General features: G+C 41.8%; 4 protein-coding genes and 3 long non-coding RNA genes across 8 annotated transcripts; 2 read left to right on the top strand and 5 right to left on the bottom strand.

Moving 5' to 3' along the window:
* Positions 1-12760: 12760 nt before the first annotated feature.
* On the top strand, positions 12761-14190 carry LOC120059581 (SAP domain-containing ribonucleoprotein-like). The gene is made up of 6 exons (XM_039008712.1): positions 12761-12809; positions 13015-13076; positions 13173-13224; positions 13326-13399; positions 13923-13963; positions 14147-14190. The coding sequence occupies exons 1-6, from the start codon at positions 12768-12770 to the stop codon at positions 14188-14190; spliced, it is 315 nt and encodes a 104-aa protein (XP_038864640.1). The 5' UTR covers positions 12761-12767.
* Positions 14191-27554: 13364 nt separating this feature from the next.
* Positions 27555-28603, bottom strand: LOC120058801. The gene is made up of 3 exons (XR_005478062.1): positions 28474-28603; positions 28013-28093; positions 27555-27644 (listed from the first exon to the last, which is right to left on the bottom strand). It is a non-coding gene; the product is annotated as an uncharacterized LOC120058801 (long non-coding RNA).
* A 1463-nt stretch (positions 28604-30066) lies between these two features.
* Positions 30067-31460, bottom strand: LOC120058800. Its single transcript, XR_005478061.1, has 3 exons — positions 31388-31460; positions 30260-30334; positions 30067-30164 (listed from the first exon to the last, which is right to left on the bottom strand). It is a non-coding gene; the product is annotated as an uncharacterized LOC120058800 (long non-coding RNA).
* Positions 31461-32133: 673 nt separating this feature from the next.
* On the bottom strand, positions 32134-33151 carry LOC120059580 (SAP domain-containing ribonucleoprotein-like). The gene is made up of 5 exons (XM_039008710.1): positions 33145-33151; positions 32774-32823; positions 32506-32567; positions 32337-32388; positions 32134-32241 (listed from the first exon to the last, which is right to left on the bottom strand). The coding sequence occupies exons 1-5, from the start codon at positions 33149-33151 to the stop codon at positions 32134-32136; spliced, it is 279 nt and encodes a 92-aa protein (XP_038864638.1).
* Positions 33152-53192: 20041 nt separating this feature from the next.
* LOC120059073 (tumor necrosis factor receptor superfamily member 14-like) lies at positions 53193-103747 on the bottom strand. The gene is made up of 7 exons (XM_039007864.1): positions 103502-103747; positions 99919-100059; positions 99346-99476; positions 54228-54333; positions 53854-54135; positions 53668-53755; positions 53193-53538 (listed from the first exon to the last, which is right to left on the bottom strand). Exons 3-7 carry the CDS (start codon positions 99373-99375, stop codon positions 53295-53297), a joined length of 750 nt encoding a protein of 249 aa, XP_038863792.1. The 5' UTR covers positions 99376-99476; positions 99919-100059; positions 103502-103747; the 3' UTR covers positions 53193-53294.
* On the bottom strand, positions 95399-132724 carry LOC120059072 (tumor necrosis factor receptor superfamily member 14-like). Of its 2 annotated transcripts, XM_039007862.1 has the most exons (11): positions 132637-132724; positions 130562-130692; positions 128233-128341; positions 127998-128140; positions 123694-123784; positions 97340-97390; positions 97091-97178; positions 96775-96977; positions 96581-96600; positions 96294-96342; positions 95399-96076 (listed from the first exon to the last, which is right to left on the bottom strand). In XM_039007862.1, exons 2-11 carry the CDS (start codon positions 130589-130591, stop codon positions 96036-96038), a joined length of 825 nt encoding a protein of 274 aa, XP_038863790.1. In that variant the 5' UTR covers positions 130592-130692; positions 132637-132724; the 3' UTR covers positions 95399-96035. The 2 variants fall into 2 exon arrangements, with proteins under 2 accessions (XP_038863790.1, XP_038863791.1); XM_039007863.1 differs by lacking the exons at positions 95399-96076; positions 96294-96342; positions 96581-96600; ... (2 more) ...; positions 97340-97390; positions 123694-123784 and adding exons at positions 126501-127527; positions 127657-127744 and having other exon boundaries at positions 127856-128140.
* On the top strand, positions 103355-109816 carry LOC120059080. The gene is made up of 6 exons (XR_005478101.1): positions 103355-103943; positions 105225-105340; positions 105465-106443; positions 106714-106858; positions 106977-107089; positions 107938-109816. It is a non-coding gene; the product is annotated as an uncharacterized LOC120059080 (long non-coding RNA).
* Positions 132725-144179: the final 11455 nt, after the last annotated feature.

The raw sequence follows: 144179 nt of genomic DNA, 5'->3' as shown, positions 1-144179 counted from the left end.
CCTTAATTAGGTCAGTTAGGATCACCACTTTATTTTAAGAATGTGATGTCAGAATGATAGTAGAGAGAATGATTTATTTCAGCTCTTATTTCTTTCATCACATTCCCAGCGGGTCAGAAGTTTACATGCTACCAAATACTAATTGAGTGTATTGCCTTTTAAATTGTTTAATTTGGGTCAAACGTTTCGGGTAGCCTTCCACAAGCTTCCCACAATAAGTTGGGTGAATTTTGGGCCCATTTATCCTGACAGAGCTGGTATAACTGAGTCAGGTTTGTATGCCTCCTTGCTCGCACACTCCTTTTCAGTTCTGCCCACAAAGTTTTTTTTATAGGATTGAGGTCAGTATGATTTTACTTTTTTTAAATTATTACTTTCTTAGCTACAGTACACTTTCTTAGCTACAGACCTCAACCATTTTATAACAAGCATGTCCAGAGATACAACCTCTCTTATCATCACTCAGTGCCTGGGCTTACCTCCACTGTACCCGCACCCCAACATACCCCTGTCTGCACGTTTTGCCCTGAATCTATTCTACCACGCCCAGAAATTTGTCCCCAACGCTCTAGGCGACCAGTTTTGATAGCCTTTAACCGTACCCTCATCCTACTCCTCCTCTGTTCCTCGGGTGATGTGGAGGTAAACCCAGGCCCTGCGGGTCCCCAGGCACCCTCATTTGTTGACTTCTGTGAACGAAAAAGCCTTGGTTTCATGCATGTTAACATCAGAAGCCTCCTCCCTAAGTTTCTTTTACTCTCTGCCAACCCTGATGTCCTTGCCGTGTCTGAACCCTGGCTTAGGAAGGCCACCAAATATTCGGAGATTTCCATACCCAACTACAACATTTTCTGTCAAGATAGAACTGCCAAAGGGGGAGGAGTTGCAATCTACTGCAGAGATAGCCTGCAAAGTTCTGTCATACTTTCCAGGTCTATATCCAAACAGTTTGAACTTCTAATTTTAAAAATGTATCTCTCCAGAAATAAGTCTCTCCCTGTTGCCGCCTGCTATTGAACTCCCTCTGCGCCCAGCTGTGCCCTGGACACCATTTGTGAATTGATCGCCCCCCATCTAGCTTCAGAGTTCGTTCTGCTAGGTGACCTAAACTGGGATATGCTTAACACCTCGGCAGTCCTACAATCTAAGATAGATGCCCTCAATCTCACACAAATCATCAAGGAACCCACCAGGTACAACCCTAATTCCGTAAACATGGGCACCCTCATAGACATTATCCTGACCAACTTGCCCTCCAAATACACCTCCGCTGTTTTCAATCAGGATCTCAACGATCACTGCCTCATTGCCTGTATCCGCTATGGGTACGCGGTCAAACGACCACCCCTCATCACTGTCAAACGCTCCCTAAAACACTTCTGCGAGCAGGCCTTTCTAATCGACCTGGCCCGGGTATCCTGGAAGGATATTGACCTCATCCCGTCAGTCGAGGATGCCTGGTCATTCTTTAAAAGTAATTTCCTCACCATCTTAGATAAGCATGCCCCGTTCAAAAAATGCAGAACTAAGAACAGATATAGCCCTTGGTTCACTCCAGACCTGACTGCCCTTGACCAGCACAAAAACATCCTGTGGCGGATTGCAATAGCATCGAATAGTCCCCGCGATATGCAACTGTTCAGGGAAGTCAGGAACCAATACACGCAGTCAGTCAGGAAAGCAAAGGCTAGCTTTTTCAAGCAGAAATGTGCATCCTGTAGCTCTAACTCCAAAAAGTTTTGGGACACTGTAAAGTCCATGGAGAACAAGAGCACCTCCTCCCAGCTGCCCACTGCATGGAGGCTAGGTAACACGGTCACCACCGATAAATCCATAATAATCGAAATTTCAATTAGCATTCTCAACGGCTGACATCATATTTAACTGGTTCTATTGCCGAAATATGGTTCCTTCCCCCCACTTGTTTGATGTTCCCAGACTCTCTATGTTTAACAAAGGCTATTCAAGAGTCCTTCAGTAGAGTCAGAGAGAGAGAGAAGAGAGGGAAGGGAGAAAGGTATTTATTTGGGGGGTCATAAACCTTACCCACAGGCCAACGTCATGACAGGAGTTTGCCTCACCAAGATTTACATGCTAAAGTCGCCACTAAATATCTACTATGGTGTGTACAGTAGATGTACTTCTTATAGGATACTGTAAGAAGTCTAGTGAAACTGCTGGAGTGTTGAGAATGTTACTAGCTTTTATTAAAATTGGGTAATTACCAGTGATGTATATAAACCCTGGATTGGTATTTGCTATGTATTGGCTATTGAGAGGCGTTGAAAACACCAGTCGGCCATATTGGTACTCCCCGGGTAAAAGCATTCCTCCATAGGAATGAATGGAATTCTACAGTATTTCAATTAAATGACATGTATTTAAGTATTCTGTAGTGGGGACATAGATTTCAGTAATCTCTAAAAAAATTATACTTCAGGGAAAAAATGGTTTTGTATGTTTAGCTCACATAATATAATTTAAAAGTATGCATTAAGGTGTCTGTAATATGATAAACGTGTCATAAACAAATGTAGTCATTAATAAATGAATTTCTATTGCTTCCAAAATATTTTTTACAATACAATAAAACGCCTTAGTCATCTAGTATAGCCTATATATAAATCATTGGTGATTACAGAGTCACGTGTGAAAACTAGTGCTAATAAGTGAATAGCCATCTTAAAATACAACCCGACCCATTGCATTTAGGCCAATCTGGACACAATATGTCCCAAAGTAGTCCTAATGATTCTGGGATTTACCCTCAAATAGTTGCAGCTCTATTCTATTGAGGCTATTCAATATTAAAATATTCTGACAATCCGAGCAATAATGATCAAATCTTGCCAGAATAAACAGTGAATAAAATACCACAACACTCTTGATGCATAAATTCAACAATCTGAGGTATAATAACTGGAATACAGAGGAAGTTGTACTGATTAGTGAAGCGTTTCTGTGTCAACAGAACAACAGGTCATACAATGCTGTTAAGAGAGACTACTTACAAGCAGGAAAAATGGCAGGAATGTAAAGTTAATAAAGATTACTGGGGCGCTTGTGACTCCTAAATTCACGCAGCTTTGTCCTCTCCTCCCTTTAGAACCATAAAAGTCAGTGTAAAAAAAAATGTGTACTAATATTTTATGGTCAAATTGTGAGACTGTTTAAACAATGTCACCATTCAGAGCAAAGATATATAATTACTCTCTCCTAATTTTCTATTTAATATTCCTAACTTAACACATCGAAGAAAAACTACACATTGTAAATAAATGCTTTTGTCTTTTTTAGAAAATAAATGCATTCTTTAATAGGTCAATGTGATTCAAAATAATGTAAGCAAATGCTTCTACCATGTATGTCCAAGTCAGTTATCACTCTCGCTGTGAGGAGAGGTGTTGGAGGCAGTTCATGAATCGGCACGGGGTGTCCCACTCTGAGCCAAAGTGAAGAGCATCTCATTGTCAGACGACAGCGCAGCCAGATGTGCAGCCAACTCGCTCTGCTTTGCCTCAACAACGTCCTCCCGAACAGACAGCATTATCTCTGCGACGAGTCTTTTGGATGAGTCTATATTAAAGATAGACTCCTTGTCTGAGCTGTCCACCGCTCTTAATGAATAAAAAATACATTTAATTTGTGCAACGCTTTTCATAACAGAGTTCTCAAAGCTCTACGAAAGCTCTACAAAAATAAAAACATTTAGAATCAAGGCTGTTCAAATATCAACAGTGGGCTAGGTGTTAAAAAGCTTTTCAGATTAGGACTATGAGAAAGACAGTATTACCTTGGTCTCTGGGACTCTGGAGTTGAGAATTCTCCCTCGAATGATGATGGACTGGTCGATCGCATTGTCTCAGTTGGGAAATGAAAAGCATCCCTGCAAACTGTGTAAATGTGCATCTTTTTGGGGGGCTCCTCTGGAACCTTCCTAAGGCGAAGCACTGGGCGCCGTGGCAGCCTCACCTTTGGCCTTCCCTCTGGAGGAGTAGGGACGAGGCCAGAGACATTGAAGACTGATTTGGAAGAGGTCAGGAGGGATTTGGACAGACTGTCTTCTTCGTCTGTGGAGGAAATCCTTTGTGCCTCTTTGTCAATAGGGATATCGGATCGACTGGAGGGAAACTCCAATGAGCTCCGACAGTTGCTCATGGCATAAAGTGAGGATGATGCAGAGACATCCTTTTGCAACTGTGTCAGTTTCAATTCTGTGCCGTATGAAACTTCCTTTGAGGTTGAAGTAGGCACACCAATTACGGAGAGAGAGTCAATGCTTCTACTGAGGTGAGTAGCATTTTCAATGTCTTCAGGATTCTTCAAAGCATCAAGGTAGGACATTGACAGGCATCCTTTGACGGGCATGCAATTGACTGGGGATGCTGGTTTTGAAGTAACTACCTTCTGAAGATCAAGGTCTTCCTGTGAGGATATTGCACCAGCGCTCCGTCTGAGGAAACCATCCTCATCCAGTAGGTCATCACAGACAGTGTCCATGAGGCCTGAGGCAATATATTTTATCTTCAGGGATGACATCCAGATCCCTGGATATCCCTCAAAAGCTTCAGTTGAGTAAGACGCTACATCATCTAGGTCAGGCTGGAGTCCAGCCACATTAGGAACAAATGGTGTGTTGCTTGCCTTGAGAGAGGTTCCCATAGCACCCAAAATGTTGCTGACAGCATTGATGGCAGTCTGGCTTGCCTTGGGGGAAATCGTCCTGTTGGGAGAATCTTGTCTAATCATATTGATTATTTTAGTGTTGACCTGCTCCAGAACTTTGATGATTTGGTCTTTGGCAGTAGACTGTAGTTTGGGGGTAAGTGAAATGGCATCTACGTTGGCATTCATGGTCTCACTGGCTTTCCCGGTCAGCTGACAGGCCTGGTCTTTACTGCGTTTTGTGGATACACTTTTCAACATATCCTCAATCATTTCTTTCTCTGAGCAGTCCTCGCTTTTGAGGTTCACCGATCCAAATTGAGGCAAAGAGACAGAATGTCTTACCTCATTCCTCACAGATTGGGCCAGGGTTTCTTTGAAAGGTTCTGTGCTAATTTGGTCCAGAACTCCATCCACAAGGGTGACATAGAGGTTAGGGAAAGAGGTGCTTCTGGTGGCCTGGTGAGATTTCCTTCTAGGGGATGAGTTAAAGACATAACTTACTCTAATGACTCTTTTTTCATCCGTATTCTTCTCACCTGGAGATATGAGCGCTGTGTCTTGGATCAAAATTGGCTTTACCTCATGGTCTTCAATCTTTACTGCAAGGACCTGTGATTTTGTGTGGCGTTCATCAAATCCAGACAGGCTGCTCTGAATTGGTCCAGGAACAACAACATTTGATGTACCTTCTTCAGGATCGTCATGTAGTAGGGCTAGTGGCTGGTCGTCTAAAATCATTTCACTGCACATATCGATGGCATCTTCCACTAAATCATCAGCGATCAACTCAACTTTTGCAGAGGCCATTGATTTCGCTGGGTGCTCGCCTGTTGCCTCAGAGAGCATTCCTTCCATATCTGCTCTGGAAGTAGTACAAGAACATGGAACACTGGCCATCACAGTCGTCTCCTGGGACGAGGTTGATGCAGCTGCGGAGGTCTCTGAGCTGCTTGTCTTACTGTTGTTTTCTGCAACCTCTGAAGTGTCAGATGAAAACACCATTCCATAACTGGGAGAGTTGGATAAAGATGAGATCACTGGCTTCGAGGGAAGTATTTCCAGAGTCAGGGAAGGAGCTTTTTTATCTCTTTCACCCTGAAGCTCAGGAAAAGCCAGCTCGAATAGGATGCTGTCATATGCAGTGCTAATAAGGTCACAGGCGACACCTTCTAGTTTTGAACAGGAATCTCGGCAGTTCTCGGTGTCTGCCTTTTTTAATGCAGTCAATGCAGGTGGCTGAATGTTTGTTATACCTGAGGTGCCTTCAGCATCACAGTCTAGTGCAAGCTCTTCAATGTTTTCCTCATTTAATAAGTGTCTAATGTCTTCCAAAACATTGCTTACCACATCAATGGCTGTTTGGCTGGCCTTTGCAGAGACAACTCTGAATTGGGTAGGGGAGTCTTCTCGGATCATTACGATAACCTGCTCCTGGACTTCCTCCAGAACGTCAGTGATCAACGTTGTCACATAGGTGTTTATGTCTTCTCCGTTGGCCATCCGCTCCTCTGGTTCTGGATCATCTGCTTGAGCATTGGGTTTGATTGTGTTTCCCCCACGGAGTCTGCAGGCAGGTTCATTGCTAGGATTGGCCGCTCGAGAGACGCACTTCAACACATCGTAAGCGATTCTGGCACTCAGAGCCCTTTGTGCCGCTGGTGTAGACCCTGGAATCGTCAGTTTGACCTCATCCCTGATTGACTCCGCCAGCTGCTCCCTGACAAGCTTGGAGCCTAAGTGGTCGAGGATGACAGATTTCAGCTGAGCTCTGTCTGGGATGCTTTGTCCCTTGATGGCTTTGAAGATCCTAAAAACAGGTTCTTGGAAACCCTTCAGCGGTGCCAGACCATCCAGGCATGGTCTCCTCTGGAGTGGTGCAAGGCTTGGTCTCCTCTGTAGCATGGCTGGCTTTTCCTTAGATTTCCCTATTAATAACACACACACACATTTTAAAAATTTGATTTAATATAGCATTCACTGGCTTTGAACATACTCTGAAAGATATTTCGTAATGAAATTATGGTTCTTTAGTAAGGAAATGTTCTTACCTGACAGAGAAACTGTTTTCTTTACAGTTTTGGAGTGAGCAGGTTTGAGAGCAGGCTGAGCAGATGCTATAATAGATTTTTTTTTAAAGAATACAAAATACGATATGATATAAAGCACAACACATTCAACTGCTCCTTGTAGGTTGCATTTGGCATAGTCATTTAAACATTGCTTAACTGTGTGATGAATTCAAAATTAAATCTTACCTGGTTTTTCAAATATTTCTTCCAGCAGCTTATTTGGTTTGATAGAGGCCTCTCTCAACCTCTCAAACTCCTGGAGGTTTTTCAATTCCTCTTCCATTATCCTCAACTGAATAGCCTGTTTTTGTTCCATAATGCACATTTTCTGTGAAGAACATAGAGTCCAAAAATAGCAACTTAGTATCCACAAAAGTTGAGGTAAAATGATTTCTTAATTTTCATGATTTATTCAAACTTGAAAATAATTGTGGGTAGTTTTGTGAAGTATGATGAAAGTGTGACATTTGTACCTTTCTGATGCGCTTTTCTTTGGCCTCTTTCATATACTTGGCCTTGTTCAAATCGTGCCTCACATCCTTTTCAATGAGTTTCAGCCTGGATCGCTCCTTAGAAACCCAATCCTCTTTAAACTCTCTCTCTTGGTCATACAACGCAGTTTGCAGGCCATATTTCTGTCCCCTGTCCCTATCAATACATTAAACAGGTGAGTCATGACATTGCCAACACAGAGTAGGCCTATATAACTCTACTTTTTTAACTCATGCACTTCTTGCCTACCTGGAACCAATGGTTGACTGCAGATGCTTCAGGTTCTGTGCTCCTTTATTCAGTAAGTACTCTATCATATCTTCCAGGGTAACGTCCTTAGGTATATGGCCTTCCTCTTGCAACTGAACCATTCTCAGTATCTGTTCCTTCTTAAATAGGATAAATAAAAATGTTGTACATTTTAAACACTTATCTACCTAATAAAATACATGTTACATTGTTTTTAGAGTGATGAATGATCATTTCACATTTTCTTGTGAAAATAACATGTGTGATCTTCACAGAAGTTCACATTTAAGAACGCAGTCATACTGCCCACATACCAACTTTTTGCTGTACGTTTTATGATGGTCAGTCTTGACCGTATCCAGGTAATGTTTGTATGTGTTATACTCCTTTAATGAGCATACAACCTTGAGAAGAGAGAGAATCAAAATGTTTCCTGCTATAATAGTCCTGGAGTTAACTATCGGTAAAGCTTACAGTCTTCTACTACACTGTTCAGAAACAATAATATTAACTTCAAACTTACGTTGTCCTCTTTAGTGATGAAGTTTCGCTTCTTTAACTTCTCATGCATTTCCTTCTGATGGTAGTATTCATTGAGGTTTGGGTCATGCAAACTGTTGTACGTCGGCTTCATAATGTGACAATTTGGGTCACTGAGGTTGAAATCAGATGTAGGCTGATACAACTGAAGGAACAAGGATATAAACAAAAAAAATAAACATTCTACTGGATCCTTCTTCCATTCTAAAGCACCACTCTACTGGACCCTTCTTCTATTCTACTGCACCATTCTACTGGACCCTTCTTCTATTCTACTGCACCCTTCTATTGTATGCATGTTCTTTCAAAAAATGTTATACTGTATCCTGTTAAATATATGTTCTGCTTACCTTTTTACCCAAGCTGGCTCTATGAAATTTAAAGGGGACCCCAGGTAGGACCGGAAGCTTTGTCATGGCAGCCAATCTGCTGCTCACTGACGGCTTTGTTTCTATCATGATCTGAGGAGGCTTCCCTTTCAGTGGACGAGTTTGCTTCTCTGTTCGCGAGGGTATCTGACACCGGGGCTTTGAGGTCTTCTCCTGAAAACCAACATAGCAATAATGTATTTCTTACAAACTCACCTGTGATAGTTCATCCGACAATTATGACATGGCGGCGAGCCTGATATGTCATCATAGGTTGACGCACAATGAACTACTGTTGCCGTAGCCTGAGTGCCAGTCTATTTGTTTTTTATATCAACTCACTGTCATGCCAAATATGATTTTTGGCTTAGCTATAAGAGCACAAACAGATCTGGGCCCAGGCTACTGTTGCTACAGAGATTCTAATTATGTGACCTGTGTCTGACCAGTAGCGGTGCATGTGTAAAATCACTGGGGAAGCTGTGGGAGTAAATGGTACATATAGGGACAGATATAAATTTGTACATCAGACCACAGGAGGAGGACAGCTGGACACACTAATGTTAGAGGGACACATAGTCTGCTGATCCTAATAAGGGCAAACATACCAAAGAGCACACCAAGCTAAACATAAGTACGAAGGCCAAAGACATAGGCCCATAGGATAGATGGACATATATTATTTTTAGGACAAGAAGGGGTCCTGCCACCATTATAACCTAACTGAAAGCAGATATGGGCGTTATTGGGCGTGAACAAGCAGGAAGCTTAAACTGAAAGATAATGGTGGCAGATGGACTAAGGGAAGGAACTTCATTTGCATGTGGGATGGACTCATTTGATGTATGTGTATAAGAACAGAGCCAGTGCTTATGGAAGTTGGTCTTTTCCGCGGACCGAGACGGCTTCTGATATTTTGTATTAAAAAGCCTTTATTGAATTCACAAGTTCTTGTAAGTGTTATATTTGTAATACGATTTTCCACGACAAAGCCAAGACCGTAAAAAAGCGATATTACAACCTATGTTGTGATATTTGCTCTTTATACAACGGCTGGATCTAATCCTGAATGCTGATTGGTTTAAAGCTAATTCCAGCCGGTGTCTATTCCACAAGTTACCACCGGCTAAATCTATGATGTTAAAATGCCTATTTACTCTGTTCCATCTGACTGCGTAATCCACTGTCTCGTCAGTCCAGGCAGGGAAGTTAAAACTTGATCTCCACTGTAAAAAGCATCTAGACATTATTTAACAATTATTTTATACTAACAGTGAGTTTTCAACAGCAGAGATTTGTATAAACCTTGCTGTCTGTCTCTCCGACATTTGCAACATTGTTTCAATATTCAAATTTGATCTCCAACTGTCCCATAGTAATGAACGTGTAGGGGTCGGGTTTTGGGACGAGAGAGAGAGGCAGACAGCATTTCTCAGCCAGTCAAAATCACGAATCAGCTGGCATGATGTTTATGGATATATGCTGCTGAGCGAATGCCTAGGCTCTAGCTCAAGTATTAGGCAAGGTTATTCTGTTCACGGAACCACCGCTACACTTCACCCCTCCCCTGACCTCCTCTCACAACACCCCAGTAGCTGATCGACATCAACTGTGCGATCAAGGTCCAATGGCACCAATGAGACTGACTGTGATTGAACCCAGATCATATTCACACCACAAGACTGAGGGGATTAGTTTATGTGGGCCGGGTTACCTCGGTGGGAGGAGTTTGAACTGGGTGAAAAGTGATTGCATTCGTTTTGGAACCGCACCGCCTCCCGGGGGTGAGCCAGGTGCCCCGCTCTGGCCGAAGGCGAAGTCGGCTCAAAACAAAAGTGACGTAATTATTAAGCTCATGGAGTGATGAGTAGGATTATGTGTTTTCACATGCAAAAGTGATTGCTTTGATAAAAACTCTTTATCTGCCTTCCCAATGAAAACTAGTTTGAAAATTCAAACATCTATTTTATGCAAAAGAGATGTGTTTCTGGAAGGTGCACCATGCTGCCTTGTTGACAACATGACCGACTGGCGCAGATTACTGTTTTATTGAGAAGGGTGCTCCTTCCTCCCTGCTTTCACCCAATGATGTGACTGACCATTGCCTGGTTCAACCCGGGCCAGCGTAATATCAAATCAAATGTATTTATATATAGCCCTTCGTACATCAGCTAATATCTCGGGGTGCTGTACAGAAAAAAAATTGTAATAGAACTCCCTCACTGTGTGTGTTGGCCAGAGGGTTGTTGCCAGGGGTCGGATCCATAGGATGTCCCAAGGATACCGCCTAGCATCAACCATGAGACTGACTGGGTTTGAACCGAGGTCAATCTGCATGTCACAAGACTGTTAGCCCACTGAGCTTAAAGCTAGGCATTAGCTCAGACAGATAACACACATTTCAGGCAAGGTTTCTCATCACACAAGAATAGTTCACTTTGTAGTCCTTTGTAGCTCAGTTCAGAGCATGGGACTTGTAAACTTTGATGACAATTAGGCTTGATTCACATAGTCCTACTGTTTATGTTCAGACTTCATATTATTGGAGTACACAATCGTCTATTTTACCTTTTCAATTACACAATACTTAGGCTAGACAATTGTTTACAAGTTTAGCAAAATGCAAAGGTGAAAGCAAAAGTGTTTACCTGACAGCTTTTAAAAACGTCGTTCTCCATTGCACAGCGTGACAGGAAAGAGCAAAATGCCTCTGAACATGATTATTTGTCAATACATATACATCATAATGTAGTGAGAATACTGTACCATCTGTGACGCAACGCATTGGCATATCCGAAATTCCATTGATTATACCGCATGTATTGGAGTCACATTGTTAAATTTTTCCCTTCTAAATCTGTTGGATAAAAAAAGTAAGGATCAATGTATATAATGAACGATTTAGGCCTATCAATAAATATATTTTACATGAAAAACTGGGCTATACATTTCATTGTGTCAAAGCAAATTACTAAAGTTACAACGAATTTAACACACAAAAACAAAAAAAGATTTATGATAGCAATGTACCAACTCAAAGCGGTTGGGATTTTACTGAAGAAGCAGACGGGTCGATTTCTGATGGATGAAACAGATTCCGCATTTAATTATCCAAGTCGTAACGGGCATTCCGAGTCTTTTCGGTGACTTGTTTCATTTAATTTTGCTCCCAACGGGCTTTTCGTTCAGTAGTTCTTAGGAATTGACCTAAAACCATGATAAAATTGTCAATATATAATTTAAATCGTAAAAAGTTGCCTACCACATCGTGAAATTTGAGTTCAAATACATTTTTACCTGACCAGATTATTAGATGGCCTGCAAAAACAAATTGAGAAAGAAATGTAATGCACTGAAAAAATGAGCGCGAACTAGACTGAGGCTCCTCACTAGATTGTTCCTGCACTAGATTGTTCCTGCACTGAGCAATTACCATCTTCAGTGAATATTTTTATAATTTGTCAGCAGATAATCGATGTCTGGATTCTGGGGCTCAAAAAGCAATAACAGTAGGCTATGCAAATCAGGAAGCCAAATTATCGGCTCTTTCATGTAGTAACATCTGTTTATATTAGTTACTATGCTGTTACTAAGCGGTGATGTATTACGACAGTGTTACTACTACACCTAATAGGAAATGCACATGCGCACTAGTGTGCCCGGGAACTGTAGAGCTTGAGAGGTTTTGACTAACGAAAACTAACTGTACTCCCGTCTCCTGCCTGGTCATTTCTCCACAACACAAATATTACAGTGGCGACGAGGTGATTAAACTTCTTTAACGGACATTGCTTGAAGGGAAGAATGTTGCGTGAGTAATGAAACTCAAAATAATTATTTAATTCGTCAGTTATTTTTTTATTTTCTTTCGCCAGTAAAAAAAGGCTAAGCACTGCTAGCAGGTACAGTGTTCAGGACCTGCCAAGTAGCAAGACTATTGGAGTCCAGAATAGCGACACTGCCCTCTGGTGGTTAAATAAATAAAAACTCATTGAACCCATTGAAATTAGGCGATCTCAGTGGAGAAATCTTGTGAAGAAAAAGATGGAACGTAACACGGTGTGTACATTATTACAAATGAGTGCAGTGAATGAAGTAATTTCAGAAACTTCTGAAGTGAAGAATTAGATGAAAATTAAGGAATACAAGGAATAAGGAAACGGAACAATTAACTGTGAAAATGGCAACCATTGGTCGAGTACCCGAGTTTGAGAATACAAAAGAGGATTTTGATTCCTATTTGGAGCGTTTTGAGCGTTGGCTGGCTGCAAATGAAATCAAAGATGAAAAGAAAGCAGACGTATTTCTCAGTGTTTTGGGTCCCACTGAGTATGGATTGCTGAAAGGTCTGTTTTGATTTTCATCCTAAACAGAGGATGACATGGGCCTAAATGAAGATGATGTTCTGGGAGAAGAGCCAGAGGTAAGCCTGGTTTTAAACCACTATAGCAGCAATGGCACTTCATGTATGGATTAGATGGGTTCCACCATGTCAGTAGAATTTTGATCATACAGTATAAAGTCACTTTGTACATGCTGCAATTGCTTTGGTGAAATATCTGCTAGGAAAATAAATGTAAAATCGTAGGTGCATTTCTTGATGATGCTTTATGCATTTAAACATGTAGGACCTCACGAAAGAGGATGCCATCACTGAGGATAATGACAAGAAACCCATAGTGTCTGAGGAGTACACACATTGAAGAGTGACATTTTCTCTCCATTTTCCTGATGATCTGATGTCCCTATTGAAATATGTTATTCATGTGATTTTAATGTGTTTCAGGACGGCTGAAAAGAAAGTGGTAAAAATCACACCCCCAGCGTCTGTGGATGAGGTAATATGATGCTTGCTGAACTCTCACCAGTCATGACAAGTCTTCAATGCAATGGTGGTGTGCTAACCTTATAATTAAAATGTTTTATCCTGTTTTCCCAGAGGGTACAGAAAAGAGCAGAACGCTTCAATGTCCCTGCGTCAGCTGATGGCAAGAAGGCCATACGTGCTGCCCGGTCAGTATCCCACAAATATTCCCCACACTATTGATTGGGCATATCTATTAACCTATATTGACAATTTGCATTGTGTTCCCCCCCCCTTTACGCTGCTGCTACTCTCATATATGCATAGTCACTTTAACTATACATTCATGTACATACTAGCTCAATTGGGCCGACCAACCAGTGCTCCTGCACATTGGCAAACCGGGCTATCTGCATTGTGTCCCACTACCCGCCAACCCCTCTTTTACACTACTGCTACTCTGTTCATCATATATATATGCATTGTTACTTTAACCATATCTACATACTACCTCAATCAGCCTGACTAACCTGTCTGTATGTAGCCTCGCTACTGTATATAGCCTGTCTTTTTACTGTTTTATTTATTTACTTACCTATTGTTAACCTTATACCTTTTTTGCACTATTGGTTAGAGCCTGTAAGTAAGCATTTCACTGTAAGGTCTACACCTGTTGTATTTGGCGCACGTGACAAATAAACTTTGATTTGATTAAATATGTATTGTGTTCAGGTTTGGTTTGCCCGCTGCTGCACCCCCAACTTCCACCCCAGGTCAGTGTGAATCTTCCAGTCATTTTCACAGTTCTCATGTGTGGTTTTAATTTTTTTTAAATCCAAGAACCATAACCTGCAGTCAGTTTATAAACAAGGGTTGAACAACCTCATTATCACAAGTCATTATGTTTTCTCCTGCATTTGCACTCTGGTTTTAATGAGTGTTTCTCTCTATCAAAGGTGTTACTGTGAATAAGTCCACTGTGAGTAATCCAAATATGTGATAAACAGTGACCTCCCCTCATTTAAATAATGTAACCATAAGTGACCCAGAAGATTTAATCAAACATCTATCTCTGTGTTCTGTGTAGGCGGTCAGCGTTGAACAGCTAAAAAAGCGAGCAGAGCGATTTGGCGGGAACGTTTTTTCAGTTTCCAAGAAGGTGAGCGCCTAGGGATAGGGCAGCTTCTATCCTCCCTGGACAGCTTATTAGGTACACTTATCTAGTACTGCCTTAGACCCCCCCTTTGCCTCCAGAACAGCCTGAATTCATCAGGGCTTTCTAAAAGGTGTCGGAAACATTTCACAGGGATGTTAGTCCATGTTAGTGCGATAGCATCACGCAGTTGTTGCAGATTGTACGGAGGTACATTCATGCTGCGGACAGCCTTTTCCATCTCATCCCAAAGATGCTCTACTGGGTTGAGGTCTGGGGACTGCGCAGGCCACTCAAGTAAACTGAATTCGCTGTCATGTCCCATGCAATGTTTTTCCACTCCTCAAATTGTCCAGTGTTTGATTGCGTGCCCACTGGAGCCACTTGTTGTTTTTAGCCGATGGGAATGGATCCCGGTCTGATCGTCTGCTGCAATAGCCCATCTGTGACAAGGATTGATGAGTTGTGTGTTCCGAGATGCCGTTCTGCGCCGTTATTTGCCTGTTTGTGGCCCGCCTGTTAGCTTGCACCATTCTTGCCATTCTCCTTTAACCTCAACATGTTTTCACCCACAGGAGTGCTGCTGACCAGATGTTTTTTTGTTTTCTGCACCATTCTTGGTAAACCTTAGACACCGTCATGCTTGAAAAGCCCAGGAGTGCGGAAGTTTGAGATACTGGATCCGGTGCACCTGGCACCGTAGATTATACCACACTCAGTTGCTTAGATCACTCCTTTTGACAAGTCTAACGTTCTATCGAACAGTAACTGAATGCCTCTGCCTGCTTTATATAACAAGCCACAGCCAAGTAACACACTGTCTGTAGGGGCGATCCATTTTCGTGAATGGGGTGGTGTACCTAATGAACTGTATAGTGTGTATTTTTGACTACAGGGCATCCTGAAAGAAATACTCAATTGAAACCTTGTGATTATTACACTTCAGCATTTCTGATTAAGCCACCTCCAAGTTAAATATTTAAGACCATATGTCAAATCACATTTTATTGGTCACATACACATTTAGCAGATGTTGTTGTGGGTGTAGAAAAATGCTTGTGTGTTACAGGTTGAGGAAGATGAAAAGCTGAAGAAGCGGAAAGAAAGATTTGGGATCCTCGCTGCGGTTACACCTGACGTTGAGGTATGTTTTCACATTCTGTATTGAATCAATACAGGTATTATACAATTTCTTTGATACTTAACACCGTAGAGATTTTTTTTTGTGGTTGAATTTTTTTCCCACGGGCAAAGAAACGGAAGCGTTCTGAACGATTTGGAAATGTGACTGTAAATTGTGGTATTTACAGATGTTTTATGTTTTTATTTTATTTTGTTGCAAACAGAACTGAAATGTACTGTATATAGCTTGTGTAACGGATATGAAATGGCTAGCTAGTTAGCGGTGGTGCGCGCTAATAGCGTTTCAATCGGTTACGTCACTCGCTTTGAGACCTTGAAGTAGTGGTTCCCCTTGCTCTGCAAGGGCCGCGGCCTTTGTGGAGCGATGGGTAACGATGCTTTGTGGGCGACCTTTGTTGATGTGTGCAGAGGGTCCCTGGTTCGCGCCCGAGTCGGGCGAGGGGATGCCATAAAGTTAAACTGTTACATTTGTCAATTATCAGTTGCATTACATTTTGTCATTAAAGTCGTTTTCAATTATTTTCTGTGATTCTTTCTATGGGTTTGCTACTTGATTATCATCTAGTTGTACCAAGTGGAGTACACGGCCTGGTAGCAGGGCACCCGCCTCATTGGGTCCCCCAAGATAGCGGCCTGAAACAGCATGCTGGACCATGCGCTTACATTGCCAGACCTGTGAGCTGACAAGTCAGGACCTTTCTCACTAATCAATATAGGAAGCCAGACAAGTAAAGGGAAGAGTTTATGCAGCCTTGTCTCGTTGACTAGACGCAACATAGTGAATGTAAATCCGGGACCCCCCCCAACAAAAATAAAGTAGGTGGGGTGGGAGTATAACGCAAATGTCTAGCATCCTAAAGGTTGAGAGTTCAAATCTCAGACATTAGCATTTTAGCAACTTTAACTACTTTTTAGCTACTTTGCAACTACTTAGCATGCTCGCTAACCCTTCCCCTAACCTTAACCATTTTTAGCTAATCTTAACTCTAATTTAACCCTTAACCTAGCTAACAGTCATCTAACGCTAGCCACCTAGTTATAATTCGTACCATAAAATTTATATGATGGACATCCACAAATGAATACACACCAAGTGAATTATGTAATTATGAAATATCCTGAGACCGGGTTGGTTTGTGAGTATTGGGTCATTCTGCTGAGTAGTAATAAGAATAGTAATGGATTTATTTTAAATAGCAATTTCTAAGAAGAATCCCGGTCGCTTTTAAAATGGAAACAAATATTTGTGATTTATTGGGCGACGTCTTCCACACCTTCAGATGGGCCGTTCAGAAAGGCTTTATCTTGAGCGGAGGGAGCATTGATACAGCCAGGCAGGGAGGTAGAAACACTCCACAGCAGGCCCCGGAGTTCTTCATAGGGGACGTGGTCGTCTGTCGTTCACAGCTCCTCAATTGGTAGGCTGAATTATCCACTACTGAAGGGTGGTTATTCCGCGACTGTAAAAGCGACCAGACCACCACACCTGCAATAATACAAAACAGTCCCCAGACGAGGCGATATTCTGCATCCCACGTCCAAACCGGGAATATGTTATAGATTAACTCACCCGTGTCTGCTGATTGTAGGCCCTTTGCATTTACTTTTCTGTCAGGCCATGGACAGCATAAATGCATAATGCGTAGCACTAACAAGACACCAGTTTTGATCAAAATGTACAACTTTTTTTTTTTTTTTTACCCCTAGGTCATAGCTCCAGCAACACTGTTCCTGGCTGCAAAGGTTGAGGAACAGCCCCGCAAGTTGGAGCATGTTATCAAGGTGACCCATGCATGCCTCAACCCTCAGGACCCTTCACCAGATGTCCGCGGTGATGTAAGTCTCCATGGTCTGACCACTCCACTTCAAACTCACTATGACACTTGCAGTGTGATCCTCTGACCACAAACTGATTGTGTAGATCCAGTGTTCTACCTTTTTTGGTATTTTTAAACACCCAAAGTACGTACTTGTGTCAATATGCATGATGGTAGTTGCATCATAACTGTTTGACATTGATTTCTCCGCTTGGTGTTATACGATTATTATTTTTTTGATTAGATATTGCTTTATTTGAAACAAGTTCTGGCAAGAAATGGAGCAGTAACATTTAATGCAACTTGACTTTAAAGTTCTTGACAACATTTGAAGTGGTCTTGATATCTTTTGTGAAAAAGACATAGCTCCAATACATTCTCTTTCACAGGTTGTGCCTCACCAGCTCGTTTTCTCCCATTGTGCTGTTTACAAACACACATGACTGGCTCAACTGTTCTGGGGAACTACGGTAAGCTTCGTCATGTGACAGGTGCAATGAACGCAATCTGCTTTATCTCTTAACGTGTTGACTGAAGTTATTAACTTAAAGTAGCTACAAATTTTCACATTTTTCTTTCTACACATATGCATTGGCAACATATTTTAACCTCCTATTTTATTTATCAGAGACCATGCACAACAAAATGTGTTGCACCATATTTAACAGCTCATTTTTTACTCTCCGGTGTCCTGATAGCTGTTCTTTTTTATAATAGTTGCTATTCCAGGTAAATTGGAGCATTTACTATTAAGTGCATGGTCCCATTCCTGTACATTCCTGCACTACATTGAGCCAAGTCACAGTCCAGGGGAGCTGATGAGGATTGTCTGTCCAGCTGTCCTCATCTACAGAGTGAGGGTGAGCAGGGACCACTCGCTCTTGACCAGACCTGTAGTGGAGACCCAGACAGTAAAGCTGACAGCATTGACAATAACCACAAGGACCCTCTTAAGTAAGACTGCAATATTCGGATACTGTGTTCTCTACCACATTACATACAGTTGAAGTCGGAAGTTTACATACACCTTAGCCAAATACATTAAACTCAGTTTTTCACAATTCCTGACATTTAATTGTAGTAAAAATTCCCTTAATTAGGTCAGTTAGGATCACCAATTTATTTTAAGAATGTGATGTCAGAGTGATAGTAGAGAGAATGATTTATTTCAGCTCTTATTTCTTTCATCACATTCCCAGCGGGTCAGAATTTTACATACACTCAATTAGTATTTGGTAGCATTGCCTTTAAATTGTTTAACTTGTGTCAAACATTTCGGGTAGCCTTCCACAAGCTTCCCACAATAAGTTGGGTGAATTTGGCCCCACATTTTTACCGATGCACCATTGAGAGCATCTTGTCAGGCTGTATCATTGCCTACATCTTGTCGAGCTGTAGCATTGCCTGGTACGGCAACTGCACCGTACACAACCGCAGGGCTATCCAGAGGGTGGTGCGGTCAGCCCAACATATCACACTGCCTGCCCTTCAGGATATCTATAGCACCCAGTGTCACAGGAAGGCCAATTACATAATCCAGGACATCAGCCAAATGAGCCATGGATTGTTCACCCTACTATCATCCAGAGGCAAAGTTAGTACAGGTGCATCCAAACTGGGACCAAGAGACTGAAAAACAGCTTCTATCTCAAGACAATCAGAGTTGTATAGGCCTACTCTGTGTTGGCAATGTCATGACTCATCTGTTTAATGTATTGATAGGGACAGGGGACAGAAATATGGCCTGCAAACTGCGTTGTATGACCAAGAGAGAGAGTTTAAAGAGGATTGGGTTTCTAAGGAGCGATCCAGGCTGAAACTCATTGAAAAGGATGTGAGGCACGATTTGAACAAGGCCAAGTATATGAAAGAGGCCAAAGAAAAGCGCATCAGAAAGGTACAAATGTCACACTTTCATCATACTTCACAAAACTACCCACAATTATTTTCAAGTTTGAATAAATCATGAAAATTAAGAAATCATTTTACCTCAACTTTTGTGGATGCTAAGTTGCTATTTTTGGACTCTATGTTCTTCACAGAAAATGTGCATTATGGAACAAAAACAGGCTATTCAGTTGAGGATAATGGAAGAGGAATTGAAAAACCTCCAGGAGTTTGAGAGGTTGAGAGAGGCCTCTATCAAACCAAATAAGCTGCTGGAAGAAATATTTGAAAAACCAGGTAAGATTTAATTTTGAATTCATCACACAGTTAAGCAATGTTGAAATGACTATGCCAAATGCAACCTACAAGGAGCAGTTGAATGTGTTGTGTTGTATATCATATCGTATTTTGTATATTAAAAAATTTAAATCTATTATAGCATCTGCTCAGCCTGCTCTCAAACCTGCTCACTCAAACTGTAAAGAAAACAGTTTCTCTGTCAGGTAAGAACATTTCCTTACTAAAGAACCATAATTTCATTACGAAATATCTTTCAGAGTATGTTCAAAGCCAGTGAATGCTATATTAAATCAAATTTTTAAAATGTGTGTGTGTTATTAATAGGGAAATCTAAGGAAAAGCCAGCCATGCTACAGAGGAGACCAAGCCTTGCACCACTCCAGAGGAGACCATGCCTGGATGGTCTGGCACCGCTGAAGGGTTTCCAAGAACCTGTTTTTAGGATCTTCAAAGCCATCAAGGGACAAAGCATCCCAGACAGAGCTCAGCTGAAATCTGTCATCCTCGACCACTTAGGCTCCAAGCTTGTCAGGGAGCAGCTGGCGGAGTCAATCAGGGATGAGGTCAAACTGACGATTCCAGGGTCTACACCAGCGGCACAAAGGGCTCTGAGTGCCAGAATCGCTTACGATGTGTTGAAGTGCGTCTCTCGAGCGGCCAATCCTAGCAATGAACCTGCCTGCAGACTCCGTGGGGGAAACACAATCAAACCCAATGCTCAAGCAGATGATCCAGAACCAGAGGAGCGGATGGCCAACGGAGAAGACATAAACACCTATGTGACAACGTTGATCACTGACGTTCTGGAGGAAGTCCAGGAGCAGGTTATCGTAATGATCCGAGAAGACTCCCCTACCCAATTCAGTTGTCTCTGCAAAGGCCAGCCAAACAGCCATTGATGTGGTAAGCAATGTTTTGGAAGACATTAGACACTTATTAAATGAGGAAAACATTGAAGAGCTTGCACTAGACTGTGATGCTGAAGAAGGCACCTCAGGTATAACAAACATTCAGCCACCTGCATTGACTGCATTAAAAAAGGCAGACACCGAGAACTGCCGAGATTCCTGTTCAAAACTAGAAGGTGTCGCCTGTGACCTTATTAGCACTGCATATGACAGCATCCTATTCGAGCTGGCTTTTCCTGAGCTTCAGGGTGAAAGAGATAAAAAAGCTCCTTCCCTGACTCTGGAAATACTTCCCTCGAAGCCAGTGATCTCATCTTTATCCAACTCTCCCAGTTATGGAATGGTGTTTTCATCTGACACTTCAGAGGTTGCAGAAAACAACAGTAAGACAAGCAGCTCAGAGACCTCCGCAGCTGCATCAACCTCGTCCCAGGAGACGACTGTGATGGCCAGTGTTCCATGTTCTTGTACTACTTCCAGAGCAGATATGGAAGGAATGCTCTCTGAGGCAACAGGCGAGCACCCAGCGAAATCAATGGCCTCTGCAAAAGTTGAGTTGATCGCTGATGATTTAGTGGAAGATGCCATCGATATGTGCAGTGAAATGATTTTAGACGACCAGCCACTAGCCCTACTACATGACGATCCTGAAGAAGGTACATCAAATGTTGTTGTTCCTGGACCAATTCAGAGCAGCCTGTCTGGATTTGATGAACGCCACACAAAATCACAGGTCCTTGCAGTAAAGATTGAAGACCATGAGGTAAAGCCAATTTTGATCCAAGACACAGCGCTCATATCTCCAGGTGAGAAGAATACGGATGAAAAAAGAGTCATTAGAGTAAGTTATGTCTTTAACTCATCCCCTAGAAGGAAAGCTCACCAGGCCACCAGAAGCACCTCTTTCCCTAACCTCTATGTCACCCTTGTGGATGGAGTTCTGGACCAAATTAGCACAGAACCTTTCAAAGAAACCCTGGCCCAATCTGTGAGGAATGAGGTAAGACATTCTGTCTCTTTGCCTCAATTTGGATCGGTGAACCTCAAAAGCGAGGACTGCTCAGAGAAAGAAATTATTGAGGATATGTTGAAAAGTGTATCCACAAAACGCAGTAAAGACCAGGCCTGTCAGCTGACCGGGAAAGCCAGTGAGACCATGAATGCCAACGTAGATGCCATTTCACTTACCCCCAAACTACAGTCTACTGCCAAAGACCAAATCATCAAAGTTCTGGAGCAGGTCAACACTAAAATAATCAATATGATTAGACAAGATTCTCCCAACAGGACGATTTCCCCCAAGGCAAGCCAGACTGCCATCAATGCTGTCAGCAACATTTTGGGTGCTATGGGAACCTCTCTCAAGGCAAGCAACACACCATTTGTTCCTAATGTGGCTGGACTCCAGCCTGACCTAGATGATGTAGCGTCTTACTCAACTGAAGCTTTTGAGGGATATCCAGGGATCTGGATGTCATCCCTGAAGATAAAATATATTGCCTCAGGCCTCATGGACACTGTCTGTGATGACCTACTGGATGAGGATGGTTTCCTCAGACGGAGCGCTGGTGCAATATCCTCACAGGAAGACCTTGATCTTCAGAAGGTAGTTACTTCAAAACCAGCATCCCCAGTCAATTGCATGCCCGTCAAAGGATGCCTGTCAATGTCCTACCTTGATGCTTTGAAGAATCCTGAAGACATTGAAAATGCTACTCACCTCAGTAGAAGCATTGACTCTCTCTCCGTAATTGGTGTGCCTACTTCAACCTCAAAGGAAGTTTCATACGGCACAGAATTGAAACTGACACAGTTGCAAAAGGATGTCTCTGCATCATCCTCACTTTATGCCATGAGCAACTGTCGGAGCTCATTGGAGTTTCCCTCCAGTCGATCCGATATCCCTATTGACAAAGAGGCACAAAGGATTTCCTCCACAGACGAAGAAGACAGTCTGTCCAAATCCCTCCTGACCTCTTCCAAATCAGTCTTCAATGTCTCTGGCCTCGTCCCTACTCCTCCAGAGGGAAGGCCAAAGGTGAGGCTGCCACGGCGCCCAGTGCTTCGCCTTAGGAAGGTTCCAGAGGAGCCCCCCAAAAAGATGCACATTTACACAGTTTGCAGGGATGCTTTTCATTTCCCAACTGAGACAATGCGATCGACCAGTCCATCATCATTCGAGGGAGAATTCTCAACTCCAGAGTCCCAGAGACCAAGGTAATACTGTCTTTCTCATAGTCCTAATCTGAAAAGCTTTTTAACACCTAGCCCACTGTTGATATTTGAACAGCCTTGATTCTAAATGTTTTTATTTTTGTAGAGCTTTCGTAGAGCTTTGAGAACTCTGTTATGAAAAGCGTTGCACAAATTAAATGTATTTTTTATTCATTAAGAGCGGTGGACAGCTCAGACAAGGAGTCTATCTTTAATATAGACTCATCCAAAAGACTCGTCGCAGAGATAATGCTGTCTGTTCGGGAGGACGTTGTTGAGGCAAAGCAGAGCGAGTTGGCTGCACATCTGGCTGCGCTGTCGTCTGACAATGAGATGCTCTTCACTTTGGCTCAGAGTGGGACACCCCGTGCCGATTCATGAACTGCCTCCAACACCTCTCCTCACAGCGAGAGTGATAACTGACTTGGACATACATGGTAGAAGCATTTGCTTACATTATTTTGAATCACATTGACCTATTAAAGAATGCATTTATTTTCTAAAAAAGACAAAAGCATTTATTTACAATGTGTAGTTTTTCTTCGATGTGTTAAGTTAGGAATATTAAATAGAAAATTAGGAGAGAGTAATTATATATCTTTGCTCTGAATGGTGACATTGTTTAAACAGTCTCACAATTTGACCATAAAATATTAGTACACATTTTTTTTTACACTGACTTTTATGGTTCTAAAGGGAGGAGAGGACAAAGCTGCGTGAATTTAGGAGTCACAAGCGCCCCAGTAATCTTTATTAACTTTACATTCCTGCCATTTTTCCTGCTTGTAAGTAGTCTCTCTTAACAGCATTGTATGACCTGTTGTTCTGTTGACACAGAAACGCTTCACTAATCAGTACAACTTCCTCTGTATTCCAGTTATTATACCTCAGATTGTTGAATTTATGCATCAAGAGTGTTGTGGTATTTTATTCACTGTTTATTCTGGCAAGATTTGATCATTATTGCTCGGATTGTCAGAATATTTTAATATTGAATAGCCTCAATAGAATAGAGCTGCAACTATTTGAGGGTAAATCCCAGAATCATTAGGACTACTTTGGGACATATTGTGTCCAGATTGGCCTAAATGCAATGGGTCGGGTTGTATTTTAAGATGGCTATTCACTTATTAGCACTAGTTTTCACACGTGACTCTGTAATCACCAATGATTTATATATAGGCTATACTAGATGACTAAGGCGTTTTATTGTATTGTAAAAAATATTTTGGAAGCAATAGAAATTCATTTATTAATGACTACATTTGTTTATGACACGTTTATCATATTACAGACACCTTAATGCATACTTTTAAATTATATTATGTGAGCTAAACATACAAAACCATTTTTTCCCTGAAGTATAATTTTTTTAGAGATTACTGAAATCTATGTCCCCACTACAGAATACTTAAATACATGTCATTTAATTGAAATACTGTAGAATTCCATTCATTCCTATGGAGGAATGCTTTTACCCGGGGAGTACCAATATGGCCGACTGGTGTTTTCAACGCCTCTCAATAGCCAATACATAGCAAATACCAATCCAGGGTTTATATACATCACTGGTAATTACCCAATTTTAATAAAAGCTAGTAACATTCTCAACACTCCAGCAGTTTCACTAGACTTCTTACAGTATCCTATAAGAAGTACATCTACTGTACACACCATAGTAGATATTTAGTGGCGACTTTAGCATGTAAATCTTGGTGAGGCAAACTCCTGTCATGACGTTGGCCTGTGGGTAAGGTTTATGACCCCCCAAATAAATACCTTTCTCCCTTCCCTCTCTTCTCTCTCTCTCTGACTCTACTGAAGGACTCTTGAATAGCCTTTGTTAAACATAGAGAGTCTGGGAACATCAAACAAGTGGGGGGAAGGAACCATATTTCGGCAATAGAACCAGTTAAATATGATGTCAGCCGTTGAGAATGCTAATTGAAATTTCGATTATTATGGATTTATCGGTGGTGACCGTGTTACCTAGCCTCCATGCAGTGGGCAGCTGGGAGGAGGTGCTCTTGTTCTCCATGGACTTTACAGTGTCCCAAAACTTTTTGGAGTTAGAGCTACAGGATGCACATTTCTGCTTGAAAAAGCTAGCCTTTGCTTTCCTGACTGACTGCGTGTATTGGTTCCTGACTTCCCTGAACAGTTGCATATCGCGGGGACTATTCGATGCTATTGCAATCCGCCACAGGATGTTTTTGTGCTGGTCAAGGGCAGTCAGGTCTGGAGTGAACCAAGGGCTATATCTGTTCTTAGTTCTGCATTTTTTGAACGGGGCATGCTTATCTAAGATGGTGAGGAAATTACTTTTAAAGAATGACCAGGCATCCTCGACTGACGGGATGAGGTCAATATCCTTCCAGGATACCCGGGCCAGGTCGATTAGAAAGGCCTGCTCGCAGAAGTGTTTTAGGGAGCGTTTGACAGTGATGAGGGGTGGTCGTTTGACCGCGTACCCATAGCGGATACAGGCAATGAGGCAGTGATCGTTGAGATCCTGATTGAAAACAGCGGAGGTGTATTTGGAGGGCAAGTTGGTCAGGATAATGTCTATGAGGGTGCCCATGTTTACGGAATTAGGGTTGTACCTGGTGGGTTCCTTGATGATTTGTGTGAGATTGAGGGCATCTATCTTAGATTGTAGGACTGCCGAGGTGTTAAGCATATCCCAGTTTAGGTCACCTAGCAGAACGAACTCTGAAGCTAGATGGGGGGCGATCAATTCACAAATGGTGTCCAGGGCACAGCTGGGCGCAGAGGGAGTTCAATAGCAGGCGGCAACAGGGAGAGACTTATTTCTGGAGAGATACATTTTTAAAATTAGAAGTTCAAACTGTTTGGATATAGACCTGGAAAGTATGACAGAACTTTGCAGGCTATCTCTGCAGTAGATTGCAACTCCTCCCCCTTTGGCAGTTCTATCTTGACAGAAAATGTTGTAGTTGGGTATGGAAATCTCCGAATATTTGGTGGCCTTCCTAAGCCAGGGTTCAGACACGGCAAGGACATCAGGGTTGGCAGAGAGTAAAAGAAACTTAGGGAGGAGGCTTCTGATGTTAACATGCATGAAACCAAGGCTTTTTCGTTCACAGAAGTCAACAAATGAGGGTGCCTGGGGACCCGCAGGGCCTGGGTTTACCTCCACATCACCCGAGGAACAGAGGAGGAGTAGGATGAGGGTACGGTTAAAGGCTATCAAAACTGGTCGCCTAGAGCGTTGGGGACAAATTTCTGGGCGTGGTAGAATAGATTCAGGGCAAAACGTGCAGACAGGGGTATGTTGGGGTGCGGGTACAGTGGAGGTAAGCCCAGGCACTGAGTGATGATAAGAGAGGTTGTATCTCTGGACATGCTTGTTATAAAATGGTTGAGGTCTGTAGCTAAGAAAGTGTACTGTAGCTAAGAAAGTAATAATTTAAAAAAAGTAAAATCATACTGACCTCAATCCTATAAAAAAAACTTTGTGGGCAGAACTGAAAAGGAGTGTGCGAGCAAGGAGGCATACAAACCTGACTCAGTTATACCAGCTCTGTCAGGATAAATGGGCCCAAAATTCACCCAACTTATTGTGGGAAGCTTGTGGAAGGCTACCCGAAACGTTTGACCCAAATTAAACAATTTAAAAGGCAATACACTCAATTAGTATTTGGTAGCATGTAAACTTCTGACCCGCTGGGAATGTGATGAAAGAAATAAGAGCTGAAATAAATCATTCTCTCTACTATCATTCTGACATCACATTCTTAAAATAAAGTGGTGATCCTAACTGACCTAATTAAGGGAATTTTTACTACGATTAAATGTCAGGAATTGTGAAAAACTGAGTTTAACGTATTTGGCTAAGGTGTATGTAAACTTCCGACTTCAACTGTATGTAATGTGGTAGAGAACACAGTATCCGAATATTGCAGTCTTACTTAAGAGGGTCCTTGTGGTTATTGTCAATGCTGTCAGCTTCACTGTCTGGTCAAGAGCGAGTGGTCCCTGCTCACCCTCACTCTGTAGATGAGGACAGCTGGACAGACAATCCTCATCAGCTCCCCTGGACTGTGACTTGGCTCAATGCAGTGGAGGAATGTACAGGAATGGGACCATGCACTTAATAGTAAATGCTCCAATTTACCTGGAATAGCAACTATTATAAAAAAGAACAGCTATCAGGACACCGGAGAGTAAAAAATGAGCTGTTAAATATGGTGCAACACATTTTGTTGTGCATGGTCTCCGATAAATAAAATAGGAGGTTAAAATATGTTGCCAATGCATATGTGTAGAAAGAAAAAAGATGGTGCAGAAACATTTCACACCTAGGATGAGGCTGGCTTCACTGCGGCCACTGTCCTGTTTGTAAGTCGCTCTGGATAAGAGCGTCTGCTAAATGACTTAAATGTAAATGTAAATGTCCTGCTCATGGGTCTCAGTGCAGTTGTATCCACTGAGCAGAGATAGGAAGGCCTCAGGAGAGGGACCAGATGAGGCCTTCCTCAACTGGGCCTGGAGAGCCATGGCATTCCACCTAAAGTGCTCCACGCAGAAGGTCACCCTGAACGTAGACATAAGAGTCACACTTCAGATAAGAACTAAGGTCACAGAGAATCACAGATGGCGCAGATATTCCCAATGTATTTATGGCAAACAAACTTGAAAAGGACTCTTCATTGATACACTTCAAGGGATTTCCCCAATTTAAGCCTACATACAACATGTAGTTGTTGTTTTGAGAGCTGGATAGAAGACATTTATATCCAAATTGCTTCACTCACCATTCTTTATTGTCAACCTTAGGGGCTGCATTCGGGAAGCGCTTGCCATTCTTGTTAGACACATAACGACACTGTCTGTAGGGGGCGTTCTTGTCCTCCAGGACGTGTTTGATGCAGAATTCCCACCAGGCGGGGCTGGGAGCAGGGCCGCTGGGTGAAGGAACAGGCCTTGGGCTCTTGGGTACGGGCAGTCTGGGACAAACGGCCCCAGCTTGACGGCAACACGTGGATCCTTATCCTGTTCATTAGTGGTTCTGGAAGGGAAATACATACTTTAGGTGAGCAACAGGTGCTGAAGCAGCAACGATACAGTTAAGCGTCAACATGGTTAGTCAGCTGAGACTAGGGCAAAATATGTGATGGCAAGCAGAGAATACAGGGGGCACTAGAGTGCATCTTGCTACTACCACAGTACAGTAAACATGGGACATGTAAAGTTGATTTGTGTGTGTTGTTCACGGACCTGACCTTAGGCTTTTTTAGGGCATTTTCACACAGTTTGACTATGAAGACTTTAAATAAATTTGAAAATTTGTAGCTACTTTAAGTTAATAACTTCAGTCAACACGTTAAGAGATAAAGCAGATTGCGTTCATTGCACCTGTCACATGACGAAGCTTACCGTAGTTCCCCAGAACAGTTGAGCCAGTCATGTGTGTTTGTAAACAGCACAACGGGAGAAAACGAGCTGGTGAGGCACAACCTGTGAAAGAGAATGTATTGGAGCTATGTCTTTTTCACAAAAGATATCAAGACCACTTCAAATGTTATCAAGAACTTTAAAGTCAAGTTGCATGAAATGTTATTGCTCCGTTTCTTGCCAGAACTTGTATCAAATAAAGCAATATCTAATCAAAAAAATAATAATCATATAACACCAACAGCCTGCAAGCGGAGAAATCAATATCAAACAGTTATGATGCAACTACCATCATGCATATTGACACAAGTACGTACTTTGGGTGTTTAAAAATACCAAAAAAGGTAGAACACTGGATCTACACAATCAGTTTGTGGTCAGAGGATCCCACTGCAAGTGTCATAGTGAGTTTGAAGTGGAGTGGTCAGACCATGGAGACTTACATCACTGCGGACGTCTGGTGAAGGGTCCTGAGGGTTGAGGCATGCATGGGTCACCTTGATAACATGCTCCAACTTGCGGGGCTGTTCCTCAACCTTTGCAGCCAGGAACAGTGTTGCTGGAGCTATGACCTAGGGGTAAAAAAAAAAAAGTTGTACATTTTGATCAAAACTGGTGTCTTGTTAGTGCTACGCATTATGCATTTATGCTGTCCATGGCCTGACAGAAAAGTAAATGCAAAGGGTCTACAATCAGCAGACAAGGGTGAGTTAATCTATAACATATTCCCGGTTTGGACGTGGGATGCAGAATATCGCCTCGTCTGGGGACTGTTTTGTATTATTGCAGGTGTGGTGGTCTGGTCGCTTTTACAGTTGCGGAATAACCACCCTTCAATCACCCTTCAGTAGTGGATAATTCAGCCTACCAATTGAGGAGCTGTGAACGTCAGTCGACCATGTCCCCTATGAAGAACTCCGGGGCCTGCTGTGGAGTGTTTCTACCTCCCTGCCTGGCTGTATCAATGCTCCCTCCGCTCAAGATAAAGCCTTTCTGAACGGCCCATCTGAAGGTGTGGAAGACATCGCCCAATAAATCCATTACTATTCTTATTACTACTCAGCAGAATGACCCAATACTCACAAACCAACCCGGTCTCAGGACATTTCATATTATCCTGTATGTAAATCCGAGTCACTTGGTGTGTATTCATTTGTGGATGTCCATCATAAATTTTATGGTACGAATTTGAAAAACATATGGTACGAATTATAACTAGGTGGCTAGCGTTAGATGACTGTTAGCTAGGTTAAGGGTTAAATTAGAGTTAAGATTAGCTAAAAATGGTTAAGGTTAGGGGAAGGGTTAGCGAGCATGCTAAGTAGTTGCAAAGTAGCTAAAAAGTAGTTAAAGTTGCTAAAATGCTAATGTCTGAGATTTGAACTCTCAACCTTTAGGATGCTAGACATTTGCGTTATACTCCCACCCCACCTACTTTATTTTTGTTGGGGGGGGTCCCGGATTTACATTCACTATGTTGCGTCTAGTCAGTGCGACAAGGCTGCATAAACTCTTCCCTTTACTTGTCTGGCTTCCTATATTGATTAGTGAGAAAGGTCCTGACTTGTCAGCTCACAGGTCTGGCAATGTAAGCACATGGTCCAGCATGCTGTTTCAGGCCGCTATCTTGGGGGACCCAATGAGGCGGGTGCCCTGCTACCAGGCCGTGTACGCCACTTGGTACAACTAGATGATAATCAAGTAGCAAACCCATAGAAAGAATCCCAGAAAATAATTGAAACGACTTTAATGACAAAATGTAATACAACTGATAAATGTAACAGTTTAACTTTATGGCATCCCCTCGCCCGACGCGAACCAGGGACCCTCTGCACACATCAACAACGGTCGCCCACAAAGCATCGTTACCCATCGCTCCACAAAGGCCGCGGCCCTTGCAGAGCAAGGGGAACCACTACTTCAAGGTCTCAAAGCGAGTGACGTAACCGATTGAAACGCTATTAGCGCGCACCACCGTTAACTAGCTAGCCATTTCACATCCGTTACACAAGCTATATACAGTATATTTCAGTTCTGTTTGCAACAAAATAAAATAAAAACATAAAACATCTGTAAATACCACAATTTACACAGTCACATTTCCAAATCGTTCAGAACGCTTCCGTTTCTTTGCCTGTGGGAAAAAAATGTAACCACAAAAAAAAAAATTAAGTATCAAAGAAATTGTATAATACCTGTATTGATTCAATACAGAATGTGAAAACATACCTCAACGTCAGGTGTAACCGCAGCGAGGATCCCAAATCTTTCTTTCCGCTTCTTCAGCTTTTCATCTTCCTCAACCTGTAACACACAAGCATTTTGCTACACCCACAATAACATCTGCTAAATGTGTATGTGACCAATAAAATGTGATTTGACATATGGTCTTAAATATTTAACTTGGAGGTGGCTTAATCAGAAATGCTGAAGTGTAATAATCACAAGGTTTCAATTGAGTATTTCTTTCAGGATGCCCTGTAGTCAAAAATACACACTATACAGTTCATTAGGTACACCACCCCATTCACGAAAATGGATCGCCCCTACAGACAGTGCGTTACTTGGCTGTGGCTTGTTATATAAAGCAGGCAGAGGCATTCAGTTACTGTTCGATAGAACGTTAGACTTGTCAAAAGGAGTGATCTAAGCAACTGAGTGTGGTATAATCTACGGTGCCAGGTGCACCGGATCCAGTATCTCAAACTTCCGCACTCCTGGGCTTTTCAAGCATGACGGTGTCTAAGGTTTACCAAGAATGGTGCAGAAAACAAAAAAACACCTGGTCAGCAGCACTCCTGTGGGTGAAAACATGTTGAGGTTAAAGGAGATTGGCAAGAATGGTGCAAGCTAACAGGCGGGCCACAAACAGGCAAATAACGGCGCAGAACGGCATCTCGGAACACACAACTCATCAATCCTTGTCACAGATGGGCTATTGCAGCAGACGATCAGACCGGGATCCATTCCCATCGGCTAAAAACAACAAGTGGCTCCAGTGGGCACGCGATCAAACACTGGACAATTTGAGGAGTGGAAAAACATTGCATGGAACATGACAGCGAATTCAGTTTACTTGAGTGGCCTGCGCAGTCCCCAGACCTCAACCCAGTAGAGCATCTTTGGGATGAGATGGAAAAGGCTGTCCGCAGCATGAATGTACCTCCGTACAATCTGCAACAACTGCGTGATGCTATCGCACTAGCATCCCTGTGAAATGTTTCCAACACCTTTTAGAAAGCCCTGATGAATTCAGGCTGTTCTGGAGGCAAAGGGGGGGTCTAAGGCAGTACTAGATAGGTGTACCTAATAAGCTGTCCAGGGAGGATAGAAGCTGCCCTATCCCTAGGCGCTCACCTTCTTGGAAACTGAAGAAACGTTCCCGCCAAATCGCTCTGCTCGCTTTTTTAGCTGTTCAACGCTGACCGCCAACACAGAACACAGAGATAGATGTTTGATTAAATCTTCTGGGTCACTTATGGTTACATTATTTAGATGAGGGGAGGTCACTGTTTATCACATATTTGGATTACTCACAGTGGATTTATTCACAGTAACACCTTTGATAGAGAGAAACACTCATTAAAACCAGAGTGCAAATGCAGGAGAAAACATAATTACTTGTGATAATGAGGTTGTTCAACAATTGTTTATAAACTGACTGCAGGTTATGGTTCAGTGAAATGCTTACTTACAGGCTCTAACCAATAGTGCAAAAAAGGTATAAGGTTAACAATAGGAAAGTAAATAAATAAAACAGTAAAAAGACAGGCTATATACAGTAGCGAGGCTACATACAGACAGGTTAGTCAGGCTGATTGAGGTAGTATGTAGATATGGTTAAAGTAACAATGCATATATATATGATGAACAGAGTAGCAGCAGTGTAAAAGAGGGGTTGGCAGGTAGTGGGACACAATGCAGAGAGCCCGGTTTGCCAATGTGCGGGAGCACTGGTTGGTCGGCCCAATTGAGCTAGTATGTACATGAATGTATAGTTAAAGTGACTATGCATATATGAGAGTAGCAGCAGTGTAAAGGGGGGGTTGGGGGGGAACACAATGCAAATTGTCAATATAGGTTAACTTAATAGATATGCCCAATCAATAGTGTGGGGAATATTTGTGGGATACTGACCGGGCAGCACGTATGGCCTTCTTGCCATCAGCTGACGCAGGGACATTGAAGCGTTCTGCTCTTTTCTGTACCCTCTGGGAAAACAGGATAAAACATTTTAATTATAAGGTTAGCACACCACCATTGCATTGAAGACTTGTCATGACTGGTGCAGCAAGCATCATATTACCTCATCCACAGACGCTGGGGGTGTGATTTTTACCACTTTCTTTTCAGCCGTCCTGAAACACATTAAAATCACATGAATAACATATTTTAATAGGGACATCAGATCATCAGGAAAATGGAGAGAAAATGTCACTCTTCAATGTGTGTTCACATAAAAGGAAAAAACGTACTCCTCAGACACTATGGGTTTCTTGTCATTATCCTCAGTGATGGCATCCTCTTTCGTGAGGTCCTACATGTTTAAATGCATAAAGCATCATCAAGAAATGCACCTACGATTTTACATTTATTTTCCTAGCAGATATTTCACCAAAGCAATTGCAGCATGTACAAAGTGACTTTATACTGTATGATCAAAATTCTACTGGACATGGTGGAACCCATCTAATCCATACATGAAGTGCCATTGCTGCTATAGTGGTTTAAAACCAGGCTTACCTCTGGCTCTTCTCCCAGAACATCATCTTCATTTAGGCCCATGTCATCCTCTGTTTAGGATGAAAATCAAAACAGACCTTTCAGCAATCCATACTCAGTGGGACCCAAAACACTGAGAAATACGTCTGCTTTCTTTTCATCTTTGATTTCATTTGCAGCCAGCCAACGCTCAAACCCTCCAAATAGGAATCAAAATCCTCTTTTGTAGCCTCAAACTCGGGGACTCGACCAATGGTTGCCATTTTCACAGTTAATTGTTCCGTTTCCTTATTCCTTGTATTCCTTAATTTTCATCTAATTCTTCACTTCAGACGTTTCTGAAATTACTTCATTCACTGCACTCATTTGTAATAATGTACACACCGTGTTACGTTCCATCTTTTTCTTCACAAGATTTCTCCACTGAGATCGCCTAATTTCAATGGGTTCAATTAGTTTTTATTTATTTAACCACCAGAGGGCAGTGTCGCTATTCTGGACTCCAATAGTCTTGAGTTTCATTACTCACGCAACATTCTTCCCTTCAAGCAATGTCCGTTAAAGAAGTTTAATCACCTCGTCGCCACTGTAATATTTGTGTTGTGGAGAAATGTAGTGCGCATGTGCATTTCCTATTAGGTGTAGTAGTAACACTGTCGTAATACATCACCGCTTACTAACAGCATAGTAACTAATATAAACAGATGTAGATCCCAGATACTACATGAAAGAGCCGATAATTTGGCTTCCTGATTTGCATAGCCTACTGTTATTGCTTTTTGAGCCCCAGAATCCAGACATCGATTATTTGCTGACAAATTATAAAAATATTCACTGAAGATGGTAATTGCTCAGTGCAGGAACAATCTAGTGAGGAGCCTCAGTCTAGTTCGCGCTCATTTTTTCAGTGCATTACATTTCTTTCTCAATTTGTTTTTGCAGGCCATCTAATAATCTGGTCAAGTAAAAATGTATTTGAACTCAAATTTCACGATGTGGTAGGAAACTTTTTACGATTTAAATTATATATTGACAATTTTATCATGGTTTTAGGTCAATTCCTAAGAACTACTGAACGAAAAGCCCGTTGGGAGCAAAATTAAATGATACTAGTCACCGAAAAGACTCGGAATGCCCGTTACGACGATAATTAAATGCGGAATCTGTTTCATCCATCAGAAATCGACCCGTCTGCTTCTTCAGTAAAATCCCAACCGCTTTGAGTTGGTACATTGCTATCATAAATCTTTTTTTGTTTTTGTGTGTTAAATTCGTTGTAACTTTAGTAATTTGCTTTGACACAATGAAATGTATAGCCCAGTTTTTCATGTAAAATATATTTATTGATAGGCCTAAATCGTTCATTATATACATTGATCCTTACTTTTTTTATCCAACAGATTTAGAAGGGAAAAATTAAACAGTGTGACTCCAATACATGCGGTAGAATCAATGGAATTTCGGATATGCCAATGCGTTGCGTCACAGATGGTACAGTATTCTCACTACATTATGATGCATATGTATTGACAAATAATCATGTTCAGAGGCATTTTGTTCTATGCTGTGCAATGGAGAACGACGTTTTTAAAAGCTGTCAGGTAAACACTTTTGCTTTCACCTTTGCATTTTGCTAAACTTGTAAACAATTGTCTAGCCTAAGTATTGTGTAATTGAAAAGGTAAAATAGACGATTGTGTACTCCAATAATATGAAGTCTGAACATAAACAGTAGGACTATGTGAATCAAGCCTAATTGTCATCAAAGTTTACAAGTCCCATGCTCTGAACTGAGCTACAAAGGACTACAAAGTGAACTATTCTTGTGTGATGAGTAACCTTGCCTGAAATGTGTGTTATCTGTCTGACCTAATGCCTAGATTTAAGCTCAGTGGGCTAACAGTCTTGTGACATGCAGATTGACCTCGGTTCAAACCCAGTCAGTCTCATGGTTGATGCTAGGCGGTATCCTTGGGACATCCTATGGATCCGACCCCTGGCAACAACCCTCTGGCCAACACACACAGTGAGGGAGTCCTATTACAATTTTTTTTCTGTACAGCACCCCGAGATATTAGCTGATGTACGAAGGGCTATATATAAATACATTTGATTTGATATTACGCTGGCCCGGGTTGAACCAGGCAATGGCCAGTCACATCATTGGGTGAAAGCAGGGAGGAAGGAGCACCCTTCTCAATACAACAGTAATCTGCGCCAGTCGGTCATGTTGTCAACAAGGCAGCATGGTGCACCTTCCAGAAACACATCTCTTTTGCATAAAATAGATGTTTGAATTTTCAAACTAGTTTTCATTGGGAAGGCAGATAAAGCGTTTTTATCAAAGCAATCACTTTTGCGTGTGAAAACACATAATCCTACTCATCACTCCATGAGCTTAATAATTACGTCACTTTTGTTGAGCCGACTTCGCCTTCGGCCAGAGCGGGGCACCTGGCTCACCCCCGGGAGGCGATGCGGTTCCAAAACGAATGCAATCACTTTTCACCCAGTTCAAACTCCTCCCACCGAGGTAACCCGGGCAACATAAACTAATCCCCTCAGTCTTGTGGTGTGGATATGATCTGGGTTCAATCACAGTCAGTCTCATTGGTGCCATTGGACCTTGATCGCACAGTTGATGTCGATCAGCTACTGGGGTGTTGTGAGAGGAGGTCAGGGGAGGGGTGAAGTGTAGCGGTGGTTCCGTGAACAGAATAACCTTGCCTAATACTTGAGCTAGAGCCTAGGCATTCGCTCAGCAGCATATATCCATAAACATCATGCCAGCTGATTCGTGATTTTGACTGGCTGAGAAATGCTGTCTGCCTCTCTCTCTCGTCCCAAAACCCGACCTCTACACGTTCATTACAGTTGGAGATCAAATTTGAATATTGAAACAATGTTGCAAATGTCGGAGAGACAGACAGCAAGGTTTATACAAATCTCTGCTGTTGAAAACTCACTGTTAGTATAAAATAATTGTTAAATAATGTCTAGATGCTTTTTACAGTGGAGATTTTTACAGTGGAGATCAAGTTTTAACTTCCCTGCCTGGACTGACGAGACAGTGGATTACGCAGTCAGATGGAACAGAGTAAATAGGCATTTTAACATCATAGATTTAGCCGGTGGTAACTTGTGGAATAGACACCGGCTGGAATTAGCTTTAAACCAATCAGCATTCAGGATTAGATCCAGCCGTTGTATAAAGAGCAAATATCACAACATAGGTTGTAATATGGCTTTTTTACTGTCTTGGCTTTGTCGTGGAAAATCGTATTACAAATATAACACTTACAAGAACTTGTGAATTCAATAAAGGCTTTTTAATACAAAATATCAGAAGCCGTCTCAGTCCGCGGAAAAGACCAACTTCCATAAGCACTGGCTCTGTTCTTATACACATACATCAAATGAGTCCATCCCACATGCAAATGAAGTTCCTTCCCTTAGTCCATCTGCCACCATTATCTTTCAGTTTAAGCTTCCTGCTTGTTCACGCCCAATAACGCCCATATCTGCTTTCAGTTAGGTTATAATGGTGGCAGGACCCCTTCTTGTCCTAAAAATAATATATGTCCATCTATCCTATGGGCCTATGTCTTTGGCCTTCGTACTTATGTTTAGCTTGGTGTGCTCTTTGGTATGTTTGCCCTTATTAGGATCAGCAGACTATGTGTCTCTCTAACATTAGTGTGTCCAGTGTCCTATGCGCCTATGTGTCGCCTTCTCCTCCTGTGGTCTGATGTACAAATTTATATCTGTCCCTATATGTACCATTTACTCCCACAGCTTTCCCAGTGATTTTACACATGCACCGCTACTGGTCAGACACAGGTCACATAATTAGAATCTCTGTGGCAACAGTAGCCTGGGCCCAGATCTGTTTGTGCTCTTATAGCTAAGCCAAAAATCATATTTGGCATGACAGTGAGTTGATATAAAAAACAAATAGACTGGCACTCAGGCTACGGCAACAGTAGTTCATTGGGCGTCAACCTATGATGACATATCAGGCTCGCCGCCATGTCATAATGGTCGGATGAACTATCACAGGTGAGTTTGTAAGAAATACATTATTGCTATGTTGGTTTTCAGGAGAAGACCTCAAAGCCCCTGTGTCAGATACCCTCGCGACCAGAGAAGCAAACTCGTCCACTGAAAGGGAAGCCTCCTCAGATCATGATAGAAACAAAGCCTTCAGTGAGCAGCAGATTGGCTGCCATGACAAAGCTACCGGTCCTACCTGGGGTCCCCTTTAAATTTCATAGAGCCAGCTTGGGTAAAAAGGTAAGCAGAACATATATTTAACAGGATACAGTATAACATTTTTTTAAAGAACATGCATACAATAGAATGGTGCAGTAGAATAGAAGAAGGGTCCAGTAGAATGGTGCAGTAGAATAGAAATCAAATCAAATCAAATTTTATTAGTCACATACACATGGTTAGCAGATGTTAATGCGAGTGTAGCGAAATGCTTGTGCTTCTAGTTCCGACAATGCAGTAATAACCAACAAGTAATCTAACCTAACAATTCCACAACTACTACCTTATACACACACAAGTGTAAAGGGATAAAGAATATGTACATAAAGATATATGAATGAGTGGTGGTACAGAACGGCATAGGCAAGATGCAGTAGATGGTATAGAGTACGGTATATACATATGAGATGAGTACTGTAGGGTATGTAAACATAAAGTGGCATAGTTTAAAGTGGCTAGTGGTACATGTATTACATAAAGATGGCAAGATGCAGTAGATGATATAGAGTACAGTATATACATATGAGATGGGTAATGTAGGGTATGTAAACATTATATTAAGTGGCATTGTTTAAAGTGGCTAGTGGTACATTTTTACATAATTTCCATCAATTCCCATTTTTGAAGTGGCTGGAGTTGAGTCAGTATGTTGGCAGCGGCCGCTAAATGTTAGTGGTGGCTGTTTAACAGTCTGATGGCCTTGAGATAGAAGCTGTTTTTCAGTCTCTCGGTCCCTGCTTTGATGCACCTGTACTGACCTCGCCTTCTGGATGATAGCGGGGTGAACAGGCAGTGGCTTGGGTGGTTGTTGTCCTTGATGATCTTTATGGCCTTCCTGTGACATCGGGTGGTGTAGGTGTCCTGGAGGGCAGGTAGTTTGCCCCCGGTGATGCGTTCTGCAGACCTCACTACCCTCTGGAGAGCCTTACGGTTGTGGGCGGAGCAGTTGCCGTACCAGGCGGTGATACAGCCCGACAGGATGCTCTCGATTGTGCATCTGTAGAAGTTTGTGAGTGCTTTTGGTGACAAGACGAATTTCTTCAGCCTCCTGAGGTTGAAGAGGCGCTGCTGCGCCTTCTTCACGACGCTGTCTGTGTGGGTGGACCAATTCAGTTTGTCCGTGATGTGTACACCGAGGAACTTAAAACTTTCCACCTTCTCCACTACTGACCCGTCGATGTGGATAGGGGGGTGCTCCCTCTGCTGTTTCCTGAAGTCCACAATCATCTCCTTTGTTTTGTTGACGTTGAGTGTGAGGTTATTTTCCTGACACCACACTCCGAGGGCCCTCACCTCCTCCCTGTAGGCCGTCTCGTCGTTGTTGGTAATCAAGCCTACCACTGTAGTGTCATCCGCAAACTTGATGATTGAGTTGGAGGCGTGCATGGCCACGCAGTCGTGGGTGAACAGGGAGTACAGGAGAGGGCTCAGAACGCACCCTTGTGGGGCCCCAGTGTTGAGGATCAGCGGCGTGGAGATGTTGTTACCTACCCTCACCACCTGGGGGCGGCCCGTCAGGAAGTCCAGGACCCAGTTGCACAGGGCGGGGTCGAGACCCAGGGTCTCGAGCTTGATGACGAGTTTGGAGGGTACTATGGTGTTAAATGCTGAGCTGTAATCGATGAACAGCATTCTCACATGGGTATTCCTCTTGTCCAGATGGGTTAGGGCAGTGTGCAGTGTGGTTGCGATTGCGTCGTCTGTGGACCTATTGGGTCGGTAAGCAAATTGGAGTGGGTCTAGGGTGTCCGGTAGCGTGGAGGTGATATGGTCCTTGACTAGTCTCTCAAAGCACTTCATGATGACGGAAGTGAGTGCTACGGGGCGGTAGTCGTTTAGCTCAGTTACCTTAGCTTTCTTGGGAACAGGAACAATGGTGGCCCTCTTGAAGCATGTGGGAACAGCAGACTGGGATAAGGATTGATTGAATATGTCCGTAAACACACCAGCCAGCTGGTCTGCGCATGCTCTGAGGACGCGGCTGGGAATGCCGTCTGGGCCTGCAGCCTTGCGAGGGTTAACACGTTTAAATGTTTTACTCACCTCGGCTGCAGTGAAGGAGAGCCCGCAGGTTTTGGTAGGGGGCCGTGTCAGTGGCACTGTATTGTCCTCAAAGCGGGCAAAAAAGTTGTTTAGCCTGTCTGGGAGCAAGACATCCTGGTCCGCGACGGGGCTGGTTTTCTTTTTGTAATCCGTGATTGACTGTAGACCCTGCCACATACCTCTTGTGTCTGAGCTGTTGAATTGCGACTCGATTTTGTCTCTGTACTGGGACTTAGCCTGTTTGATTGCCTTGCGGAGAGAATAGCTACACTGTTTGTATTCGGTCATGCTTCCGGTCACCTTGCCCTGGTTAAAAGCAGTGGTTCGCGCTTTCAGTTTCACGCGAATGCTGCCGTCAATCCACGGTTTCTGGTTTGGGAATGTTTTAATCGTTGCTGTGGGTACGACATCGTCAATGCACTTCCTAATGAACTCGCTCACCGAATCAGCATATTCGTCAATATTGTTGTTGGACGCAATGCGGAACATATTCCAATCCGCGTGATCGAAGCAGTCTTGAAGCGTGGAATCAGATTGGTCGGACCAGCGTTGAACAGACCTGAGCGCGGGAGCTTGTTGTTTTAGTTTCTGTTTGTAGGCTGGAATCAACAAAATGGAGTCGTGGTCAGCTTTTCCGAAAGGGGGGCGGGGGAGGGCCTTATATGCGTCGCGGAAATTAGTATAACAATGATCTAGGGTTTTTCCAGCCCTGGTAGCACAATCGATATGCTGATAGAATTTAGGGAGTTTTGTTTTTAGATTAGCCTTGTTAAAATCCCCAGCTACGATGAATGCAGCCTCAGGGTGTGTGGTTTCCAGTTTACAAAGAGTCAGATAAAGTTCGTTCAGGGCCATCGATGTGTCTGCTTGGGGGGGAATATATACGGCTGTGATTATGATTGAAGAGAATTCCCTTGGTAGATAATGCGGTCGACATTTTATTGTGAGGAGTTCTAGATCAGGTGAACAGAATGACTTGAGTTCCTGTGTGTTGTTATGATGATCACTATGATGATCACACCACGTCTCGTTAATCATAAGGCATACCCCCCCGCCCCTCTTCTTACCAGAAAGATGTTTGTTTCTGTCGGCGCGATGCATGAAGAAACCAGCTGGCTGCACCGACTCCGTTAGCGTCTCTTGAGTTAGCCATGTTTCCGTGAAGCAGAGCACGTTGCAATCCCTGATGTCTCTCTGGAATGCTACCCGTGCTCGGATTTCATCAACCTTATTGTCAAGAGACTGGACATTGGCGAGTAGTATGCTAGGGAGTGGAGCGCGATGTGCCCGTCTCCGAAGCCTGGCCAGGAGACCGCCTCGTTTGCCCCTTTTACGGCGTCGCACAGGGTCGCCGGCTGGGATCAGATCCATTGTATTGGGTGGAAGGCAAAACACTGGATCCGTTTCGGGAAAGTCATATTCCTGGTAGGAACGATGATGAGTTGACGTGAATCGTATATTCAGTAGTTCCTCCCGACTGTATGTAATGAAACCTAAGATTACCTGGGGTACCGATGTAAGAAATAACACATAAAAAAACAAAATACTGCATATTTTCCAAGGAACGCGAAGCGAGGCGGCCATCTCGTTTCGGCGCCGGATGTTGAGGGTCCAGTAGAGTGGTGCTTTAGAATGGAAGAAGAATCCAGTAGAATGTTTATTTTTTTGTTTATATCCTTGTTCCTTCAGTTGTATCAGCCTACATCTGATTTCAACCTCAGTGACCCAAACTGTCACATTATGAGGCCGACGTACAACAGCTTGCATGACCCAAACCTCAATGAATACTACCATCAGAAGGAAATGCATGAGAAGTTAAAGAAGCGAAACTTCATCACTAAAGAGGACAACGTAGGTTTGAAGTTAATATTATTGTTTCTGAACAGTGTAGTAGAAGACTGTAAGCTTTACCGATAGTTAACTCCAGGACTATTATAGCAGGAAACATTTTGATTCTCTCTCTTCTCAAGGTTGTATGCTCATTAAAGGAGTATAACACATACAAACATTACCTGGATACGGTCAAGACTGACCATCATAAAACGTACAGCAAAAAGTTGGTATGTGGGCAGTATGACTGCGTTCTTAAATGTGAACTTCTGTGAAGATCACACATGTTATTTTCACGAGAAAATGTGAAATGATCATTCATCACTCTAAAAACAATGTAACATGTATTTTATTAGGTAGATAAGTGTTTAAAATGTACAAAAATTGTATTTATCCTATTTAAGAAGGAACAGATACTGAGAATGGTTCAGTTGCAAGAGGAAGGACATATACCTAAGGACGTTACCCTGGAAGATATGATAGAGTACTTACTGAATAAAGGAGCACAGAACCTGAAGCATCTGCAGTCAACCATTGGTTCCAGGTAGGCAAGAAGTGCATGAGGTAATAAAGTAGAGTTATATAGGCCTACTCTGTGTTGGCAATGTCATGACTCATCTGTTTAATGTATTGATAGGGACAGGGGACAGAAATATGGCCTGCAAACTGCGTTGTATGACCAAGAGAGAGAGTTTAAAGAGGATTGGGTTTCTAAGGAGCGATCCAGGCTGAAACTCATTGAAAAGGATGTGAGGCACGATTTGAACAAGGCCAAGTATATGAAAGAGGCCAAAGAAAAGCGCATCAGAAAGGTACAAATGTCACACTTTCATCATACTTCACAAAACTACCCACAATTATTTTCAAGTTTGAATAAATCATGAAAATTAAGAAATCATTTTACCTCAACTGTTGTGGATGCTAAGTTGCTATTTTTGGACTCTGTTCTTCACAGAAAATGTGCATTATGGAACAAAAACAGGCTATTCAGTTGAGGATAATGAAAGAGGAATTGAAAAACCTCCAGGAGTTTGAGAGGTTGAGAGAGGCCTCTATCAAACCAAATAAGCTGCTGGAAGAAATATTTGAAAAACCAGGTAAGATTTCATTTGAATTCATCACACAGTTAAGCAATGTTTAAATGACAATGCCAAATGCAACCTACAAGGAGCAGTTGAATGTGTTGTGCTGTATATCATATCGTATTTGGTATTCTTTAAAATTAAAAAATCTATTATAGCATCTGCTCAGCCTGCTCTCAAACCTGCTCACTCCAAAACTGTAAAGAAAACAGTTTCTCTATCAGGTAAGAACATTTCCTTACTAAAGAACCATAATTTCATTACGAAATATCTTTCAGAGTATGTTCATAGCCAGTGAATGCTATATTAAATCAAATTTTTAAAATGTGTGTGTGTTATTAATAGGGAAATCTAAGGAAAAGCCAGCCATGCTACAGAGGAGACCAAGCCTTGCACCACTCCAGAGGAGACCATGCCTGGATGGTCTGGCACCGCTGAAGGGTTTCCAAGAACCTGTTTTTAGGATCTTCAAAGCCATCAAGGGACAAAGCATCCCAGACAGAGCTCAGCTGAAATCTGTCATCCTCGACCACTTAGGCTCCAAGCTTGTCAGGGAGCAGCTGGCGGAGTCAATCAGGGATGAGGTCAAACTGACGATTCCAGGGACTACACCAGCGGCACAAAGGGCCCTGAGTGCCAGAATCGCTTACGATGTGTTGAAGTGCGTCTCTCGAGCGGCCAATCCTAGCAATGAACCTGCCTGCAGACTCCGTGGGGGAAACACAATCAAACCCAATGCTCAAGCAGATGATCCAGAACCAGAGGAGCAGATGGCCAACGGAGAAGACATAAACACCTATGTGACAACGTTGATCACTGACGTTCTGGAGGAAGTCCAGGAGCAGGTTATCGTAATGATCCGAGAAGACTCCCCTACCCAATTCAGAGTTGTCTCTGCAAAGGCCAGCCAAACAGCCATTGATGTGGTAAGCAATGTTTTGGAAGACATTAGACACTTATTAAATGAGGAAAACATTGAAGAGCTTGCACTAGACTGTGATGCTGAAGAAGGCACCTCAGGTATAACAAACATTCAGCCACCTGCATTGACTGCATTAAAAAAGGCAGACCCCGAGAACCGCCGAGATTCCTGTTCAAAACTAGAAGGTGTCGCCTGTGATCTTATTAGCACTGCATATGACAGCATCCTATTCGAGCTGCCTTTTCCTGAGCTTCAGGGTGAAAGAGATGAAAAAGCTCCTTCCCTGACTCTGGAAATACTTCCCTCGGAGCCAGTGATCTCATCTTTATCCAACTCTCCCAGTTATGGAATGGTGTTTTCATCTGACACTTCAGAGGTTGCAGAAAACAACAGTAAGACAAGCAGCTCAGAGGCCTCCGCAGCTGCATCAACCTCGTCCCAGGAGACGACTGTGATGGCCAGTGTTCCATGTTCTTGTACTACTTCCAGAGCAGATATGGAAGGAATGCTCTCTGAGGCAACAGGCGAGCACCCAGCGAAATCAATGGCCTCTGCAAAAGTTGAGTTGATCGCTGATGATTTAGTGGAAGATGCCATCGATATGTGCAGTGAAATGATTTTAGACGACCAGCCACTAGCCCTACTACATGACGATCCTGAAGAAGGTACATCAAATGTTGTTGTTCCTGGACCAATTCAGAGCAGCCTGTCTGGATTTGATGAACGCCACACAAAATCACAGGTCCTTGCAGTAAAGATTGAAGACCATGAGGTAAAGCCAATTTTGATCCAAGACACAGCGCTCATATCTCCAGGTGAGAAGAATACGGATGAAAAAAGAGTCATTAGAGTAAGTTATGTCTTTAACTCATCCCCTAGAAGGAAAGCTCACCAGGCCACCAGAAGCACCTCTTTCCCTAACCTCTATGTCACCCTTGTGGATGGAGTTCTGGACCAAATTAGCACAGAACCTTTCAAAGAAACCCTGGCCCAATCTGTGAGGAATGAGGTAAGACATTCTGTCTCTTTGCCTCAATTTGGATCGGTGAACCTCAAAAGCGAGGACTGCTCAGAGAAAGAAATTATTGAGGATATGTTGAAAAGTGTATCCACAAAACGCAGTAAAGACCAGGCCTGTCAGCTGACCGGGAAAGCCAGTGAGACCATGAATGCCAACGTAGATGCCATTTCACTTACCCCCAAACTACAGTCTACTGCCAAAGACCAAATCATCAAAGTTCTGGAGCAGGTCAACACTAAAATAATCAATATGATTAGACAAGATTCTCCCAACAGGACGATTTCCCCCAAGGCAAGCCAGACTGCCATCAATGCTGTCAGCAACATTTTGGGTGCTATGGGAACCTCTCTCAAGGCAAGCAACACACCATTTGTTCCTAATGTGGCTGGACTCCAGCCTGACCTAGATGATGTAGCGTCTTACTCAACTGAAGCTTTTGAGGGATATCCAGGGATCTGGATGTCATCCCTGAAGATAAAATATATTGCCTCAGGCCTCATGGACACTGTCTGTGATGACCTACTGGATGAGGATGGTTTCCTCAGACGGAGCGCTGGTGCAATATCCTCACAGGAAGACCTTGATCTTCAGAAGGTAGTTACTTCAAAACCAGCATCCCCAGTCAATTGCATGCCCGTCAAAGGATGCCTGTCAATGTCCTACCTTGATGCTTTGAAGAATCCTGAAGACATTGAAAATGCTACTCACCTCAGTAGAAGCATTGACTCTCTCTCCGTAATTGGTGTGCCTACTTCAACCTCAAAGGAAGTTTCATACGGCACAGAATTGAAACTGACACAGTTGCAAAAGGATGTCTCTGCATCATCCTCACTTTATGCCATGAGCAACTGTCGGAGCTCATTGGAGTTTCCCTCCAGTCGATCCGATATCCCTATTGACAAAGAGGCCCAAAGGATTTCCTCCACAGACGAAGAAGACAGTCTGTCCAAATCCCTCCTGACCTCTTCCAAATCAGTCTTCAATGTCTCTGGCCTCGTCCCTACTCCTCCAGAGGGAAGGCCAAAGGTGAGGCTGCCACGGCGCCCAGTGCTTCGCCTTAGGAAGGTTCCAGAGGAGCCCCCCAAAAAGATGCACATTTACACAGTTTGCAGGGATGCTTTTCATTTCCCAACTGAGACAATGCGATCGACCAGTCCATCATCATTCGAGGGAGAATTCTCAACTCCAGAGTCCCAGAGACCAAGGTAATACTGTCTTTCTCATAGTCCTAATCTGAAAAGCTTTTTAACACCTAGCCCACTGTTGATATTTGAACAGCCTTGATTCTAAATGTTTTTATTTTTGTAGAGCTTTCGTAGAGCTTTGAGAACTCTGTTATGAAAAGCGTTGCACAAATTAAATGTATTTTTTATTCATTAAGAGCGGTGGACAGCTCAGACAAGGAGTCTATCTTTAATATAGACTCATCCAAAAGACTCGTCGCAGAGATAATGCTGTCTGTTCGGGAGGACGTTGTTGAGGCAAAGCAGAGCGAGTTGGCTGCACATCTGGCTGCGCTGTCGTCTGACAATGAGACGCTCTTCACTTTGGCTCAGAGTGGGACACCCCGTGCCGATTCATGAACTGCCTCCAACACCTCTCCTCACAGCGAGAGTGATAACTGACTTGGACATACATGGTAGAAGCATTTGCTTACATTATTTTGAATCACATTGACCTATTAAAGAATGCATTTATTTTCTAAAAAAGACGAAAGCATTTATTTACAATGTGTAGTTTTTCTTCGATGTGTTAAGTTAGGAATATTAAATAGAAAATTAGGAGAGAGTAATTATATATCTTTGCTCTGAATGGTGACATTGTTTAAACAGTCTCACAATTTGACCATAAAATATTAGTACACATTTTTTTTTACACTGACTTTTATGGTTCTAAAGGGAGGAGGACAAAGCTGCGTGAATTTAGGAGTCACAAGCGCCCCAGTAATCTTTATTAACTTTACATTCCTGCCATTTTTCCTGCTTGTAAGTAGTCTCTCTTAACAGCATTGTATGACCTGTTGTTCTGTTGACACAGAAACGCTTCACTAATCAGTACAACTTCCTCTGTATTCCAGTTATTATACCTCAGATTGTTGAATTTATGCATCAAGAGTGTTGTGGTATTTTATTCACTGTTTATTCTGGCAAGATTTGATCATTATTGCTCGGATTGTCAGAATATTTTAATACTGAATAGCCTCATTAGAATAGAGCTGCAACTATTTGAGGGTAAATCCCAGAATCATTAGGACTACTTTGGGACATATTGAATCCAGATTGGCCTAAATGCAATGTGTCAGGTTGTATTTTAAGATGGCTATTCACTTATTAGCACGAGTTTTCACACGTGACTCTGTAATCACCAATGATTTATATATAGGCTATACTAGATGACTAAGGCGTTTTATTGTATTGTAAAAAATATTTTGGAAGCAATAGAAATTCATTTATTAATGACTACATTTGTTTGTGACACGTTTATCATATTACAGACACCCTAATGCATACTTTTAAATTATATTATGTGAGCTAAACATACAAAACCTTTTTTTCCCTGAAATCTATGTCCCCACTACAGAATACTTAAATACATGTCATTTAATTGAAATACTGTAGAATTCCATTCATTCCTATGGAGTAATGCTTTTACCCGGGGAGTACCAATATGGCCGACCGGTGTTTTCAACGCCTCTCAATGGCCAATACATAGCAAAAACCAATCCAGGGTTTATATACATCACTGGTAATTACCCAATTTTAATAAAAGCTAGTAACATTCTCAACACTCCAGCAGTTTCACTAGACTTCTTACAGTATCCTATAAGAAGTACATCTACTGTACACACCATAGTAGATATTTAGTGGCGATTTTAGAATGTAAATCTTGGTGAGGCAAACTCCTGTCATGACGTTGGCCTGTGGGTAAGGTTTATGACCCCCCCATAAATACCTTTCTCCCTTCCCTCTCTTCTCTCTCTCTCTGACTCTACTGAAGGACTCTTGAATAGCCTTTGTTAAACATAGAGAGTCTGGGAACATCAAACAAGTGGAGGGAAGGAACCATATTTCGGTAATAGAACCAGTTAAATATGATGTCAGTTCGGTTGTCATCTGAGACATTATGACTGATGACAGGACGACATAAACTGTATCTGGGAAAGTCTACACATTCTAGTTATCAGATTCACAAGGAATTGTTGTGCAATTTAAATATTTGAATATGAAACTATTTGTGAAAAGATTAAATGTAATTTTAGCTTCCAAATGAGAGAATTGGGTTTTTATAAGGTTAGAGCTCTGCTCAATCAGTGGCCCGCCCCTGTGAAGAGACATGGGTTATAAACTATGAAACACACCCTTCTCTCCCTCCACTATATAAGCCCTTGACGAAAATGTAACGTCCTGTTCCGAGTACACGAGGCCTGCAGCCTCTGCGTTAAAAGGGCAAATAACTTGCTGTTCTGGGTACATAAGGATTCAGATAATAACTACAGAACGAAGCCAACCTTAGCATGAGCTTTGGTTGCGAATGGTATGAACTCTTATTCACTACAGAAGTTATACCTCCTAGCCGTTGAGTTAGCAGCGGCCGCTGTAAACGTGGGCTAGGAAAGGACGGACGACGTATCCAGTCTAACACACAATGACGATACTACAACGTATCCAATTTACCACCAGTGACATTCTTCCGAGGACAGGAAGATCTCTGTTGGCCAACACGGCCAGCATCTACGACCAACCTACCAAAGCGCAGCTCAGAGTAAATATATTATTGCATTTCCCTTCTCCAAATGGGTGGTAATTTAGAATGCATAAGATACTGTATTTACGATAGCATAGCTTATCCCTTTGTTCCTCAGTCTTCCCGCTCTTTCACTCAAACCCAACCACCTTTCCTTTGTGTAACCAGCCGTTATGTCGGCTCCGTCCACCAGGGACGTTTTCTGTATGACATAATTTTCATTCTGTGTATATGTAATTCTGTGTGATTAGTTAGGTATTTAGTAAATAAATAATTAAAAACCCAATTTTGTATTGCTGATTCAACTTGTTAGCCAGGATTCTTGCAGATAACCAAGGATTTACCACTTTCAGATGAGACTGAATAAAATGACGATTAATGTGACTGCTATGGATGTAAAGTATTACTAAATCTTTAAGAGTTTATTCGGAAGATAACAGCTGTATAAATATTATTTCGTGGTGTCCCTCTCTAGTTAATTATATTTACATGATTAGTTCATTAATTACGGAGAAATTATTTTATAGAATAGCATGTCATAGCAATTAATCTGTCATAGTCAAAGACACGACAACACTATGGTGGCCTGCTTGAAACATGTTGGTATTACAGACTCAGACAGGGAGAGTTTGAAAATGTCAGTGAAGACACTTGCCAGTTAGTCAGCTCATGCTCTGAGTACACGTCCTGGTAATCCGTCTGGCCCCGTGGCCTTATGAATATTGACCTGTTTAAAGGTCCTACTCACATCGACTGCGGAGAGCATGATCACACAGTCATCCGGAACAGCTGATGCTCTCATGCATGTTTCAGTGTTACTTGCCTCGAAGCGAGCATAGAAGTTATTTAGCTCATCTGGTAGGCTCATGTCACTGGGCAGCTCTCAGTTGTGCCTCCCTTTGTAGTCTGTAATAGTTTGCATGCCCTGCCACATCCGACGAGTATCGGTACCAGTGTAGTACGATTCAATCCTAGTCCTGTTTTGATGCTTTACCTGTTTGATTGTTCGTTGGAAGGCATATCAGGATTTCTTATAAGCTTCCGGAATAGAGTCCCGCTCCTTGAAAGTGGCAGCTCTACTCTTCATCTAAGTGCGAATGTTGACTGTAATCCATGGCTTCTGGTTGGGGTGTGTACATACAGTCACTGTGGGGACGACGTTCTCAATGCACTTATTGATAAAGCCAGTGACTGATGTGGTGTACTCCTCAATGCCATCGGAAGAATCCCGGAACATATTCCAGTCTGTGCTAGCAAAACAGTCCTGTAGTTGAAGCATCTGCTTCATCTGACCACTTTTTTCACCATCTGGCAGTCTGACGGACGAATCTGGGTTGGACGGATGCCAGGAGAATACTACCTGCCCCAATGCATAGTGCCAACTGTAAAGTTTGGTGGAGGAGGAATAATGGTCTGGGCTGTTTTTCATGGTTCGGGCTAGATCCCCGCAGCAATGTTACACCATCTAGTGGAAAGCATTCCCAGAAGAGTGGAGTCTGTTATAGCAGTAAAGGGGGGACCAACTCCACATTAATGCCCATGATTTTGGAAAGAGATGTTCGAAGAGCAGGTGTCCACATACTGTTGGTCGTTGTAATTAATTACAATACACTGTTTTGCAATGAAGGTCTACAGTAGCCTCAACATCACTTTCTGGGGTAGCAACATGGTGTAGCCGGAGGACAGTTAGTTTTCATCCTCCTCTGGGTACATTGACTTCCTCCTCTGGGTACATTGACCTCTGGGTACATTGACTCCCCTTCAATACAGTGCATAAAATGTGGTGTGTAGTAAAACAAAAGGTCATGTCGTTCGGTAAGAAGAATGCTCACTCCCCCCAATCTGAGATACTTATTGCAAGCCTCATTCTCCACATACAAGACCCATTCTGCCAATAACATTCTGTTAAAGGTCCCCAAAGCACACACATCCCTGGGTCGCTCCTCTTTTCAGTTCACTGCAGCTGACGGCTGGAACCAGGTGCAATAAACACTGAAACTGGACAGTTTTATCTCCATCTCTACATTCAAAGACTCAATCATGGACACTCTTACTGACACTTGTGGATGCTTCGTGTGATGTATTGTTGTCTGTTCCCAACAATGTTTGTACCATGTTTGTGCAGCTACCATATTGTGCTGCTGCCATGTTGTGTTGCTGCCATGATGTGTTGTCATCTTTGGTCTCTCTTTAGTGTTGTGGTGTCTCTCTTGTCCTAAAGTGTGTTTTGTCTTTCATATTAAAAAAAATACTTATGCCTCTTGGTAGGCCATCATTGTAAATAATAATTTGTTCACATAGAGAAAGACAATAGTTGAACAGTTTAGAACAAAATCATTTCAGCTAAACTGCATGCTAAACACTGTACTGCATGATTATAGCGTGTTTACTAGCGCGTTAGTTATAGTAGCTATGTTGACTATGACGTTAGCTAATATGGTGACAACGGTGTAGGCTGTGTATAGCAGTTATGGAAGGAAGGTTTTGCTTGGAAAGGTTTTTTTCGCCTGGTCACAGAGAGCTGTTGAAATCCACAAGCGAAGGGAATAGGTGAGAGGAGGTGAGCGCGTAGATGCGAGAAGGAATTCTACAACAAGCAAAGTGATTATGCTGTTTGTATGTGGCTGCTATGAAAGTGAACTGTGTTTACGGGTGATCAGGTGTGTATTCAAAAATGTTTCTTAAAAACAGTAGCAAATGGAACAAATGGGGATAAACATACCTGAATTTGTCCAATAGAAACTCTTGTTTGCAACTGTTTGGACTATTGATGGTCCCGTGTGGCTCAGTTGGTAGAGCATGGCGCTTGCAACGCCAGGGTTGTGGGTTCATTCCCCACGGGGGGACCAGGATGAATATGTATGAACTTTCCAATTTGTAAGTCGCTCTGGATAAGAGCGTCTGCTAAATGACTTAAATGTAAATGTAATTGATTACACCCTAGATGCAGGTAAGAGTGTGTAAGGCGGTATTGAATGTGTCACTGTCATCTTGATTACTCAAATATTTCTCTCGACTTGCGCAGCTACGTTGTAAACTTTTATTCGTAGGCATGATGGGTATAGTGAAAATTTGTATGTAGTAGCCTAAACCTAGCCTAGCCTGTTACATTGAGCTGGGTGAATGGAATATGAATGACAGTCATCAATATGCTGTAATATAAATAAGGCCATGCTCATTAAAATAAATCGTCCTCCCTAATCTTAAACGGCACTGACCGCCACTGCCTTCCATCCTTCCTCGAGGTATAAATGACAGGTGAAACCCATGTGGAGACAATTCACCTGTCCAATCAGTCAGTCTTCAAGGAAGGATGCACTTTTTAAAGGAATGTCAACCTAATCCTTCTCATTTGGAATCTCTGAAGAAATTAAGAATTGTTTTGGAATTTAGTCAATAATACACGTCTGAAATATCAGGAGGTTCATTATACAGATTAACTAAACTGACCTACTCACACCCTTGCAGTTTCCACATTTTGTTTCATTCAATTGCATTTTTACAATGTAGCTAACATCATTGGGACACTTGTACATAAGAACATTAAGAAGGTTAACTTGTCTAATTGTATTAATTTTATTGCAGACCCTCTACTTATTAATCCCAAGAGGGGACATTGGTCACCAGCAATACACTTACAGCAACAATAGGCTGAGCACAGATGGTGGTGAAACAAGCACAAACCATGACTTACAGAGAAGCAAATGGATTCAATAGAATAGACTGTAAACCCATGGAATCAAAAACATCAATACATTATCAATGCAATAAATACAAATACAAATGAATATAAATAAATACAAATACAAATAAAAAGCAAAGATACAATACAAATAACTATACAATCAAGGTGAAATCTGTCGATGTGTTCTTGAGCAAGGCACTTAACCCTAATTTGCTCCAGGGGCAGAGTACTCCTATGGCTGACCCTGTAAAACAACACATTTCACAGCACGTATCCCAGTGTGACAATAAAATGTATATTTTAGGAGGATTGTAAGAATAGAACTGTATACAGAACATTTGTCCCGTTGCTGTGCATCAGGGCTCCCGAGTGGTGCAGCGATCTAAGGCACTGCATCCCAGTGCAAGAGGAGTCACTACAGTCCCTGGTTCTAATCCAGGCTGTATCACATCCGGCCATGATTGGGAGTCCCATAGGGCGGTGCACAATTGGCCCAGCATTATCCGGGGTAGGCCGTCAATGTAAATAACAATTTGTTCTTAACTGACTTGACTAGTTAAATAAAAGTTTCACAAAATAAAAAATGGGTAACACTGGACATACACTGCACCATTGCCTCTTGATGTTTACTCTGTGGAATTATTACAAAATGGCATTTGTGTTTTATTCCAAATTCCGTCAAGTGACTTAGACTGACCATTTGAAATCATGGACACACCTGACCTTTCCCCGGACAGAACAGACCTGGCTCCTACTAAGGTTTCCTTCATCCCCAGTATTGGAAGACAGGCTGTCTATCAAGGTCATGGCCTTTTTAATCTTTACAACACAAATGTGCCAGCCTCCAACTTTCTAGATCACATTCACCATGTAGTGGACAGAAATTGGGCCCTACTGCCTAGTCTAGTTTTCAAGCCAATGAACCACACAGACTGGATTGTTCTGATGAAAGTCCTGGAGGCTTGAATCTGTATAATATTCATAAGACACATTTTAGCTCAAATCTGGCTGAAATTCATGAACAAGCACTCTGTACCATTCTGATGTTATAGGCTACCTTACCTGTTCTTGTTCCCACAAACAGCATTGACGTTCCCTCAGTGTCTGATACCTAGTAAAAGGAAACCTCAACTCAATAAAACAAAAAGTGCAACCCTTGTGGGAATATAAATTCCTGTCAGCCGTCTCCTTACCATATTGAGTATGATAGAAAATACTGCTGTATAAAGTGGGTATTGTGGGGTTATTCATTAACATACTTCTGTAGGGATTTGTGTCTCTGGAAAAGTACAAGAATCAACATTGAGACAAAAACAAATTTAGAACTCGATAACATACACTGTTTGACAGGGGTGTTGTCATGATTTTCAGAACATTATTGTGTATTTTGTTTTATTCATCTTGTGTGATCTTGTACTGGTACTTGTGTGATCTTGTGGTCCCGTGTGGCTCAGTTGGTAGAGCATGGCGCTTGCAACGCCAGGGTTGTGGGTTCAATTCCCACGGGGGGACCAGGATGAATATGTATGAACTTTCCAATTTGTAAGTCGCTCTGGATAAGAGCGTCTGCTAAATGACTTAAAATGTAAATGTAGCTCCATTATTGTATTTTAATAATTTAGCAGACACCCTTTTCCAGAGCTACTTACAGTAGTGAGTGCATACACTTTCCATACTGTTCCCCATGGGAATTGAACCCACAGCCCTGGCATTGCAAGCGCCATGCTCTACAAACAGTTCCCACGCGGGTACTGTACTGGTCCTCCCTGTATATAGCTGCATTCTTGTGCATTTTATTTGAATCCTCGTGTTACTATTTTGTATTTATTTGTTAACTGCATCATTTAGAAGGGCTCGTAAGCAACATTTCACGGTAAAGTCTGCACCCGTTGTATTTGGCACGTGACAAATAAAATGTGATTTGATTCAGTGTTGGATGTTTCTCACTTGTTCATCTGGGCAATTAAAACAATAAATGAAACTGTACAATTCCTCCAAATAAGCTCACCGGATACAGGATCTTTTCTTTTTCTTCTAATAGCTACTGCTGTCACTGCTGCTATCACAGCTAGTACCACCACCACCACCGCAGATATTATTGCTATGGAAAGGGAGGTCTGTGGTCCACATTCAGAATCGGACCAATGAGTTCCAGGTTTAATTTGCTGAAGCTTCAAGGTATCACATCTATAATAAGAGAAATAGACCACTGATAATCAACAATTCAGTCATCTAACTTTCAGTTTTACATTATGAAAACTGTTCGCATATTGCAGTATTTGAAGGAAATAACCATTATACATGAGCCACACTTACTGTGTGTGTGGCTGGCAGGATGTTAATGATCCATCTGAATAGGTATCACCAGTACAGTCAGAACACACAGTATCTGTAGATGTTGTTCCTGCACCAACACAGGGTGAAACTCATTAAGGATGTGCTTAACTCATGATTGCATAAATCATTCACCGATGTCAATGGAAGATTTGCATGAAGACCAACCTGTGTGACTGATGTATTGGCCAGGTTTACAGCTGCTGTGTCTCTGGGCTGCTCTACAACCATCCTTAGTTGGGTCTAGACAGTAGAACCCCTCCAGTGTCTCACAGACAGTGTCTGATGAAGGTCTACATGGCTGCTTTACCGACAAACCAAAGCCTGGGTCACAGTTGGTACACAGTATGCATGCTGTAAGACCATTGGGTTCATCAAGGAAAGTGGAGTCGGTACAGGGGGCACAGGAAGTACTTGAAAATTCTGTACAGTGTTTATGTACCCGGTTTCCTGTGGGATAGAAGGTGAGTGTCATGGATTGATTGGTATTGGAATGTATTTTCTTCATAATAGTCCATATAGTATACAGAGCTGGTCTTTACCTGGAGAACACATAGGACAGCATTCAACACCTGTTCTGTACTCTGCTCTACCACATGCACTAGAGCGCTGAATGGTTAGAAGTGTCAAAATGATAGCTAGGTTCATCTGTAAATACAGAAAAATAACACATTACCACTGTTGAACAATAGGGGGGGGTCACACATTGACTAAGCAGGGTTGAAGAGAGTTTTGGGGTTAAGGTAGAGATGAGACGGGAGGAGAGTTCAGATTGACAGTGTAAATAGAGAGAAAGCATAGTTAAGATTTCCATGTTTTCATCATACATTCAGTAAGTAAATGTAAGTGACATTAGTAATTTACTCAGGTCGATTTTTTTCCAGAGAAAAGTTTTATATTGATAATTTGTTTTTGAAAGGCCATGCCCCTTACTAGAAGATTTGACTGTTAAAAGACAATTTTCAAAACAAGAATTCAACCAAAAGTGCCGTGTTCAAATACCCAGACTTGCATTTTAGGTATGCGAAAATATAATGTTTAATGGTATGTGACATTTTCTTGCTTTAAATTCCAGGATGTTATACTAATTTAGGCTTTTCATCCAGTAGAATTAGAGAATCGTCTTTCCAGGCCTACGTGTTTGACAACAGTTGATAATGAGACGAGGGGATGCGATGTACCCAAATGAACAAAATGGCAGGAATCAACACAATTGTGTATTATATGGCCCATTCTCAATATGGGTGAGCCCAGTATGTTGCTTACTGCATTCATTTATACTAAACTTTACACTGTAAATAGTATGGAGTAAAATGAGGACACAGTATGTAGCCTAGTTTTAATAAGTAGTATTAGGAAATACAGATTTCAGACACAGCCCGTGTGTATACTCTGAGCATACTATCTGGTGCCAAGTTCTGCTGTACCATGAAATGATGCCAAGCTACGAAGCGTTACAAAACCGAAACGTTTAACTTACTATCCATATCAAGCTTTGAAACTGAGCCATGGTTCTCCAATTCCAATCACCTTCTATTGGACGATGCCTTTTCGTTGTCACGACCCGAATGCCAATCACCAAACGAAAGGACTCCCCTTCATCTACACTGATCGAAGTGGATTTAGCAAATTACATCATTAGGGGATCAGATCGTTCACCTGGTCAGTCTCATGGAAAGGGCAGGTGTTCCTAATGTTTTGTGTTCAGTGAAAACGTTTTTGGTCATATTGCCAGAAGATTCCACCCAAACCCTACTGTTAAGCTGGTTTACACTGAGCTGCACTGGGGTCAGAGTGCAACCATGGTCACATAGAGCCCCACAGTGGAGGTGTCATAAGGTGACTTTTATCAATATATTTGTCTCTATTTACTCTCAGATTCGAAAATGCTAATTAGCATCAAAGTAGACATCATGCAAAACTACAAATCCCTGCAAGCTCCTGCAAGTCATCTCTAGCTGACACCTTTGCTAACAGGTATTGTGTACATTTAAAACTTTCACAAGACAGTTCACAGAATTATCCATTTAAAGACATTTTGACATTTATTCCTTGCTACATTTAGCTAACATTAGATAGTTAATCCAGAGATTCTAAGCTTTGCCTCGATTCGGCAGTCTCATCCAGATCATTATGGCATTTGTAGTTCTTAATGATAGCCAAATTAGCAGCTAGTTAGCATTTCATTTTGGGGGGGTAAATACAGGTGTAGATATTGATAAAAGTCACCTTGTCCTAGAGAGATTTACAGTTATCAAAACGTCACGTCAGGATAAGCCTACATGAAACACAGCCGTTATTTTAAGTGTTTCTAAAATCTCCTATGGGAAAAATGAACGGACGTCAGGATAAGCCTACATGAAACACAGCCGTTATTTTAAGTGTTTCTAAAATCTCCTATGGGAAAAATGAACGGTGGAAAAACGATTGGAACCATTTTCCTGTTTGACCGCTAGGATTTATGGGTATTATGACTCATACGGTGGTACTCTATAAAAGACAACGTAGAGCCGGCCCGAGATGTGGGTCAGAAAATTTACCTCAATGCAGGGATGGGATATGCCACTATACTCATTGCATTGAACAACAAAGGAGCTGATTGGCTGACACTGCCATTCCAAAATGCTACAGTGGCTGGCTACTGCTCGCTAGCATTAGGAAGCCACTGCTCGCTAGCATTAGGACGAAAAGGGCAGTTGAAAAGTATTTTAAATCTTCTCGATGTATCAGTGTGGATAAAAGTAAAATTTGTAGTACAGAGGCATATCCCATCCCTGCATCGAGGTATGTCTTCCAACCCATATCTTGCACCGGCTCCACGGTGTCTTAACATAACCATGATTGCGTTCTGACCCCAGTGCAGCTGTGTAAACAAGCGTTACTGCAGGGCCAGAATCTTCTGGCAAGATTACTAACAAAATGTACATTGAGTGTACAAAACATTAGGAAAACCTGCTCTTTCCATGACAGACTGACCAGGGTAAAAGCTACTGTTTGATCACTTATTGATGTCATCTGTTAAATCCACTTCAATTAGTATAGATGAAGGGAAGGAGAGGTAAAATAATTATTTTTTAAGCCTTGAGACAATTGAGACATGGATAGTGTGTGTGCACCATTCAGAGGGTGAATGGGAAAGACAAAATATTTATACTGAACAAAAATATAAAAACACAACAATTCCAAAGATTCTACTGAGTTACAGTTCATATAATGAAATCAGTCAATTTAAATAAATTCATTAGGCCCTAGTCTATGGATTTCACATGTCTGTGAATACAGATATGCATCTGTTGGTCACATACACCTGAAAAAAAAGCAAGTGGATCAGAAAACCAGTCAGTATCTGATGTGACCATCATTTGCCTCATGCAGCATGACACATCACCTTCACATTGAGTTAATCAGGCTGTTGATTGTGGCCTGTGGAATGTTGTCCAACTCCTCTTCAATGGCTGTGCAAAGTTGCTGGATATTGGCGGGAACTGAACACGCTGTCATACACGTCGATCCAGGGCATCCCAAACATGCTGAATTGATGGGCATGTCTGATGTGTATACAGGCCATGGAAGAACTGGGACATTTTCAGCTTCCAGGAATTGTGTACAGATCCTTGCGACATGGGCAGTGCATTATCAAGCTGAAACATGAGGTGATGGCGGCGGATGAATGGCACGACAATGGGCCTCAGGATCTTGTCACTGTGCCTCTGTGCATTTAAATTGCCATCGATAAAATGCAATTGTGTTCATTGCAGGGCTGGGCGATATGGCCTAAAAATCATATCTACATTTTTTTATTATTTTTTAAACTTATGGGCAATTGATAATATATATTTATATATTTTTTGTATTTATTTTTTATGTTATCTAAATAAGCTTGTAGTGTTGGTCCTATGTTTCATAAGCTGAAATAAAAGATCCCAGAAATGTTCTATATGCACAAAAAGCTTATTTCTCTCAGATTTTGTGCACAAATTAGCTTACATCCTTGTTAGTGAGCATTTCTCCTTTGCTAAGATAATCCATCCACCTGACAGGTGTGGCATATCAAAAAGCTAATTAAACAGCATGATCATTACACAGGTGCACCTTGTGCTTGGGACAATAATAGGACACTAAAATGTGCAGTTTTTTTACACAATGCCACAGATGCCTAAAGTTTTGAGGGAGTGTGCAATTGGCATGCTGACTGCAGGATTGTCCAACAAAGCTGTTGCCAGATAGAGAAATAAACATTAAATTATCATAAACCGCCTGCAACGTCATTTTAGACAATTTGTCAGTAGGTCCATCTGGTTTCACAACCGCAGACCACATGTAACCACACCAGCCCACTAGATGTTGGAACATTGCTGCAGGGACTTGCTTCCATTCAGCCACAACAGCATTAGTGAGGTCGGGCACTGATGTTTGGCGATTAGGCCTGGCTCGCAGTCGACGTTCCAATTCATCCCAAAGGTTGAGGTCATGGCTCTGTGCAGGCCAGTCAAGTTCTTCCACACCGATCTTGACAAACCATTTCTGTATAGACCTTGCATTGTGCACGGGGGCAATGTCATGCTGAAACTGTAAAGGGCCTTCCCCAAACTGTTGCCACAAAGATGGAAACACAGAATCGTCTGGAATGTCATTGTATGCTGTAGTGTTAAGATTTCCCTTCACTGGAACTAAGGGGCCTAGCCCGAACAATGAAAAACAGGCCCTCTAGCAGTGCAGAAATTTGAGGAACTGACTTGTTGGAAAGTTGGCATCCTATGACGGTACCTCAATGAAAATCACTGAGCTCTTCAGTAAGGCCATTCTACTGCCAATGTTTGTCTACGGAGTGATGAGTGGTGGGAAGGTGGAGGTCCAGAGGGGTTTTTCCATAAAACATGAACGCGCTAGAACTAATCAAGAAATAACGGTGACAAAGTACAAGAAAACGACTTTAGGCGCTCTAGATACATTTGTTCGGGAGGTGGGTTAAACTGCATTCTAATGACTTTTCTTATGGAAAACCATAGCATGCTCAGTGGAAATATGAAATGGAAGTTATGGAACTCCCTCGCGTGCTTATGTTATGGGAAAAATACCAAAATGAAAATTACAATAAAAGTGGAGAATGATAGGCTACATTTGCATCCGTTGGCCATTAAGTAGGCTATTAATTCATGTGCCATTGTAGACTACTGTAACCTACCATTTGATACAATAAATATGTTGAAATTACGATATCACTGGAGTCATTTGACATCCATTTGTGCCACTTGTGTAGGCTACCTGCAATAAATAGCCTATAACTTAAATGTGTTGTTGTTGTAGCCTTGTATTATTATGCAATTATTAATAGCCATGTTTAGTTAATGAAATTGGAAGTTATCAATTGTGATCATGGTCACAGTTCTATCACAATTGCCGATCAGCTGTTATTAGAATGCATTAGATTGACGTGAACAGTCAGTCAGATTAGGCTACAGGTTAAAAAAAATAAACCCTTTAAAAAACACTAGCTGTAGGCCTATTCAGTTCATATCCATATTATTAATATATGATTCAGTGATTGAATATAAACTTATTCCAGCAGGCTATTGGACAACAGAAGCACTTCTTACCTCGAAATGGCCTCACTATTCATGTTGAATAAATGAGTCTGTCAATTTGAACAAAACAAACGGCTAAATAGTTCATTTTACATCCTGCCAATTCTACTGTAAACTACCAGGGGCTATAGGCTACCAATTGCCGATCAGCTGTTATTAGAATGGATTTGATTGACGTGAACAGTCAGTCGGATTAAGCTACAGGTAACAAAAAAAGCCTAGGCCTATTCAGTTCATATCCATATGATTAATATATGATTCAGTGATTGAAATTATGACCCCCATCCTCAGTAGCCTATTCCAGCAGGGCACCAGAAGCACTTCTTACCTCCAAATCGCCTCGCTATTCACGTTGAATAAATGAGTCTGTCAATTTCAACTAAGCAAGATGCTAAATCATTCATTTTACATCATGCCTAGGTTACTGTAAGCTATCGGGCTATAGACTACCTGCATCTAGCAACCTAAACTGCGTTGCGTCGTGCCTTACTGCTTAAAAATAGCAGTCAAACGTGCAGTGGTGTAAAGTACTTAAGTAAAAATACTTTAAAGTACTACTTAAGTAGTTTTTTTGGGTATCTGTACTTTACAATTTATATTTTTGACAACTTTTACTTTAACTTCACTACATTCCTAAAGAAAATATTGTACTTTCCCCCCATACATTTTCCATGACAACCAAAAGTGCTCGTTACATTTTGAATGCTTAGCAGGACAGGAAAATGGTCAAATTCACGCACTCCCTACTGCCTCTGGGCTGGCGGACTCACTAAACACAAATGTATCTTTTGTGAATAATGTCCGAGTGTTGGAATGTGCCCCTAGCTATCCGTACATTTAAAAAAAAGGAAATGGTGCCGTCTCCATTGCTTAATATACTCTTAATTTTGATACTTAAGTATATTTTAGCAATTACATTTACTTTTGATACTGAAGTATATTTAAAACCAAATACTTTGACTTTTACTCAAGTAGTATTTTACCGTCTGACTCACTTTTACTTGAGTAACTTTCTATTAAGGGATCTATACTTTTACTCAAGTATGACAATTGGGTACTTTTTCTATCACTACAAACAAGTTAAATCGACATTAATTGATGAAAAATTATCTGGCGAGTTTAATGAGGGCAAATTTTTATTTCTATTGTGACATATTTAAATTCCTTTTAGACACATTAGTTCGTAAGAATTATTGTTTTGATGGAAAACCGAATTTAACTTCTTACGTTGTTACAATTTACTTTGATATTCCTTCTTAATTCGCTCAATAACGTTATAGAAAAAGGGTTTATTGGCGAAATGTGGCAACTCGTCTCTTGCTGCGAAAACACAAATTTGGGCTAGTTTTTAGGCCTTGTGGGCAGGTTTTGAGTGGTTATTGTGCTACAAATTTTAGCAGGACCTGGTAACCCTGCCTGTACTAGGTAAAACAACACTGTCCATCCAGCCTCTTGGTGTTTGTCTTTCATCATACATGTAGATAGCCTAATAAAGTAGCTAGGCTAGCATAATGAAGGTACAATGTAGATAAGCTACAAAACAGCTTGCCCTATTTACTAACTTAAAATAATACTTTAGTTGGCAACGTAAGCCCCTTAACCCTCGTTTTTTGATCGAGTTTGCGAGTGTACAATTATGTTCAATCCGGGGCCTGAAACGCCCCATAATTCAATTCGCGATGATTGTACATCCGCTAAGAAGAGTCAGCCAAAACTTAAACCAGGTTTCGTGTGGAGAATAAACTACACATCAAAGAGGCTCTCACTCCAGAAGATGCTGCTGCAAGGGGAAAAAAGGCTAGAGAAAAAGGGAAGAGAGCATTTTCAGTGGCCCTTTTGCATTTATCGATGGAAAGAAGCTCGATTGCCAGGACATCAAATGAATGTCATGAGATTACTGAATGTTTTGAAAACACTGTGCTCAGGTATATACAGTAGCTACATTAACCTGAAATGGATGTCCTCTTCTTTCTAAGTCAAATGAAAACGTTAACCTTTCTGAACCACCCATCCCGGATCCGGGATAATTGTCATCAGAAACGCTGACTAGCATAGCGTAGCATAGCGCCACAGGTAAATAATATTACTAGAAAATATTCATATTCATGAAATCACAAGTGCAATATTGCAAAACCCAGCTTAGCCTTTTGTTAATCCACCTGTCGTCTCAGATTTTGAAATTATGCTTTACAGCGAAAGCAATACAAGCGTTTGTGTAAGTTTATCGATCGCTCGACAAAACAATAAGTACACTTAGCATCAGGTAACTTGGTCACGAAAATCAGAAAAGCAATCAAATTAATCGTTTACCTTTGATGATCTTCGGATGTTTTCACTCACGAGACTCCCAGTTAGACAACAAATGTTCCATTTGTTCCATAAAGATATTTTTTATATCCAAATACCTCCGTTAGTTTGCTGCGTTATGCCCAGGAATCCACCGGAAAGAGCGGTCACAACAACGCAGACAAAAATTCCAAATTATATCCATAATGTCCACAGAAACATGTTAAACGTTTTTTATAATCCATCCTCAGGGTGTTTTTCAAAAATATATTTGATAATATATCAACCAGGACAGTTGGCTTTTCACTAGGACCGGGAGTAACAATGGCTGCCTTTCCCTTTTGCGCACAACTCACTCTGAGAGCCCCCACCTATCCACTTACGCAATGTGGTCGTTCACGCTCATTCTTCAAAATAAAAGCCTGAAACTATGTCTAAAGGCTGTTGACACCTTAGGGAAGCCATAGAAAAAGAAGTCTGGTTGATATCCCTTTAAATGGGCAATAGGGATGCATAGGAACAGAGAGGTTTCAAAAAAAGAGGGACTTCCTGATTGGATTTTCCTCCGGTTTTCGCCTGCAATATCAGTTCTGTTTAACTCACAGACAATATTAAGACAGTTTTGGAAACTTTAGAATGTTTTCTATCCTAATCTGATATTCTAGTTTCGGGGGCTGAGAAATAGGCAGTTTCAAATGGGTACGTTTTTTAGCCAAAAACAAAAATACCGCCCCCTAGTCTTAAGAAGTTTTAAGAGTTAGCTAAATTACTTGAGTTAAGTTGGTGATTTTTACATTCACCCCATTCTATATCACCAGGTTTGTAAATGTGAATACGGGTTCATCATATTGATCGCACTGTAAATACCTCAGTTTAGGGTAGTTCAGTACTTTCTCTAAGCTCAGGTTTCCTTATTAGCTCCTTAGATTACTAGTTCAACTAGTTAACCAGTTATTCATATCACTACTGTATTTGTCTTCTTATTTTTATTTGATTTTTGTCAGGTTATGCAACGTTTTGAATTCAATGCACTACATATTGTATCTCTGATGCCAGGGGTTTACAAAACATACCTAAAAGAAAATCACTATTTTTATTTTGTAAACACTCTAAATGCAGATTTCATTCTACTCCAGGAGACTCAGTCCTGCGATTCAGATTCTAGTTTTTTGTAAATCACAATGGGGACATACTGTTTATTATAGTCACGGGTCTAACCACTCAGCTGGTACTATGATACTGCTTCATAAGTTTAGAGGTGATATTTCAGAGTCTTGTATGTCCAGAGATGGGTTATATTGATCTCCGAACTACATAATGATTGTTTTATTATATACAATGTATTTGGGTACAACTCTTACTCCTCAAAGAATACTTTATTTTTGGATCTTGCTAATAAGCTTACTGAGCTGCAAAACAAGTATACAAATGCATGGCTTATAACACCTGATAACTCTTCAGATAGATTTCCACCTAGAATAATAGCTAAAAGTCTCAGAATAGTGACATCATCACCTAATTTTGCAGTAAACTGACAGTGATCGATACATGGCGATTCTTTAATGTGAACTCAAACGAATACACCTGGTGTTATAGGTCAATGACGGCCAGGTCCAGAATGGATCTGTTTCTCATTTCTCCCCCCACTTTTACAGAATGTACAAGAAGTAAATCATAAACATGCTCCTTTGACTGATCATAAAATTATATTCTTGAAGTTAGAATGTTCTGAAAAATCTAGTGGCATTCGAGGATACTGGAAACTGTCACGTGTGCTCCCTCTCCGGCCTCTAGGTCACCAGGCTGCTCGTTATGGTGCACACCTGTCACCATCGTTGCGTGCAACAGCGCATTATGACACTCACCTGGACTCCATCACCTCCTTTATTACCTGCCCTATATATGTCACTCCCCTTGGTCCCTTCCCCAGGCGTCATTATTTCAGAAACTTAATAATTCACTCCTAAATGATCCAGTCTTTAACAAGAGTATAAAGAACTTGATCATAGACTCATTTAACTCGAATGATTTAAAACCAAAGCATGGAAGTAACTGGGAAATATTTAAATTCAAGGTAAGGTCTATTGCCATTACAACACAGTAAGGAACTAAAGAAGCAAACATTTTTGAAAGAAGATGAAAGAAGAAGCTTATGAATACATGTAATGTTCTTTTAGAAAACGGTTCCCTTTCAACAGAGGAAGAAACAGATTTGATCTCGAATAGAACTAGATCAAATGTGAATTTATTTAGCTAAAGGGGCTTTTATTACATCTAGAGCAAAATCGGTCGACGAGGGTGAGAAACACAAGATATTTTTTTGATAAATATATATATATTTATTTTTTTTCTTGAAAAAGAACTATAAGAGAATCTCTTTCTGCCTTAAATATTGACATGACCTTGTGTAAATACCCAACTTTGTGTATTCTTTCTATGAAAATGTGTATAAATCAAATTTGAATGGGATTGAATGTGTACATTTTATAAAACATGGTCATGTTCCAATGATTTCTGATGAGTTCAAGTCCATATGTGATGAGGAGTTTTCTATTGTAGAGATTAGAGACGCTCTTAAATCTATGAAGGGAAAAGCACCTGGAACAGATGGTCTTTCTGTAGAAATTTTATTTACACTTTTGGGAACATTTAGAGGGACCAGTATTCAACATGTTCCAGGAATGTCTAGCTAAAGGTGAGATGATTACTACCATGAAACAAGGGATTGTTTCCTTAATACCAAAACCTGATAAAAGATCCCCTTTTCATAGATAATTGGAGACCTATTACATTATTAAATACAGATTACAAATTCATTAAAAAATAATAATAATTAACCTTATTTTACCAGGTAAATTGACTGAACACATTCTCATTTACAGCAACGACCTGGGGAATAGTTACAGGGGAGATATGGGGGGGATGAATGAACCAATTGAAAGCCAGGACACCAGGGTTAACTCCCCTACTCTTACAACAAGTACCATGGGATTTTTAGTGACCACAGAGAGTCAGGACACCCTTTTAACATCCCATCTGAAAGACAGCACCCTACACAGGGCAATGTCCCCATCACTGCCCTAGGGCATTGCAATAAAACAATTTTGACCAGAGAAAAGGGTGCCTTCTACTGGCCCTCCAAAAACCACTACCTCAGCATTTGGTCTCCTATCCAGGGACTGACCAGGACCAACCCTGCTTAGCTTCAGAAGCAAGCCAGCAGTGGGATGCAGGGCGGTATGGTGCTGGCTAATCAGCTGTAACATTAGGTTCGTTTTTAGACTTGATTGATTACGCTGATTCAGTTGACTCGAAGGCTATTTTATTCCTTGACAAATTCCTAATACATTCGTTGTACACTTTTGGAGGATGCTTCCCTTTTGGAATGGAGCCTACGACTAGCTTTCACTTATTTTTTAGGGTATTTCCACCAGGGTCACCAGACCTAGTCTTTCCCCTAATGATTTTGGCTGCGTTCCATAAAAGGAGATGTTTTTCATATAGCTGGCTTCACATGCTATTTATTTGTGATTGGACAATATTTGCATATAGTTTGCATATTGTTATTTGACGTTATTTGTATTGATTTCAGTCGAGGAAATGTGGGAGATAAGGCGTCTTCAAGAGAGGCTTACCATCTCTCTCTGGCTGCAGACCAGGATAAAGAAAGTACGTATGTAATATAGCTTAGTAAATCTGTTCAAATCACACATCACAAACACTTACTTTTTCATACACAAAACAGATTAATTCAATACTTATTTTTGCCACAGGAGATGAAACGTTGTCGTTTTGAGGAGTGGGAGAGCAGGCAGAGGAAGGAAGGATTTCACCAAGTTGATGCCATCTGTGTATTATGTAAGGGATAAACGCAGACGTTCTGTACATTACCTTGGAAATAATGGACAACGCAGCGGGACAAGGTGGAGCCGAGTCACTTTGGGGAGTTCATTTTTCCAAGGTAATGTACAGAAAGGAGGCGTTTATCCCGTTTATACCAGTTGCCAAAGATAACAATACTAAAGCACACATTTATCGGCAGAAATCCTGCTGTTACTGCTACTATGCACTGGCTTCTTAGAAAATATATGTAGTGTTGTTCTGTTTGTATTGTAATTTGAAATGTTCTAATAATACAACATTAAAATAAAACAATCAAATAATATAAATCGTAAAACCAACATTAATATGCAGAAGTCAACATACAAGTGTAAGTAAAAACAAATGTAAATAAGTTAGAAATTGTGCTACTAATGCACATGACGTCTCAAACACGTATCATAAAAGTGATGTTCATGTTTGGTTAGCTTTTGGAAACGTTAGCCTGCGCACATTACTTTTCCTGACATCACACTTATACATTGTACTTTTCGATTTACCTGATATAGTAGGATGGCTAACATTCGATGTCTGCGGATGCGTTGTCTTCTTGCCAAAATAAGAAATGCAATCATAATTGACTAGCGCTTATAAGGCACACACACACACAACAGTTCCATGATGACTAAAAGCAAGATCGTGGGATGAAATAGTGTTTGGAAATTAACCTACGACTGACTAGTTTACACTTGTTTTTAGGCTCTTTCCATCAGGGGTTTCCATATCCGCTGACGTCACCAGACCTAGTCTTTTTCCCCTAATGATTTTGGCTGCGTTCCTTAAAATTAGATGTTTTTCATATAGCTGGCTTCACACGCGATTTATTTGTGATTGGCCAACATTTACATATAGTTTGCATATTGTTATTTGACGTTATTTTGTATTGATTTCAGTCTCTAGAGGAAATGCGGGAGATACGGCGTCTTAGGCTTCAATCAAATTTCAATCAAATGTATTTATAAAGCCCTTACATCAGCTGATATCTCAAAGTGCTGTACAGAAACCCAGCCTAAAACCCCAAACAGGAAGCAATGCAGGTGTAGAACATCTCTCTCTGGCTGCAGACCAGGAGAATGTACGTATATAATATAGTTTAGTAATCTGTTCAAATCACACATCAAACACTTACTTTTTCATACACAAAACAGATTAATTTAATACTTATTTTTGCTACAAGAGATTAAACGTTGTCGTTTTGAGGAGTGGGAGAGCAGGCGGAGGAAGGAAGGATTTCACCAAGTTGATGCCATCTGTGTATTATGTAAGGGATAAACGCAGACGTTCTGTACATTACCTTGGAAATAATGGACAACGCAGCGGGACAAGGTGGAGCCGAGTCACTTTGGGGAGTTCATTTTTCCAAGGTAATGTACAGAAAGGAGGCGTTTATCCCGTTTATACCAGTTGCCAACGATAACAATACTAAAGCACACATTTATCGGCAGAAATCCTGCTGTTACTGCTACTATGCACTGGCTTCTTAGAAAAAATATGTAGTGTTGTTCTGTTTGTATTGTAATTTGAAATGTTCTAATAATACAACATTAAAATAAAACATAATCAATTTATAAAGCCCTTCTTACATCAGCTGATATCTCAAAGTGCTGTACAGAAACCCAGCCCAAAACCCCAAACAGCAAGCAATGCAGGGGTAGAAGCATCTCTCTCTGGCTGCAGACCAGGAGAAAGCACGTAGTGGGGCAAAAAAGTATTTAGTCAGCCACCAATTGTGCAAGTTCTCCCACTTAAAAAGATGAGAGGCCTGTAATTTTCATCATAGGTACACTTCAACTATGACAGACAAAATGAGAAAAAAAAATCCAGAAAATCACATTGTAGGATTTTTAATGAATTTATTTGCAAAATATGGTGGAAAATAAGTATTTGGTCAATAACAAAAGTTTTTCTCAATACTTTGTTATATACCCTTTGTTGGCAATGACAGAGGTCAAACGTTTTCTGTAAGTCTTCACAAGGTTTTCACACACTGTTGCTGGTATTTTGTCCCATTCCTCCATGCAGATCTCCTCTAGAGCAGTGATGTTTTGGGGCTGTTGCTGGGCAACACAGACTTTCAACTCCCTCCAAAGATTTTCTATGGGGTTGAGATCTGGAGACTGGCTAGGCCACTCCAGGACCTTGAAATGCTTCTTACGAAGCCACTCCTTCGTTGCCTGGGCGGTGTGTTTGAGATCATTGTCATGCTGAAAGACCCAGCCACGTTTCATCTTCAATGCCCTTGCTGATGGAAGGAGGTTTTCACTCAAAATCTCACGATACATGGCCCCAATCACACATCACAAACACTTACTTTTTCATACACAAAACAGATTTATTCAATACTTATTTTTGCCACAGGAGATGAAACGTTGTCGTTTTGAGGAGTGGGAGAGCAGGCGGAGGAAGGAAGGATTTCACCAAGTTGATGCCATCTGTGTATTATGTAAGGAATAAACCCAGACCTTGGAATTACCTTGGAAGTAATGGACCACGCAGCGGGACAAGGTAATGTACAGAAAGGCGTTTATCCCGTTTATACCACAGTTTCCAAAGAGAACAATACTAAAGCACACATTTATCGGCAGAAATCCTGCTGCTACTGCTACTATGCACTGGCTTCTTAGAAAAAATATGTAGTGATGTCCTATGTTTTGTTGTATTGTAATTTGAAATGTTCTAATAATACAACATTTAAATAAATAAATAAAAATATATATATAAATCTTAAAACCAACATTAATATGCAGAAGTCAACATACAAGTGTAAGTAAAAACAAATGTAAATAAGTTAGAAATTGTGCTACTAATGCACATGACGGCTCAAACACGTATCATAAAAGTGATGTTCATGTTTGGTTAGCTTTTGGAAACGTTAGCCTGCGCACATTACTTTTCCTGACATCACATTTATACATTGTACCTTTCGATTTACCTGATATAGTAGGATGGCTAACATTCGATGTCTGCGGATGCGTTGTCTTCTTGCCAAAATAAGAAATGCAATCATAATTGACTAGCGCTTATAAGGCGCACACACACACAACAGTTCCATGATGACTAAAAGCAAGAGCGTGGGATGAAAGAGTGTTTGTGATGCAGTCGACCATCTTTATTTAACCAGGTAGGCCAGTTGAGAACATGTTCTCTTTTACAACTGCGACCATGCCAAGATAAAGCAAAGCAGTGCGACACAAACAACAACACAGAGTTACACATGGAATAAACAAGCGTGCAGTCAATAACACAATATATATTTTTTAAGTCTATATACAGTGTGTGCAAATGGCGTGAGGAGGTAAGGCAATAAATAGGCCATAGTAGCGAAGTAATTACAATTTAGCAAATTAACACTGGAGGGATAGATGGGCAGATGATGATGTGCAAGTAGAAATACTGGTGTGCAAAAGAGCAGAAAAGTAAATAAAAACAATATGTGGATGAGGTAGGTAGATTAGATGGGCTATTTACAGATGGGCTATGTACAGCTGCAGCGATCGGTTAGCTGCTCAGATAGCTGATGTTTAAAGTTAATGAGGGAAATATAAGTCTCCAACTTCAGCGATTTTTGCAATTCGTTCCAGTCACACCTGTCCCCTCTCCTCACCTCTCGCCAGCCTTCTTTCATCTCCACTCATCTCCTTCATCACCAAACCTTCCTTCTTATCACCCCTCACCCTTAACATCCTCAATATTTTCTTTTTTTCAATGTAATAAATGATGTTTTTATTGACCTTAACACTTAGCTATAATATTGTTATAATGCCTTCATTATTAAAGCAGACGTGGTTGTAACACTTTGCTGCACCCCACAGATGAACCCGTTCTGCCTGTGCCAGATACTAACCTTACTCCCACACACACACAGAGAGAGATGGCTGACACAAACCATTTATGAGCACTGATAAGGCAGGGGGGCGCTCTGACCTCAGGGGGGCGCTCTGACCTCAGGCGCCAGTTGCTGGTGTCTGCTTCAACATCTTGTCAATACAAGAGACAACCCAGACCGGCATGGCACTCAACGAGCATGCGCATGCATACACACACACACACACACACACAAACCCCTGTTTCAGGCGGGAGTTCCAAGGACAAAGAACACTACTGAGAACCAATGGAACATTGATATTAGCCTGAAGGGGACCGCCCTCCACTCACAGCGACCAGTCAGGAGAGCAGAACTACTAGAATCTACCTACGTCATTTCACTGTATAAAATGTATTGCACAATATGAGTCGGGGCTCCTCCTGCTAGCTCCCTCTGAGCTAAATGGACGAGCCCGTGCACGTGTTGTCAGATATCTTTGCAACTTATTAAACTGCCTTAAATATCATACCTTATCCACCTGGTCTAGCGTCTCAACTTGGTCTCTCTCTTCTAGTAAATATCATCAATCTTTAACATCAACCCTCACCTTGTTATCTCCTTCTCCCTCATCTCCCTCATCTCCATCATTGGATCCAGAGACTTGAGTTTTTTTAAGAGCATTTGTTTATAAACAAAATGTAGTATTTAAAACCTCAATGTCAGAGTATTTTTCCTTAGGATCAATCCTTATTCGATTTTTCATACATTTTGAATGAGCTTGCTCCCCTCTAGAACAGACCTAAGTGCCATTTGGGCGGCAGGTAGCCAAGTGGTAAGAGCGTTGGGCCAGTAACCGAAAGGTTGCACGGTTGAATCCCAGAGTTGACAAGGTAAAAATCTGTCGTTCTGCCCCTAAGCAAGGCAGTTAACCCACTGTTCCCCGGGGGCCGAAGACATGGATGTCGATTAAGGTAGCCCCCCGCACCTCTGATTCAGAGGGGTTGGGTTAAATGCAGAAGACACATTTAAATTGAAGGCATTCAGTTGTACAACTGACTAGGTAACCCCCTTTCCCCATTTTACGTACGCTCTGGAGCTGAGTGTACCAGGACAACTGCCCCATTGCCAACATGATAAATGTCCGCAGGGGCAACGTCCTGAACAGACGCCTGCATGCGTTTCAACACAAACTTTAATGCAGGGGCTAAGATGGACGTTGCCGTTGTGAATGCTGAGTCCACGGTGGAGGGGGCAGTTGACCAATGGGGTCCCTCCAGGGAGTATTACATCTCCTCATGAGGGACATCAGAGAATCGGCCATCTTTGAGGGTCCGGAAGGAGCGAAACGTATGCCGCTTGATGTCCATGGTAAGCCTTCTCGTTTCTTTTTACCTGTATTAAGGTCTGATTTTCATTGTCAAATACAGAATTTAAGCCAAAACATTTTGTGAAGAGGCTTTTTCAAGTGCTTTGTCCAGGGGAATATATCATAGGGATAGTAAAGCTGGCACACATTTGAAATCATATTTTTAGCATCACATGAGGGCCTGTATGGAACCATTGGGGAAATGATCAGTGTGTGTGTGGTCCTTGGAGGGGTTGGGCCGCACTTCTTCTCTGAGCGACTCTTCCCAGCAGTGTGTGGGAAGCCTGTTCCACCACTCAGTCTGGAGGAGGTGAGTCACACTACTCTGAAAGCACATCGGAAAATGTGAGTTTTATGTCCTCCCTAACAGCAACAGGAAATAATAGATCATCATTTTTTACATTTGGTTTATTTTGCTGTGTTTAAAATTTTCGATTGCCTGTCATACATTTATTTTATTTTATTCTAGATCAAAAAATCAGAGGACCTATCCGAGGTGAAGAACAAATTGGAGGAATTGGTCGACTGGCTGAGCCTACTGGGGCTGAAAAGGATTGTTGTCAAGACAATGGAGGACAGGGATGGTGTGATTGAATTGGTGGCTCAACAATTTGTCCAAGGGAGCATGCAGGTGGCCTTGGAGCAGTACGTCAACTCTGTTATAAATCTGTGAAGTACTTGTCATTACCTCTTCTAACATAAGTATTTTGAATCGGTCCACCCTCCTAAATCAATACACATCACTATATTGTCCTTAACACTTATTTGTTTAATATTTATACTGTCTCTATACCATAACAAGTTCATATATGGTCTCAACTCTCTTGGGTTGCTGGAGGCATTGGGGACAGCTTCCGAGTACTTTTTGTTGACCCCATAAAGTCTCTCACTGCCAAGGACATGATGGACCTGTTTAAAGTAACCTATTCCATACCTGGCGGCAACCGGCGATGGTTGGAGAACGACACCATCTGCCGCTGGTTCAACTGGCTGGCCGAGGTGCAAGGTAAGATAGTAGTTAAATTGTTCAAGTTTATCGGTAACTGCATATTATTCCATTTTGTGATTTAAATGTGTATTTTAAATGTTTTACTGTGTACTCCTCAGATGTAGAATGTCCTGTAACAGTGGTGATGGTGTTGGAGTTTGCTACTGGGGCAACGGTGGTGCCACCCCTGGGGTTTGAGGACACCCCGACCATCGAATTCCTCCACGCAGCGCGAGGGAGTCTCGCTGGGCAGCAGAAGAAAAAGTACCCAGAGGCAAACACGTGTGCTGTGACACTAAGGCTCCCTCTTCATAGCACCTACAATCCCTTTAGGGAATTCATGACCTCCGGTATTGTGAATTTCCCGCATTTCGGTGTTGCATTTGGTTTTTTTTATGATACAGAATGTATAGAATTGTATCCAGTAGCACTACACTAACAATTGAGTGTTTCAAAATGTAACTGCACATCAACATTTTAAGCATTTATCTACTGATAGGTTTGGATTTCTGAGTTTTAACTGGGATTAAGTCAGGTTTTGGCCAGGACTATTCAGGTTTTGGTCACTAGATGCTCCCATTGCGCCTTTTTGAACCTTTTGTTTTTCCCTTGTTCTAGTTATTGTTTGCACCTGTGCCTCATTTTCTTGTAGGTATTTAAACCCTGAGTGTTCCTCAGTTCTTTCCTCTGTGTTTGTATGTTAGCACCCAGCCCCAGCCATGCTGTGAACATATATTTCTCTAGTTAGATTTTCCAGAGGTACTCTGATTTTGTTCTTGTTTATTTTTGATTAGTCTTTTGAGGTTTGTTTTTCCCTGCTGTTCTTACCACTTTGTGGATTTTCATTGTATTTTGGAGGTTATCCATTTTTTCTCTTGGCTTTACTTTTGACGTTGTGGATTTATATTTTTTGCCTGAAGATCTTTTACCTTGATTAAACCACCGTCTCTAGTACTGCTGTGTCTGCCTCATCTTCTGGGTTCTGCCGACTATTAGTGACTGTTTCTCACACCGGGTCGACAGGATTAATCATTAGTTATAGGATTAATCATTAGTTATAGGATTAATCATTAGTTATAGGATTAGGCTTCCTGCCTAGCAATAACATGCAATGTTTAGCGATAAGGAGGAGACTCCACCCAAAGTGGGGTATGTATACTACCACGGGTGAAACCATGTCTTCACAGCTGTTCGATCCTTTGGGATGAATAAACTTGGTTTAAGCTTTCCTAGTGTCCGTCGAGTTCTTACTCTAATAATAGAACCTAACACTACTTACCGTCTATGCATACCACTGCTGGCTTGATTCTGAAGCTAAGCAGGGTTGATCCTGGTCAGTCCCTGGATGGGAGACCAGATGCTGCTGGAAGTGGTGTTGGAGGGCCAGTAGGAGGCACTCTTTCCTCTGGTCTAAAAAATATCCCCAGTTTCCAATTGGCTCATTCATCCCCCTCCTCTCCCCTGTAACCATTCCCCAGGGAAATGCTGTAAATGAGAATGTGTTCAGTCAATTTACCTGGTAAAATAACAGGTAAATAAAAAAATGTTAGTACAGTGCACTTGGAAAGTATTCAGACCCCTTTTTCCACATTTTATTACGTTACAGCCTTATTATAAAACTCATGACATCCCTGCCCAGTCTCGCTGGGCAGCAGAAGAAAAAGTACCCAGAGGCAAACACGTGTGCTGTGACACTAAGGCTCCCTCTTCATAGCACCTACAATCCCTTTAGGGAATTCATGACCTCCGGTATTGTGAATTTCCCGCATTTCGGTGTTGCATTTGGTTTTTTTTATGATACAGAATGTATAGAATTGTATCCAGTAGCACTACACTAACAATTGAGTGTTTCAAAATGTAACTGCACATCAACATTTTAAGCATTTATCTACTGATAGGTTTGGATTTCTGAGTTTTAACTGGGATTAAGTCAGGTTTTGGCCAGGACTATTCAGGTTTTGGTCACTAGATGCTCCCATTGCGCCTTTTTGAACCTTTTGTTTTTCCCTTGTTCTAGTTATTGTTTGCACCTGTGCCTCATTTTCTTGTAGGTATTTAAACCCTGAGTGTTCCTCAGTTCTTTCCTCTGTGTTTGTATGTTAGCACCCAGCCCCAGCCATGCTGTGAACATATATTTCTCTAGTTAGATTTTCCAGAGGTACTCTGATTTTGTTCTTGTTTATTTTTGATTAGTCTTTTGAGGTTTGTTTTTCCCTGCTGTTCTTACCACTTTGTGGATTTTCATTGTATTTTGGAGGTTATCCATTTTTTCTCTTGGCTTTACTTTTGACGTTGTGGATTTATATTTTTTGCCTGAAGATCTTTTACCTTGATTAAACCACCGTCTCTAGTACTGCTGTGTCTGCCTCATCTTCTGGGTTCTGCCGACTATTAGTGACTGTTTCTCACACCGGGTCGACAGGATTAATCATTAGTTATAGGATTAATCATTAGTTATAGGATTAATCATTAGTTATAGGATTAGGCTTCCTGCCTAGCAATAACATGCAATGTTTAGCGATAAGGAGGAGACTCCACCCAAAGTGGGGTATGTATACTACCACGGGTGAAACCATGTCTTCACAGCTGTTCGATCCTTTGGGATGAATAAACTTGGTTTAAGCTTTCCTAGTGTCCGTCGAGTTCTTACTCTAATAATAGAACCTAACACTACTTACCGTCTATGCATACCACTGCTGGCTTGATTCTGAAGCTAAGCAGGGTTGATCCTGGTCAGTCCCTGGATGGGAGACCAGATGCTGCTGGAAGTGGTGTCTGAGGGCCAGTAGGAGGCACTCTTTCCTCTGGTCTAAAAAATATCCCCAGTTTCCAATTGGCTCATTCATCCCCCTCCTCTCCCCTGTAACCATTCCCCAGGGAAATGCTGTAAATGAGAATGTGTTCAGTCAATTTACCTGGTAAAATAACAGGTAAATAAAAAAATGCTAGTACAGTGCACTTGGAAAGTATTCAGACCCCTTTTTCCACATTTTATTACGTTACAGCCTTATTATAAAACTCATGACATCCCCCCCCCCCCCAATCTACACATAGTAGCCCATTTTTGCAAATGTATAAAAAAAACAACTAAAATATAACATTTACATAAGTTTTCAGACCCTTTACTCAGTACTTTGTTGAAGCACCTTTGGCAGCGATTACAGCATCGAGTCTTCTTGGGAATGACGCTACATTTATTTATTTATTTCATGAATTTTAGAATAAGGCTCTAATGTAACAAAATGTGGAAAACGTAAAGGGGTCTGAATACTTTCCGAATGCACCGTATATCCATATTGGCTGTTAATGTTCACTTAATGATCAGTAATACTAAATGAATTATACAGTCCATATTGTTGTTTGTCTTGGTGTTTTATGGTTTTAGTTTTTTAGAAACACTTTCCTGACACTTCGCTAATAACTGATATTGACTGATGTTGACTGAAGTACTGCTAATATATTGCAGCCAACTCATCCAAAGCTGATTAAGTTGATGTCCTACATTTTAAGAACAAATTAAACTTCAGCCATTATCATTTAATTAGAACTACATGCAATCTTCCCATTCATTGCATTAAGTGACAGCTCCACTTCTGGAAACTGCACCTTTGTAGTGACGTATCAAATTTCAAATGCATGGATCTAAGAACTAGATCCATTAGTCCAAGGCTCTCCATCCCTGTTCCTGGAGAGCTACCCTCCTGTAGGTTTTCAATCCAACCCCATTTGTAACTAACCTGATTAACTTATTAAGAAGGTAATTATTAAAATCAGGTGTGTTAGATTAGGGTTGGAGTGAAACCTACATGACAGTAGCTCTCCAGGAACAGGGTTGGAGTGAACCTACAAGACAGTAGCTCTCCAGGAACAGGGTTGGAGAGCCCTGCACTAGTCCATCTTCAACCACATCATTTGAGCTGTCACATTGTGTCAACAATGTTATGTTACTAACTGTAACAGGTTGCTGTTAATCAAAATTATATAAAATGTAACGGGGGCCGAACCACCGGTCCAGTACAATCTTCATAATTTATTTATTTAAATATAGGGTGTTCTCCAAACTATTTTTTATTTTAACAATTTTAAAAGTCCCGATTGGGCATTACAAAAATGAAAATTCTGTTTTAATAATGTCCATTCAGAATGTTCTGTTGTCCTCCCACAGCAGGGACGCTCCGACGGCGCCAATCCAGTGCTTGCAGTAGGCCTCTCCTGGGGCGTGTTGTACTGAGTGGAAGACAAATATTGTGTCAGCAGATGGGAATGTTGTGCTCAAGTGCCATAGAGCAAAATACAATAACCATAGGCCGTATATCTTAAAAGTACCTGACTCTCTCCAAATATGACCAAACAAAATCGTAATGGAATGGAGAAGTACATAACTGTTGTCCCCATCCGTTTAGAGTTGAAGATGTCTCTCGTACCTTTCTAGAGACCAAATCATACAGTGTGTGAAATAGGTGGAAGGGGTTTCCAAAAGCAGGAATACAGTAATGGCAAAGAAAAAAAACAATGAATAATATTACATAAATCCACAACTCAACAGGGAAATCAACGAAGTGTGATAAGGTCATTCAAAATCGAAGGGAAATGGATAGGAATATGTTGAATGGAAAATGACTTAGCTTTTGGGAAGGTATCCTCTCATCGGTTCAAGGTCCGCTCCAGTTCAGCTACAGCACAAGTTGTCTAGTTCCCTCAACGGTGTTGGGACCACTGCTGCACTGGCATCTCCAGTAGTACCTAAACACATAGATATATCTCTGAACCCACCGAGGGGCCATACACCTTGACACTCTTTGTTAAGGGTTGAACATGTCTGTAGTACCTTTCTAGAGACCAAATCATACAGTGTGGGAAAAAGGGGGAATGGCACCTCTGGAACAGTTTAGTTAGTATTACAAAATATATACTAAACTCAGCAAAAAAAGAAACGTTCCTTTTTCAGGACCCTGTCTTTCAAAGATAATTTGTAAAAATCCAAATAACTCCACAACTCTTCATTGTAAAGGGATAAAACACTGTTTCCCATGCTTGTTCAATGAACCATAAACAATTAATGAACATGCACCTGTGGAACGGTCGTTAAGACACTAACAGCTTACAGACGGTAGGCAATTAAGGTCACAGTTATGAAAACTTAGGACACTAAAGAGGTCTTTCTACTAACTCTGAAAAACACCAAAAGAAAGATGCCCAGGGTCCCTGCTCATCTGCGTCAACATGCCTTAGGCATGCTGCAAGGAGGCATGAGGACTGCAGATGTGGCCAGGGCAATACATTTCAATGTCCGTACTGTGAGATGCCTAAGACAGCGCTACAGGGAGACAGGACGGACAGCTGATCGTCCTCGCAGTGGCAGACCACGTGTAACAACACCTGCACAGGATTGGTACATCCGAACATCACACCTGCGGGACAGGTACAGGATGGCAACAACAACTGCCCGAGTTACACCAGGAACGCATTATCCCTCCATCAGTGCTCAAACTGTCCGCAATAGGCTAAGAGAGGCTGGACGGAGGGCTTGTAGGCCTGTTGTAAGACAGGTCCTCCCCAGACATCACCGGCAACAACGTCGCTGGACCAGACAGGACTGGCAAAAAGTGGTCTTCACTGACGAGTCGTGGTTTTGTCACACCAGGGGTGATGGTCGGATTTGCGTTTATCGTCGAAGGAATGAGCGTTACACCAAGGCCTGTACTCTGGAGCGGGATCGATTTGGAGGTGGAGGGTCTGTCATGGTCTGGGGCGGTGTCACAGCATCATCTGACAGAGCTTGTTGTCATTGCAGGCAATCTCATCGCTGTGTGTTACAGGGAAGACATCCTCCCTCATGTGGTACCCTTCCTGCAAGCTCATCCTGACATGACCCTCCAGCATGACAATGCCACCAGCCATACTGCTCGTTCTGTGCGTGATTTCCTGCAAGACAGGAATGTCAGTGTTCTGCCATGGTCAGCGAAGAGCCCGGATCTCAATCCCATTGAGCACGTCTGAAACCTGTTGGATCGGAGGGTGAGGGCTAGGGCCATTCCCCCCAGAAATATCCGGGATCTTGTAGGTGCCTTGATGGAAGAGTGGGGTAACATCTCACAGCAAGAACTGGCAAATCTGGTGCAGTCCACAAGGAGGAGATGCACTGCAGTACTTAATGCAGCTGGTGGCCACACCAGATACTGACTGTTACTTTTCATTTTGAGGGGCACATTATTTCAGTTCTGTTTGTCACATGTCTGTGGAACTTGTTCAGTTTATGTCTCAGTTGTTGAATCTTGTTATGTTCATACAAATATTTACACATGTTAAGTTTGCTGAAAATAAACGCAGTTGACAGTGAGAGGACCTTTCTTTTAGTTTAGTTATAATAGTATTATAAAAATGAACTGATACAAAGGAATGAGTGGCTCTGAAGATTTCACTGCCATAACCCTCTATAGAATGTCAACTACCAGGCTGCCTCTGGGACTTTCCAATTAATTTATTGTCCGCAACAGTTCCATCTGTGTGTTGCTGATGGTGTACTGGATTTGTGGCACAATCACCGTTTCCGACCAATAAAGAGCTGCGGCGCCAAGGTTGGAGGAGCTGAGGTGGTGGGGGTTGGAGGAGCTGAGGTGGTGGTGGTTGGAGGAGCTGAGGTGGTTGGAGGAGCTGAGGTGGTGATGGTTGGAGGAGCTGAGGTGGTTGGAGGAGCTGAGGTGGTGGTGGTTGGAGGAGCTGAGGTGGTTGGAGGAGCTGAGGTGGTGATGGTTGGAGGAGCTGAGGTGGTTGGAGGAGCTGAGGTGGTGGTGATGGTTGGAGGAGCTGAGGTGGTTGGAGGAGCTGAGGTGGTGGTGGTTGGAGGAGCTGAGGTGGTTGGAGGAGCTGAGGTGGTGGTGGTTGGAGGAGCTGAGGTGGTTGTGATGGTTGGAGGAGCTGAGGTGGTGGTGGTTGGAGGAGCTGAGGTGGTTGTGATGGTTGGAGGAGCTGAGGTGGTTGGAGGAGCTGAGGTGGTTGGAGGAGCTGAGGTGGTGGTGATGGTTGGAGGAGCTGAGGTGGTGGTGGTTGGAGGAGCTGAGGTGGTTGGAGGAGCTGAGGTGGTGAATGTTGGAGGAGCTGAGGTGGTTGGAGGAGCTGAGGTGGTGGTGGTTGGAGGAGCTGAGGTGGTGAATGTTGGAGGAGCTGAGGTGGTTGGAGGAGCTGAGGTGGTGGTGGTTGGAGGAGCTGAGGTGGTGAATGTTGGAGGAGCTGAGGTGGTGGTGGTTGGAGGAGCTGAGGTGGTTGGAGGAGCTGAGGTGGTGGTGGTTGGAGGAGCTGAGGTGGTGGTGGTTGGAAGAGCTAAGCTGATGATTGTATTGGATTTATTTTGATCTGTTAAAGAAATTGAATACATGTTGTTTAGTATATTTACTAAATTTAGTATGTTTTATTTTCTTGTCTGTGAAGTAAGTTCATTTAAAATTATGTGATTGGGTATACAGTACCAGTCAAAAGTTTGGACACACCTACTCATTCAAGGGTTTTTCTTTCTTTCTTTTTTAGTATTTTCTACATTGTAGAATAATAGTGAAGACATCAAAACTGTCACGCCCTGATCTGTTTCACCTGTCCCTGTGATTGTCTCCACCCCCTCCAGGTGCCACTTATTTCCCCCAGTTTATTTATCCCTGTGTTTCCTGTCTCCCTGTGCCAGTTCGTCTTGTATGTTTGGAAGGCTGTCTTGAAGGAGTTCCCACATATACTGAGCACTTGTTGGCTGCTTTTTCTTCACTCTGTGTTCCAACTCATCCCAAACCATCTCAATTGGGTTCAGGTCGGGTGATTGTGGAGGCCAGGTCATCTGATGCAGCACTCGCATCACTCTCTTTCTTGGTCAAATAGCCCTTTCACAGCCTGGAGGTGTGTTGGGTCATTGTCCTGTTGAAAAACAAATGATAGTCCCACTAAGCGCAAACCAAATGGGATGGCGTATTTCTGCAGAATGCTGTGGTAGCCATGCTGGTTAAGTGTGCTTTGAATTCTAAATAAATCACTGACTGTGTCACCAGCAAAGCACCCCCACACCATCACACCTCCTCCTCCATAATTCACGGTGGGAACCACACATGCAGAGATCATCCGTTCACCTACTCTGCGTCTAACAAAGACACGGCGGTTGGAACCAAAAATGTCAAATTTGGACTCATCAGACCAAAGGACAGATTTCCACCGGTCTAATGTCCATTGCTCGTGTTTCTTGACCCAAGCAAGTCTCTTCTTATTAGTGTCCTTTTGTAATGGTTTCTTTGCAGCAATTCGACCATGGCCTGAGTCACGCAGTCTCCTCTGAACAGTTGATGTTGAGATGTGTCTGTTACTTGAACTCTGAAGGATTTATTTGGGCTGCAATCTGAAGTACACATAACTCTAATGAACTTATCCTCTGCAGCAGAGGTAACTCTGGGTCTTCCTTTCCTGTGTTGGTCCTCGTGAGAGCCAGTTTCATCATAGCACTTAAGTAAACTTTCAAAGTTCTTGAAACTTTCCGAATTGACTGACCTTCCTGTCTTAAAGTAATGATGGACTGTCGTTTCTCTTTGCTTATTTGAGCTGTTCTTGACATAATATGGACTTGGTCTTTTACCAAATGGTGGTATACAGAAGATAGCCTTCTTACCTTCTCACAACACAACTGATTGCCTCAAATGGATTAAAAAGGAAAGAAATTACACAAATTAACTTTTAACATGGCACACCTGTTAACTGAAATGCATTCCAGGTGATATCTCATGAAGCTGGTTGAGAGAATGCCAAGAGTGTGCAAAGCTGTCATCAAGGCAAAGGGTGGCTACTTTGAAGAATCTCAAATATAACATATATTTTGATTTGTTTAACACTTTATTGGTTACTTCACGATTCCACATGTGTTATTTCATAGTTTTAATGGCTTCACTATTATTCTACAATGTAGAAATTGTAGAAATAAATAAAATCCCTTGAATGAGTAGGTGTGTCCAAACGTTTGACTGGTACTGTATGTAGACACAACATTTGAATTTTAACACAGTGACCAAAAACCTGATCTAATTTGAATATTCATACTGAGTTTCTAGCATACAGACTGTTGGTAAGTTTCCCAGAATTGTTGGCCAGAAGTTCACAAGTTGCCGCAAATTTACCTCAACAGTTTGACCCAAAACTAATTTGCATGTGAAAATACGAGCTTGCCGCAAAGGTTTGCAACAACTGTTTGCCAGAAGCCTGTTTTTTCGTTAAGAGATGGTCTGGAGATCAGCCTTTGTTGTGTTTTCACTGGAGATCAGCCTTCTTTGTGTTTTCGATGGACACCAAAGCTCGTGGGGGGGAGGCCTTGCAGGGACCGAAAGGTTGTGTTCAAATCCCAAGTGAGGTTGACCCCAAAAATCCCAACACAAAACAAGCCACCTATATATGATTCTCAATCAGGGACAACGATTGACAGCTGCCTCTGATTGAGAACCATATTAGGCTGAACACAGAAACAGACAAACTAGACACACAACATAGAATGCCCACCCAGCTCACATCCTGACCAACACTAAAACAAGCACAACACATAAGAACTCTGGTCAGGACGTGACATAATCAGAATTTTTCTGGCAAAACCACGCTTATTGTTATCATATTTCCCAGGATGCTCTATTGCAGTTAGATTTTTATAATTGTTTCTTTCAATATCTGTGTTTATGATTAACAGTGGTGTACCACAGTTTTGCGAGGCCCCTCACGCAGTCTGAGCAAGGTATAGCTAATCTCATACTATTCAACACATTTTCCATGAAGCTGAGAGAAAATGTTGCTGTTTTAAAGCAAATTTCCTGCAATTCTTTTCATATTGCCTGAACTGAACTAGGTGCCAGAAGCTCAGTAAACAGAGAGTGCATACAGTTGGGGAAAGCTGAACTATATGCACATTTCCTGTGATATCCCAGCACAAGAGGTTTACTATATCTTCCAGTTCATGCTGAATTGGCGGTTACCTAGCATGCTGTGGGCTTGCTGCTGGAAAGAAACCCCTACATAATGTAGCCTAAAACAATACCGTCACTCTGACTGCGTATTAGTGATCGCTATATGTGGCTGTTTCTTTCCAACAGCAAGCCTACAGCATGTAGCAACCGTTTGCAAAATAGGCGTTCTGTCACCTCATCGGAAATCCGCTGTCAGAGTGCTATGACTATTGTTTTAGGCTACTCAACAAGTTTTAACCTTTGACGTGTTTTTTTTATAATAGTAAATTTTTATACAGACATAATTACCACAGCAGCACTATAACTTGAGTAATGGCATATTTTAAGTTGCATAAAAGTTATCTTTCTTAAATTACTTTTACATATAATCTTGCCTTGAATGATATCCTCATCCAATTCTCTTTCACTTTGCCTTTGCCTAAAATGTCATCTAAAATAGAACACATCTGATTGAAAGAACCTGCTGTAAAATGTATACTGAAACTTGCATGAATGAACTTCAAATGAAAGTGAACAAAATAATTTCTACATACATTTAACAGGCTGCACGTAATGTAAAGGTTGCGCGTAAATGTTATCTTCTGGTATAAGACCTAAAACTGATCTAATTGTGCATGGTGGCCTTGTCTGTGTCTTGAAACCTGGCCACAAAAACAGCTCTTCAGAGATACAGAGGATTATGTGGACAGTGAGGAGGAAGACAACAGAGTATCACTTACTGAACAGATGAGAGAAGTGGAGAGAACCAACAAACCACTGAGGAGGGAGTTAGAGGCCAGGAAGAATCATGTGATCTCCTCTGGTGTGTATGCACGCATCAAAAGGGTTTAGAACCCTAAACTGTGGGTGGATGAGCCCTCAATCCCAAATTGACCCTTAGTACTTACCCCCTAACACCTATGTACTCTGAGATCCAAAATGATTGGATAGGTGTGAATAAAAGTGGACAGACACTCATATTGTATGTTATCCCTATCAATACTGTATTTGTACTCTGCAGTTACAGTGAGTTCCTTGTGTAAGCATTTATCCCTTACTACATGTCTTCAAGCAAGAGAGGCTGAGATTGAAGATCATGCAGGCTGTGTTCTCTTCTCCTGGAGCCAAACACCCCCAGACTGAAATCAGTGATCAGGCTCTTCTCCCCACTATGCAGGTACCTTTAGGGAGTTTAGGTCTGGGTACAGTTTGTGACAAATCACTGTATTACAAGCTGTGTATATGTCCAGGTAAAAAAATTTTACCTTGTAGATACCAGATTCCTAAAAGGTTAAAACTCTTGAATCAACTGAATACCAGATAGGCTACCCATTGTTGAAACACCTATTTACCAAATACCCACGTTTTATGACGCCCTGGCAAATGGTTGCTTTTCCTAGAATGTAGACAAACTGTGAACATGACAATTTATACGTTACATTTTTGTATTGATGAACATTGAAAGTTTTACCAAAAACTGCAGTAGAAAGGGGAGAAAATCCCTCCTCTTACTCTCAGTGATGTACAGGGAGCTAAAGCTGAGACTGGAGGAGTGAAAGCAGCAGCTCCAACACCACAGAAGAAGATCTAATGAGAGAAAGCAGCAGCTCCAACACCACAGAAGATCTAATGAGAGAAAGCAGCAGCTCAAACACCACAGAAGAAGATCTATTGTCACACACAGAGGGGCTAGTGACACAGCTGAAACTGGGACAATGTTTTTATATTATTCTTGATCTATTCAGGGAAAACCCATTGAGACCAGAGACTCATTTCCAAGGTTACCCTGATCACAACAATACAACAACCAATACAATATAAAAGAAAGCAGCAATCAATACTAAAAAGGATGCCCTGCATAAAGCTCATGGACACTTCTGATTGTCCTCATCCAAAGGCAGATGGATCTCTCTCTGACCTTTGACTGGATTTCTTGTAATTGACAGTGTCAGATCAATCTGTCAAAAGAAAGTGATTGTAGTATGTTCACCTGGTTAACTCTTTGATCACTCCACTGGGCAGAGATGTCAGATTAACATTTAGTTTTGATTGATATTTCATTGAGTTGCCAACCAACATAATTTACATGTGAATTGGGTTAAAGCTGCAATATGTAACTTTCTGGATGACCCGACCATATTCACATAGTACTATGAGTTATAGATCTGTCATTCTATTTGAAAGCAAGTCTAAGAAGCAGTAGATGTGTACTATTTGCGCTATTTCTATGCTTCCCGTACTTAAATTTCGTTTTTGCGTCTTTAACTTTCTGTTTGGTACACCAGCTTCAAACAGCTGAAAATACTATATTTTTGGTTAATGAAAATATATTTCAAAGTGGTTTAGATGGTACAATGATTCTCTACATTATACATGGCTTGTTGTGTCGCATATGCTGAAATTAAGCGAACTATTATAATTTAAGCAACCAGGAAATTGCAAAGTGATTTCTGCATATTGCACCTTTAAAAGTTGCATAAAGAGACGGTCTACGTTCATGACGTCAAATCCAATTTGTTTTCCATGGAACAAAAAATATAAACGCAACATGTAAAGTGTTGGTCCCATATTTCATGAGCTGAAATAAAAGATCCCAGAAATGTTCCATATGCAAAAAAGCTTATTTATCTCAAATGTTGTCCACAAATTTGTTTACATCCCTGTTAGTGAGTATTACTCCTTTGCCAAGATAATCCATCCACCTGACAGGTGTGGCATATCAAGAAGCTGATAAACAGCATGATCATTACATGGGTGCATCTTGTGCTGGGGACAATAAAAGTCTACTCTAAAATGTGCAGTTTAGACAACACAATGACAGATGTTTTGAGGGAGTATACAATTGGCATGCTGACTACAGGAATGTCCACCAGAACGGTTGCCAGATCATTTAATTTAAATTTCTCTACCATAAGCCGCCTCCAACACCGTTTTAAAGAATTTGTACGTCCAACCCGCCTCACAACCACAGACCACGTGTAACCACGCCAGCCCAGGACCTCCACATCCGACGGAGGAGTATTTCTGTCTGTAATAAATCCCTTTTATGGGGAAAAACTCATTCTGATTGTGTCGGCCTGGCTCCCAAGTGGGTAGGCCTATGCCCTCCCAGGCCCACCCATGGCTGTGCCCCTGCCCAGTCATGTGAAATCCATAGATTAGGGCCTAATGAATTTATTTAAATTGACTGATTTCCTTATATGAACTGTAACTCTGTAAAACCTTTGAAATTGTTGCATGTTGCGTATATATTCTTGTTAAGTATATTTCCAAGCTCCATCTCTTGTGATCTTTACTAGTCACACATACATAGACTAGAGAGAGAGAGAGAGGATTCTTAATTTTCACTTTCAGGAACTTGCTGACATAATTTTTGGTCTAATAAAACCAACACAATCACAAATAATTGTATTATTCCAGTCTGCCAGGCAGCTCTAGAAACATGATTTGAGTCTGATCTATGAGCTGAATTTCTGAGAACAGTTCCTGTTTGGTGCAGCAGTCTACAAATCCATCATCAGCAAGTTGGTAAACTAGCATCACAAGTTTGGTCACCTCATAGATATACTATATACACCAAAGTATCTGGACACCCCTTCAAATTAGTGGATTTGGCTATTTCAGCCACACCCGTTGCTGACAGGTGCATAAAATCGAGCACACAGCCATGCAATCTCTATAGATAAACATTGGCAGTAGAATGGCCTTACTGAAGAGCTCAGTGACTTTCAACACGTCACCGTCATAGGATGCCACCTTTCCAACAAGTCAGTTTGTCAAATTTCTGCCCTGCTAGAGCTGTCCCGGTAAACTGTAAGTGCTTTATTGTGAAGTGGAAACGTCTAGGAGCAACAACAGCTCAACCGGAAGTGCTAGGCCACACAAGCTCACAGAACGGGACCGATGAATGCTGAAGTGCATAAAAAAACATCTTTCCTCAGTTGCAACACTCACTACCGAGTTCCAAACTGCCTCTGGAAGCAACTTCAGCACAAGAACTGTTCGTTGGGAGCTTCATGAAATGGGTTGCCGAGCAGTCGCACAAGCCTAAGATCACCATGTGCAATGCCGAGCATTGCCATTGGACTCTTGAGCAGTGGAAACGCGTTCTCTGGAGTGATGAATCACGCTTCCCCACCTGGCTGTCCGACGGACGAATCTGGGTTGGGCGGATGCCAGGAGAACGCTACCTCCCCCAAGGCATAGTGCCAACTATAAAGTTGGGTGGAGGAGGAAAAATGGTCTGGGGCTGTTTTTCATGGTTTTTCAAGGCCGAAATCTTAACGCTACAGCTTACAATGCTATTCTAGACGATTCTGTGCTTCCAACTTTGTGGCAAGTTTGGGGAAGGCCCTTTCCTGTTTCAGCTTGACAATGCCCCCGTGCACAAAGCGAGGTCCTTACAGAAATGGTTTGCCGAGATCGGTGTGGTATAACTTGACTGGCCTGCACAGAGCCCATCGAACACCTTTGGGATGAATTGGAACGCCGACTGCGAGCCAGACCCAATCGCTCAACATCAGTGCCCGACCTCACTAATGCTCTTTTGGCTGAATGGAAGCAAGTCCCCGCAGCAATGTTCAAACATCTAGTGGAAAGCCTTCCCAGAAGAGTGGAGTCTGTTATAGCAGCAAAGGGGAAACCAACTCCAAATGAATGCCCATGATCTTTGAATGAGGTGTTCCACGAGCCGGTGTCCACATACTTTTGGTCATGTAATGTATGAGTCATGTCACCAAATAATTTATTAAAATAAACTGTTTTGCAATGAAGGTCTACAGTAGCCTCAACAGCTCTCTGTAGGGTAGCACCATGGTGTAGCCGGAGGACAGCTGGTTTCCGTCCTCCTCTGGGTACATTGACTTTAATACAAAACTTAGGAGGCTAATGGTTCTCACCCCCTTCCATAGACTTACACAGTAATTATGACAACTTCCAGAGCACGTCCTCGAACCTATCAGAGCTCTTGAAGCATGAACTGACATGTTGTCCACCCAATCAAAGGATCAGAGAACGAATCTAGTATTGAAAGCATGAGCTACAGTTAGCTAGCACTAAAATGTGGTGAGTAGTAAAACAAAAGGTCATGTGGTTCGGTAAGAAGAATGGTCACTCCCCCCTATCTGAGATACGTATGGCAACCCTCAAACTCCACATTTAACACCCGTTCTGCCTGTCACATTCTGTTAAAGTTCCCCAAAACACACACATCACTGGGTCGTTCCTCTTTTCAGTTCGCTGCATCTAGCGACTGGAACGAGCTGCAAAAAACACTGAAGCTGGACAGTTTTATCTACATCTCTACATTCAAAGACTCAATCATGGACACTCTGACACTTGAGGCTGCTTCGTGTGATGTATTGTTGTCTTGACCTTTTTTCACTTTGTGTTGTTGTCTGTGCCCAACAATGTTTGTACCATGTTTGTGCTGCGGCCATGCTGTGTTGTTGTCTTAGGGCCCTCTTTATGTAGTGTTGTCTCTCTTGTCGTATTGTGTTTTTTGTCCTACATCTTTTTCTTTTAAAACAGCCACCGTCCGCCACGCACAAGGCTTTTCCCTCTTGGTAGGCCATCATTGTAAATAAGAATTTGTTCGTAATTTACTTGCCTAGTTAAATAAATAAAATGACAACAAATTGATACAAAGAGAGAGGAAGACATTAGTTTAAAAGTTTTGAACAAATACATTTCTTCAAATATGAAGAAGCAAGAGCGAGATCTAGCTTTATTTTGTTGTATTTTTTTCACTTACTTTGCTAGTGAATGCAGCTAGCTAGTTTAGCCTACACAAACACCCGGCTCAAACAGAGAGGGATGCTTCGTTAGCTAGCTTGCTATGGCTATCCAACACTGGTACTCTTCCAAGTCAGGCTAAGCTTTTGGTTTTATTAATTTATTGCCACGGGGGCCTGCCGGTGTAACTGCTAAACTTCAGTTCCAAGATGGCGTAGCAGAAGAACGTCTGTTTGTCTTGTCCCGTCCCATGTAATATATATTTTTCTTCGTATATATTTTTTTATCTCAATTTCCATCTACGCACTGAACATACTCTCCTGCAACCCGTCTCACCCAATGTGGTTCGGATCTGCAATTTTTTTACCCTTTAGAACCGGAACCCCCATCAGAAGCTAGGCAGCTAACTAGCTACTAGCCAGTAGTCAGTTAGCCAACAATAGCGATCATCACCGTTAACTCGGACATCAGCCAGCCTCAGCCCGGTCAATTCCTGCCAGTCTGCACAGCGCGATATCAACCCAGAGAAAATCGGACTGCTTTTTCTCTACCTCATCTCCGGATTCCTACCGCAAGCTCTGAATCATTACACCGGATCATCGCAGCTAGCTAGGTGCTATCCGAGTGACTACTCCTCACTAACGTCTCTGTCCCAAAGCAAGCACCAGTTAGCCTCGAGCTAGGCCCGTCTCCCGGCTAGCTGAAGAGGTCCATCAGCCAATTCTTGGGCTACAATACCTATTTTGCCAATTGGCCTGAACCCTTCTACAGCCGGCACGGAGCACCGCCGATCCATCACGACTGGTCTGCCGACGTAACCGCCCGAGGAGGTTTCAACAGGTCCTTCCATTGCGACATCCCCCGAAGGCGCATCTGCTACCCTGCTACCCCCAGCCTGCTAGCTGTCTGAATCGCCGTGTCTCCAGCTCGCCTAGCTACTCACTGGACTCTATGATCACTTGGCTACACATGCCTCTCCCTAATGTCAATATGCCTTGTCTATTGCTGTTTTGGTTAGTGATTATTGTCTTATTTCACTGTAGAGCCTCCAGCCCTGCTCAATGTGCCTTAGCTAGCCCTTTTGTTCCACCCCCCACACATGCGGTGACCTCAAATGGCTTAAATGGTGCCAATCGAGACAAAACCTCTCATCGTCACTCAATTCCTAGGTTTACCTCCACTGTATTCACATCCTACCATACCCTTGTCTGTACATTATGCCTTGAATCTATTCTTCCTCGCCCAGAAATCTGCTCCTTTTACTTGTTCCGAACGCACTAGACGACCAGTTCTTATAGCCTTTAGCCGTACCCTTATCCTACTCCTCCTCTGTTCCTCTGGTGATGAGGAGGTTAACCCAGGCCCTGCAGCCCCTAGCTCCACTCCCATTCCCCAGGCGCTCTCATTTTTTGACTTCTGTATCCGTAAAAGCCTTGGTTTCATGCATGTTAACATTAGAAGCCTCCTCCCTAAGTTTGTTTAATTCACTGCTTAAGCACACTCCGCCAACCCAGATGTCCTAGCCGTGTCTGAATCCTGGCTTAGGAAGGCCACCAAAAATCCTGTAATTTCCATCCCTAACTATAACATTTTCAGACAAGATAGAACTGCCAAAGGGGGTGGAGTTGCAATCTACTGCAGAGATAGCCTGCAGAGTTCTGTCATACAATCCAGGTCTGTGCCCAAACAATTCGAGCTTCTACTTTTAAAAATCCACCTTTCCAGAAACAAGTCTCTCACCGTTGCCACTTGTTATAGACCCCCTCCAGTCCCCAGCTGTGCCCTGGACACCATATGTGAATTGATTGCCCCCCATCTACCTTCAGAGTTCGTACTGTTAGGTGACCTAAACTGGGGCGTGCTTGACACCCTGGCCGTCCTACAATTTAAGCTAGATGCCTTCAATCTCACACAAATCATCAAGGAACCTACCAGGTACAACCCTAAATCCGTAACCATGGGCACTCTCTTAGATATCATCCTGACTAACTTGCCCTCTAAATACACCTCTGCTGATCTCAGCGATCATTGCCTCATTGCCTGCGTGCGTAATGGGTCCGAGGTCAAACAACCATCCCTCATCACTGTCAAACGCTCCCTAAAACACTTCAGCAAGCAGGCCTTTCTAATCGATCTGGCTCGGGTATCCTGGAAGGATATTCACCTCATCCCGTCAGTAGAGAATGCCTGGTTGCTTTTTAAAAGTGCTTTCCTCACCGTCTTAAATAAGCATGCCCCATTCAACAAATGTAGAACTAAGAACAGATATAGCCCTTGGTTCTCCCCAGACTTGACTGCCCTTGACCAGCACAAAAACATCCTGTGGCGCACTGCATTAGCATCGAATAGCCCCCGCGATATGCAACTTTTCAGGGAAGTCAGGAACCAACATACTCAATCAGTTAGGAATACTAAGGCTAGCTTTTTCAAACAGAAATTTGCATCCTGCAGCACAAATTCCAAAAAGTTATGGGACACTGTAAAGTCCATGGCGAATAAGAGCACCTCCTCCCAGCTGCCCACTGCACTAAGGATAGGAAACATTGTCACCACTGATAAATCTACAATAATCGATAATTTCAATAAGCATCTTCCTACGGCTGGCCATGCTTTCCACCTGGCTACCCCGGCCAACATCTCAGCACCCCCTGCAGCAACTTGCCCTCTTTCGTATTGTCTGAGATCCCAAAATATTGGAAAGCTGCCGCAGTCCTCCCCTCTTCAAAGGGGGAGACACTCTAGACCCAAACTCTTATAGACCTATATCCATCCTGCCCTGCCTTTCTAAAATCTTCGAAAGCCAAGTTAACAAACAGAGCACCGACCATTTAGAATCCCACTGTACCTTCTCCACTATGCAATTTGGTTTCCGAGCTGGTCATGGGTGCACCTCAGCCACGCTCAAGGTCCTAAACGATGCCATAACCGCCATTGATAAAAGACAGTACTGTGCAGCCATATTCATCGACCGTGCCAAGGCTTTAGACTGTCAATCACCGCATTCTTATCGGCAGACTCAATAGCCTTGGTTTCTCAAATGACTTTCTCGCCTGGTTCACCAACTACTTCTCAGATAGAGTTCAGTGTGTCAAATCGGAAGGCCTGTTGTCCGGACCTCTGGCAGTCTCTATGGGGGTGCCACAGGGTTCAATTCTCGGGCCGACTCTTTTCTCTGTATATATCAATGATGTCGCTCTTGCTAATGGTGATTCTCTGATCCACCTCTACGCAGACGACACCATTCTGAATACATCTGGCCCTTCTTTGGACACTGTGCTAACAAACCTCCAAACGATCATCAATGCCACACAACACTCCGTCCGAGGCCTCCAACTGCTTTTAAATGCTAGTAAAACTAAGTGCATGCTCTTCAACCGATTGCAGCCAGCACCCTCCCGCCCGACTAGCATCACTACTCTGGTTCTGACTTAGGTATTTGTAGTTGTCCACATATTCTAGGTGTCTGGTTAGACTGTAAACTCTCCTTCCAGACTCACATTAAGCATCTCCAATCCAAAACTAAATCTAGAATCGGGTTCCTATTTCGCAACAAAGCCTCCTTCACTCAGGCTGCCAAACATACCCTCGTAAAACTGACTATCCTACCGATCCTTGACTTCGGCGATGTAATTTACAAAATGACCTCCAACACTCTTCTCAGCAAACTGGATATATTCTATCACAGTGCCATCCGTTGTCACCAAAGCCCCATATACTACCCACCACTGCAATCTGTATGCTCTCGTTAGCTGGCCCTCACTATATATTCGTCGCCAAACCCACTGGCTCCAGGTCATCTATAAGTCTTTGCTAGGTAAAGCCCGCCTTACCTCAGCTCACTGGTCACCATAGCAACACTCACCCGTAGCACGCGCTCCAGCAAGTATATTTCACTGGTAATCCCCAAAGCCAACACTTACTTTGGCCGCCTTTCCTTCCGGTTCTCTGCTGCCAATGACTGGAACAATTGCAAAAATCACTGAAGCAGGAGTCTTATATCTCCCTCTTTAACTTTAAGCATCAGCTGTCAGAGCAGCTTACCGATCACTGTACCTGTACACAACCAATCTGTAAATAACACACCCAACTACCTCATCCCCATATTGTTATTTATCCTCTTGCTCTTTTGCACCCCAGTATCTCTACCTGCACATCATCATCTGCACATCTATCACTCCAGTGTTAATGCTAAATTGTAATTATTTAGCCTCTATGGCCTATTTATTGCCATACCTCCCTACTCTTCTATATTTGCACACACTGTTCATAGATTTTTCTATTGTGTTATTGACTATACGCTTGTTTGTGTAACTCTGTGTTGTTTTTGTCACACTGCTTTGCTATATCTTGGCCAGGTCGCAGTTGTAAATGAGAAGTTGTTCTCAACTGGCCTACCTGGTTAAAAAAAAAGGTGAATTCAATTTTTTTAATAAAAATATTTTTTATAAAAAACTGCTTGCTAAACACTGTATTGCATGATTGTAGTGGGTTTACTAACGCGTTAGTTATAGTAGCTATGTTGACTATGACGTTAGCTAATATGATGACAACGATGTAGGCTGTGTGTAGCGGTAATAGTAGGAAGGTTTGGCTTGGAAAATGTTTTTTCGCATGTTCACAGACAGCTGTTTAAGTCCACAAGCGAAGGGAAAAGGTGAGAGGAGAGCGCATAGATGTGAAAAGGATTTATACACCAAGCAAAGTGATCATGCTGTTTGTATGGGGCTGCTATGAAAGTGAAATGTGTTTGCGGGTGATCAGGGGTGAATTCATTCTGCCGATTCTGTTGAAAAACATTTCTTAGAAGCAAACGGAACGAAATGGGGATAAACATTCTTAAATTTGTCCAATAGAAACTCTTGTTTGCAGTTGTTTGGACTATTGATTACACCCTAGATCAGCTAGATAGATGCAAGGAAGAGTGTGCAAGGCCGCATTGAATGTGTCACTGTCTGTCACCTTGATTTCTCGACATGTTGTACGTTGTAAACTTTCATTCGTAGGCTAGGTTGTAGCAATCTCATGATGGGTATAGGGATAATTAGAGTATTATGTAGTAGCCTAAACCTAGCATAGCCTGTTACATTGAGCTGGGTGAGTGGAATATGAATGAGTCATCCAATATGCTGTAATAGAAATAAGACCATGCTCGTTAAAATAAATCGTCCTCCCTAATCTTAAACGGCACTGACCGCCACTGCCTTCCATCCTTCCTCGAGGTATAAATGACAGGTGAAACCCATGTGGAGACAATTCACCTGTCCAATCAGTAAGTCTTCAAGGAAGGATGCACTTTTTAAAGGAATGTCAACATAATCCTTCTCATTTGGAATCTCTGAAGAAATTAAGAATTGTTTTGGAATTTAGTCAATAATACACGTCTGAAATATCAGGAGGTTCATTATACAGATTAACTAAACTGACCTACTCACACCCTTGCAGTTCACATTTTGCCTCATTCAATTGCATTTTTACAATGTAGCTAATGTCATTGGGACACTTGAACATAAGAACATTAAAAAAGTTAGCTGGTCTAATTGTATTGATTTTATTGCAGATCCTCTACTTATTAATCCCAAGAAGGGACATTAGTCACTAGCAATACACTTACAGCAACAATAGACATCAGATAGACTGAGCACTGATGGTGGTGAAATAAGCACAAACCATGACTTATAGAGAAGCAAATGGATTCAATAGAATAGACTGTAAACCCATGGAATCAAAAACATCAACACATTAATACAATGAATAATGGAATATAATAATGTGCAACGCATAATACAATACCTACAAAATACACAGGAACTGTACAATACAAATAACTATACAATCAAGGTGAAAAATCTGTCTGTGTTCTTGAGCAAGGTACTTAACCCTAATTTGCTCCAGGGGCAGAGTACTCCTATGGCTGACCCTGTAAAACAACACATTTCACAGCACGTATCCCAGTGTGTGACAAAAATATATACACTGCTCAAAAAAATTAAGGGAACACTTAAACAACACAATGTAACTCCAAGTCAATCACACTTCTGTGAAATCAAACTGTCCACTTAGGAAGCAACACTGATTGTCCATAAATTTCACATGCTTTTTGCTCAAATGGAATAGACAAAAGGTGGAAATTATAGGCAATTAGCAAGACACCCCCAAAAAAGGAGTGATTCTGCAGGTGGTGACCACAGACCACTTCTCAGTTCCTATGCTTCCTGGCTGATGTTTTGGTCACTTTTGAATGCTGGCGGTGCTCTCACTCTAGTGGTAGCATGAGACGGAGTCTACAACCCACACAAGTGGCTCAGGTAGTGCAGCTCATCCAGGATGGCACATCAATGCGAACTGTGGCAAGAAGGTTTGCTGTGTCTGTCAGCGTAGTGTCCAGAGCATGGAGGCGCTACCAGGAGACAGGCCAGTACATCAGGAGACGTGGAGGAGGCCGTAGGAGGGCAACAACCCAGCAGCAGGACCGCTACCTCCGCCTTTGTGCAAGGAGGAGCACTACCAGAGCCCTGAAAAATGACCTCCAGCAGGCCACACATGTGCACGTTAATACGTTTATTATTTAGAAAGAGCATACATCCGGACACTGGCTAGGTGGCAGTAGCATGTAGCAGTGGCATTAACAGATATTAACTAAGACTGAATTCAGATGCTTCATGTTTAATGTAAAAGAAAGGGTTTAGATAATGTATCTCCAGCAACACAGGGCTTACATCCGGTCACTGTCTAGGTTGTACCTCCCTCTACTGTCAGTAGCATTAACAGATATGATCTAAGTCTAATGTCAATCCAATATCAATCCAAATAAATTGTCATTGATCCACTAATTGTGATCCTCTAGGTTGTAGTCCAGCTGCCTGAGGAAGTGTCCCAGAGGAAACAGGAAGAAGCTGAGGTTAAAGGTCAGACGAAGCAGCTCAGCTGGACGCTGAAAGTGGAGAAGCCTGAGAGGCCTAAGTCTGCCAGGAGACCATTGACTCTCTGAACCTGCAGAGCATCAGCAGCCTAGTGGCCCTGGAGTAGATACAGACCAGGGTATGACTGACCTCTCTCCTCATTTATAGTCATCTGGAGTAGATAAAGACCAAGGTATGACTGACCTCTCCTCATTTATTGTCATCTGGAGTAGATACAGACCAAGGTATGACTGACCTCTCTCCTCATTCATAGTCATCTGGAGTAGATACAGACCAGGGTATGACTGACCTCTCTCCTCATTTATAGTCATCTGGAGTAGCTACAGACCAGGGTATGACTGGCCTCTCTCCTCATTTATAGTCCTCCTTATCATGCTGTCACCGTAACCAATGATGTGGTATCCAGTGATGTAGTTATAAAAAGAACAGAAAGGCCTGGACACTGTATATGCTCCTTACTACCATCTTTAATGACAACGTTTCAATCCTTTTTCCATCTAGACTTTATTAGGCCAGCACCTACAGTACCAGTCCCGAAGTTTGAACACACCTACTCATTCATGAGGTTCTTTATTTTTACAATTTTTTCATTGTACAATAATAGTGAAGACATCAAAACTATGAAATAACACATGGAATCACATAGTAACCAAAAAGTGTTAAACACATCCAAATATAGTTTATATTTACTTTATATATACTTTGCCTTGATGACAGCTTTGCACACTCTTGGCATTCTCTCAACCAGCTTCATGAAGTAGTCACCTGGAGTGTGCCTTGTTAAAAGTTAATTTGTGGAATTTATTTCCTTCTTAATGCGTCTGAGCCAATCAGTTGTGTTGTGACAAGGTAGGGGTGGTATACAGAAGATAGCTCTATTTGGTAAAATACCATGTCCATATTATGGCAAGAACAGCTCAAATAACCAAAGAGAAACGACAGTCCTTCATTACTTTAAAACATGAAGGTCAGTCAATACGGAACATTTTGAAAGTTTCTTCAAGTGCAGTCGCGAAAACCATAGAGCGCTTTGATGAAGCTGGCTCTCATGAGGACCGACACAGGAAAGGAAGATCCAGAGTTAACTCTGCTGCAGAGGATAAGTACATTAGAGTTACTAGTTTCAGAAACTGCAGCCCAAATAAATGCTTCAGAGTTCAAATCTCAACATCAACTGTTCAGAGGAGACTACGTGAATCATGCCTCCATGGTCGAATTTCTGCAAAGAAACCACTATTAAAGGACACCAATAAGAAGAGACTTGCTTGGGCCAAGAAACACAAGCAATGGACATTAGACCAGTGCATCCTGCACCAGTTTCCAGTAATCTGTGTCTCAAGATATTATCAAGTCCCATTTGAAGTTCCATAGTCTGGGCTGACAGACGTTGTGGTCCTGAAGTTATGAACACATTTAAAGCTGTTTCCTAGCAAGGTTAGGCTACTTTATACTCATCACATGGTCCTTTTCATTTTAGACCAGTCTGTAGTCTGTAGGCAGAAGCTGATATGTTTCCGCCCTCCCGAAGCATCTTACCAGTGGCGCCCACATGAAAAGCTAGCTATTCGCTGACACAAGTGGGAACAGTTCAGGCTGATGAGTACGTTTCAAACATCCCCATGTGATACAAAGACACAGTGGTCCTCTCCCAACAGGTATCTAGAAGTCACATTCTTCCTACTGGAGGTTGGATTTCAATGTGTTTCATTTCTTTACTCTACAATGAATCTGGTGTAGAATCCTGTTTTCATATCAACCAGATTCTTCAATATCACACTTAACATGTAGTGTTAAGATACACTAGAGATGGCTGGACCAGCCAGCCAGTGGACCACAGATTACAGAATGTGGAGTCCCTGACTGTGACGGGGGCTTGAATCTGGGGAGAGAAGTCATTTGTAATTTATCAGTAATTCATTTACATTCTGGACAATGTTTTGTAGTACAATAGCTTGTCCTATATTCTTGTATCATATCATTGGTCTTAGCATTGATGAAGTTATATACCATTTACACTTACTTATACTATGTTTGAAATTCTTTTAACTCAAACTATTCTGTACACAAATTTAGAAACCCTTGAAGGTGTGCCTTACTGTTTCCAGTTCCCCCAGACAGCATTGGTATTTCCTGATCTGGAGATGCCTATCAAATGGAATCAGTAATTAGTTAAACACATTGGGCGGTTTCCCGGACAGAGATTACACTCAGTCCTGGACTAAGAAGCGCATTCAATGAAGACTTTCCATTTAAAGTGCTTTTTATTCCAAAACTAGGCGTAATCTCTGTCTGGGAAACTGTCCAAATAAATTACAATGTCAGTCAGAAGAAAGCACAAAATAGTACAATGTCATGAAAGATATTCATAGATTTCCAAACATACCTGTTTAGGTATTTGAGGGTCTATAAAAAAGACAGATGACCAATATTGTAATAAACATACCATGTAACCATGACGATAACAAACAGTAGTAATCTACACTATGAGAAGTAGAACATGTAGCATTCACAGAGTAAACTGAATATCACAGGCAATGAACACAATGAATGGAACAAATACAATTCCAGTCATCTTACCTGAGTTTTGTCTTGTTCTCACTATTTCTCTTCTCTCCATTTCTCTTCTTCTCATAAATAAACAAACACCAGTTATGGTGGCTATCAGAAAAAATAGGACACCTATCAGAACACCAGCTCTGACTCGAGCTGTGGGGAGTGAGGCTACTCCACATTCTGAATCCAACCAAGGAGTTCCTGGTTCAATTTCCAAGAATTTACATCTGTTAAAGATAAACAGAGGTATGTTTTTTTAAAGTTTCTATTTGAGTATATTCATGTATTTATATCTTCAGGGGAATAACCTTTTGAACTAACTAATCATGTTCACACTTACTCTGTATGTGGTTGACAAGATGTTAATGATCCATCTGAATAGGTTTTACCAGGGCAGTCAGAACACACAGTATCTGTAGATGTTGTTCCTGCAGAAATACATGTTGAAATGTTAATGAAAGATTGCATTCGTTCCCCCCCTTTATATAATTCCATTAACTGTTAATGATTGTTCACAATGAAGATAAAAACTTGACTCAATTGAATTATAACGATACAATTAGTATTATGAGTGAGACAGAAGACCAACCTGTGTGACTGATGTATTGACCAGGTTTACAGCTGCTGTGTCTCTGGGCTGCTCTACAACCATCCTTAGTTGGGTCTAGACAGTAGAACCCCTCCAGTGTCTCACAGACAGTGTCTGATGAAGGTCTACATGACTGCTTTACCTTCAATCCAAAGCCTGGGTCACAATTTGTACACAGTATGCATGCCGTAAGACCATTGGGTTCATCAAGGAAAGTGGAGTCGGTACAGGGGGCACAGGAAGTACTTGAAAATTCTGTACAGTGTTTATGTACCCGGTTTCCTGTGGGATAGAAGGTCAGTGACATGGACTGATTGGTATTGAAATGTATTTTCTTCATAATAATCCATATAGTATACAGAGCTGGTCCTTACCTGGAGAACACATAGGACAGCATTCAACACCTGTTCTGTACTCTGCTCTACCACATGCACTAGAGCTCTGAATGTTTAGAACAAGTGTCAAAATGATAGCTAGGTTCATCTGTAAATAGAGAAAATGAACACATTACCACTGTTGAAAAATAAGGGGGCGGGGTCACATTGACAAAGCAGGGTTGAAGAGAGTTTGGGGTTAAGGTAGAGATGAGACGGGAGGAGAGTTCAGATTGAAAGTTCCAAATAGAGAGAAAGCATAGTTAAGATATCCATGTTGAGTAATAAATATCAGTGAAATGTACTTATTACACAGATGGATTTTTTTTCCAAAGAGTCAATATAATAATTTGTTTTTGCAAAGCCAATGTTCAAAGACCAAACAATTTTCAAAACAAGAATTTGACACAGACAATTTGTATAAACCCAGGATGATTGACAGGGCCCTGAATTGAGCACCAATGGTAAAGATTTAGACAGTTATAGAAATGCATGTATTAATGTCCACATTCATTTTTGAGCAGGTTTTCATCAAGGATCTCTGTACTTTCCCCCGTTTCATCTTTCCATTGATCCTGACTAGTCTCCCAGTTCCTGCCGCTGAAAAACATCCCAACAGCATGATGCTGCCACCACCATGCTTCACCGTAGGGATGGTGCCAGGTTTCCTCCAGAAGAGAAGCTTGGCATTCAGGCCAAAGAGTTCAATCTTGGTTTCATCAGACCCGAGAATCTTGTTTCTCATGGTCTGAAAGTCCTTTAGGTGCCTTTTGGCAAACTCGAGGCGGGCTGTCATGTGCCTTTTACTGAGTGGCTTCCGTCTGGCCACTCTACCATAAAGGCTTGATTGGTGGAGTGCTGCAGAGGTGGTTGTCCTTCTGGAAGGTTCTCCCATCTCCACAGAGGAACTCTGGAGCTCTGTCAAAGTGACCATCGGTTTCTTGGTCACCTCCCTGACCAAAGCCCTTCTCCCCCTGATTGCTCGGTTTGGCCGGGCGGCTAGCTCTAGGAAGAGTCTTGGTATTTCCAAACTTCTTCCATTTAAGAATGATGGAGGCCACTGTGCTCTTGGGGACCTTCAATGCTGCAGACATTTTTTGGTACCCTTCCCCAGATCTCTGCCTCAACACAATCCTGTCTCAGAGCTCTACGGACAATTCCTTCGACCTCATGGCTTGGTTTTTGCTCTGACATGCACTGTCAACTGTGGGACCTTATATACACAGGTGTGTGCCTTTCCAAATCATGTCCAATCAATTGAATTTACCACAGGTGGACTCCAATCAAGTTGTAAAAACATTTCAAGGATGATCAATGGAAACAGGTTGCACCTGAGCTCAATTTCGAGTCTCATAGCAAAGGATCTGTATACTTATGTAAATAAGGTATATTTTTTCACTTTGTCATTATGGGGTATTGTGTGTAGATTGATGAGGAAAAATATTGATTTAATTCATTTTAGAATAAGGCTGTAATGTAACAAAATGTGGAAAAGGTGAAGGGGTCTGAACTTTCCAAATGCACTGTACATCATTGGTGTACACTCTGAGCATACTATCTGGTGCCATTTACTGCTGTAGCATGAAATGATGCCAAGCTACTAAGCTTACAAAACCCAAACGTTTAACTTACTATCCATATCAAGCTTTGAAACTGAGCCATGGTTCTCCAATCCTCAACACCTCAGTGGAAGAATGTCCACCGCCCTGGATTTTAAGTTTTGAATTAAGAACATCCTGGTTGTCGTCAATCCTCATGTAGACCTTGAGTCACACACAAATAAAATTGGAAAAGTTTAATATCATACAACATTAAAATATTTTCCGTACACTATTTAACAAACGTTAAATTAGAACTGATTCTTTTTGGTTCAATGGAATTTTATCGTATATGGCAATTACATTTTTCTGTGTGAAGGGTGACATATTGTGGTGACAACCAACATATTAAAACCCCAAAATGCTGTCTCCCATAGCCAGCAACCAAATGCCTTGTATCACAGTGATTTGTAGTACAACGGTGGTGTCATGCTGGACCATAAATGTATGCCCTTCTGTTAAAAGGGTAGATTTTTTTACTCACCAATATTTTATTTAACCTTTATTTAACTAGGCAAGTCAGATAAGAAAACATTCTTTTTTTCAATGACGGCCTAGGAACAGTGGGTTAACTGCCTCGTTCAGGGGCAGAGAGGCAGATTTTTACCTTGTCAGCTCAGGGATTCGATCTTGCAACCTTTCGGTTACCAGTCCAACGCTCTACCCACTAGGTTACTTGCCGCCCCACGGCGTCCAATATAAGGACACAGTGTGGTCAAAGACTTAGTTGTAGTCACAATCTGGTTACCTGTAAGTACAAACAGTTATATTTTGGGGTTATTACATACACTACATTTCCAAAAGTATGTGGACACCTGCCCGTTGAACATCTCATTCCAAAATCATGGGCATTAATATGGATACAATGAAATTCTAGACGATTCTGTGCTTCCAACTTCGTAGCAACAGTTTGGGGAAGGCCCTTTCCTGTTTCAGCATGATAATGCCCCCAAGCGAGGTCCGTACAGAAATGGTTTGTTGAGTTCGGTGTGGAAGATCTTGACTGGCCTGCAGAGCCCTGACCTCAACCCCATCAAACACCTTCGGGATGAATTGGAACACCGACTGCAAGCCAAGCCTAATCGCCCAGCCTCACTAATCCTCGTGGCTGAATAGAAGCAAGTCCCCGCAGCAATGTTCCAACATCTAGTGGAAAGCCTTCCCAGAAGAGTGGAGGCTGTTATAGCAGCAAAGGGGGGACCAACTCCATATTAATGGCCATGATTTTTGAATAAGTTGTTCGACGAGCAGGTGTCCACATACTTTTTCATGTAGAGTATTTCACAGTGGTTTATATGGTACAATGACTCTCTACACCAGGGGTTCCCAAACGGTTTCACTGAGGCCCCCCTTCCATCATTGTGGGACATCCCGATCCCACGTCTATTTCTATGGACACAAGCCTGTTCGTGATAAAACTGTTCACACCCCTCTGGTTGGTGGAGAGAATTCAGCAGAATTAAAGCATATTTCCTGCAATTCTACACATTTTGTCACAGGGTGCAGAGAACATTTAGCTGTTTTAACAGGTCATTTTCTTGCAATTCTATACATTTTGCCATGTCTAATGTGTATTCATGTCATCTTTGAGTGTCTCAAACATTACAACAAAATCTATGGGCTAACAAAACCTAGCTAAAATGTTTACTGACATGTTTCCTGATCAGGACATTTCTGACAAGTTATAAATTGTTATGCAATGCCTGACAAGAGAAACTAAAGACGCCCTACCCAATTTCTAAATTGCACCTTCGGAATTCTGATCGGATTTATGTAATAACTCAAACTGTAAAAGCGAGGTGTCACTTTGCTTTGGGAGTTTTGATGCGTATACTAATGCAAAGCCATATGTTACATGTAGTTACGGTTATGCTACTTAATGTTACCCTTTAAGCCTGGGTCTAGCTAAAACAACGCTGACCAGTCTCTTGGTGTTTGACTTGTATTGTCTTGGCTGGACAGCGTCGTGTCCTTTAGGGCTAGCACTAACGTAAAATAACACTAAAGCTGCAGTATGTAGCTTTTGGGAGACCATCCAAATGTGCATATAAATTAGAGTTATAGATCTGTCATTCTCATTTAAAGCAAGTCTAAGAAGCGGTAGATCTGTTATACAGAGTATGTTAACTGTTTATATGCTTCCCATGTTTAAGTAAATGTTTAGCGTCTTATTTTCATTTTGGAAATACAATATTATTGGTTATGGAAAATATATTTCACAGCGGTTTAGATGGTACAATGCACTTAAGAATGTGAATCGTCCTATACAATTAACAGAGCAGTCTTTTACCTGTTGAACTCAGACTTTTTGTTCTTGAAATTGGCGAATCGCAAACAACTGACAGGTGCATACACCAGCACCTACTGTGTGAGGCTAGTCACGACCTATCTATACCGCTATTTGTCTTGGCTACACAAACAACTGGACAGTGTATGCACTAAAGGAAGCAAAGCAATCTGGCCATGTACTATCTCCACCCGGCACAGCCAGAAGAGGACTGGCCACCCCTCAGAGCCTGGTTCCGCTCTAGGTTTCTTCCTAGGTTCCTGCCTTTCTAGGGAATTTTTTCTAGAGCCACCGCTCTTCTACATCTGTATTGCTTGCTGTTTGGGGTTTTAGGCTGGGTCTCTGTATAGCACTTTGTGACATCAGCTGATGTAAAAAGGGCTTTATAAATACATTTGATTGATTACGTTTGATTGAAAATATTCTCTTAAGTTACCCAGAATTTTAAATAAAATAATTCTCTACAAACCTCACTACTCCCATCACCCCACCCAAAATACCACCCACTCCCCATTCCTGTCCAACTCCTCTGACCCTGTCACACAACCGCTCCCTTTCTACATCATACATCTCACAAAATAATAATACGTGTTCAACCGTTTCCTAAACCGTACAGCCATTACACATTCCAGTACCATGTTTCCCCATTCCAGTACCATGTTTCCCTATCAATTTAAAAGATGTATCCAATCCTGTATGCTCAAATCTCATTTTACACAACATAATTTCCCCCCTACTATTCCCATTACATGACACTATCTCTCGTATAGATTTCCTTGTACAATAAAAATGTCTTCCCTTACATCATCCCATTGTCTCTGCCAAAAATCGACCCCGTTTTTCAGAATTCATGTTTTATTTTCCCCTCTACCCAACTGCACCTGTATATCTAATTTCAATACCATTTCTTTGTAAACCCAACAACCGCGTCATTGCTTCTAACCATAAATCCTCACTTTCTGACCGTCCAGATCTTAAACTACACAAAACTGTTGTAGAGTTCCAACAATATTACTACTCTTCTTGGTCGCACCACTATCCATTTAAAACCAAAAATCAACGCAAACATTTCTGTTGAATATACAGATAAATTATTCGTTAGTCTCTTGCATAGATTAGTCCTTCCTTTTCTGAATCCACTCTGGTATGGACTTAATAGATCCTTATGTACAAGGTAATACATCTGCCTACAATCAACTGTTCTATTAATTTACAGAGATTTGATGCAAGTCCAATAGGTCTATAACTAGCAGGATGGATCTTTACCAGGTTTCACAAAAGGCAACACCACAGCACATTTCCCTCCTGATCCTTACTTCCCTACCCTCAACTCCAAAGCTTTCATTTTTGTTTTTGAGGGACTTTCCATGGTTAGTACCAGAGGTGGGACCAAGTCATTGCTTTATAAGTCACAAGTAAGTCACAAGTCTTGGCACTCAAATCAAGACCGACAAATCTCAAGTCCTAAACTTTGAGTTTTGAATCCTAAACAAGTCATAATGTGCTCTTCACCAAATGTAATACCATTTCATATTTTTAACAAGAGTAATAGTTAGAATATTACACAAATCATGAATGGTTTTAAAAATATATTTTTTACTTTCCAAATAAACTTTATATTTCCATGGAAATAGTCGCTATGGGGCACAATCTATCGACCAACTCTCTCTCTCGTTACAGTAGGCTAACATATGTCAATGGTTTTAGGAACAGCAGTAACATCCGGCAGGATTTAGGCTACCAACTGCCTAGCCAGTTGTAGCTCAATCTTGGGTGCAATGATCACGTACCCGCACTGACTGACTGTGTGGAGGCTCATTGATTTAACGTTACGTAAGCCTACATGCTATACTAGCAAAGATATTAAATTATATAGCTGTTGGCTATATTAGCCACGACTTACCGTTCTTTGTGCAACTTCAAATGTCGAACAAAGTTGGAAGTTGTTGCGCCTCCGTCTAATTTTCTTCCCGCATGTTTTGCAAGTTGAAATCCGTTTTTTGTTGATACAGTGTAGTCTTTATATCCGATTTTTTTCTTTCTTAACACTTTTTTAATAGCGTCATTTTTAGTATCTGGGCTTGGGGACGGTATCAAGTCAGGTCGAGTCAAAAGGCTAAAATCCAAGTTAAGTGACGAGTCATTGGTGTTAAAGTTTGCACTTTTGACCCCACAGCTTGTGGGCGGGCTTTAGTGGGAGGTGTGGAGGATGCTTCTCCGTTGGTCAGTCATTTTTTGAGTGTCAGTTTAGCTACAACCAAAAGTGTTCAGCCTTTCTTTCCGACACAAAGGAAGTCATAGACACTTAAAGTACAAAGAAGGACTGTGTGATGATGGCGTCTCAGGTAACCAGCACTGGGCGTTCTTCCGTCCAACTTCTACATAGGTAGTAGTTCAGTGATGGGGGGGTTGGATCACTACTGGCTGTAGGCGAACAAGTGATGCGCGTTTGGAGCAATACTAGCTGCTCTATCCAAGGGTCAGACAGTCGTTCACATGACAACAGAAGAGAACCAATTTACTAGTTACAGCAGCGCGTCCCCTGAACTATAACGAAGAGGAAACGTTAGGAGAGAAGCCTGACCACGGAGACACCGGAGACACCGACAGTTTCAAGTTGGATATTAATAAGTGTCATTATCTGTCTTTACCTTGGTCACGGAGAGGGGGGTGAGAAGGTGATGAAGCGTACTTCATGAGCTGTAACCGAAAAACTACTGGCATTTGGAAAGTTTGAGTTGATGGAGAAAGTGTGGTGGTACAAGTGTTAGCATTGTTAAGTATCTTGCTAGCTGGGTCGAATTCTCCGTTAGCTAGCCAGAGAAATGTTGAGGAATGGGGGATTATATATTTTTTTACTCAGTAAATGTTATTTTTGCACACATGTAGCCTTGTGCACTTGATCGATGTCTATAGTTGCCATTATAATAGAGCAAAAATAGAATGCCTGTTTGTTTCATTATATTTCTACTTTAAAATGTTTTTTCCCAAGTGCAATATTAGTATATTGTTGTTTTCTCACGACTTGAGTGTCATTTGCAGTAAAGTCTAGGCAACAAATAACATTGGATTCCTTTCTTTACATTTTTTAACTGTGAGTTAGATTCACATTAACCACTTTTTATTTTACACACACTGATCATATAGATCATATTCTTTGTTGTTTAGTTAGTTAAAACCTGCATTTCCCCCTGCATGTTTCAGTGCAACAACAAAAAAAGTGTTCACATTTTGGGCCCTCGGCAGTTTGCAACCCTGGTAGTTAGCTCCTACGAGTGTCGGTTCATAACATTATACTATATTACATACATACCTGTATTACATGCATACCGTAGAATGATAAATCATGCAATTTTTATTCTCAAGCTAACCAAAAGCATTTAGCCAAGATCGCCTGTTCTCCCCGTTTTCAGTTGAATTAATCTAACTTTCTTTCATGGCAACCCATAAGCAGGCCATGTACTATTTGTTTCATAGTCGATATATAGTCACCTGTATGTACATACATACAGTACTGTACAAAAGTGTTAGGCACATGTACAATTCTGTAAAACACATACATTTCTAAATGTTAAAAAAAATACTATGAAGGAACATTTTCTTATTTCACCTTCTCTTATATCCAGAGTGGTAGGTGAAATATTTGCAGTGAGCCTTGCACAAGGTGGACCGTTTCCACGATTTATGCAGGAGTGGTGTTACCACTATCTGTTGACCGGGACCCTGAAGGACCTAACAAAGGGTAGTGTACATGACGCAGAGTTGTCCCCATTAATCAAAACGATGTGTTGATGAAATTGAAAGCATATTCTTCTCATTAATCTTTCAACAATTAGTTGTGTTTGAAAAATAAAATGTGCTTTCAGATCAAAGATGCCTTTGACCTGTCACCCTACGCTGAAGGACTCCTCAACTGTCACCCTACGCTGAAGGACTCCTCAACTGTCACCCTACGCTGAAGGACTCCTCAACTGTCACCCTACGCTGAAGGACTCCTCAACTGTCACCCTACGCTGAAGGACTCCTCAACTGTCACCCTACGCTGAAGGATTCCTCAACTGTCACCCTACGCTGAAGGATTCCTCAACTGTCACCCTACGCTGAAGGACTCTTCAACTGTCACCCTACGCTGAAGGACTCCTCAACTGTCACCCTACGCTGAAGGACTCCTCAACTGTCACCCTACGCTGAAGGACTCCTCAACTGTCACCCTACGCTGAAGGACTCCTCAACTGTCACCCTACGCTGAAGGACTCCTCAACTGTCACCCTACGCTGAAGGACTCCTCAACTGTCACCCTACGCTGAAGGACTCCTCAACTGTCACCCTACGCTGAAGGAATCCTCAACTGTCACCCTACGCTGAAGGAATCCTCAACTGTCACCCTACGCTGAAGGAATCCTCAACTGTCACCCTACGCTGAAGGAATCCTCAACTGTCACCCTACGCTGAAGGAATCCTCAACTGTTACCCCACGCTGAAGGAATCCTCAACTGTTACCCTACGCTGAAGGAATCCTCAACTGTTACCCTACGCTGAAGGAATCCTCAACTGTGGCTACACTGAAGGAATCCTCAACTGTGGCTACACTGAAGGAATCCTCAACTGTGGCTACACTGAAGGAATCCTCAACTGTGGCTACACTGAAGGAATCCTCAACTGTGGCTACACTGAAGGAATCCTCAACTGTTACCCTACACTGAAGGAATCCTCAACTGTTACCCTACACTGAAGGAATCCTCAACTGTTACCCTACACTGAAGGAATCCTCAACTGTGGCTACACTGAAGGAATCCTCAACTGTGGCTACACAGGAAACTTGGATCACAAGGACAGCATAATAAGGTATGTGCAATGTTTTCTTATTGTAACAAAGCACCCATTAGCCTATATGGGTTGATACATTTGATCTGAGTTGAAATTGTGTTTTAAATTCCATTATTCTTACATTACAACAACCCACAATTTGTGTCAACTGATTTCATTTATTATGTTTCAAACAAATTGGTTTTTAGAGTACATTATCATGACCATCATACAAGAGCACCAAGGTTTCTGCAGTAAGATATGCAAATCTCAATGAATATCGATGTCTATCCTTTTCCTTTTGTAAAGAGCTATTTTGCTACATGCAATCACAAAACGTACAGCGATGCTTCAGCAGCTGAGTGAAGGCCTTGAAGTCTACATCCTAATTGAGGTCATGCAGAAGAAACCGAAGGAATGTCTCAATCTCTTTGTGATTGGGGATGATGACATGGTAATTAACTGTGCTGTTTAATATTCTGATTGTTATTTATGGGGTCCTGGTTTTGGTCAGTGACCTGTGTATCAGAAATATAGTGAAAGTAATGTATGTCTTGGAATTCATTGTCTAGGTTGATGCACACTACAAAATCTCAAACCTGGCCCCAGAGATGAGTGAAAGTGGTTCTCCAAAACAAAAGGAGACAGAAATATTTCTTTCAAGATTTCCTCCAAGAACTTGATGGTAATGTTAGGGTTCGTTTCTTACGTCCTTCTTTGTCAATCATTGGTTCATTGGTGAAATTAGCATTATGACAATATCTTTAATTAAATCATTCAAAAACCTTTATTAATGCAATTGCAGACAGAAGTTGACAAACAGGAACATAGCACGCATGTTTCCGAGTAAGTTCTGCATCAAACAAAAGGTCTCAAGTTGTTTTATTAAACCGAAGTCCCGCCTTAGTGATGTCACTGCCTATATCATCATCCTCTACTCCTGGGACCAAAACCATGCCTACAAAGCTGTATAAACAGGGCCTTTATTGTTAGCTAAACACTTAGCAGTAAATGTCCCCTTCCCCCAAAGTTGACCCATTGTGGAATGTTTACCTAGTCTTATCTCCTTCACTCCCCTGCAGAGTTCTGTCTAAGGGCCTCTTTATCATGAGGCAGAGAGAGAATTAAAATACAAATGTAGAACAATACTAAACTTCTACAATGAATATATCTATTGTTAATCAGTAGTCTAAAACCCTGTAACTGTAAGGAAGGAGGGGTCTTTTAACCCCTCCCCTTCTATTAATAAAACATAAGCATAATACATTATTCTAATACACCAAACATTTGGGTACAACCCTTTTTATGACCCCAAGGTGAACCCGACAGTATGTATTGTTTGCATGTTTGTACTCGTGCTTACTCCCTGTTTTTGTTACTGTAGTATCTAATGTTTTTCTCTTTAAACTCAAATGAGCTGCTCCATAGTAATGATGTCAATGTAACGCTTTAAACTGTTATTTTGTTTTCAGTTTATATTGCACTGACCGCTTATACATTTGTCCCCCCCCACATATCAATATGCTAAACCAGATGGGAAATTGAGCCTGTCTGTGGCTGAAGACAATGGAGAGAAAGAAGACAGTGGAGAGAAAGAAGACAATAGAGAACCACTTTCTGTTCCCAGTGTAATGCAGTGGCTGACAGGGCAGCCACACACACCTGCTTGTCTCAGAGAGAGAAAAGTTAAGGATAGTGGTCATTTTGGACCACTCATGTCTACAACGCATGCCGAACCACACTGTTTGTTACCTTGTTGTTAGTACATACACCAAAACGATAACATTTCCCACAGCCCTCTGAGAGATTACGATGCATTTAAATCAAACACTGAAACAACAATCAAATACGGTGCAAGGTTTGATAGAGTGTAGCTGAAAGACTACTCAATTTAGCTGACTAATAATCCACATACAGTACATTATGTTCCTGTGTAAAGAAGTCAAATCTTTCTTGCTTTATTTTGGGGTTAATGCTTAAATATACACCCTTGACAACTGTGATTTAGAAAATGTTTTTTATTAACCTCTTACTACTCAACATTCATAGAAGGATGGTAGACTGCAGCGATAGCTCAGAGGTCTAAACACTGGAGGGATGAATGGACTATTGGAAATAGTCAGAGAGACTGATATAGTATTTGGGCTTTTGTAAAGTTTTTGCATTATGTTTTATACACTGGTCCTACGCTATACCTTCAAACACCAAAACCTTAGGTGGCTCCATTGCTAGTAAAGAGTGTTACACTGTATCAACAAAATGTGTGTTTTGTAACATCCTAGTCCATGGGAATTATGTAATTGAAATGACATACAATTCACTAATTTTCTGGTCCTTGCCAACATACAGTGTTCCAGATGTACTGCAACTACTTTAGTATATCATCGGTTCTCTCCCCTTTAATATGTGATTCTTTCTGTTTTTATTCTTTATTTTGTTTAACAAGTGCCTGAAGCTGTTCTATATACAGTTGACCTATGGTGGCCAAAGACTCCATTTTAGTATAGTGTACACCAAGTGGTGTAGAATACAAGTATATAAACTTTATCCAAATGCAATGTAATAGACCAATTTATCTCCGGGCTTGACGTCTATCTCATTGAGAGATTCTTTAAGCTAGCATTATACACAAGTAAAGGTGCTAGGTCTGTCTTTATGTTATTCATTTGTAGTACTGTATCCTGTTTATTCAGTGGTCTCCAACTTGACCTCTGGAGCTCAGAAATGATGAAGATAACACTGAGACAGTGCCACTCTGTTAGACAGGAATTTGGTGCTGAAGTACAATAATACTTTACAAGTCCTTTTGATTACCCAAGGTTCATTTGTATGCAGCGAGGGATGGACGGTTTTATTAAAATGTACATTTAAGGGATTTTTCAGTTGCTAATTTTTATATTTTGACATGACAAAGTTGTGTATTTGTGGATCTACTGTATTGGTGTTTACATAATTGTACTAACCACCGTTCACTGAGCTCTGTGTCACTTTAGCATTGTTATGTCATTGCCTGCTTTTGATTTTCATGTTAAGACACTGGATGTCATGTACCACTAACTGTAAAGGTGACAGCTCGATAAATTATATGGGGAGAGAAAGTCACCTCAGGAGCCTTTATGACACCTATGGATTCTTGGACTCTTCTGTAATTGGATAGTGTTTTATTGATCACTGCATTATTAGAACGTACTATAGATTCACCTCTGAACTTGGAACCCGTTTGCTGTATGTCCAATGGTAGTGCCGTGAACATGTTACAATTATTCACGTGATTATTTTGACACTGTTATACTACATAATGTTGATTGTTACATGGTATTTATCAGTTTTATATGTTCAAATGTTGGGTTTGTTTTTAGAGAGAAGTGTCAATTAACAAAGATGCTTTGTGGAAAATAAATACCATTGGTTTACAATAAGTCTAATTACATTTCATAAAAGCTCTTTTCAATGAATGAAACGAGTTTGTTTACATCATACCAATTAAGCGGTGCCGTTTTCTTTTCTAGCAAAAGATATACACATTTTTGCCATTGTCAAGAGGGGCACTGGGGCTAAAACAATATCCTCCATAGTGTGGGAGGACTGCACCTAAAAAGGCTGGAGACTCATAACTAATTGAAGAGCATGCACGTATATGTCCAGACCAAAGGATGAGGAGTCAGTGGTAGGGGTCACTTGACGTTGCAGCTCAGCATTCTCAGTAGACAGGGGGCATGGGATGGCTGGAACAATGACCCCATTATCAGTGTTTCCAGATTATCCTCCTGATAAAGCAGGTCCTCCACCTGCTGAATCTTGAATGCTCAAAATAAACAAATAGTGACGATAAATTTATACGAAGATCTGTCAAGCCATTCACATCACAGACACATACCTCTGCATAGTCTGGCTCAGACACAGGTGTTTGGAGCATTCCAATATGCCACAGCTGATGAGGTGTCAGGTTCACCTCTGTGCTTAAAGGGTGATTATTCCAAATCTCTGAAATGCTGCAGATCTGCCCGCAGACGAGGTAGGAACACATGTCCCACACAGAAGAGGCAGATAGAATTCTACAGGTCAAGGTTGCCTTCTTCCTCCAAACTATGCAGCAAGTTATAGTACTGACATGTCACAGCACTCCAAATATCTCTCCATAAGCGTTCCACTCATCAACCCGAGAACACCTTCCCCACAATAAAGCATGGTGGTGGCAGCATCATGCTGTGGGGATGTTTTTCATTGGCAGGGACTAGGAAACTGGTCAGAATTGAAGGAATAATGGATGGCACTAAATACAGGGAAATTCTTGAGGGAAACCTGTTTCAGTCTTCCAGAGATTTGAGACTGGGATGGAGGTTCACCTTCCAGCAGGACAATGACCCTAAGCACACTGCTAAAGCAACACTCGAGTGGTTTAAGGGGAAACATTTAAATGTCTTGGAATGGGGGAGATAAAGCCCAGACCTCAATCCAATTGAGAATCTGTGGTATGACTTAAAGATTGCTGTACACCAGTGGAACCCATCCAACTTGAAGGAGCTGGAGCAGTTTTGCCTTGAAGAATGGTCAAAAATCCCAGTGGCTAGATGTGCCAAGCTTATAGAGACATACCCCAAGAGACTTGCAGCTGTAATTGCTGCAAAATAGATGGCTCTACAAAGTATTGACTTTGGGGGATGAATAGTTATGCACACTCAAGTTCTGTTTTTTGTCTTATTTCTTGTTTTCTTCACAAGAAAAAATATTTTGCATCTTCAAAGTGGTAGGCATGTTGTGTAAATCAGATGTTACAAACCCCCCAAAAATCTATTTTAATTCCAGGTTGTAAGGCAACAAAATACGAAAAATACAAAGGGATTGAATACTTTGCAAGCCACTGTATTCTTATTCATCCCTTTACATTTGTGTTTATAAGGCAGTCGTTGTGAATTTGCTAGATTACTTATTAGATATTACTGCACTGTCGGAACTAGAAGCACAAGCATTTCGCTACACTTGCATTAACATATGTATGTGACCAATAAAATTTTATTTGATCATGTACTGAACAGCAAGTTGTGATCATTGTCCATTTGATAAGGTTTAATGGGTATACAGCCATATACTGATTACCACAGCAGTGCTATAACTTTAATAGTGTAATCTATCCTTCTATATCTTACCCTAACTACAGTATAAAAGTACTATAACTATAACAGTGTCATCTATCCCTCTATACCTGACCCTAACTACAGTATAAAAGTGCTATAACTTTAATAGTGTCATCTATCATTCTATAGCTGACCATAACTACAGTATAAAAGTACTGTAACTATAACAGTGTCATCTATCCCTCTATCCCCGACACTAACTACAGTATAAAAGTGATCTAACTATAATAGTGTCATCTATCCCTCTGCCTTTGAACCATAAAGGTGGACTAACATTTAAACTAAAACAAATTTAAAAAGAAACAAAAATGAAAGTAAAAACTTGAAGCTTCAGGTTACAAGACTCTGCAAACTAAAACAGATACCAGATCAAACAGAGCACAACACACATCTATCATTAAATATAAAACCTGTCAAACTAAAAGAAAACCAATGAAAAGCCACATTGGTATAGAAATCAAATAGTTAAATTGAGGAGCTGAAGTAACCTTGGTCACCTCACATACTTTTCCGTGTTTTTCTTTGTATTGAAGGTGGAGTTGATAGTGTGTCTGTCAGAGGTCAGGAATCAGAGGGAGGTGGAGAAGGAGGTGCAGGAGAAGAGCCAGCAGATAGACCGGATAGAAGTGGAGTTCCACAGGCTTAGAGATGCCAGCCCTGGGTGGGGTCCTGAACATGGAGGGTTCCTAGCCCTGTTGGACAGAGAAGCAACTCAATCTGAGACAGACTGATAATGGAATTTATATGTTTAAATTAATGATTAGATTATTCCACCCTGAAAACATATAATATCTGTACAATATGTCTTTTTGTATCTTAAACACAGACTGTCTGAGCAAAATTCGGTGCCGACCTGACTAGAGATTTGGGAGAGGACAGGGAGTTCTGCTCAAGGTCCCCCTAATCTTTGTCGGCTGGGTAGTGATACAGTATGTGCGTAGGATACCTACTGTTTGTGTGTGGAAGTATGTGCGCAGCTATAAAATTGATGTTTTTGTATTCTTGACTTTAGAACGTTCTCTGAATAAACTATACTAGCCTATTGACTAATTATTATTATACTACCCATGGTCTTATAAACCTCGGGGATTAGTCAAAGCTATTGATTGTTAGTAATTAGTAATTATCATTGGGATTGAAAATTCTCTTGACACAGACACCAAGCCATACAGAATGAGGTTAACCCTTAGTAAACTCATCAGAGTTAGGAATTCATTATTTGTTAACATTTGAATTATATAGGCTGCATGTAATGTTATCGTTTGGTATAAGACCTAAAACGGATCTAATCTTGCATGGGGGCCTTGTCTGAGTCTTAGAACATGGCCACAAACACAGCTCTTCAGATATATAGAGAATGCTGTGAACAGTGAGGAGGACGACAACAGAGTGTCACTTACTGAACAGATGAGAGAAGTGGAGAGAACCAACCAACCACTGATGAGGGAGTTAGAGGAGGCCAGGAATAATCATGTGATCTCTTCTGGTGTGTTCACATGGAGATACAGTATCAAACACAGCTTTAGAGCCTAAACTGGGGGAGGATGAGCCCCCAATCCTCAATCAACCCTTAGTTCTCACCCTCTGAGATCTGAAAGGTTTGGATAGGTGTGAACAATCCTGTCAATTAAAGGTGAAACTTGTGTTGTATGTTATCCCAATCAATACTGTACTCTGCAGGTACAGTGAGTTCCTTGTGTAGAACTCTGTCCATAAAGGAAGGAGAGTTGATCACTGCTAAAGGCCAGCAGGATGAGTTGAGACAGCAGCTGAAGAACCAGTTTGACCAGCTACAGGTCATGTCCAGGAAGGTAGTGAAGGACAGGTTAGTCCAGCTATAGACCATATCCAGGAAGGTACAGTATGAACAGTAGGATCATGCATTGAGCGGGTAGATTTGTAGATGAGGCTGTATGTGTGAATCAGACCTGGGTCATATATCTTTAAATACTACAGCTGCTCATGATTTAGCTTAACTGGCAGGTAGAGTTTGCCCTTTTGGGACTATTCAGTTGTTTCCATTGTGTCTAAATATAGCACACACACGTTATATTCAGTTCACCTGTTTACATGACGGTATGAGGAACTAACTCATGGTAATGGAGGAGGAGAATGACACCCTGATGCAGGTTGCGACACACCTTTCCTGTTACTTCATCAGATAAATGTGTTTATACGCTACACTTCCTCTTAAAGAGACAAAGTTAGAAAGCCTGGCTCACGGTTAGGAAACCTAAATACTTGTGTGTCTTTGTAATGTACACTAGAATATAATACAGCATATCTACCATATGTGCTGTTGGAAACTTGCTGTGTTTGTGACTGTTACAATTAGAGCAAGCTGAAAGTGAAAGTTAAGTCAAACTTGAAAAAACACTCTTTCTAACCACAGAACAGAAGTGTTCCAACCCCTGCCTCTCCAGTCTGAAACATGGTTACGCCTCTTTCTGCTTGAGTCAGGTTTTTTGTGGTTCTAAGAGAGAAGCCTTGCAAAGTTCTTAATGACACCAAAATACATTATAGTGTGATTGTTACGTTCACGAGTTTCTGTGTTGTAGTTGGTGTATTTGAGTATGTGTGTTTCAGGAGATGGCTTCCTGAATTCTCCCCAAGCAGCTGATTGGTCAGCCCCATTGATGATTGGAGCTGACCCCGCCCCCTCGTCAAGTTACAGCTGTATCCGATTAGACTCCTTCTGAAGCTATATAAAAGCCAGTGTTCTGTTCAGGAGAAAAAGAATGCAGAGAGAGGGAGATCATAACTGAGAGATTGATTGTGATAGAGGGTTTGATTGTAATATCCTGAGATCATTGCTGAGAGAGGGATCATTGCGGAGGGTTATATCATATGCTGGTTGTGTTCTCAGAGAGATCATTGCTGAGAGAGAAGGCTGATGGCTGTGGGTTATTTACTGTGTTAGTTGTTGCTGGGCGCAGCTTTGGTATGTTCTGTGTTAGTTTGTTGCTCAGTCAGATAGAGCTTATTTGATGTCCTGTGTTTCTCAGTTTGTTTGTGTAATTGTTTAATATTCTGTTTCATTTGTTCCCAGGGGGGAAGGGGAAGGCACCTAGGGAGTGCTTAGGCAAGAGGCCCGCGGGCATACATATACCTGTAGTATATTCACTGTCTAGGCACACTAGGTAAGACCTGGGCGGACCACCCCCTGTATTTCGGTTAGCGTTCCAGGTGGTGCTAAATTAGGTAAGTAGTGGGTAGGCATGTGAGGTAGGAGGGGCTTTGGATATTTACGTTCTTTGGTTCCGTCCAGCCCCTTTTCCCCATATTACCGTGTGAAGGAATACATTCCTAGTAAATGGTCAATTCTCTGCCTTTTGTCATCCTTACTCGCACCTACAGTCCATACCTCTTTCACTTCACGGAGAGTTGAGTTGTAGCAGGGTGTTGCGTTCCCTCTTCATAGAGGCGTGCTTAACAGTGATGTAACTTGTTCATGGGTGTCTAAGAAAATAGACTAGTGCATTGATGAAGCATTCCTTGACATAAATGAGAAACTTCAACGATTGGCAGGTAATGTTAATGAAAGGGTTTAGATAATGTATCTCCAACAACACAGGGCTTACATCTGGTCACTGGATAGGTTGTACTGCCCTCTAGTGTCAGTAGTATTAACAGACATGAACTAAGTCTGAGAGGGTGGTATGAGGGCCCGACGTCCACAGGTGGGGGTTGTGCTTACAGCCCAACACCGTGCAGGACGTTTGGCATTTGCCAGAGAACACCAAGATTGGCAAATTCGCCACTTGTGCCCTGTGCTCTTCACAGATGAAAGCAGGTTCACACTGAGCACATGTGACAAGAGTCTGGAGACGCTGTGGAGAACGTTCTGCTGCCTGCAACATCCTCCAGCATGACCGGTTTGGCGGCGGGTCAGTCATGGTGTGGGGTGGCATTTCTTTGTGGGGCCGCACAGCCCTCCATGTGCTCGCCAGAGGTAGCCTGACTGCCATTAGGTACCGAGATGAGATCCTCAGACCCCTTGTGAGACCATATGCTGACACATGCACATTTGTGGCCTGCTGGAGGTCATTTTGCAGGGCTCTGGCAGTGCTCCTCCTTGCACAAAGGCGGAGGTAGCGGTCCTGCTGCTGGGTTGTTGCCCTCCTACGGCCTCCTCCACGTCTCCTGATGTACTTACTGGCCTGTCTCCTGGTATCGCCTCCATGCTCTGGACACTACGCTGACAGACACAGCAAACCTTCTTGCCACAGCTCGCATTGATGTGCCATCCTGGATGAGCTGCACTACCTGAGCCACTTGTGTGGGTTGTAGACTCCGTCTCATGCTACCACTAGAGTGAAAGCACCGCCAGCATTCAAAAGTGACCAAAACATCAGCCAGGAAGCATAGGAACTGAGAAGTGGTCTGTGGTCACCACCTGCAGTACCACTCCTTTATTGGGGGTGTCTTGCTAATTGCCTATAATTTCCACCTTTTGTCTATTCCATTTGCACAACAGCATGTGAAATTTATTGTCAATCAGTGTTGCTTCCTAAGTGGACAGTTTGATTTCACAGAAGTGTGATTGACTTGGAGTTACATTGTGTTGTTTAAGTGTTCCCTTTATTTTTCTGAGCAGTGTATATCTGTTTTGAATAGTCTGCACACTAGTGAGTCCGTGGTAACAAAATAAGTTAATTATTTAGAAAGAGCATGCATCCGGTCACTGGCTAGGTGGCAGTAGCATGTAGCAGTGGCATTAACAGATATTAACTAAGACTAAACATGAAGCATCTGAATTCAATGTAAAAGAAAGGGTTTAGATAAAATATCTCCAGCAACACAGGGCTTACATCCGGTCACTGTCTAGGTTGTACCGCCCTCTACTGTCAGTAGCATTAACAGATATGATCTAAGTCTAATGTCAATCCAATATCAATCCAAATAAATTGTCATTGATCCACTAATTGTGATCTTCTAGGTTGTAGTCCAGCTGCCTGAGGAAGTGTCCCAGAGGAAACAGGAAGAAGCTGAGGTTAAAGGTCAGACGAAGCAGCTCAGCCGGACGCTGAAAGTGGAGAGGCCTAAGTCTGCCAGGAGACCATTGACTCTCTGAACCTGCAGAGCATCAGCACCCTAGTGGCCCTGGAGTAGATAAAGACCAGGGTATGACTGACCTCTCTCCTCATTCATAGTCATCTGGAGTAGATAAAAACCAGGGTATGACTGACCTCTCTCCTCATTTATAGTCATCTGGAGTAGATACAGACCAGGGTATGACTGACTTCTCTTCTCATTTATAGTAATCTGGAGTAGATAAAGACCAGGGTATGACTGACTTCTCTCCTCATTTATAGTCATCTGGAGTAGATACAGACCAGGGTATGACTGACTTCTCTTCTCATTTATAGTCATCTGGAGTAGATACAGACCAGGGTATGACTGACTTCTCTTCTCATTTATAGTCATCTGGAGTAGATACAGACCAGGGTATGACTGACCTCTCTCCTCATTTATAGTCATCTGGAGTAGATGCAGACCAGGGTATGACTGACCTCTCTCCTCATTCATAGTCATCTGGAGTAGATACAGACCAGGGTATGACTGACCTCATTCATAGTCATCTGGAGTAGATACAGACCAGGGTATGACTGACCTCTCTCCTCATTCATAGTCATCTGGAGTAGCTACAGACCAGGGTATGACTGGCCTCTCTCCTCATTCATAGTCCTTATCATGCTGTCACCGTAAGCAATGATGTAGTAACCAATGATGTAGTTATAAAAAGAACAGAAAGACCTGGACACTGTATATACACACCTACTCATTCATGAGGTTCTTTATTTTTACTATTTTCTACATTGTACAATAATAGTGAAGACATCAAAACTATGAAATAACACATATGGAATCACATAGTAACCAAAAAGTGTTAAACAAATCCAAATATAGTTTATATTTGAGATTCCTCAAAGTAGCCACCCTTTGCCTTGATGACAGCTTTGCACACTCTTGGCATTCTCTCAACCAGCTTCATGAAGTAGTCATCTGGAGTGTGCCTTGTTAATTTGTGGAATTTATTTCCTTCTTAATGCATTTGAGCCAATCAGTTGTGTTGTGACAAGGTAGGGGTGGTATACAGAAGATAGCCCTATTTGGTAAAATACCATGTCCATATTATGGCAAGAACAGCTCAAATAACCAAAGAGAAATGACAGTCCTTCATTACTTTAAAACATGAAGGTCAGTCAATACGGAACATTTTGAAAGTTTCTTCAAGTGCAGTCGCGAAAACCATAGAGCGCTTTGATGAAGCTGGCTCTCATGAGGACCGACACAGGAAAGGCAGATCCAGAGTTAACTCTGCTGCAGAGGATAAGTACATTAGAGTTAACCAGCCTCAGAAACTGCAGCCCAAATAAATGCTTCAGAGTTCAAATCTCAACATCAACTGTTCAGAGGAGACTACGTGAATCATGCCTCCATGGTCGAATTTCTGCAAAGAAACCACTACTAAAGGACACCAATAAGAAGACTTGCTTGGGCCAAGAAACACAAGCAATGGACATTAGACCAGTGCATCCTGCACCAGTAATCTGTGTCTCAAGATATTATCAAGTCCCATTTGAAGTTCCATAGTCTGGGCTGACAGACGTTGTGGTCCTGAAGTTATGAACACATTTGACTTTCCCCTGGGAAGAGGGGAAACAGCTTCTAAATCTGTTTTCTAGCAAGGTGAAGCTAATTTATACTCATCACATGGTCCTTTCCATTTTAGACCAGTCTGTAGGCTGTAGGCAGAAGCTGATATGTTTCCGCCCTCCCGAAGCATCTTACCAGTGGCACCCACACAAAAAGCTAGCTATTTGCTGACACAAGTGGGAACAGTTCAGGCTGAGGAGTAAGTTTCAAACATCCCCATATGATACAAAGACACAGTGGTCCTCTCCCAACAGGTATCTAGAAGTCATATTCTTCTTACTGGAGGTTGGGTTACAAAGTGTTTTTCATTTCTTTACTCTACAATTGAATGTGGTGTAGAATCCTGTTTTTATATCAACCAGATTCTACAATATCACATTTAACATGTAGTGTTAAGATACACTATAGATGGCTGGACCAGCCAGCCAGTGGACCACAGATTACAGAATGTGGAGTCCCTGACTGATGGGGGCTTGAATCTGGGGAGAGAAGTCATTTGAAATTGATCAGTAATTCATTTACATTCTGGACAATGTTTTGTAGTACAATAGCTTGTCCTATATTCTTGTATAATATCATTGGTCTTAGCATTGATGACTTGATAAAGTAATATACCATATACATTTACTCATAAATATGTTTGAAATTCTTTTAACGCATAAAAACTATTCTGTACATATTTTGAAAACCTTGACGGTGTGCCTTACCGTTTCCAGTTCCCACAGACAGCATTGGTATTTCCTGATCTGGGGATGCCTATCAAATGGAATCAGAAATTAGTTAAACACATTGGGCCAGTTTCCCGGACAGATATCACACTCAGTCCTGGACTAAGAAGCGCATTCAATGAAGATTTTCCATTTAAAATGCTTTCTATTCCAAAACTAGGCATAATCTCTGTCTGGGAAACTGGCCCAATAAATTAAAATGTCAGTCAGAAGAAAGCACAAAGTAGTACAATGTGATGAAAGATATTCATAGATTTCCAAACATACCTGTGTAGGTTTTTGAGGGTCTATAAAAAAGACAGATGTCTAATATTGTAATAAACATACCATGTAACCATGACGATAACAAACAGTAGTAATCTAGATTATGAGAAGTAGAACATGTAGCATTCACAGAGTAAACTGAATTTCACAGGCAAGGAAAACAATGAATGGTACAAATACAATTCCAGTCATCTTACCGAAGTTTTGTCTTGTTCTCACTATTTCTATTTTTCTCATAAATAAACAAACACCAGCTATGGTGGCTATCAGAAAAAAACATATGAGAACACCAGCTATGATTCCAACTGTGGGAAGTGAGGCTACTCCACATTCTGAATCCGACCAAGGAGTTCCTGGTTTTATTTCCAAGAATTCACATCTGTTAAAGACATAAATCGAGGTATGTTTTTTAAAATTTCTATTTGAGTATATTAATGTATTTATATCTTCAGGTGAATAAACTTTTGAACTAACTAATCATGTTCACACTTACTCTGTGTGTTGTTGACAAGATGTTAATGATCCATCTGAATAAGTTTTACCAGTACAGTCAGAACACACAGTATCTGTAGATGTTGTTCCTGCAGAAATACATGTTGAAATATTAATGAAAATTGCATTTGTTCCCTCCCTTTATTTTTAATTCCATAAACTGTAATGATTGTTCACACTGAAATTAACAACTTGACTCGATTGAATTATGACAACACAATTAGTATTATGAGTGAGACAGAAGACCAACCTGTGTGGCTGATGTATTGACCAGGTTCACAGCTGCTGTGTCTCTGGGCTGCTCTATCAATCAATCAATCAAGTTTATTTTATATAGCCCTTCGTACATCAGCTAATATCTCGAAGTGCTGTACAGAAACCCAGCCTAAAACCCCAAACAGCTAGTAATGCAGGTGTAGAAGCACGGTGGCTAGGAAAAACTCCCTAGAAAGGCCAAAACCTAGGAAGAAACCTAGAGAGGAACCAGGCTATGAGGGGTGGCCAGTCCTCTTCTGGCTGTGCCGGGTGGAGATTATAACAGAACTATGCCAAGATGTTCAAAAATGTTCATAAGTGACAAGCATGGTCAAATAATAATCATGAATAATTTTCAGTTGGCTTTTCATAGCCGATCATTAAGAGTTGAAAAACAACAGGTCTGGGACAGGTGGCGGTTCCATAACCGCAGGCAGAACAGTTGAAACTGGAATAGCAGCAAGGCCAGGCGGACTGGGGACAGCAAGGAGTCACCACGGCCGGTAGTCCCGACGTATGGTCCTAGGGCTCAGGTCCTCCGAGAGAAAGAAAGAGAGGAGAAAATTAGAGAGAGCCAAGATTTTCAAAATGTTCATAAATGACAAGCATGGTCAAATAATAATCAGGAATAAATCTCAGTTGGCTTTTCATAGCCGATCATTAAGAGTTGAAAACAGCAGGTCTGGGACAGGTAGGGGTTCCATAACCGCAGGCAGAACAGTTGAAACTGGAATAGCAGCAAGGCCAGGCGGACTGGGGACAGCAAGGAGTCACCACGGCCGGTAGTCCCGACGTATGGTCCTAGGGCTCAGGTCCTCCGAGAGAAAGAAAGAGAGAAGGAGAAAATTAGAGAGAGCCAAGATTTTCAAAATGTTCATAAATGACAAGCATGGTCAAATAATAATCAGGAATAAATCTGTTGGCTTTTCATAGCCGATCATTAAGTGTTGAAAACAGCAGGTCTGGGACAGGTAGGGGTTCCGTAACCGCAGGCAGAACAGTTGAAACTGGAATAGCAGCAAGGCCAGGCGGACTGGGGACAGCAAGGAGTCATCATGCCCGGTAGTCCTGACGTATGGTCCTAGGGCTCAGGTTCTCAGAGAGAGAGAAAGAGAGAACGAGAGAATTAGAGAGAGCATACTTAAATTCACACAGGACACTGGATAAGACAGGAGAAGTACTCCAGGTATAACCAACTGACCCTAGCCCCCCGACACATAAACTACTGCAGCATAAATACTGGAGGCTGAGACAGGAGCGGTCAGGAGACACTGTGGCCCCATCCGAAGAAACCCCCGGACAGGGCCAAACAGGAAGGATATAACCCCACCCACTTTGCCAAAGCACAGCCCCCGCACCACTAGAGGGATATCTTCAACCACCAACTTACAATCCTGAGACAAGGCCGAGTATAGCCCACAAAGGTCTCCACCACAGCACAAACCAAGGGGGGGCGCCAACCCAGACAGGAAGATCACGTCAGTAACTCAACCCACTCAAGTGACGCACCCCTCCTAGGGACGGCATGAAAGAGCACCAGTAAGCCAGTGACTCAGCCCCTGTAATAGGGTTAGAGGCAGAGAATCCCAGTGGAGAGAGGGGAACCGGCCTGGCAGAGACAGCAAGGGCGGTTCGTTGCTCCAGAGCCTTTCCGTTCACCTTCACACTCCTGGGCCAGACTACACTCAATCATATGACCTACTGAAGAGATAAGTCTTCAGTAAAGACTTAAAGGTTGAGACCGAGTCTGCGTCTCTCACATGGGTAGGCAGACTGTTCCATAAAAATGGAGATCTATAGGAGAAAGCCCTGCCTCCCGCTGTTTGCTTAGAAATTCTAGGGACAATTAGGAGGCCTGCGTCTTGTGACCGTAGCGTACGTATTGGTATGTACGGCAGGACCAACTCGGAAAGATAGGTAGGAGCAAGCCCATGTAACGCTTTATAGGTTAACAGTAAAACCTTGAAATCAGCCCTTGCCTTAACAGGAAGCCAGTGTAGGGAAGCTAGCACTGGAGTAATATGATCAAATTTCTTGGTTCTAGTCAGGATTCTAGCAGCCATATTTAGCACTAACTGAAGTTTATTTAGTGCTTTATCCGGGTAGCCGGAAAGTAGAGCATTGCAGTAGTCTAACCTAGAAGTAACAAATGCATGGATTAATTTTTCTGCATCATTTTTGGACAGAAAATTTCTGATTTTTGCAATGTTACGTAGATGGAAAAAAGCTGTCCTTGAAACAGTCTTGATATGTTCGTCAAAAGAGAGATCAGGGTCAAGAGTAACGCCGAGGTCCTTCACAGTTTTATTTGAGACGACTTTACAACCATCAAGATGAATTGTCAGATTTAACAGAAGATCTCTTTGTTTCTTGGGACCTAGAACAAGCATCTCTGTTTTGTCCGAGTTTAAAAGTAGAACGTTTTCAGCCATCCACTTCCTTATGTCTGAAACACAGGCTTCTAGCGAGGGCAATTTTGGGGCTTCACCATGTTTCATTGAAATGTACAGCTGTGTGTCATCCGCATAGCAGTGAAAGTTAACATTATGTTTTCGAATAACATCCCCAAGAGGTAAAATATATAGTGAAAACAATAGTGGTCCTAAAACGGAACCTTGAGGAACACCGAAATGTACAGTTGATTTGTCAGAGGACAGACCATTCACAGAGACAAACTGATATCTTTCCGACAGGTAAGATCTAAACCAGGCCAGAACTTGTACGTGTAGACCAATTTGGGTTTCCAGTCTCTCCAAAAGAATGTGGTGATCGATGGTGTCAAAGGCAGCACTAAGGTCTAGTAGCACGAGGACAGATGCAGAGCCTCGGTCTGACGCCATTAAAAGGTCATTTACCACCTTCACAAGTGCAGTCTCAGTGCTATGATGGGGTCTAAAACCAGACTGAAGCATTTCGTATACATTGTTTGTCTTCAGGAAGGCAGTGAGTTGCTGCGCAACAGCTTTTTCTAAAAATTTTGAGAGGAATGTTAGATTCGATATAGGCCGATAGTTTTTTATATTTTCCGGGTCAAGGTTTGGCTTTTTCAAGAGAGGCTTTATTACTGCCACTTTTAGTGAGTTTGGTACACATCCGGTGGATAGAGAGCCGTTTATTACGTTCAACATAGGAGGGCCAAGCACAGGAAGCAGCTCTTTTAGTAGTTTAGTAGGAATAGGATCCAGTATGCAGCTTGAAGGTTTAGAGGCCATGATCATTTTCATCATTGTGTCAAGAGATATAGTACTAAAACACTTAAGTGTCTCTCCCGATCCCAGGCCCTGGCAGAGCTGTGCAGATCCAGGACAGCTAAGCCCTGGAGGAATACGCAGATTCAAAGAGGAGTCCGTAATTTGCTTTCTAATGGTCATGATCTTTTCCTCAAAGAAGTTCATGAATTTATTACTGCTGAAGTGAAAGCCATCCTCTCTTGGGGAATGCTGCTTTTTAGTTAGCTTTGCAACAGTATCAAAAAGAAATGTTGGATTGTTCTTATTTTCCTCGATTAAGTTGGAAAAGTAGGATGATCGAGCAGCAGTGAGGGCTCTTCGGTACTGCACGGTACTGTCTTTCCAAGCTAGTCGGAAGACTTCCAGTTTGGTGTGGCGCCATTTCCGTTCCAATTTCCTGGAAGCTTGCTTCAAAGCTCGGGTATTTTCTGTATACCAGGGAGCTAGTTTCTTATGACAAATGTTTTTCGTTTTTAGGGGTGCAACTGCATCTAGGGTATTGCACAAGGTTAAATTGACAACCACCTCTACAACCATCCTTAGTTGGGTCTAGACAGTAGAACCCCTCCAGTGTCCCACAGACAGTGTCTGATGAAGGTCTACATGGCTGCTTTACCTTCAAACCCAAACCTATAGAGAGAAAACATGTCACTTGGTATCTGAAGCTAAATGTAAAGTCTGTTGTATTTCATTAAAACAACAGCTGATATAGTAAAGTAGCTCAGTGTTTATGCCCAGAACAAAGAATTCTCACCTGGATCACATGTGGTACAGTTGTTGCATGTTGTTTTACCACTGGGCTCTTCAAGGAATGTGGAGTCAATACAGGGAACACAGGAAGGTATACTTGTAGATTTAGTACAATGACTATGTACACAATATCCTGTTGAAAAGAAAAACAGAAAATAATTATGTTTTGGTATTATTATCATAATTATTAGTTATTATAATTAACCCTTCATAAAAATACACAAGGTCCTTACCAGGCCTACACATTCTGCAATATCTATCACCTATTTTATACATGGCTGGATCATATGTGGAACAGGGGTCAACGTTTAGAAGTAGAAAGTTATATGCATCTGCAGAGAAGAAATATAACATCAGCATACATTACATTTAAAGTTGTGACACCAAACCCAAGAGAACCTGTTATCTGCAAATTCAGTCAATAAATGTTACTGAAATGCATTTCTCTCCTCCATGTTTTATCTACAAGGTTTCAGTAAAATTGAAACTAAGACTATATAGTAGGCTAATAATAACTCTGATTCATATTTCATAAAGGAAATATTTACATTGATCATTTGTTTTTAAACAAGACAAGCCACAAATCAGAAATGGTTCACTTACAGTCCATGTGAAGGTTTCAAACTGTGCCATGGTTCCTCAATCCTCTCCAACTCACTGGAAGACCCACACACTGGATTTGTGACGTTCTTAGGAGTTTTGAAGTATTGAGATGAACTGACCTGTAGACTTAATGTATTTTAGTACCTGTACTGTATAGTAAGAATAGTTCAATTATATTCTGCATAAATATTGCATACACTGCCCAGTTAATAAATATAATATAGTAATGTACGTTGAGTTATCAGTCACCAGTCACCATCAGTAATGTACCCCTGAGTTATCAGTCACCACCATCAATGTGAATAAAACTGAACTGAATCATAATAAAATATAATAACCTTTCAAAATGTAAATGGTGAGATCTTGCTGAATTGAATGACTGAAAAATAACTGTAATAAGCTAATTATCAACTGAGAAATTGGCAAATAGTTAGAGAATGGTGCCCTCTTGTGGTGAAGTAGCCTTGTACATGGAGCAATGTCCGTTCTACCAAAGACAGCACAGTATGAAGACAGACTATAACTGCTTCACCAATAGAAATCCTCGATCACACTTGTAGGTGATGTCATGGCCATTCATGCATAGAAACAAGTAATCGGGTCTGTTATCTCGAGACGATCTGCGCATGTGCAAGCCGTCAAATCAAAGACACTTTCGATATAAAGTCGTTTTTGAAAAAAATATAAACGTGTCAGTTAATCACTTTCACTGGGTTGGAGTAATAACATGTTCAACTAAAGTTTCAAGGTTTTACTTTCTTTTTTGTTTCTATTCAATTTTAGTCAACTAAGAGGGTTTTAAGGCAGAGGGATAGATGACACTGTTAAAGTTAGAGCACTGCTGGGTTAATCAGTATATGGCTGTATACCCATTAAACCTTGTAAAATGAACAAAGGTCACAACTTGTTGTTCAGTACATGTATGAGTGCATGATTATTGTACACGCTCATAGCACTCAAATATACACTGAGTGTACAGAACAGCCTCAATTCGTCGGGACATGGACTCTACAAGGTGTCGAAAGCGTTCCACAGGGTTGCTGGCCCATGTTGACTCCAATGCTTCCCACAGTTGTGTCAAGTTGGCTGGATGTCCTTTGGCTGGTGGACCATTTCTGATACACAGGGAAACTATTGTGTAAAAAAACCCAGCAGCGTTGCAGTTCTTGACAAAACGGTGCGCCTGACACCTACTACCATACCCCGTTCAGAGGCACTTAACCCTGGTCATTCGGTTGAAAAACGTTTCTTAAACAGCAGCTAACGGAACAAAACAGGGATAAATATTCTTGAATTTGTCCAATAGAAACTCTTGTTTGCAGTTGTTTGGACTATTGATTACACCCTAGATCAGCTAGATGCAGGCAAGAGTGTGCAAGGCCGCATTGAATGTGTCACTGTCTGTCACCTTGATTTCTCGACTTGTGCACCTACTTTGCTACAACCTAGCCTACGATTAAAAGTTTACAATCTCATGATGGGTATAGGGATAATTTGAGTATTATGTAGTAGCCTAAACCTAGCCTAGCCTGTTACATTGAGCTGGGTGAATGGAATATGAATGACAGTCATGAATATGCTGTAATATAAATAAGGCCATGCTCATTAAAATAAATCGTCCTCCCTAATCTTAAACGGCACTGATCACCACTGCCTTCCATCCTTCATTGAGGTATAAATGACAGGTGAAACCCATGTGGAGCCAATTCACCTGTCCAATCAGTAAGTCTTCAAGGAAGGATGCACTTTTTAAAGGAATGTCAATATAATCCTTCTCACTTGGAATCTCTAAAGAAATTAATAATTGTTTTGGAATTTAGTCAATAATACACATCTGAAATATCAGGAGGTTCATTATACAGATTAACTCAACTGACCTACTCACACCCTTGCAGTTTTCACATTTTTGCTTCATTCAATAGCATTTTTACAATTTAGCTAATGTCATTGGGACACTTGTACATAAAACACTAAGAAAGTTAGCTGGCCTAATTGTATTCATTTTATTGCAGATCCTCTACTTATTAATCCCAAGAGGGGACATTACACTTACAGCAACAATAGGCTGAGCACTGATGGTGGTGAAACAATCACAACCCATGACTTACAGAAAATCAAAAGGAATCAATAGAATAGACTATAAACCCATGGAATCAAAAACATCAATACATTATCAATGCAATGAATAATGTGCAACGTATAATACAATACCTACAAAATACACAAAAGGAACTGTACAATACAAATAACTATACAATCAAGGTGAAAAATCTGTCGATGTGTCCTTGAGCAAGGCACTTAAACCTAATTTACTCCAGGGGCAGAGTACTCCTATGGCGGACCCTGTAAAACAACACATTTCACAGCACGTATCCCAGTGTGACAATAAAATATATATTTTAGGAGGATCGTAAGAATAGAACTGTTTACAGAACATTTGTCCCGTTGCTATGCATCAGGGCTCCCGAGTGGTGCAGCGATCTAAGGCACTGCATCCCAGTGCAAGAGTCGCCGCTACAGCCCCTGGTTCTAATCCAGGCTGTTTCCCATCCGGCCGTGATTGCGAGTCCCATAGGGCGGTGCACAATTGGCCCAGCATCGTCCGGGGTAGGCCGTCATTGTAAATAAGAATTTGTTCTTAACTGACTTGCCTAGTTAAATAAAAGTTTAACAAAATTTTAAAAATGGGTGACACTGGACATACACTGCACCATTGCCTCTTGATGTTTCCTCTGTGGGATTATACAAATCCATGGTCACTCAACAAATGGAGTCCATTTTTTCCCCATACCAGTGTCCAGGAAATCTAATTTGTATGTCCTTTGCACAGTTTCTTTTCTTTTTCTTCTTGTAGTAGTTACTATCACTACTGCTGCTATCACAGCTAGTAACACCACCCCCACCACAGCATATATTATTTCTATGGGAGGGGAGGTCTGTGGTCCACATTCAGAGTCGGACCAATGAGTTCCAGGTTTAATTTGCTGAAGCTTCAAGGTATCACATCTATAATAAGAGAAATAGACCACTGATAAATCGACAATTTAGTCATCCAACTTTCAGTTCTACATTATGAAAACTGTTCGCATATTGCAGTATTTGACGCAAATAACCATTTGCATGAGCCACACTTACTGTGTGTGTGGCTGGCAGGATGTAAATGATCCATCTGAATAGGTATCACCAGTACAGTCAGAACACACAGTATCTGTAGATGTTGTTCCTGCACCAACACAGGGTGAAACTCATTAAGGATCCTAACTTGAGATGTGCTTAACTCATGACTGCATAAATCATGTACTGATATCAATGGAAGATTTGCATGAAGACCAACCTGTGTGGCTGATGTATTGACCAGGTTTACAGCTGCTGTGTCTCTGGGCTGCTCTACAACCATCCTTAGTTGGGTCTAGACAGTAGAACCCCTCCAGTGTCCCACAGACAGTGTCTGATGAAGGTCTACATGGCTGCTTTACCGTCAAACCAATGCCTGGGTCACAGTTGTTTGTGCACGGTATGCATGCAGTAAGACCATTGGGTTCATCAAGGAAAGTGGAGCCGGTACAGGGGACACAGGAAGTTACTGTAAATTCTGTACAGTGTTTATGTACCCGGTGTCCTGTGGGATAGAAGGTCAGTGTCATGGATTGATTGCTATTGGAATGTATTTTCTTCATCATAATCCATATAGTATACAGAGCTGGTCCTTACCTGGTGAACACATAGGACAGCATTCAACACCTGTTCTGTACTCTGCTTTACCACATGCACTAGAGAGCTGAATGTTTAGAAGAAGTGTCAAAATGATAGCTAGGTTCATCTGTAAATAGAGAAAAAGAACACATTACCACAGTTGAAAAATAGGGGTCACACATTGACAAAGCAGGGTTGAAGAGAGTTTGGGGTTAAGGTAGAGATGAGACGGGAGGAGAGTTCAGATTGACAGTGGAAATAGAGAGAAAGAATAGTTAAGATTTCCATGTTTTGATTAATAAATGTTAGTGAAATTTACTTACTCAGATTGATTTTTTCAAAGAGGAAATATAATAATTTGCTTTTGCAAGGCCATGTCCCCTGCTGGAAGATTTGACAATGTTCAAAGACCAAACCATTTTCAAAACAAAAATGGAGTATAAACCCAGGATGACTGACAGGGCACTGAATTGAACACCATGCAGCCATTTTGGTAAAAAGATTTAGACAGTTATAGAAATGCATGTATTAATGTCCACATTGGTTTTTGATAAGTAGCCTATATTCTATTAGACACAGTAATGCATACTTATTAATTATGACGTGAATTAAACTTGACCTATTCGTTCGTTTTTTTTGTAGTAATATTACTGTCCCCACTTCAACAAAGAAATACTAAAATACAAGTAATTTCACCCTTGAAACATTTTATTGAATGTAAAAATCCATTCATTCCTATTGAGAACTGCTTCCAATATACAGTGCATTCAGAAAGTATTCAGACCCCTTGACTTTTTCCACATTTTGCTATGTTACAGCCTTATTCTAAAATGTATTAAATAGTTTTGTCCCTCAATCTACACACAATACTCCAGAATGAGAAAGCAAAAACAGGTTTAGATTTTTTTTGCAAATGTATAATTAATATTACCGGTATATATAAATAAAATAATTGAAATATCACATTCACATAAGTATTCAGACCCATTACTCAGTACTTTGTTGAAGCACCTTTGGCAGTGATTACAGCCTTGAGTCTTCTTGGGTATGACGCTACAAGCTTGGCACGCCTGTATTTGGAGAGATTCTCCCAGTCTTCTCTGCAGATCCTCTCAAGCTTGGTTGGATGGGGAGCTTCGCTACACAGCTATTTTCAGGTCTCTCCAGAGATGTTCGATCGGGCTCTGGCTGGACCACATTCAGAGACTTGTCCTAAAGTCACTCCTGCATGGTCTTGGCAGTGAGCTTAGGGTCGTTGTCCTGTTGGAAGGTGAACCTTTGCCACAGTCTGAGGTCCTGAGCGCTCTGGAGCAGGTTTTCATCAAGGATCTCTCTGTACTTTGCTCCGTTCATCTTTGCCTCGATCCTGACTAGTCTCCCAGACCCTGCCGCTGAATAACATCCCCACAGCATGATGCTGCCACCACCATGCTTCAGAGTTGGGATGGTGCCAGGTTTCCTCCATAAGAAAAGCTTAGCATTCAGTCATTTGGCAAACTCCAAGCGGGCTGTCATTGCCTTTTACTGAGGAGTGGCTTCCGTCTGGCCACTCTACCATAAAGGCCTGATTGATGGAGTGCTGCACAGATGGTTGTCCTTCTGGAAGGTTCTCCCATCTCCACAGAGGAACTCTGAAGCTCTGTCAAAGTGACCATCGGATTCTTGGTCACCTCCCTGACCAAAGCCCTTCTCCCCCTGATTGCTCGGTTTGGCCGGGCGGCTAGCTCTAGGAAGAGTCTTGGTGGTTCCAACATTTTTAAGAATGATGGAGGCCACTGTGTTCTTGGGGACCTTCAATACTGCAGAAATTTTTTGATACCCTTCCCCAGATCTGTGCCTCGGCACAATCCTGTCTCGGTGCTCTATGGACAATTCCTTCGACCTCACGGCTTGGTGTTTTCTCTGACATGCACTGTCAACTGTGAGACCTTATATACACAGGTGTGTGCCTTTCCAAATCATGTCCAATCAATATAATTTACCACTGGAGGACTCCAATCAAGTTGTAAAAACATTTCAAGGATGATCAATGGAAACAGGTTGCACCTGAGCTCAATTTCGAGTCTCATAGCAAAGGATCTGTATACTTATGTAAATAAGGTATCTTTTTTCGCTTTGTCATTATGGGGTATTGTGTGTAGATTGATGAGGAAAAATATTGATTTAATTCATTTTAGAATAAGGCTGTAATGTAACAAAATGTGGAAAAGGTGAAGGGGTCTGAACTTTCCAAGTGCACTGTACATCATTGGTGTACACTCTGAGCATACTATCTGGTGCCATTTACTGCTGTAGCATGAAATGATGCCAAGTTACTAAGCTTACAAAACCCAAACGTTTAACTTACTATCCATATCAAGCTTTGAAACTGAGCCATGGTTCTCCAATCCTCAACACCTCAGTGGAAGAATGTCCACCGCCCTGGATTTTAAGTTTTGAATTAAGAACATCCTGGTTGTCGTCAATCCTCATGTAGACCTTGAGTCACACACAAATAAAATTGGAAAAGTTTAATATCATACAACATTAAAATATTTTCCGTACACTATTTAACAAACGTTAAATTAGAACTGATTCTTTTTGGTTCAATGGAATTTTATCGTATATGCAATTACATTTTTCTGTGTTATGTGAACCAACATATTAAAACCTAAAAATGCTGTCTCCCATTGCCAGCAACCAAATGCCTTGTATCACAGTGATTTGTAGTACAACGGTGGTGTCATGCTGGACCATAAATGTATGCCCTTCTGTTAAAAGGGTAGATTTTTTTACTCACCAATATTTTATTTAACCTTTATTTAACTAGGCAAGTCATATTAGAAAAAATTCTTATTTTCAATGACGACCTAGGAACAGTGGGTTAACTGCCTTTTTCAGGGGCAGAGCGGCAGATTTTTACATTGTCAGCTCAGGGATTCGATCTTGCAACCTTTCGGTTACCAGTCCAACGCTCTACCCACTAGGTTACTTGCCGCCCCACGGCGTCCAATATAAGGACACAGTGTGGTCAAAGACTTAGTTGTAGTCACGATCTGGTTACCTGTAAGTACAAACAGTTATATTTTGGGGTTATTAACATACACTACATTTCCAAAAGGATGTGGACACCTGCCCGTTGAACATCTCATTCCAAAATCATGGGCATTAATATGGATACAATGAAATTCTAGACGATTCTGTGCTTCCAACTTCGTAGCAACAGTTTGGGGAAGGCCCTTTCCTGTTTCAGCATGACAATGCCCCCAAGCGAGGTCCGTACAGAAATGGTTTGTTGAGTTCGGTGTGGAAGATCTTGACTGGCCTGCAGAGCCCTGACCTCAACCCCATCAAACACCTTCGGGATGAATTGGAACACCGACTGCGAGCCAAGCCTAATCGCCCAGCCTCACTAATCCTCGTGGCTGAATAGAAGCAAGTCCCCGCAGCAATGTTCCAACATCTAGTGGAAAGCCTTCCCAGAAGAGTGGAGGCTGTTATAGCAGCAAAGGGGGGACCAACTCCATATTAATGGCCATGATTTTTGAATAAGTTGTTCGACGAGCAGGTGTCCACATACTTTTTCATGTAGAGTATTTCACAGTGGTTTATATGGTACAATGACTCTCTACACCAGGGGTTCCCAAACGGTTTCACTGAGGCCCCCCTTCCATCATTGTGGGACATCCCGATCCCACGTCTATTTCTATGGACACAAGCACTGTTCATGATAAAACTGTTCACACCCCTCTTGTTGGTGTAGAGAATTCAGCAGAATTAAAGCATATTTCCTGCAATTCTACACATTTTGTCACAGGGTGCAGAGAACATTTAGCTGTTTTAATAGGTAATTTTCTTGCAATTCTATACATTTTGCCATGTCTAATGTGTAATCATGTCATCTTTGAGTGTCTCAAACATTACAACAAAATCTATGGGCTAACAAAACCTAGCTAAAATGTTTGCTGACATGTTTCCTGTTTCCTGATCAGGACATTTCTGACAAGTTATAAATTGTTATGCAATGCCTGATAAGAGAAACTAAAGACGCCCTACCCAATTTCGAAATTCCACCTTCGGAATTCTGATCGGATTTATGTAATAACTCAAACTGTAAAAGCGAGGTGTCACTTTGCTTTGGGAGTTTTGATGCGTATACTAACGCAAAGCCATATGTTACATGTAGTTACGGTTAAGCTACTTAATGTTACCCTTTAAGCCTGTGTCTAACTAAAACAACGCTGACCAGTCTCTTGGTGTTTGTCTTTTATTGTCTTGGCTGGACAGCGTCGTGTCCTTTAGGGCTAGCACTAACTAACGTAAAATAACACTTTAGCTAACAGTTCATTTCGAACACGAAAATCATATTTCAAAATACGATATTACACATATTTAATCAATATTGAATATACTTTTCCTACACATGTAACAGAGCAGTCTTACCTGTTTGATTAAGTCGGACTAGTTCACACTTTCGTATTTGAGCAAGATACTTTCCAGAGTTAGTGCTATCTGGGATCAGTGGGACATCCCTAACCCTTAAAGCTGCAGTATGTAGCTTTTGGGAGACCATCCAAATGTGCATATAAATTAGAGTTATAGATCTGTCATTCTCATTTAAAGCAAGTCTAAGAAGCGGTAGATCTGTTATACAGAGTATGTTCACTGTTTCTATGCTTCTCATGTTTAAGTAAATGTTTTGCGTCTTTTATTTTCATTTTGGAAATACAATATTATTGGTTATGGAAAATATATTTCACAGCGGTTTAGATGGTACAATGCACTTAAGAACGTTAATCGTCCTATACAATTAACAGAGCAGTCTTTTACCTGTTGAACTCAGACTTTTTGTTCTTGAAATTGGCGAATCGCAAACAACTGACAGGTGCATACACCAGCACCTACTGTGTGAGGCCAGTCACGACCTATCTATACCGCTATTTGTCTTGGCTACACAAACAACTGAACAGTGTATGCACTAAAGGAAGCAAAGCAATCTGGCCATGTACTATCTCCACCCGGCACAGCCAGAAGAGGACTGGCCACCCCTCAGAGCCTGGTTCCTCTCTAGGGTTCTTCCTAGGTTACTGCCTTTCTAGGGAATTTTTCCAGAACCACCGCTCTTCTACATCTGCATTGCTTGCTGTTTGGGGTTTTAGGCTGGGTCTCTGTATAGCACTTTGTGACATCAGCTGATGTAAAAAGGGCTTTATTAAATACATTTGATTGATTATGTTTGATTGAAAATATTTTCTTAAGTTACCCAGAATTTTTTATAAAATAATTCTCTACAAACCTCAGTACTCATTATTATTTCTAACCATAAATCCTCACGTTCTGACTTTCCAGATGTTAAACTACACAAAACTGATGTAGAGTCCCAACAATATTACTACTCTTCTTGGTCGCACCTCTATCCATTTCAAACCAAAAATCAACGCAAACATTTCTGTTGAATATACAGATAAATTATTCGTTAGTCTCTTGCATAGATTAGTCCTTCCTTTTCTGAATCCACTCTGGTATGGACTTAATAGATCCTTATGTACAAGGTAATACATCTGCCTACAATCAACTGTTCTATTAATTTACAGAGATTTGATGCAAGTCCAATAGGTCTATAACTAGCAGGATGGATCTTTACCAGGTTTCACAAAAGGCAACACCACAGCATGTTTCCATCCTGATGGTAGCACTCCTGTCCTCCATATTTTGTTAAATAAACTCAATCTTTCCCAAAACTTATGTAGGGAGATGTTTAAACATAATGTAGCATAATGGATCCTCACCTGGAGCAGTACAACCACACCCCTCCAAAGCCCTCGTTATTTCAAACATGGTTAATTAAGCATCCAGCCATTCTCCAGAATCACACTTCTTATTGTCACGTTCCTGACCCGTTTTCTGTTAGTTTTGTATGTGTTAGTTGGTCAGGACGTGAGTTTGGGTGGGCAGTCTATGTTTTGTGTTTCTATGTTGGTTTAATGGGTACCTGATATGGTTCTCAATTAGAGGCAGGTGGTTTTCATCTCCTCTGATTGAGAATCATATTAAGGTAGGTGGTGTCACATTGTTTGTTTGTGGGTGGTTGTCTCCTGTGTCAGTGTCTGTATGTTACGCCACATGGGACTGTTTCGGGTTCGTTCGTTCGTTCGTTCGTTTTGTATGTAGTCTGTTTCCTGTTCATGCGTTCTTCACGTTATATGTAAGTTCGTGTCCAGGTCTGTCTACTTCTTTTATTTGTTTTGTAGTTTATCAAGTGTATTTCGTTTCGTCTTCGTCTTGTTTAATAAATCATTATGTCACATAACCACGCTGCATTTTGGTCGAATCACTACTCCTCCTCTTCGTATGAAGAGGAGGAGGAATTTCGTTACAGAACCACCCACCAACAAACGATCAAGCAGCGGTGTAACGGGAGAGAGAGACAGCGCACGAAGCAGGATTTCTGGTCTTGGGAGGAAATCATGGAAGGAAAAGGACCATGGGCTAAAGTTGGAGTGAATCGCCGCCCATGGGAACAGCTGGAGGCAGCTCGGAGAGCGGAGGAAACCGGAGAGAGGAACCGGCGTTATGAGGGGACGCGTCTAGCACGGAAGCCCGAAAAGCCCGTGAGTACTACCCAAAAATTTCTTGGGGGGGGGGGGGGGGGCTAAGAGGTAGTGGGCCAAGGGCAGGTAGGAGACCTGCGCCCACTTCCCAGGCTAACCGTGGAGAGCGGGAGTACGGGCAGACACCGTGTTACGCAGTAGAGCGCACGGTGTCTCCTGTACGTGTTCATAGCCCGGTGCGGGTTATTCCACCTCCCCGCACTGGTAGGGCTAGATTGAGCGTTGAGCCGGATGTCATGAAGCCGGCCCTACATATCTGGCCACCAGTACGTCTCCTCGGGCCGGCTTACATGGCACCAGCCTTACTCATGGTGTCCCCGGTTCGCCTACATAGCCCGGTGCGGGTTATTCCACCTCCCCGCACTGGTCGGGCGACGGGGAGCATTCAACCAGGTAAGGTTGGGCAGGCTCAATGCTCAAGGGAGCCAGTACGCCTGCACGGTCCGGTATTTCCGGCGCCACCTCCCCGCCCCAGCCCAGTACCACCAGTGCCTACTCCACGCACCAGGCTTCCAGTGCGTTTCCAGAGCCCTGTTCCTCCTCCACGCACTCTCCCTATGGTGCGTGTCTCCAGCCCAGTGCCTCCAGTTCCGGCACCACGCACTAAGCCACCTGTGCGTCTCCAGAGCCCTGTACGCACTGTTTCTTCTCCCCGCACTCGCCCTGAGGTGCGTGCCCTTAGCCCGGTACCACCAGTGCCGGTACCACGCACCAGGCCTATAGTGCGCTTCGAGAGGTCAGTGTGCCCTGTCCCTGCTCCCCGCACTAGCCTGAAGGTGCGTGTCCTTAGCCCGGTGCCTCCAGTTCCGGCACCACGCACCAGGCCTACAGTGCGCCTCATCCGGCCTGAGCCATCCGTCTCCCCAGCGCCATCTGAGCCATCCGTTTCCCCAGCGCCATCTGAGCCATCCGTCTCCCCAGCGCCATCTGAGCCATCCGTCTCCCCAGCGCCATCTGAGCCATCCGTCTCCCCAGCGCCATCTGAGCCATCCGTCTCCCCAGCGCCGTCTGAGCCATCCGTCTGCCCAGCGCCGTCTGAGCCATCCGTCTGTCCCGAGCCGTCAGAGCCGTTAGTCAGTCAGGAGCCGCTAGAGCCATTCGTCAGTCAGGATCTGCCAGAGCCGCCAACCAGACAGGATCTGCCAGAGCCGCCAACCAGACAGGATCTGCCAGAGCCGCCAACCAGACAGGATCTGCCAGAGCCGCCAACCAGACAGGATCTGCCAGAGCCGCCAGCGAGCCATGAGCGTCCAGAGCCGCCAGCGAGCCATGAGCGTCCAGAGCCGCCAGCGAGCCATGAGCGTCCAGAGCCGCCAGCGAGCCATGAGCGTCCAGAGCCGTCAGCCAGCCATGAGCGTCCAGAGCCGTCAGCCAGCCATGAGCGTCCAGAGGCGTCAGCCAGCCATGAGCTGCCCCTCAGCCCAGAGCTGCCATTAATCCTGAACTGCCCCTCAGTCCAGAGCTGTCTCTCTGTCCGGAGCTGCCCTTCAGCCCGGAGTTGCCCCTCTATCCTGAGCTACCTCTCTATCCTGACCTACCTCTCTGTCCTGAGCTACCTTATCCCGGTGCTGCCCCTTGTCCCGGTGCTGCCCCTTATTTTGATGTTATCCTGTAAATTAAGTGGGTGTAATAGGAGGGTGGTCAGTCGGAGGGGGAGACGTAAGCTGGGATTGACTATGGTGGGGTGGGGACCTCGCCCAGAGCCTGAGTCACCACCGTGGTCAGATGCCCACCCAGACCCCCCCCTAGACTTTGTGCTGGTGCGCCCGGAGTTCGCACCTTAAGGGGGGGGGTCATGTCACGTTCCTGACCCGTTTTCTGTTAGTTTTGTATGTGTTAGTTGGTCAGGACGTGAGTTTGGGTGGGCAGTCTATGTTTTGTGTTTCTATGTTGGTTTAATGGGTACCTGATATGGTTCTCAATTAGAGGCAGGTGGTTTTCATCTCCTCTGATTGAGAATCATATTAAGGTAGGTGGTGTCACATTGTTTGTTTGTGGGTGGTTGTCTCCTGTGTCAGTGTCTGTATGTTACGCCACACGGGACTGTTTCGGTATCGTTCGTTCGTTCGTTTTGTATGTAGTCTGTTTCCTGTTCATGCGTTCTTCACGTTATATGTAAGTTCGTGTCCAGGTCTGTCTACTTCGTTTATTTGTTTTGTAGTTTATCAAGTGTATTTCGTTTCGTCTTCGTCTTGTTTAATAAATCATAATGTCACCTAACCACGCTGCATTTTGGTCGAATCACTACTCCTCCTCTTCGTATGACGTTACACTTATGGTATACATCTTCATGCATTCTTAGCTTTTCTTCCGTAAATCTTTTACATTCATCGCTTAGATTGTCAACTTTATACACTGCTGAAAAAGCTCTTCCCAGACCGTCTGCTTTTTCTGTTTGAAACAGCCATAACATCTTCCTCATAACACAGATATCTGTTCTGTCTTTCCTTTCCCCATCATCCACTTTAACCTTTTCCACACATCCCCCAGTTGTTTCCCTTACTATAGAACAGGGGTACTCAAGTACTATTTGAGAAAGTCCGGTTACACACATTTCCTAGGTGGCAAAGGCTCGGCTGGAAAATGTAATTTATTGGAGTAGTAACCTCTGTTCTGGATCTGGTCCGCCAGTTGAGTATTGAAGCTATTGAAGAATAGAATTCCCGCCATACACCTTTCTTTGCCATTCTTAATGACTTTCCTAGCCAAAGCGCTCTCTCTCTCTGAAAGACTATCATGCTATCAAATGTCAAGTAATTCTTCAAAGTTTTAAAAGCATTATCACGATTATTGATGGCCTTAGTACATGCTTCAGTCCACCAAGGAACTATTTTTCATCTACCATCCCCAGCATCCAATATGACTGAATTCCCAGATGCAGCACAGTGTTTTACCGAACCTTCAGATTACATTTTTTGACTCTCCTTTTCACACAGTGTAAAAAAGGTCCCAGTTTGCTTTGTCAAAGCACCAATATGAAAACAGTTCCCTTTTATGAAAACACATGTCAAGACTTATGTTGCACTTGACTGGGAAGTGACCACTGTCTATTGTGGATTATTTCATCACATCCCACTCACATATACCAGCAATGGAGGACACCAATATAAGATATGAACATGACAATGTACCTCTAGTCACATTTACCCGTGTCCGCCGACCATCATTTATACAAACTAGTCCCATCCGCTCCAAAAAATCTTCAACCACTAAACCTGTGCTATTGCTGCCCCACAAGATGTTATGTGCATTGAAATCTCCACACTTTATCTCCTTATAACCTGAACTGGATTTCGCAACTATGTCTACTTCAGAAACAGAATTGGGTTGACAAGGATTATAGTAATTAAACAACGTGATTTCACCCCCTTTTCTACAAATCTCCGCTGCCATGCATTCATGTTCTTTGATAAATGTAGCAGACCTACCACCCGAACCCCCTATCTATCACTTCTCACAGAGAAAAACTCAGTTATAAAATAGTCCAATTGCGGTATGAACTCAGACTAACTTTTGTTTATGTGGGACTTAGCAATAACCATGGAATCTGGAATCTTTGTGACTGCCCTACCCTCAACTCCAAAGCTTTCATTTTTGTTTACGAGGGACTTTCCAGCATTGTGGAACATCCCGCGCCCCTGTCTATGGGCACAAGCTATGGAGATACATTTGTATTTTTGTCGAGAGCAAAACGTTTTTCTTTTCAATCAAATAATTGTTTTAAAAGCAAAAACGAGGCTTCAAAGTAAAAAACGTTATTCCCCCCCAAAATTGTAAGAACAAAAAATGTATTTGAAAACAAAACCACCCTCCGCAATCAACCACCCTCCATTTTGACTAGACTGCCCTCATTGCTTGCAGTGTCTCTTTTTATTTTGCTTTTGAAACGTTTTTGTTGTCGATTGAAACACTGGCTCTTTGTTTGCACTTTTGACCCCACAGCTTGTGGGCGGGCTTTAGTTGGGAGGTGTGGAGGATGCTTCTTCATTGGTCAGCCATTTTTTGAGTGTCAGTTTGGCTCCAACCAATACTGTTCAACCTTTCTTTCTGACACAAAGGAAGTCATAGAGGACACCTACAGTACGAAGAAGGACTTTGTAATGATGGCATTTCAGGTCAGCAGCACTAGGCGTTCTTCCGTTCAACTTCTACATAGCTGGTAGTTCAGTCAATTTTTGCACATAATTGTAGCCTTGTGGACTTGATCGATGTCTATAGTGGCCACTATAAAAGAGCAAACATTGAATGCCTGTTTGTTTCATTATATTTCTACTTTAAAATGTTTTTTCCCAAGTACAATATTTAGATGTGTGTGGTCACAAGCATTCTATTATAAAGGCTGTCATGGTAACAAGCTTTCTAATATAAAGGCTGTCATAGTAACAAGCGTTCTAATATAAAGGCTGTCATGGTAACAAGCATTCTATTATTAAGGCTGTCATGGCTAACTGCAATATTAGTGTATTGTTTGTTTCTCAAGACTTGAGTGTCATTTGCAGTAAAGTCTAGGCAACAAATAACATTGGATTACTTTCTTTACATTTTTTAGCTGTGAGTTAGATTCACATTAACCACTTTTTATTTTACACACACTGATCATATAGATCATATTCTTTGTTGTTTAATTAGTTTAAACCTGCATGTTTCAGTGCAACAACAAAAAGTGTTCACATTTTGGGCCCTCGGCAGTTTGCATCCCTGGTAGTTAGCTCCTACGATTCAGTGTCGGTTCATAACATTATACTATATTACATACATACCTGTATTACATGCATACCATAGAATGATAAATCATGCAATTTTTATTCTCAAGCTAACCAAAAGCATTTAGCTACGATCACCTGTTCTCCCCGTTTTCAGTTGAATTAATCTAACTTTCTTTCATGGCAACTCATAAGCAGGCCATGTCCTATTTGTTTCATAGTTGATATACAGTCACCTGTATGTACATACATACAGTACTGTACAAAAGTGTTAGGCACATGTACAATTCTGTAAAACACATATGTTTCTAAATGTAAAAAAAAAATACTATGAAGGAACATTTTCTTATTTCACCTTCTCTGAAATATTTGCAGTGAGCCTTGCACAAGGTGGACCATCTCCACGATATATGCAGGAGTGGTGTTACCACTATCTTTTGACCGGGACCCTGAAGGACCTAACAAAGTGTAGTGTACATGACACAGAGTTGTCCCCATTCATCGAAACGGTGTGTTGATGAAATTTAAAGCATTTCCTTCTCATTAATCTTTTAGCAATTAGTTAGTTGTGTTTGAAAAATAAAATGTGCTTTCAGATCAAAGATGCCTTTGACCTGTCACCCTACACTGAAGGAATCCTCAACTGTCACCCTACACTGAAGGAATCCTCAACTGTCACCCTACACTGAATTCCATTATTCTTTTACATTGCAACAACCCACCATTTGTGTCAACTGATTTAATTTAATATGTTTCAAACGAATTAGTTTTTAGAGTACATTATCATGACCATTCATACAAGAGCACCAAGGTTTCTGCAGTTAGATATGCAAATCTCAATGAATGTCGATGTCTCTTCCGTTTCATTTTTTAAAGAGACATTTTGCTGCATTTAGCCACAAAACGTACAGCGATGCTTCAGCAGCTGCGTGAAGGCCTGATGTCTACATCTTAATTGAGGTCATGCAGAAGAAACCGAAGGAATGTCTCAATCTCTTTGTGATTGGCGATGATGACATGGTAATTAACAAACTGTGCTTTTTAATATTCTGATTGTTATTTATGGGGTTTTGGTCAGGTGACCTGTGTATTAGAAATATAGTGAAAGTATTGTATGTCTTGGAATTCATTGTCTATGTTGATGCACACTACATAATCTCAAACCTGGCCCCAGAGATGAGTGAATGTGGTTCTCAAAAAACAAATGGAGACAGAAATCTTGGATTTCTTTCAAGATTTCCTCCAAGAACTTGATGGTATGTATTGTTTGCATGTTTGTACTCATGCTTACTCCCTGATTTTGTTACTGTAGTATGTAATGTTTTTCTCTTTAAACTCAAATGAGCTGCACCGTAGTAATGATGTCAATGTAACACTTCAAACTGTTATTTTGTTTTCAGTTTATATTGCAATGACCGCTTATACATTTGCCCCCCCACATATTACTATGCTAAACCAGATGGGAAAGTGAGCCTGCCTGCGGCTGAAGACAATGGAGAGAAAGAAGACAATGAAGAGAAAGAAGACAATGGAGAACCACTTGCTGTTCCAAGTGTAATGCAGTGGCTGACAGGGCAGGCACACAGACACGTGCTTGACTCCGAGAGAAAAGATCAAGATAGTGGTTCTTTTTGACCACTCATGTCTACAACGCATGCCTAACCACACTTTGTTACCCTGTTGTTAGTGCATACACCAAAACGATAACATTTCCCACAGCCCTCTGAGAGATTACGATGCATTTAAATCAAACACTGAAACAACAATCAAATACGGTGCAAGGTTTGATAGAGTGTAGCTGAAAGACTACTCAATTTAGCTGACTAATAATCCACATACAGTACATTATGTTCCTGTGTAAAGAAGTCAAATCTTTCTTGCTTTATTTTGGGGTTAATGCTTAAATGTACATCCTTGACAACTGTGATTTAGAAAATGTTTTTTATTAACCTCTTACTACTCAGAGCATTCATAGAAGGATGGTAGACTGCAGCGATAGCTCAGAGGTCTAAACACTGGATGGATGAATGAATGGCCTATTGGAAATAGTCAGAGGGACTGATATAGTATTTGGGCTTTTGTAAAGTTTTTGCATTATGTTTTATACACTGGTCTTAAACTATACCTTCGAACACCAAAACCTTAGGTGGCTCCTTTGCTAGTAAAGAGTGTTACACTGTATCAACAAAATGTGTTTTTTTGTATCATCCTAGTCCATGGGAATTATGTAAATGAAATGACATACAATTCACTAATTTTCTGGTTCTTGCCAACATACAGTGTTCCAGATGTACTGCAACTACTTTAGTGTATCATCGGTTCTCTCCCCTTTAATATGTGATTCTTTCTGTTTTTATTCTTTATTTTGTTTAACAAGTGCCTGAAGCTGTTCTATATACAGTTGACCTATGGTGGCCAAAGACTCCATTTTAGTATAGTGTACACCAAGTGGTATAGAATACAAGTATATAAACTTTATCCAAATGCAATGTAATAGACCAATTTATCTCCGGGCTTGACGTCTATCTTATTGAGAGATTCTTTAAGCTAGCATTATACACAAGTAAAGGTGCTAGGTCTGTCTTTTATGTTATTCATTTGTAGTACTGTATCCTGTAACCACCAGAGTCACTGCTTATTCAGTGGTCTCCAACTTCACCTCTGGAGCTCAGAAATGATGAAGATAACACTGAGACAGTGCCACTCTGTTAGACAGGAATTTGGTGCTGAAGTACAATAATACTTTACAAGTCCTTTTGATTACCCAAGGTTCATTTGTATGCAGCAAGGGATGGAAGGTTTTATTAAAATGTACATTTAAGGGATTTTTCAGTTGCTCATTTTTATATTTTGACATGACAAAGTTGTGTATTTGTGGATCTACTGTATTGGTGTTTACAAAATGTACTAACCACCGTTCACTGAGCTCTGTGTCACTGTAGCATTGTTATGTCATTGCCTGCTTTTGATTTTCATGTTAAGACACTGGATGTCATGTACCACTAACTGTAAAGGTGACAGCTCGATAAATTATATGGGGAGAGAAAGTCACCTCAGGAGCCACATGACACCTATGGATTCTTGGACTCTTCTGTAACTGGATAGTGTTTTATAGATCACTGCATTATTAGAACGTACTATAGATTCACCTCTGAACTTCGAACCCGTTTGCTGTATGTCCAATGGTAGTGCCGTGAACATGTTACAATTATTAACGTGATTATTTTGACACTGTTATACTACATAATGTTGATACATGGTATTTATCAGTTTTATATGTTCAAATGTTGGGTTTGTTTTTAGAGAGAAGTGTCAATTAACAAAGATGCTTTGTGGAAAATAAATACCATTGGTTTACAATAAGTTTAATTACATTTCATAAAAGCTCTTTTCAATGAATGAAACGAGTTTGTTTACATCATACCAATTAAGAGGTGCCGTTTTCTTTTCCAGCAAAAGATATACACATTTTTGCCATTGTCAAGAGTGGCACTGGGGCTAAAACAATATCCTACATAGTGTGGGAGGACTGCACCTAAAAAGGCTGGGGACTCATAACTAATCGAAGAGCATGCATGTATATGTCCTGACCAAAGGATGAGGAGTCAGTGGTAGGGATCACTTGAAGTTGCAGCACAGCAGGATTCTCAGTAGACAGTAGACGGGGCCATGGGATGTCTGGAACAATGACCCCATTATCATTGTTTCCAGATTATCCTCCTGATAAAGCAGGTCCTCCACCTGCTGAATCTGGAATGCTCAAAATAAATCTGTATTAGTGACGATACAGTTATAGGAAGATCTGTCAAGCCATTCACATGACAGACTCATACCTCTGCATAGTCTGGCTCAGACACAGGTGTTTGGAGCATTCCAATATGCCACAGCTGATGAGGTGTCAGGTTCGCCTCAGTACTTAAAGGGTGATTATTCCAAATCTCCGAAATGCTGCAGATCTGCCCGCAGACGAGGTAGGAACACATGTCCCACACAGAAGAGGCGGATAGAATTCTACAGGTCAAGGTTGCCTTCTTCCTCCAAACTATGCAGCAAGTTGTAGTACTGACATGTCACAGCATTCCAAATATCTCTCCATAAGAGTTCCATTTTAACAGAGAGAAAAGGTTTTGTGGGGGGGAGGAACCTAATCTCTGTGGTTCTGTAGGATCTCTGTGGTAGGCTAAGAACCATATAAATAGAATGAATATAATGGGCTTGGAAACTCTAACCCTGGAAATTCATTCCATTTCTATGTAACCACCACTCTATGACATTAGCAGCCATGGAGATAGAACGTGTGTCATCTCTATGATGGCATCTCTATGATGTCAATTTACCAACATTACGACCAGGAATACGACTTTCCCAAAGTGGATCCTTTGTTCGGACCTCCACCCTGGTCATAGGATCTAATCCCAGAGGCCGACCCAAAACAATGCCGTTGCCGCAGGAGAGGCAGACAGAGCGGCCTACTGGTCAGACTTAGCAGGCGAGCACACCATCCACCACTTCTGAACATATCACTCGCCAATGTCCAATCTCTAGACAACAAGATGGACGAAATTAGGGTACGAGTTGCCTTCCAAATCAAATCAAATGTATTTATATAGCCCTTTGTACATCAGCTGATATCTCAAAGTGCTGTACAGAAACCCAGCCTAAAACCCCAAAC

Source organism: Salvelinus namaycush, chromosome 14, assembly GCF_016432855.1.
Source record: "Salvelinus namaycush isolate Seneca chromosome 14, SaNama_1.0, whole genome shotgun sequence".
Taxonomy (NCBI): Eukaryota; Metazoa; Chordata; class Actinopteri; order Salmoniformes; family Salmonidae; genus Salvelinus; species Salvelinus namaycush.
Note: the sequence above shows the minus strand (reverse complement) of the source record. Positions and strands in the feature narration are given on the sequence as shown.

Bases quoted from the DNA above. Each gene is read 5' to 3' on its own strand.
- LOC120059580 (XM_039008710.1), bottom strand. The intron at 32,568-32,773 runs GTAAGCCTGGTT...TTAAACATGTAG, and splicing joins TTCTGGGAGAAGAGCCAGAG to GACCTCACGAAAGAGGATGC. The intron at 32,389-32,505 runs GTACGTTTTTTC...AATGTGTTTCAG, and splicing joins AAACCCATAGTGTCTGAGGA to GACGGCTGAAAAGAAAGTGG.
- LOC120059581 (XM_039008712.1), top strand. From the start codon at position 12,768: ATGGGCCTAAATGAAGATGATGTTCTGGGAGAAGAGCCAGAG. The intron at 13,077-13,172 runs GTACACACATTG...AATGTGTTTCAG, and splicing joins AAACCCATAGTGTCTGAGGA to GACGGCTGAAAAGAAAGTGG. The intron at 13,400-13,922 runs GTCAGTATCCCA...TATTGTGTTCAG, and splicing joins AAGGCCATACGTGCTGCCCG to GTTTGGTTTGCCCGCTGCTG.
- LOC120059073 (XM_039007864.1), bottom strand. From the start codon at position 99,375: ATGGCTCAGTTTCAAAGCTTGATATGGATA. The intron at 54,334-99,345 runs GTAAGTTAAACG...CTGTATTTACAG, and splicing joins TTCAAAGCTTGATATGGATA to ATGAACCTAGCTATCATTTT. The intron at 54,136-54,227 runs GTAAAGACCAGC...TCTATCCCACAG, and splicing joins CTGTCCTATGTGTTCTCCAG to GAAACCGGGTACATAAACAC.
- LOC120059072 (XM_039007862.1), bottom strand. From the start codon at position 130,591: ATGGCTCAGTTTCAAAGCTTGATATGGATA. The intron at 128,141-128,232 runs GTAAGGACCAGC...TCTATCCCACAG, and splicing joins CTGTCCTATGTGTTCACCAG to GACACCGGGTACATAAACAC. The intron at 97,391-123,693 runs GTGGTTGTCAAT...ATGGTTGTAGAG, and splicing joins AACTAAGGATGGTTGTAGAG to CAGCCCAGAGACACAGCAGC.